The sequence below is a fragment of the Papaver somniferum genome, chromosome 2 (assembly GCF_003573695.1).
Source record: "Papaver somniferum cultivar HN1 chromosome 2, ASM357369v1, whole genome shotgun sequence".
In the NCBI taxonomy this organism is placed as follows: domain Eukaryota; kingdom Viridiplantae; phylum Streptophyta; class Magnoliopsida; order Ranunculales; family Papaveraceae; genus Papaver; species Papaver somniferum.
The window spans coordinates 51,905,367-52,049,545 of NC_039359.1; the positions used below are offsets into that span (position 1 = coordinate 51,905,367).

General features: G+C 37.0%; 8 protein-coding genes, 2 long non-coding RNA genes and 3 pseudogenes across 10 annotated transcripts; 11 read left to right on the forward strand and 2 right to left on the reverse strand.

The window, feature by feature from the left end:
* The first annotated feature begins 1,153 nt into the window (after positions 1-1,153).
* On the forward strand, positions 1,154-2,149 carry LOC113350999 (thebaine 6-O-demethylase-like). The gene is made up of 4 exons (XM_026595085.1): positions 1,154-1,249; positions 1,388-1,471; positions 1,569-1,816; positions 2,059-2,149. Exons 1-4 carry the CDS (start codon positions 1,154-1,156, stop codon positions 2,147-2,149), a joined length of 519 nt encoding a protein of 172 aa, XP_026450870.1.
* Positions 2,150-5,583: 3,434 nt separating this feature from the next.
* LOC113351000 (codeine O-demethylase-like) lies at positions 5,584-6,247 on the forward strand. The gene is made up of 2 exons (XM_026595086.1): positions 5,584-5,844; positions 6,008-6,247. The coding sequence occupies exons 1-2, from the start codon at positions 5,584-5,586 to the stop codon at positions 6,245-6,247; spliced, it is 501 nt and encodes a 166-aa protein (XP_026450871.1).
* Positions 6,248-13,020: 6,773 nt separating this feature from the next.
* LOC113347643 (codeine O-demethylase-like) lies at positions 13,021-14,813 on the forward strand. Its single transcript, XM_026591320.1, has 4 exons — positions 13,021-13,358; positions 13,541-13,788; positions 13,964-14,288; positions 14,374-14,813. Exons 1-4 carry the CDS (start codon positions 13,095-13,097, stop codon positions 14,644-14,646), a joined length of 1,110 nt encoding a protein of 369 aa, XP_026447105.1. The 5' UTR covers positions 13,021-13,094; the 3' UTR covers positions 14,647-14,813.
* A 14,716-nt stretch (positions 14,814-29,529) lies between these two features.
* Positions 29,530-30,632, forward strand: LOC113351001 (codeine O-demethylase-like). The gene is made up of 3 exons (XM_026595087.1): positions 29,530-29,574; positions 30,170-30,247; positions 30,360-30,632. The coding sequence occupies exons 1-3, from the start codon at positions 29,530-29,532 to the stop codon at positions 30,630-30,632; spliced, it is 396 nt and encodes a 131-aa protein (XP_026450872.1).
* Positions 30,633-35,805: 5,173 nt separating this feature from the next.
* On the forward strand, positions 35,806-37,510 carry LOC113353262. The gene is made up of 4 exons (XR_003361182.1): positions 35,806-36,150; positions 36,427-36,476; positions 36,805-36,933; positions 37,303-37,510. It is a non-coding gene; the product is annotated as an uncharacterized LOC113353262 (long non-coding RNA).
* A 164-nt stretch (positions 37,511-37,674) lies between these two features.
* LOC113351002 lies at positions 37,675-38,711 on the reverse strand (annotated as a pseudogene).
* A 1,423-nt stretch (positions 38,712-40,134) lies between these two features.
* On the reverse strand, positions 40,135-41,484 carry LOC113351003 (nucleolar protein 56-like). The gene has a single exon (XM_026595088.1). It carries the CDS (start codon positions 41,482-41,484, stop codon positions 40,135-40,137), a length of 1,350 nt encoding a protein of 449 aa, XP_026450873.1.
* Positions 41,485-41,763: 279 nt separating this feature from the next.
* LOC113353263 (codeine O-demethylase-like) lies at positions 41,764-43,367 on the forward strand. The gene is made up of 4 exons (XM_026596918.1): positions 41,764-42,045; positions 42,180-42,430; positions 42,548-42,872; positions 42,965-43,367. The coding sequence occupies exons 1-4, from the start codon at positions 41,779-41,781 to the stop codon at positions 43,205-43,207; spliced, it is 1,086 nt and encodes a 361-aa protein (XP_026452703.1). The 5' UTR covers positions 41,764-41,778; the 3' UTR covers positions 43,208-43,367.
* Positions 43,368-75,019: 31,652 nt separating this feature from the next.
* LOC113353264 lies at positions 75,020-75,836 on the forward strand (annotated as a pseudogene).
* Positions 75,837-76,637: 801 nt separating this feature from the next.
* LOC113353265 lies at positions 76,638-77,713 on the forward strand. Its single transcript, XR_003361183.1, has 2 exons — positions 76,638-76,945; positions 77,054-77,713. It is a non-coding gene; the product is annotated as an uncharacterized LOC113353265 (long non-coding RNA).
* A 371-nt stretch (positions 77,714-78,084) lies between these two features.
* LOC113347645 (stress-response A/B barrel domain-containing protein UP3-like) lies at positions 78,085-79,159 on the forward strand. The gene has a single exon (XM_026591321.1). The coding sequence runs from the start codon at positions 78,140-78,142 to the stop codon at positions 78,959-78,961; it is 822 nt and encodes a 273-aa protein (XP_026447106.1). The 5' UTR covers positions 78,085-78,139; the 3' UTR covers positions 78,962-79,159.
* Positions 79,160-83,275: 4,116 nt separating this feature from the next.
* Positions 83,276-84,543, forward strand: LOC113353266 (transcription factor MYB8-like). Its single transcript, XM_026596920.1, has 3 exons — positions 83,276-83,464; positions 83,546-83,675; positions 83,764-84,543. Exons 1-3 carry the CDS (start codon positions 83,332-83,334, stop codon positions 84,332-84,334), a joined length of 834 nt encoding a protein of 277 aa, XP_026452705.1. The 5' UTR covers positions 83,276-83,331; the 3' UTR covers positions 84,335-84,543.
* A 43,938-nt stretch (positions 84,544-128,481) lies between these two features.
* LOC113353267 lies at positions 128,482-129,989 on the forward strand (annotated as a pseudogene).
* Positions 129,990-144,179: the final 14,190 nt, after the last annotated feature.

Genomic DNA, 144,179 nt, shown 5'->3' on the forward strand with positions numbered 1-144,179 from the left:
AAACTTTAAATTCTGGCTAAAACTGCAGAAGGATGATCGTCACGAAACTATTAGCAAAATGATCATTACTTTCATAAGGAGGATCAGATAGACAACCATTGCTTCAATCTATAAAATTCATTTACTATGAGCAAAGATGGATAATCCAACCTTTGTTCTGATACCAACCGTCGGACTTTCATCATGCTCCTAAAATATTCTAAGCATGAACAGCGGGATCCGGGGTTATCAAGTTTTCTACTACAAGAATTTAATTACAAACAAGTGGTCGAACATACCTTAATTGAGACGAAATTTCCTTCGCCAAATTCAAGCATCTATTGATGATGAGGCAGCCACTAATATGGCAAGGAATAATTCTTCTTCATCTATTGTTGTTTATTACAGTAGAGCCATGCTTACCATCAAAGCAAAATCTTCAACTAATAAGTTAAATAACAACCTCGTTACAAGAACCGTCATTCCCGATTGTTAGATGAAATACGTCAATGAATTTCTTTCTGAAGCTCAATTGATGTTGCTTTGGATCAGTTGGCCACAAATGCTAATGCTAACAACTTGAGAGTAGAGGTTCTAATTCTCGCTTTAGAGTTTCTTAATTTCTTGTAAAGAAAAAATAAATCCAATTAATAGTCTAAGATTATATAGTCTTTTGCACCTTGCTTGTTTGTGAAATTATGTTTATGGGATGCAAAATGATACAAGACACGCAAAATTCATGGGAATTGCTGGAAGATGTCGACTTGAACCCATAATGATACTCTTATCATGCATGGCATTACTAGTGCACTGTCTTGTGGATCTCGTGTAACGGATGGTGGATACATCATTCGTCCGTACGAATGCAGGCGCATGCATGTGCCACATTAGTTGTCAAGAACTGTTGAATATGGTTTTTTCATTCGAGAAATAAATTACGTATGATTCTCACGTTATACTTCTTGGTTGATGAGCATGTAGTGTACGATATGAGCTGTGAACTAATTTTTTAATCCGGAAGTAGCTAGCTTGTCTATAGGGTGTCCTTTCAGTCTCGGAAGAAAGGATTGGTAATAAAGAAAGCAAATCAAAAAGTCGATGGGAATACGTAGTGAAATAAAAATATAGACAACCCACTGGACAGAGTGAATGAGTTGATCATATTCTGATATAGATGACAAGGAAGTTCCTGAATCTGACGAGCATGTTATTTGGAGAATTCATGGAAATGGAGATGCGTAAACCAGCAAAGCTAGGTGGTTCTTTTTTGGTACCCAGTGTTCAGGAGTTGGCCAAACAATCGCCTGCATAAGTCCCAGCTCGATACATACGCAATGATCTGGAGCCTTTGACTGACCTCTCTAGTGCATCTTTGACGGGTCAAACGATACCTGTTATCAATTTGCAGAGTTTATTATCACCAGAACCCTGCATTGGTGAGTTAGAATTGGGGAAGCTTCACTCTGCTTGCAAAGATTGGGGTTTCTTTCAGGTATATGACTATTTCAATTGTAGTTCGGTGTAATAATTCAGTTTGTAGTGTCTTGCTAATGATACCTGGAAAATCATGCCAACTTCTTGTGATGTAGGTGGTAAACCATGGTGTTGACATTTCATTGTTGGAGAAAGTGAAAACAGAAATTCAAGATTTCTTCAATCTCCCGATGGATGAAAAAAAGAAGTTTTGGCAGGAAGAAGGAGATGTGGAAGGATTTGGACAAATGTTCGTTCAATCAGAAGACCAGAAACTTGATTGGGCAGATATGTTTTACATGCTTATTCTTCCTCGACATAAGAGGAATCCGCAGCTATTTCCCAAACTCCCTCTACCTCTCAGGTTATTTGGTTTTCTCATGATTTTATTATGGTATTTGTGTAAATTTTTAGAGGTTAGTCTACCTATTTGGCTTTCGTTGGATTTTCTCGATAAGCTTTTTCCAAAATAAAAATAAGGGTTAAAGGACAAAATGCCCCAAAATCGACCCCCTAGATTTGAAAATGCCCCGGACGTTGGGCAAGAAATCAAAATGCCCCAAAATCGTATCAAAATGCCCCATTCTGTTATGTTTTCCGTTTCAGAGCGTTAAGTGGTCAAATGCGTAAGCATGTGGCCCGCACGTGGAAATCGATTGACATTTATACCCTTCTGTCCACCAAGATGAAAATCTAGGGTCGTATTTTCGTCATTTACTGAGATTGCGACACGTGTCGATTACAAAAATGGACGGCGAGAGATTTTGGGTTTTACATTTACCGATTTTTTTTTAAATGACCACGATGTCCTATTAGCTAGGATCTCGACACGCGGAACATCCTAGCTAATCAACGACTAGATTTTCCGACCGTTGTGAGATTCCGACCATTGTAATAACAGTCATTTTTTTTTGTCTCCCCTGACTTATAAATTGTGAAGATGATCCAACCAAAAATCAGTAAAAAAAATTTTTTTCTTCATAATGGCTGCTACATCAAGCCAGGAATGTGAGATGTGCAACGAAAGAAATCATCGATCAATTGATTGTCATTGGATATACACAAGGTGTAAATTAGTTCCTTGTAATGGTATTTATACATCATAAACCAATTTTCTTCAGTTTCACTCATACAAATCATCATACATAAAGGAAATACCCCATTCTGAGCATCTATACCTGTTGCTGAAAGCATCACACCACCAAACTTACCAGTTAGGTGAGCTCCATCTAACCCAATAACCATTCTACAACCATTCATAAAACTTTTTATCTGTGCATTATACGCCAAAATGAGACTCTCAAATCTGTTATCTTTATCATCTTTGGACCAGCTGAAATGACCTATGCTCCTTGGGTTCAATGAGGTAGCAGCAATGACCAGTTGTGGTGTTTTTTTGTAACAAGTCTCAAATGTTCCATCCCTTTATGACACATAAAAACCCAATCTTCATAATTCATCTGTTCTTGTGTTTCTTCTTCTTCACTATCATCTCCACTCTCATCCTCACTTTCATCTTCACCATCCTCTTCCTCATCATAGTCCTTAAAGAGAAAGTCAGGCATGTCATCAGGATGACACTCATCTTGATGTACATTAGGCAAATTCACCCGGTCATCTTCATACCCCTGTACATGGTTGGCTGCAACAGATTCCTGTGTAGGAATGATTGGAGTGAACCACAGTCTTACCAAATCATCTTTATTTGGTTTACCTTTATTCCAAAATGAAATAAACATTTCCTCTGATTCACACTTATCACATGCATTCCCTTCTTCATCATTAAATAAAAACAGTTCAAGTGCAGAATTCATACCATGTGCATTCACCATCTGTCTCTTTACTATAGCCGTAAAAGCATGTCCACTGGTACCAGCTTTACAACCAAGAAAATACAAGTCTTTAAACCTGCCACCTATATCTGTTAACCAGAAATTCCTATCCTCACTCCCCATTCTGAAACAGTTAACAATAATGAAACAAATCAATTAAAATGGCATATACATTATCTAATACAAATGGCAATGCTCTTGTATAAAATTTACAAGTCCATTACAAATGGCAATGCAGATGACAGTGTAACACATCAAATACAAGACTGGTTTTTTGTTTTTTGGTTAAGCCCATTTTTTTTGATTAAGCCCATTGCAAGTGAGAACTGCAATGCATACAGAATGCTGATAAGCCCATTGTATTTGAGCTTCAAATACTGATAAGCCCATTGTTGTTTGAGCTTCAAATATGGATAAGTAATACATAGGTAATGCTGATAAAACAAGATATTTCACCTAACTTCAGCTTCAAATATGGATAAGCAGCAGGAACAAGGATATATAGCTTCAAATATGGATAAGCATTTAATCAACATATAAACCATGCACTTCAAATATGGATTAGCATAACAATCAAGTTCATTTTTTAGTATAACAAATTGGCATGTCAATAAGATGAAACAAACAACATGTCACAACACTTCAGCTCCACCCTGACTACAACAACATCACCCAACTATGTTAATGTCCATTTCCATTCTAGTTAACACAGTTCACAATCACAGTGATATTGAAAAGAGTAATAATAGCTCAAGAAGCTCATGCTTATACATTAAACCAATTGCTCCACCTTGACTACAACACAATTCAACATCACCACACAATCAATCAATTTTACAGTTATAATAGCTCAAATAGCTCATGCTTCTACACCATCACAGTAATAATTTCCATTTTAGCTCAAATAGCTCATGCTTATACAGTAATAATAGCTCTGCAATTTTAATTTTGTTCCCTAATAAAATTACAAATGGGGCTTTTACAGTAATCCCCAAATTCAATTATCCCCTAAAAATTGAAAACCCCCAAATTATAATCCCCAAATTCGTCAAACCCTAATTTTCCTCTACTACAGAAACCCTAAATCATAAAACCCCAAAAAAATCGTAAATCGAGAAACCCATCCTACAGAACCCAAACCCTAAATCGTAAAACCAAAAAAATTTGAAGGAAGTTACCCAATTCGTCTTCCTGTCTCTCAATCTCTCACCGTCTTCCTGTCTCTCACCGTCTTCCTGTGTACATTGTCTTCCTGAAGCTCATCGCCATCCTGTCTATCAATCTCTCTCTGAAACGTTGAAGAACAATGGTGAAAACCCTTGCTCGTAATCAAAATACAAAACAAAAGTTAGGTTAACTTTTACCTGTTCTTCACCTGTCCACGAACACCTTGCCTTGCATCCAATCCGTCTAATCGAGCAAGATCTTCTCTTCTTCTTCCACCCTCTCAATCTCTTATGGGTTCTCTCCTCACTCGCCTGTCTCTCTCAGCCTCTCTCTCTATCTCTGGTCTGTGTGGTTTAGGTTCGACAGGAGGAAGATAAGATCTGGTGCACACGTACGAACCACACGGGTGGAACAGGTGCCGATTAAGGTGCACGTGTCGGGACCTTGGATGCCCACGTGTCATCGATTTTGGGGCACACGTGTCAAAGAGACTTACACGCTTCGTTGGGATAAAGGACAAAAAAGACATTTCACCTAACAGTTGACTAGTCAAAGGAAATCAAAATGCCCCATTTTGACCAAAATAGAGAAAACTAACGGAATGGGGCATTAACTCATCTTGTATAACTCGTAATTAAAGATATCCGGCTAGAAATATTTTTCCCCTTAGCGGATATCTGGTTGTCGCACTACCGAACTACATTATTGAATGACTTACCAAAGATTATTGCTGCTGCATTTAGAATTTTTGCGGTTTCCCCACATCTCATTAAGTAGTATGAATATTGCTTAATATTATTTGGTTTTGATGCACAACTAAGCTCTGTAATTATCATATGTTTTGACTAACGTTATGGGGCAAATAGCTTTCTGGCATGGCCCTAGTAACAATTAATTAGCAATGGGATTCGTAGGTGGATACAGATGTTTGTTTATTTTTTTAATAAAAAAAAATGCTAATTGTCTAAAGTAAAGCCTTTCATCGTAGGAAGAGACGACTAGTAATTAAAAAGGAAAAAAAAAGTATAAAGCAAAACGTCAGTGGGATTGTAGTGCGATCAAAAGACGAATACATTATTAGAGAGAGTGTTACAGAGTTCATATTCTGAATCTGATATTATTAGGAAAATATATGGAGACACTAAAACCAGTGAAGCTAGGGAGTTCTTTGATTGTACCTAATGGTCAGGAACTGGCCAAACAATCGCTTGAAGAAATATACGTACGCAATAATCAGGACACGTTGATCACTGACCTCTCTAGTCTGTCTTTGATAGATCAAACAGTACCTGTTATTGATTTGCAGAAATTACTTTCTCCAGAGCCAGTACGCACTGGAGACTTGGAATTGGACAAGCTTCACTCTGCTTGCAAAGAATGGGGTTTCTTTCAGGTTTATGTATCACACTCCCAACTATAATTCTGTATGGTAATTTCTTTATCTGTCGGTTGACGTCGGAATCAAGATGCTGATTAGTTATGGCCTTGTTTTAAATTATTAGTATCGTTATTGGACTTTATTCTTTTAATTATTATTAAGAAGTAATTTGATGTAGGTGGTAAACCATGGAGTTGACATTTTATTGGTAGAGAAAGTGAAATCAGAAATTCAAGGTTTCTTCAATCTCCCAATGGATGAGAAAAAGAAACTTTGGCAGGAAGAAGGAGATATGGAAGGATTTGGACAATTCGTTGTTCAGTCAGAAAACCAAAAGATTGATTACTGGGGAGATATGTTTTTCATGCTCAATCTTCCCCAGCATAGCGGGCCATTGGCCAATAATGTTGGCCATTGACCAACATTTTTTGGATATGTTTTTTTGGAAATTTCCTCCAGCAGCATATGAGGAAGCCGAGGCTATTTTCCAAACTCCCACTACCTCTCAGGTTACCTATTTGTGGTCTCTTTTGATCTCAGCATATTTTGAAAGGAAAATTTGCTATTTGGTCCTAAGTCCATATACTTAGTTATAGTAGGGTCCAATCGGAATTTTTTATTATCCGGAGGTCCAAATTTAATTAAAACATGGAAATGACTGGAATACCCATCGTTTCCAAACGTGTGTACTAACACGCCTCCTAATATCATTAGATATTCTTCTCTCTCTCTCATAGAAAACCCAATCTCTGTGTTATTCCTCTCTCTTCGTTTTTCATTTCTCTTCTCTGTTCTAAGAGAAATTCTTGTGTTTCAATCAGAGAATCACAAACCAAAAGCGTAGATTTCGATCTAAGAGAAACCAATACTCAAAAATCCAAAAAGATTTCGATTTTCCAACTTATATCAATATTTTTTTCTAGATCTATGAAGATAGCTACGCTCTCATATAAGAAGAAGATGATTACGAAGAATCACCAACACCAAAAACCAAATCAACGAGCAAAAAATAAAATATGAGTACTAAAATCAATAGCAGAAAAAGGTATGAATCATTAGTACATATATGTTGTACTGAAAAAATCTTTAACCAATATGATACATCACTGTGTATAAGTTGGTTTTTTAGCCTTTGACTGTTCAAATCACCAGTACATAACTTAAAAACTGATGAAAATCATCATAAGTGACGTACGGTTTGGGTTTGTGTTTCTGGCACATAGATTTGCGAGTACATAAGTCAAAAACTGTTGACTAACAATCAAAGACATGCGGTGTGTTTTTATTTGTATTGACAACATATATCCAACGATACATATATACAATATTGAGGTAAAAAAACACTATGTTGTTTATTTTTGGTTGATGAGATAATGATCCGCCAGTACATATCTCTAGTACTTATGAAATAGGTTTTTTTACGCTTTCATTGGATTTAGGAACTATGAACATCAAGTACATAACTCACATACTGAATAGTAACCATTATTATGCTTTCACATGTGATTTTGGGTGTTTTAGGCATATGAGTATGCAGTACATAAGGGCAATACTGATTATGTAACATTGGTTATGCTTCTATATAAGATTGTTTGTGTTTCTTGCACATAGATTTACCAGTACATAACTCAAAAACTATCGAATAACAATCAAAAGTGACATGAGGTATTTTCTTTCATTCTTCTTTTCGCTGCACACCAATACATATATGTTGTATTGAGGTATAACCGTGCCTTTGTACTCTAAAATCATTAAGTTGGTTTATGAGATAATAATCTTGGGTATGCAGTACATAAGGCCAATACTGATGAATGTTTTTATGCTTCCATATATGATTGTGTTTAAGGAACATTGTTTAATTTCAAAATGGTGGTGGACAACAAGTAGTGGTGATGGTGGTGGCGGCGGTGAAGGATTCAGGATGGAAGATTTGTAAATGTGTTAAATTTGTATAATTTTTCTTCATTTATGTCCTATATTCTTTCTTTGTTTGTTTTAATCATGATGTGGATTTTGGTTGCCACTATACTGGCAATTGTTGATTAAACAAAATAAAGCTAGTTTAATTTCTATGATTCTGCTAATTCCGGGAAAAAAAACAAGATCGATTATACATCATGATCAATAGTGATACTAAAAAAAAATCAGATTTTATTAAATTTGATAGACAACGAATAACCGACAGGAACATCAGTTACAATTAGATTCTCTTTTCTTAAAGTGGAGACAAAATTACATGAGATCACCGAACCCTGAACCAATGACCTATTAATTACAATAAACTAGACTAAGATAGTACAAATCACATGGTGTATAAATTGAATTAATGCAATTAATATGAGACCTCTCACAAATATATAAACTTTGAAGGATTCAGGTCTATTCTACATTAATGCATCATGAATCCAAGAGTATTCTCGCAGGGAAAGTAGAGCAACTCTATGTTCAGGACTTAAATGTTTGTTGAACATCACCCTCAGTTTGTGTTCAACAACAAAGATTGCAGAGTCGCATAATATTGATGAGCTGAATATTACCACTGCCTACTGCATCAAACACAACTCTGCAGGGAAAAACAACATGTTCTCTATCAAAATAATAGTGCAACAACAAGCCAAGCAGTTCCCTATATTTATGGGTTAAAATCGAAATATAAATAGAAGCACTTATGAACAATGTTTGGATACTGATTTTCTATGGAGTGCAAAGTTATACACCGAGAAATAACATAGTACAACGTTTATACACTGATAAAATAACATTGTACATCGTTTATACACTGATTTTATCTGGAGTCCAGAGTTTATACACTGTCCAGAAATTGATACGATCCTCAAATGTCAAAAGTCTGCATAGTACATATAAATTTCATTAGCAAAACTCGTACCTGTCAATCTATGCGGTCCTCAAATCATCACAATTTTGTGCCCATCCATCCACAATGACCGAATAAGCTTCCTTCCGCCGCAGAACAGATGCAAATAATACTGCCAAACAATGGTGTTACACTAATTTATTAGGGATGCATAGATTGCCAAACAATGGTGTTGACTAATTTGTACGAACTGTTGCACAAACAACGAAACTTTAGAAAATAAATCATACAAATACCATGTTGTGAACCCTGGATTTGTGTTTGCGCTATTTAACACCAACTTTCTCTGAGGTGCAGCATCTATGCACTATGATTTTTCATTAATTTAACAAACAAAATAAATAAACAACTGTAAACAAAATGATGTAACCATTATATTCCAGCAACATGTTACCACAAAGAACAAACAATTCATCTGAATATTAATGTTTTCATTTAATTGGACATAACACTGGGTCTGGAAGCATTACATTGCCATGGATCCATGTTGCCAAAATATGGTGCACCCAAAATGTATTCAATTCATTCTCAGTATATCAAATATGCACTCAATTAATTCATTCTTAATATGTTAAAAACCACACTCAATCTCAACAATCAATACCTATTTTCATGCACAGATCAAAACAAAGCAATCCAAAAATTAAATCAACTATACTTACATTCGTATTTCTTCTCAAGTTCACCAGTAAGATGTCTCTTCACAAAAGTAGTCTCCTCCTGTTAGGTATCAAACACAACCAAGAGCAATTTCTATCAGTATGCGATATATGTACTGAAGATTCATGAACTACATATCAATTGTATCACAATACAAGTGACGGGTCTGTGTAAAGTAAGAGAATCGAAACACATAGTACAATATTTCATATGTGTGTGGATGATTATGCACTGATTCGGTAGTGTGAAGACGGGTATGCAGTAAGAAGAAAAATTACTTCGAGATAAAATCCAGTATAGTTGTTATGCATTACTCAAAAATCCAGTACAGTTCTTATGTACCTTATATGTTTTCCATGTTTTATTCTAGTTTCGAACATACTACATTGGGTAGTAGAATCTAACAGAATCCATATATATACTTATGGATGAAACAACAACAAATGAAAAAGTCCAAAGCAGTTCGCATCAGTATGCCACATATGTACTGCTGATTCATGAACTAAAACAACTGCATGGAATGAATCTATAAAAAAAAATATAATCGAGAGAGTATTATTTCATTAACGCATATATGTACCTCTGGATCAAACAACAAGTGGTAAAACTAAGAAATAAAACAGAATCAAAAGCAGTTTGTATCAGTATGACACATATGTACTGCTAATTCATGAACTAAAAAACAACCATATGTAATGAATATATCAAAAAAAAAACGGAATCGAGAGAGTCTTATTTCAGTATCAAAGATATGTACTTATGGGTCGAACAACAACAAGTGATAAGATAAAACTAAGAATAAAACAGAATCAAAAGCAATTTGTATCAGTATGCAACATATGTACTGCTGGATAATACCCCTGAAACAACAAACAAGCACGCATTTGATAAAATAAAGAAGCGAAACAACAAGATAATCAAAGCGATAGTTCAAATATGTTTAAAACACCATAATCTAACCAAAAAATTGAGTAATTACGATCAAGATTCATAAAAAAACAAACCAAAACAACAATAAACCTAAAACTAAGATCTATGTGTACTACCATCAATAAATAAAAACTAAGATCTATAATACCATCAGTACGAGATATATGTACTACCAGATCGTGCAATCACGGATCTACAATCAAACATCAACAACTCAGATCTATACTACCAATCTTTAACTAAAATCACCGATAATGGAAATGAGATTACAGATCTAAAAACTAATTGTGAATCTAGCCAGGAGTTCAAAGTGAATTAGTGTTATTAGGGTTTTTGAAACCATAGATTTGTATGTAAATTCTAATCAAGGATTACGACCGAATTAAACAATCAAAAGAGATGAAACTTACCTTATTTGCTGGATTTTATTGATGATTCATTCAATAAAACTCGTCGGTGATGCTTTCAAGCGGAGTTTCTTCGATCTTCAACACAGAGCTCAAGTCGTGGAAAGAGAAAATGAAAATGAAAATATTTGTGACTGATTTAGTCTTATCGTTATTATGCATGAAGGGTAATCCAAACATTTACCGAAAAAATCTTCCTAGTTTCGCACGTGTACAGGACCAAGTGATAAAAAATTGGGTCCATTTTTATGTTTTCTTTATATTATGGACCTCTAGTTACTGGGCTTTAGTGGGTGGACCTGCCACTAACTAATATCACTAAATTTCCTCCAGCAGCATATGAGGAAGCCGAGGCTATTTTCCAAACTCCCACTACCTCTCAGGTTACCTATTTGTGGTCTCTTTTGATCTCAGCATATTTTGAAATGTTAAGCTTTAGTTAATTGCGTGCATATATTTTTCTTTTGATCGGTCAAATAGAAATTTCATTGAAAAAACATTTAAGGGGGTACTTTAACCCAATGATTACAACCGAACAAAAAAAGAGAACCGAAATGGGAATCGATTACCCAAATAAAAACCACACAAAACTTTTTTATGACGGAGGCCGGTATAATGAATCCCATAAAGAATCACCATATTTTCCGTAAGCCCCAACATTTTTGTATTTGATTCGACCCAAAAAAGCGCTTGCAATTTGATATCTCTAATGAGGCTTGCCAAAGTTTTCTTTTTGTTTTCGAAGGTTTTTGCATTTCTCTCCTCCATATACACCACCATATAGCAACCGGGATGTTATTCCATATTCGACTAAGTCTTTAAGATTTAAGAAAAATAATAATTAAGGAAAATTGTTCGCCTAAAATATCCTTTAGACTAAATTGTTTGATTTCCACAAACTAAATACTTCTGTTGTGCCGACGAACACAATCAGGGTAGTTAGTCTGTTCAAAAATTCAATTAAAATAAGAGGAATTGTTAACCCTATGGATCTATACTGTGTGACACCGACATATGTTTTCAGAGGTGCGTTGGTGAGATGATAAGATAGACCGACCATGATGGTGGTAATATTGATGATTTTGACTTAGTTTTTGATGATTGATTTTGGGGTGTAGGAGTTTCCATGCAGTTGTGGTGGAATTTTAAGGAGCGAAAGATTGCTAATCAGTAGAGAGAGTTATATATATAATTAAATGAAACCAATATCGTAATCATAGAAAAAGAATTTTAGAGAAAACCAAAAATTAATAGGTACGAATAGTAATTACCTTCTTCATTGTGGTGATTAAGAAAAAAATTGTTTGGGGTTTTTGATTTTTTTTCTTTGATTTGAACAAAATGTGCGTCGATGGTGGAGAAACAAAAGGTGGCGATGGTGGAGAACGGTGGAGCATATTTTCTGTTCGTAAAGAAAGGTAAGAGATGGTGGAGAAAAAGGAAGATCTTGTCGATGGTTTTGAGGTAGGAGAAGCAGTAGGTATTACTACAGATATATTAAAAAAGAGTTCAGGAACACTATCATCAGTTGCATATTAAAATAGTTTATGTTCATTTTACTCAACACAAATTCTACCCGTCCATAAGAACAAGGTTTTGTACCTTTTTGGTCAAATCGCCCAGATGTGCATTATAGGCCACAATGGAAGTTTGAGGATAACTATGTGGATTCTGGATAACCAGGCCAAAAATTTTGTCACTGTGAAAATTAAGTTGTGTTTGGATTACATGACAAATATCAAGTCATCGGGCATATTCTAAATTCAGGAGAAAAATTCAGCATGATCAGATTTTGGATGATGATGTAGGATTTTGCGCCAGAAGACAAATTATAATGGTATTAATTTGTTCGTGTAATTTAATTAATTTTTTCTTTTTCGTTTTTTATCTACCATTAACGGTAGCCTTTTGTAAATCCTCCTGTTTTAATATATCTTCTCTTTTCGGGACAAAAAAAAAAGACTTATAATAACATTACTAGTGCACCACCATTGGGCACGTGAATGGCATAAGCATGCGACACCGCAGCGAAGCACTGCTGGGAATCTGTACAGGAGTTTGAAATGTCAACATGTATGAACTAATATTCTAATATTCTTAATCTTTGTGGTTTCTTTAGCTGGTATAAACTGTAAAAACTCTTGTAATGCTTCTGATCTTGAATATACGAGGCTTTCCTCTTTTATGCAAAAAAAAATTCTAATCTTGAAGTTGTTTGTTAAAAGTCCAATCATTTTTTATTATTTTTAATACTATGGAAAAGCCATCAGTAATAAAAAAAACCAAATCATAACGTAGGTGGAATAAAAAGATAGGCAAACCATAAGAGAGGACGACTGAGTTCATATTCTGAAACATCAATCTGATTAGGAGGAAGCCACATTAAAAATTTCATGGAGGCACCAAAACTGGTAAACTTTGGTAGTTCTTTGTTTGTACCTAGCGTTCACGAATTGGTGAAACAATCGCCTGGGGAAGTCCCAGCACGATACATACGAGATGATCTGGAGCCGTTGACTGACCTCTCTGGTGTGTCTATGCTTGATCAAACCATACCTGTCATTGATTTGAAGAATTTACTTTCTCCAGAACCCATCATTGGGGACTCAGAATTGGAAAAGCTTCACTCTGCTTGCAAAGAATGGGGTTTCTTTCAGGTATGTGACAGTTCTTCAATTACGATATTGGAAACTTTGTTTTATCAGTCTGTAGGAATTAAGATGTCCACGAATATGAATTAGTTGTTGTCTTGCTGTAACAAAGTAGTATCGATCGGTATTGCCGGAAAGTTTTTTCTATGATATTAACAAGTACTTAGAGTTTATGGGCCTATGCGCAGGTGGTAAACCATGGAGTTGACTTTCTATTGGTGGAGAAAGTGAAATCGGAAATTGAAGGTTTCTTCAACCTCCCTATGGATGAGAAAAAGAAATTTTGGCAGGTAGAAGGAGATTTGGAAGGATTTGGGCAAGCTTTTGTTCATTCAGAAGGCCAAAAGCTTGATTGGGCAGATATGTTTTTCGTGTTCACTCTTCCCCATTATATGAGGAAGCCTCGGCTATTTCCTGAACTCCTCCTACCTCTCAGGTTAGTTCTCTGTAACACCCATTTGGAACTGATATTATAGTACTAATAGGCCATAGCAAGCCGAGGCATGAGGTGAGTGGTGATCGATGTTTTGTAAATTCATCTAGTACCATGCACCATTCATTCAAGTATATCTTAAATTGTTAAGCTTTTAAAGTTGGGTTCTTATGAGCAGGGAGACAATGGAGTCCTACTCATTGGAGATGAATGAACTAGGCAAGGGCCTCGTTAAGTCGATGGAGAAGGCTTTACAAATGGAAACAAACATCATGGCTGAATTGTTTGAAGGCGGGGGACAAGCAATGAGGCTGACTTACTATCCTCCTTGCTCTCAACCCGAGAACGTTATTGGCTTAACACCACATTCAGATGCTGCTGGTTTGACGATCCTCCTTCAACTCAACGAAGTGAACGGGTTACAGATTAAAAAAGAAAATTCATGGGTTCCCATTAAACCTCTACCCGATGCCTTTGTAGTGAACATTGGAGATACTTTGGAGGTAAAAAGAGTTAATGAAATATAATTATCCAAGACTTGGGCGTCTACCGAGTTTTTGCTAATTCTTTTTTGCTTCCTTTTGACAGATAATGAGTAATGGGATTTACCGTAGTGTGGAACACCGAGCAACAATAAACTTAACAAAGGAGAGGCTCTCTGTTGCAACATTTCAGAGCCCTAAACTAGACGCGGATATAGGTCCCATACTTAACAAGATAACACCAGAGAAACCTGCCTTGTTCCGAACAATTGGACATCTGGATTATTTGAAGAAATACGTTTCCGCTAAACTTGAGGGAAAATCATTACTCGAATCCATGAGGATAGGAGAATGTGATAAAGACAATAGGGATACATAATTGCTGTCATGCACAGATGTATATTGAATGAAATAAGATACTTGGCTGAAGTTAAAGGATCGTATCAAGCTTTCTATACTAAGAAAAAAATTTGAAAATGAACAGGTGCCTTTCCTGCGTGTATGAAAATAACTTTTATCTACAAAAATTTGGTATTTTATTGAACATAAGTTTGGTTGCAGTTCCATAAGATTTTCTTATGACTATTTATTAGCAATTTTCTTTGTTAATATAGATACCAAAATATGGATCGCCTCGTGGAATACGCGAGAATCCGGACTAAAGATTCTGTATCGTGTCACGAAAATCTTCGTCAGTGACTTGTCAAATCAAGTCAGAGTCACCATTATTGACAAGTCGACGAGGTAAAAGCTATGTGAGAGATAGTGTCCCATCACGAAGTAAGCTCCGAGAGGAACAAGGGTTATGAAGGATCCATGAAGTACCCTACAAGATATTTTCCGCGAAGTAAAAAGGACGAAGTAAGATTACTTGGCCGAAAAGACAATCCACGAGGTAGATAAATTATGGAGTAAGAAAAGAGACAAGTGTCCCGAGAAGCCCATGTGAAGTAAGCGAAAGAAGGGAAAAACTTTATGGAAAATGGTTTGGGCGAAGCGTAAGGCGTTACTGCGAAAACGCGACGAAATAAAATGAGTCGTGTTCCATTAGAGTTAGATGGCCTATAAATAGAGGTCCTTGGGCAATTTTATAGAGGGGGGGATTTTTGGAGAGTGGGAGAGTTTAACCTAGGGGAGGTATTAGGGTTTCCTTGTTTTCAAGAACTTGTATCTTTGTTACTTTGAATGATTCATCAATAAGAATTTTCGGTGTTTACTTTATTTAAGATGTCTTAGATCTTGGTTACTATTACTTTGGGTGTGCTACTGGGTTTCCATTAGTTACATTTTGGCGTCCAGAAACAGGGAACTTAGATTGGGGATTCATCCTCATCTAAGGAGTGGAGAGAAGCTAGAGTTTTAGGAGTAATATATCTTTGTATGACATCTTAGCTAAAGTTTTAGGAGTAAGAGATTTTAGCAAACATCCCTTTTTAAGATTAGGTTTTAGAGAAAAACCAATATTGAAATTAGGGAAAATCGATGACTAGAACACCAGATTGGGCGGCACACATGATAGCGAAGAGGACATGCAAACGATTAGAGGCCAAAAGGGGAAGAAGAATGGAAATAGGAGGAACATCGTCGGAAAGGAGGAGCAAGCGGTTGGAATCCCTGAAGAAAGCGGAGAAGGAAGAAACGCCCACAAAAGATGAAAGACGAGAATTCACAAGGAAAAGTAAAGGCAAGCAGAGTGTAGAGGATGAATCCATGGAGGAACCATCTCAAATCGTGAAAGCCGGGGATATTACGAAAGGGGAAACAGATTGAGAAGAACTGGAGGGGAACGAGGGTGATAAAGACGTGATATCGAAAGAACCGAGTAAAAAAACTCGTCGATATAAGGGGCGAGTAAGGTACCAGCCGGAATGGCAAGCAGGAACGGAAAAACGAGGCAGTCAGGCGAAACGAGAGGAATATGAACGTGGAAGTAAAATGAAGGTTGGAATCTCACAATAAGAAAACGATAGTTCAGAAATGATAACGGCTTCATCTCGGAAAAGGACCCTGTATGGGGAGGAGAGTCCCTACGAAGATTATGAAGAAAAGGACGAACGAAGAACACAAGGAAGAAGGTTGATAGAAGGATACGATCGAGAAAGAGATCCAAGGAGGATGTTAGTAGAGGCGAGAACGAAAAATCATAAGCTAAGATATAAAGAAGGAAAAAGAGTAAGGAGGAAAGCGAAAGAAAGAGGCGAGAAAGATATATTGATGAATCGGTAAGAGGGATTATGGACTACGAAATATTACCAGAGCTGCGAAGATTGAGGATTCAGATGGGAAATTCGCAAAGGCAAGGCCAGGTGCAATGGATGGATAAGAAGGTTATGTTGGATGCCATGGTGAAAACAACATCATAAGGAGAGCTGAAGCGGGTTGGCCAAAGGCGGGAAAAATCCTTGCAGAAGGATCGAAAGCCGCAAAGTGATAAAGCCAAAGGACACCAGCTGAGGAACATAAAGCCGACGAAGCAAGGAGTAAATGGTTGGACATAGTTAGAACTCCCGAAGCTTAACGCAACTTTGGAGAGGATATGGGAGGAAGTGATATTGACTGAGGAAATTCCAACACCACCAAATTTGTGAAGAGAACCAACTCTTGGGAAGAGTCATGAATTCTTCAGATATCATAGCTTTCATGGACATCATACGAACAATTGCAGGAGCGTTAGGAATATCATACTTCACCTCATGGAACAGGGAAAACTCGCACATCACATAGAAGGTCGGGAGCTGCCACCGGCACCACAACATTATTATAGGGACCTGACGGGACAACATCAAGTTAAAACAAACCAAGGAGGGTGGTCGTTCGGCTGCAATTTTGTGGTACATTCGAAGGAGGATTTCCTCAACTTCCAAGATAACGTTCTCTCAAGGATATACAAGGTGGACCATGAAGGAAACAAAATATTTCCAATAGAGAAGAAGGAGCCACTAGAGGAATGTCAAAAGATAGACATACAATTTTCGGCACGAGATGCACCAAAAGGAGGGGCTCAACACATGAATTCATTGGTCATCACCTTGACCATGTGTAAACATTTGTTGAAAGAAGATATCCAACAAACAATGTGGGATGTGGACAAAGTCTTGGTAGATATGGGAAGTTCGGTAGATGTCCTCTTCTACCATACGTTCAGAGCCTTGGCGTATGAGGATTCTGATATGATACCATCGGCATATACACTTTACGGATTCAACAAGGTGGCAACGAAACCAAAAGGCGAGATATGTATGAGGATCCTCGCAGGAGAATTAGAAATTCAATGGTTACCGTTTGCGTGGTGGATGTGGAGTCACCCTACAACGCCCTCATGGGCCGACCGTGGATCCATAGGATAAAGGGAGTCGCTTCAACCTATCACCAATTGTTACGATTCCCCATGCCCAGTGGGATTGGTGAGATACGTGGAAGCAGCGAGGACGCGGAAGAATGTGATGAGAAGGACATTGAGAATTACGAGGGAAGATTGAAAAGGAAGAAGGAACGAAAAAGAAAATGCTTGAGTTGAAAAAAGAGGACGAGTTAATGGTATACATGGAAAGAGATAAAGAAGGATGGAAAATACCCAGCGAGATACCAGAAGAATAAGGATAGATTGTGAAACAGGTAAGGGAGCCGACACCATTAGGAGAACCTGTCATGAAATTTGCTGCAGTAGAACCAACAAAGGATGTAAAATTGGGGACTAACGATGAACCCAAGATCCTAAAGATTGGGACGAAAATGGACAAAAAAGAAGAAGTGAGGCTAGTTGAATTGCTAAAAAAATATGGCAACATATTTGCATGGAGCATGGAGGAAATGCCAGGAATTGATCCACGAGTGGCATGTCATAGATTGGATCTAGATCTGACAACCAAGCCAATCAGGCAACTTATCGATGCTAGAAAATCGATAAGGAACTTAAAAAGATGATGAAAGCAGGAATCATAAGGCCAGCAAAGTATCTAGACTGGATTGCAAACATGGTAATCGTGCCAAAAAAGAACAATGAAATAAGAATATGTATTGATTTCAGTGACCTGAATACCGCGTGTCCCAAAGATAGTTTTCCCCTACCAAATATCTCCAAGATGGTGGAATCAGCATCAGGATATAAAAGGTTGTCATCCATGGATGGATATTGTGGATACAATCAAATACCCTTGGATAAGGAAGACTAGGAAAACACGGCCTTCTTCGCTCCCAGGGGGTTCTACTATTACACAATAATGCCATTTGGATTGAAAAATGCGGGGGAAACATATAAATGGATGGTGGAAAATTTTTTCGCAAAGTGGGTACATACGAAATTAGAAGTTTATGTGGATGATATGTTGGTCAACACAAAGGATTCAGGGGATCATGTGGAAGACCTGGGGGAGATCTTTGAACGGATGAGGAAATACAAAATGAAGATAAACCCAATAAAATGCATCTTCGGGGTTGAATCGGTGAAGTTTCTGGGACACATAGTTTCACGAAAAGGTATAGAAGTTTATCCAGAAAAAGTCCAGTCTATACTATAAATTCCCTCACCCGCGACCATAAAAGATGTACAAAAATTAAACGGGCAGTTAGCAACTCTAGGAAGATTTATCTCTCGGTCCTCAGACAAATGTAAGCACTTCTTTGACATTTTGAAAAAAAGAGCAAAGTTCGCATGGACACAAGATTGTGAAGAGGCATTGAAAGGTATAAAGGGGTACCTTATTAAATTCTCAATCTTGCAAAAACCAGAACCCGGAGAGGATATGTTGCTTTGTCTTGCAGCGACACCAAACGCTATTAGTGCCGTCTTACTTCGGAACGATGAAGGAGTAGAGAAACCAATTTTTTACGTCAGCAAAACCCTCAATTCCGCAGAGAAAAATTATCCAAAGATTGAAAAATTGATACTGGCATTGTTTTACACGTCACAAAAGTTACTGACTTATTTCCAAACCCACAAAATTAAGTTCCTTACAAGAATTCCTATAGAAACAATCTTGAAGAATTCAATAAGAGTTAGGAGAGTAGAAAGATGGAATACCCAGATTGATCAATTTAAGCTAAAGTATGAAGTACAGACTTCTTCGAAGTCGCAAATAATCGTAGATTTCCTCGCTGAATTTCCCTCGGGGGAAGACGAAAGCATAGGAGAAATGATGGATGTAGACGACAGTCGGCCATACCCTAAGGGCTTGTTACCGGAGAATCATCCTAGAAGGTGGGAAATATTCGTCGATAGATCATGAAACAGTTGTGGAGGATGAATAGGAATAGTATTCACTTCGCCCACATGGATCAGGATAGTTTTCTGCTTTTGGTTGGAATACGCAACAACAAATATCGAGCTGAATATGAAGCAGTGGTACAAGCTTTAAGGATTGCGATAGAAATGGGATTAACGAAGTACAAATTAACAATGATTCACAGCTAGTGGTTCGCCAAATTGAAGGAAGATATAACGCAGTTGATCGGTGATGCAGAGATATCAGCAACTCGTGAAAGATTACTCAATGAAGATATGAAGCCTTATTTGGAGAAACATAGGACGAGACAATAATAGACATGAAGATGCACTTTCCTTCATAGCCTCAATGATTGAGGATCTAAATATCGAGCATATCATGATTGAGCGGTTAATGCAACCCTCAGTAACCAGAGAGGAAAGGGAGTCCCAAGTAATGATGATAGAAGAAGGGGATGTGGAAATAAGCGATGATGATTGGCGAGCCCCCATTTATAACTATTTGATGAAAGGAGATCTCCCGCGAGATAGGCAAGAGAAAAATAAAATTAAAAGCAAGTCCACGAATTACGATGTCCGAGAAAGAATCCTGTACCGAAGATCGTATTTGGGCCTGATGCTGAGATGTTTGCCGCAAAAGGAGGGAATAGAAATCATAAAATCAATTCACTATCGGGACGTTGGTAATCATAGCGGAACCAGGTCACTAGCTCTCAAAACCAGGACGCAATGGTACTTTTGGCCATATATGCACAAAGACGCGAAGAATATCTCCACAAGGTGTGAAGCCTGTCAATGATTTGGAAAAAGGATACATGCACCATCCACGAGCTTAAAATCTGTATTGAGTGTATGGCCCTTCGCCATGTGAGGAAGTCTGGAGTGTTACCGGCCATGACCATATGGGAAGTCTTGGCTACGATGTACTCGATACCAAAGAAACCTCACTTAGGGTGTGGCTTCTTAACCCAAAGCCATATCGGCGAAGGTGATAAGAAGTCATGAAAACAACTGAATATCGTAATAATTGGATGGGAGGATACCAACATGCATGTTAGGGTTAACATCCTTGAAGGGGGAATATAAAGGGATGACACCCTCCATATTAGGGAGCTGTGTGACCAAAAAAATACGACAATGTCATGGGGATAATGTTCATGCGAATATCTAGGCATGTCGCATTGTCGCAGAGAAAATAAAAATAAATGTTAAGACGAGGTAGATGGATTATCATTCGCAAGGGTAATAAGCGCCTGATACTTCGTCGAGTTAAGATCCTTCAGAAAGGATGAGGCACAATAATACATTAACTAGGAGGCGCAATAAGACCTCATAGAATCACAAAGAAAACACAAATTCGCTCACACCCAGCAAGGAAGTTGAAACAATAAATAGAAGGACTAAGCATGAAATTGGGCTTGCGGAACATTGTCTTGATTAGCTAATGCTCAATAAGAACAAGGGGCAAGTATATACTTTTTTATGTTCTTATTAAGCATTATCTTCACAAGACTCAGTTTTCCAAAGTATATACTTGGTGGAAGAAAAGGCACGAGATAGAGGCAAACCCAAAGTACGGGATAGAGGCAAACGCAAAGGCATGAGATAAAGGGAACCACAAAAGTACAAGGAAGGGGCAAATACATTAAAAATATTGTCTTCCCCCCAAGATTGGGAGCGTTCAGCCAAAGTGAAAGCTAAGGTTACAACATTAGCAAATTTCAAAAAGGTCATGCATCCTCGCGGGAATCATCTTTATGATCCTCGTCGGTTTCGGCATCCTCGCGGGAATCATCTTCACGATCCTCGTCGGTTTCGGTATCCTTGCCAGTAGGAGAAAATTCATTAATGATAGGAATTGATTCTTTGGTAGCATGTTCAGGCTCATCATCAGAAAATGCTTCAAGATCCAGAGAAACGCGAGGAATGCCTTGGGAATCACAGAACTCATTAAAGAGCCTGACCTTCTCTTCTTGAGCATTTTTGCGAAGACTCTTTGCAATCAGGGTTGCATCCTTCACCATATGATCGAGATCCTCATGCAAATAATGAACGTCCTTTTGAAAAGTGGAGACTTTGTTCGAAAGACTGTCCTTTTCCCGGGATAAAATAAAGACCTGATCCTTAAGCTCTTGCTCACTTCCTGAGGAGTGAAGGAGTTAAACAGGCAAGTTATCACCAAGAGAAAGACAACGCCAAAATGACAAAGAAAGGGAAACTCACGGCGAAGATCGGACGAGATTTTACTCTCTTCTGGGAGCTGCTGCTCTAGGTGGAGAATACAAGCACTAGACTTTTTCATTGATTCACGAGACTCCCGAAGCTCCACGAGATGAGCCATGCTGCAATATTGCTCCTAAAGAAGAAAGATTTGCTTTTAAATTTCTGCGAAGTATTACAAGGGGAAAACAAATGTTAAACGCATGTTAAAGAAGCATTATGGCAGGATGTTGCTCCAAAGAGAGATTCAAAGAAGCATTCAAAATAAAGGATTGATGTTCAGCCAGAAAATCGTTAAAACTAAGAGAAACCAAAGATTCGGCCGCCTCGAATCTTAAGGAAGGATCTCCGCGAGTTGAAACAAATATTTCCCTTAAAAAATTTAAGTTAGTAAGAATATTAGGCTCCTCCACTTCGGTAATTTGCTGGCCACTTCTAGATGAAGTGGGCTGGGGAGAAGAGGCACTACACGAGGGGATAGTCTCGCAAGATGAGAGAAGATGCTGATGATGAGACGGATCAGGGCGAGGTAAGATTGAGGAATGAACTTGGGACAGGCTTTCCACATCCAAGCCGTGAAGGCCACGCTGTGAGGTGCAAAAGGTGGGAGGATCGTCCTGAAATCCATGAGGTTAAGGGATGATGCGAGAAGAATAAAGAAAATTAAGAAAGAAAGGGATACCTGGGAAGTATGAGGAGGAACCCTAGAACGTTAGCATTTCCTCAAATTCTTAGCAGAACCATCCGTTGATTGAGGCTCATTCTCCTGAAAATGGGAGGTTAGGAATCGACGAAAACAACGACCAAAAGGGAGGCCACGGGATACGAACATGTGCTTGAACTGACTTTTTAGAGCGTTCCTTCAGCATACCAGGCGGGGGAAGAGGATACTGAGGCAGGAACAAGGACGTTAGGATAAAATAAAATAAAAGACAAGGAAACCAAATGAGGATAAGACTAACCTCGTGGGACATCTTATTCCAGCAAAATCGACCCGCATCATATGCCGCGAGATGGGCATGTTGAGGGAGAGGACCAGTGTGAGCAGTCCCGTTCTCGTCGAGACCCCACACTAGAGGACCTTCGGCTATCAAAGGAAACATCATTCAATCCTCATCACTAGAAAGACGAAGATACTTTTTTCGTTTCGCATCAATAGGATCAACATCTAAAAGAAGGGCCTTAGACGGATCAACCAAAGTTTTGCGAGAAAGCTTGAAGCCCCATTCCTGATAGGCTCTCGTGGTCATATCCTGGACGGTATAGTTCGCAGAGAAAGATTCAATCTTGTAATCCGCGGGAACGATACTTTGCGCCAAGAGTGGAATCTGGGAAGTATAGCCAATAGACCTTCTGACGAATTCATTAGCAAGATGGATGGCATTTCCACTCAATTGATAAACAGCTCGCTGAAGCTCGACCAGGATTTCATAAAAAATAGGGTTCTTGGGATCATACAAAGGAAAAGAAAGACCCGCTCTCAGTTGGCCAGCGGTGATCAACATATTTGTAGAAGACCAAGTTTCCGTTTGAATCCATCGGTAGTTTAATTCCATGAATTTGGTTGCGATAATAGGAGGAGAAACGGAGGAATCAATCGCTGAAGATAGGGAAATACCCAACTTCTGAAGATCGATTTTAAAATCCTCATAAGTCGTGGAGGTGGTAGGACTGGGGACTTTCTTGGGAGACATTGAAAGAGCACGAAACGAAACCTAACACTACAAGAAAAGTCTCTTTTAGTGGCAAAACATTGTGTCACAAAAACTAATTTCTTCGTTGCAAAAAGAATTCAGCGGCACAAAAAATTTCGTCACCTATAGTGAGTCGTTGAAAGTGTTCAGTGATGTCCTTAAGAAATCGTCACCGGATTTTTTAATTAGCGATATAAGTCTTTTTTGTCACCAAAACTATCTTTTCGTGAGCAAATAATATTGACATTGTTCAATGACTTTGTGATGAAAATTTTTGTCACTCTAGGTATTTTTGGTGAGCAAATTATTTTATCACTTAAAATAGTTTTAACAACGAAATTTGTTTGTCTCGGAATACATCTATAGTAAGGAAACAAGTTCGTCACATAAAATAGTTTTAACCGTGAAATATTTTCGCCTCGGAATATATTTCTAGTGAAGAAACAAATTTGTGACATAAAGTAATTTTAGCCTCGAAATTTGTTCGTCTCAAAATATATTTATAGTGAAGAAACAATTTTTTCACATAAATAAGTTTAGCGGCGAAATTTATTAATTTTAGAAAATAATTTAGCAGCGAATAATTTTCGTCTCAAAATTAAAGTTTAAAATTATATTTCTAAAAGTACGTATAATGACTATCGTCGTCCCCAAAACGATTTTATCGGCGAATATAGTTGTCTCTAAAATAATTTTCATTCGTCTCAGAAAATCATTATCGGCACAACACTGCCCTAACCACAACTATTTCCTTGCAAAATTATTTATCCCTAACTATTTTTTTTTACATGACAAATTCGTCACCAGATTTTCATTGGTGACTAGCATATATCGTTCCAAAGAGAATAATTACAAAATAAATATCTCCCATCATGAAAACCTGTAGGAAGACCCACTGCTACAAATGATTTGAACCTTTTAAGAGCTTGTTGGCAGCTTCAGCAAATTTGCTTCAGAAGTTGTCCTTAGAAAAGGTTCCACAAGAAAAATAGTTGAGGAGAGCTGCCACTACTCCACTACCGATGAACTCAAATGTGGAGACACCACTCCTTTACTAAGCTCCGCTAGCAGCTCAGACATAACACCAACCAAATGCTCCACGATCTAATAAGCGAAGAGCATAAGACATTCAGTTGATTTCAAAGATTCATGAAGCGTAAAAGGTCATTAGTTACTCCAACTTCAGTGGCTGTGTCAGCAGAAAAATATTTAACCTTGAAGTCTTTCGCTCTTGCACAGACTTCGCACGAAGACTAGAATTAACCAATGTAATTTCTACAGTAGCTGAGGGGAGAGCCAATATTCATAGGAGCAGAATATTTTGATTCCTCAAAGGAATTTCCTCTTGCATTCGAGCCAGCAACGTGTCGTCTACAACGCAGAGAACGCGTTGCTGATCTAGCTAGCGGGAGATGCCTGGAGAGCAGAGCTTGATGAATCATACACTATAAGATTCTCCACATCTTGTACCATCCCTTCTCTAACGAACATCTTTGAGAAGGTCCCAGAAAGTTTGTCCATGAGAATTTCATCTATCTGAAGGGCGGGAACTAAAACTTGTGTATCCTTCCATGCGAGCACACCAGCTAAGAATCTGGAAAAAAACAAAATTCAAACATTGGTGAATCAACATTCTACAAAATCATGGATTGAAGATGAGATTTAAGATTGCAAGAACTGACTCTTTATTTAGGAAATTGTGTGACATAATATTTACAAAGACAACTGAAGTAATGATCTTAGAAGAAAAAGAAACTAGAGCAAAATCATAGGGGGGAAAGTAGGCAAAAGTCTGTGCCAGCTAAATTATCATTCCTTCCTGTTGCAAAAGTCTGTGCTAAAATTCAAGATAGCAAGCAAATACTCTATGCTACAAAACACTATAGTTAAAACGACATTCTAAAGAACATTTCTGCTTGCCATAAAGGAATTCAACAAGTAAAAATACAATAAGGTGGATTAAGAATTTAATCACAAAAATTAGAAGCAAAACACCATAAAGGAGTTAGAGCATGGTTTTCGAAAGAATGAGATTTTCCGGAGAATCGATGGAATTGTTCATTAAGGGTTAATCCAATGATAAAACATTAGCATGGAATTGTTCATTTTCTTTTGCTTTCGACAATTACGACAAAAACAAATAAAAATGAAGGGATTTTTCATGTTCTTTCTTTTTCGCTAAAAGAAACCTCAGCTATAAATTAGATGCAATCATAGGTACCCAATACTCGAAGTTATTGAAGAAAAATTCCATAAATTATTTCATTGACAGACTATTGGAGTAACTGAAAACCAAGGATAAAAATAGAAGAAAATCCCTACCTGTGCAACAATATAACTTGTAATCTTAGAAAACAATTAGGGCAGTTTTCACAAAGTAAACCTAGATTAATCAAACAACACAGTTAACTTTCTCCTTATGCTATACTTTGCTCCACATCTTTACAACCGACTTTGAAGATGGTGGTGGAGCTTTCAAATTTTTGATGTCTGAATTAAAGAAATACACGAAATGAGTATAACAAAACCAAGAAAGCAAACAAATTGAAAAGTTGAACAAATGCACAGCACCAACCATCAAATTGAAGTGATGAATTTTCTGTACTATGAAAAACCCTGAGGGAGAAATCCAAAACCTTCTTAGAAATCAACAACCTAATTAGAAATCGAAACCCTAATTAGAACCGAAACGAAGAAATCGACAGAAATTGAGACAAAAGAGAGAAATCAAAACCTAATTAGAGATAATACAGAGTAAAAACTAAAGATATGACAAATTTTGTAGAAAACTTACCACATCTGTATATGTAGGATTTGCTATTGGTATTTCTCTACTAAAAATTTTACCTCTACTTCCCATTTGAGTAGTTGAAAGGATTAGGGATTATACCAAATCGATGGCATTGAGAACGTGGTGATGCGATTAAAATGATGTGTTTTATGAGTTTCTTTCTCTCCTTGTTCTCTGGGAATCACCAGAGGATGAGTTGTGTTCGCGATTGGGCTTGAAGTTGGTCGATCGGTGAAGACGGACCTTCAATTTGATGGCTGGAGAGAAGAATCAGATGACATTTAAGAGACAGACAACGGTGATATTGAGGGAGTGACATAATATGGGTTTTGTTTTGTTTGTTTGATAACAGTGATGGAAGGAGAGCCGGAGAAGGAGAAAGAGATGGGAGCCAGAGGAGGATAAAAAGATGCGAGACGAGCCAGAGGAAAGGTAAAGTGAGAAAGAAAAAAAAAAGGTTTTGTTAAAAGTTATCGACGGCGGATCTGTGTGTAAGATGTATTCATGCGGATTATGAAATTTATCGAGCGGTGGATATTTGTCCTGCAGTACTCATACGGATCAAGTATGTGTACGTGTGAGAAGCATGAGGTTCTAAGAGATCAGGCGATATCATGAATCATATTTTCTCTTGAAATCAACTTATATAAATCACTAAGCGTATCCAATGAAATTTAAGTATCTGAAAATGGGATGAATTTTTCGTACACTCAATATATAAATCTTAATAACTTGTCCTATGGGAATGAACACAATGAACTTTTATCGACTTTCTCCACAGTGAACCCAATATATGTATGTGAATGCGAATGAAATTGTAAGACCGAGAATTACTTTTAAAATGGAAATTAATCCAAATAATAATAAAGAATCCGACAAATGAAAACAAGTCCAAACAATAAGAAGGAATCCAATAATTGTTATTGATCTTTTGGGGTCGAGATAACTCTAAAAGGTAAAAGAAAAATTTTAATAATAAGAAATTGAATTCGAAAATTATATATGGGAAAAGTAATAAATTCATCATCGATGGAAACGACTCAGATTGAGATTTAAACAAAGCCTTGACATGCATCCATCTATAAAGGGGACCTTCAGCAGCTCTACGGTTCATCTCTTACTCTCGAAGTAGTTTTGCATATAGGTTATCATATCTTTTAATTTACTGCATATGACTTGGAATAGTTAACCATAGAATGAGAGTAATGTAGTTGAGATTAAAGAAATACTTAATAAATGAGCTATACGCTAAACATCCAGCCTAATAGCATCAATTCATTGATCTTAATTAGTCAAATCCATAAAAATGGTAGAACCAAGTGTCCTTAGGGATTCACCATTAACTAGGGATACCTATATGGATAAGTTAGTAAATATTCTTCTAGGGAAAATTTTTATACATGGGATTTCAATTTACTGAATTTTCCGTCAACATCAGTAGACCACACTTACCTTAATTGATTATTGATAAACTCAACCCATTTAAAAAAAATTACTCAATTCCATTAAAATTGCTAGATAATGCTTAATATAACTGATTAGACAGCTAATTCCATCTAATTGATTTCAATCATATCAAATTTTTCGTCAACATTAGTAGATCACACTTGTTTTGATTAATTATCCATAAACTCAATTCAATTTACTTTGTTTTACTCCATTATATAAAAATAACTAAATCTTGCTCAATATGACTAATTATACTTAATGTGATTGATTTATCTATGCTCATATGAGAATTTGTTAGAGAAAATGGAAATTAGGTTTTGAAATTCTTAGAAAATTTTGGCAATAGGACAAAAAATCAAATGGTGTATACTGATTCGATTTAAGAAAATCAGGTTTGATTTTCTGAAAAGAAGAAATAAACAAACATTTCGTTTTTTCAATTAACTTTAAATATTTTGAGCGGGATGAAAATGAAATGGAAAAATCTTGTCATTGTATACATGACAATGCGATAATCTAATATATAAATAATAAATAATATTGCGTGCATATATACGCAAAATACTTCTTTTAGTAATCAAAAATTGGTGCAATTGCCTACATTCAAAAGAATTTGGCCATTCAACCGTTCGAGTCCCTTGTAACATGGAAATTAAAAAGTAAAAGATATCAAATTTCTTGAATTTGATTAAATTCTTCCAACCTCACTACAACATCATACTAGTTCCTCCAACCTCAGTGCATTCATGGACAAAAACAAATCCTAATGTTTTTACCACTTTAATATATATAAAACCAAAAACAAATTTATATTTGCTATAAAAAAAACGTGCTTTATTTGTATAAAACATGGCAAGTTTCTATTAGATAAAGAATTATGTTGTATCTTAATTTGGTAAGTCATGATGTTTGTGATAGAAACTTGGATAGGACAAAATTTTACCACGTTTGATTTCGATGCTATCTTAATTTTTATGATAAGTTTCCAACCGGACTTCACCTGGTTTAATTTCGATATTCTTTGTGTTAGAATTTTTTTTTTCCCTATCTATGCTGGTTTCTTTTCATTATTTTCCCTATATGATGTAAACAAATAATAACTTGTAATTTTTTCTTTTATGAAAATTTACTTCGTCAAATAAACTGATTTTTGCTAATTTTGTAAGTTATACTTAGATATTATGTTTTAGGTGATAAAATATATTGTTACTAAAAACTTATTTTTACTATTTTATCTTTTGTCACCAAATTTTTTTTTTTTGTGACAACATTTTAGTAACCACAGAAATCATGAACTGCGGTGAAATTATGGTGTCACTAAAAAGGACTATAGCGACAAAATTTACTTCGCTACAGATGTTTTTTCTTGTGACGATTAGGCGTTGTTACTATATAAATATTGGCAACAAAAAAAGTTGATGGTCACTAAAAATAATTATAGCGTCAAAATTTTAGGTTCGTTACTATAAAATTAGTTAGTGACGACTTAATTTGGTCAATATAAACTTTTTTTTTGCAACGAAAGTTATAAATTATCACTAAAAAGATTCATTGTCGATTTTTTAGCATCGTCACAGTAGACTTAAATAGTGACACAAATACATTATTACGAAAAACTTATCAGTGACTGAACATTATTTTGTCTCTAAACATGGTCACTAAAAACTTATGAGTGGCAAGATCTGAGTTCCGTCATGGAAAACCTGACAAAAGTGGAAACAATTTGTTTTGTCACGATAACTAAGCTTTAGCGGCGAAATTTTATTTGCCACAAAAACTATTGTCACTAAAGCCACCTTTTCTTGTAGTGTAAGTTTACAGAAGGCAAGGAAGGGAAGAGAAGAAGGTAAAGGTTATAAGGGACTGAGAAAAGGGGTATTTATAGAGATGACTAGTCAAACCAAGCTACCCACGATCGAAAAATACAAATCGGTAATTAGCGGTTACACGAGAGAAGGGACCACGTGGAGAGCATTGATGGGGAGGAGTGGCGGTTACTTAACTTCATACGATCGAGAAAAGTGGTTCTTATTTTCCTTTCCCTACAATCGAGAATAATAAGAAAGGGCGAAATGTAGATACCAAAATATGGATCGCCACGTGGAAGACGCGAGAATCCAGACTAAAGATCTTGTATCGTTTCACAAAAATCTTCGTCAGTGACTTGTCAAATCAATTTAGAGTCACCATTATTGACAAGTCGACGAGGTAAAAGCTATGTGAGAGATAGTTTCTCATCACGAAGTAAGCTCCGAGAGGAACAAGGGTTATGAAGGATCCATGAAGTATCCTACAAGATATCTGCCGCGAAGTAAAAAGGACGAAGTAAGATTACTTGGCCGAAAAGGCAATCCATGAGGTAGATAAATTATGGAGCAAGAAAAGAGACATGTGTCCCGACAAGCCCATGTGAAGTAAGCGAAAGAAGGGGAAAAGTGGGACACATGAACGAAGTAAGATTACTTCCCCTTCTGATGGTGGCGGTTTGACAATCCTTCTTCAACTCAACGAAGTTGATGGATTACAGATTAGAAAAGACAAGAAATGGATTCCCATTAAACCTCTACCCAATGCCTTTGTAGTGAACATTGGAAACATTTTGGAGGTAAAAAGAGTTTATGAAATCAAATTATCCAAGTCTAAATAGATAATCCATAGAATTTCTATGATCGAAAGAGTTAATTTCACTATTTATCTTTTCTTGCTTGTTTTTACAGATAATGACTAATGGCATTTACCGTAGTGTTGAGCACCGAGCAATAATACACTCCACAAAGGAGAGGCTCTTAGTTGCAGCATTTCATAACCCTAAAGTAGGTGTGGAAATAGGTCCAATACCTAGAATGATTACGCCAGAGTCACCCGCCTTGTTCAAAACAATTGGGTATGAGGATTATTGTAAGAAATATTTTTCTCGTAAACCCGATGGAAAATCATCCCTTGACTTTATGAAGATAGGAGAAGGTAATGAAGACAACAAGGCTACATGATTGCAAAATGTTGCCGGCAGAACAATATAAGTTACTTTGCCGAAGTAAAAGGGTCATTATCAAGCTTTCTATGAATAATTGGTGTCATGTAGAGTAAGTATTTTTGCAGGTGTGTGTTGAATTTTCTGTATTGAATGAATTATGAATATTTGAATCACTTGTTGGAGTGGATATTAAGGAGATGTTGGCTTTGGCTAATAGTCTTTTGGTCCATGTGATTGTTGGTTTAAAAACGCAAATCTCTGATAAATAATTTGGTATGCATATGCTATGTGCTTACTATACTCGAGCTATATCTCACTCTCAGTATTACTGCAGTTTGAGGATGTAGTCCGCATTTACTTAGAAACTACTGGTACAGGACGAAAGAAATTTGGGATCCCACACTACTAGGCATCAAACCAAGAACTTACAAGAGCTACAGCTACAAAAGTAAAAGCACAAACAAATAAAACAAACAGAAAAATAAGATGCACAAGCTAGTGCAGTAGCTTAGGTGAATTCTATCATCTTTCTTGTTCTTGTTCTTTTCCTTTTTCTTTTTGTTCTTCTTATTCTTCTTCTTCTTCTCAGTCCCCATATCCTCCTCTGAAGCATGTCCATTAGTTGCTATGGCTGCGATTTATCCTCCTCAATAAGCTCTTCTATCGCTGAGAAACCAATGAATCGTTATTAGATATGTAAAGTGGTATTACAGAATTATATTTCAGTGTCTTTCACAATACAAGACAAGGGTAATTATACCCTATCCTGGTACACACATACTTGGTGAAGTCAACTGGACATGACCTTGACATGTATTCCTAATACACCCCCATCAAAGGTTACAGGCAGACGCTGAAACAGTTTGAAGAGATCAAAGAAAGAAAAAAAGGAAAAACAAATCACTCCCTCAAACTGACAACACACCTCACAATGTCAGTTTGGTGCAAGAAAAACAAAAGAAAAATCACTCCCTTAACAATCAGAAACACAATAAGAGAGAAAATATAAGAAAAACGAATGCACACTGCGGCAGCAAGCACATCAGCAGTAGCAGAAACATCTCCAGAAGCATAATGAGTCTTGTCAGGAGCAGAAGCAAAAGTGATACAAAACTCTAAAGTCTTCAAGTGATCTTAGCAAAAGTGAAGTGTAACATAATAAATGCACCACACTCACCAATCACCATGGACAGCAGAATAGAACAGACAACTGAAGAAGTAGATATCCATAGTCAACAGGACATGGAACCCCAAACTGAAACAAGTAGAAGTAGCACCAGTTGGCTAGATATATTAAACATGAGTTGCAGGAACGATAAACGAGCACTAGCTGCAGAAGTAGTAATTTTGATAGCATAATTCAAACAAAAAAGTAGTAGGAGAAGAAATTGCCCCAGAAAATATTGAAGTAGCAGGACAATGAGTAATAACAGCAACATAAGTTGAATAATAACAGAAATAGTAGCTTCCAGTACTGATATGACTTGTTTTGAAGTAACAAGTCATATAACTGGTCATTGAAAAATGTTTTTAGGACCAGTTAGGCATGGAAAATTATTACTTCAAATGCTAAACTCATATAAAAAAGAAGTAACAATGAACAAATGGGAAAAATTGTTATTAAAAAGTTATTACCCATATGCATGTTGATATTACCCGGAATTTGTTATTTCTGTTGAATTAATGATGATGTTGCTGCTATTGTGGAATCAGTTGACAATGCTATTGTTGCAGTAAATTTTGGTCTTCAATTGCTTCGGTAACTACCCCTGTGAAGTAAGTACTCATGCAACTAGTTGTTGTAATTCATGGATACCTACTGAGAATGCATCTTGCACTTGAAGAAATGAACTTGATATACCTCCTCTTCTGATGAATCTTTAGAAGAAATCTCTTCCTGGTTTGCATTCTTTTCTTCAGCAATGAACCATATAATTAAGAGCTATCTTTCTCATTAGTGCTTGATTCTTCTTGACAATATTTTTTAACTGAGCAATGGGTTCTAAACGAAGACTATAAGTACTGCCAATTTACATAAAACCATAAACAAGAAGTAATTCACCCTTATCAGTACACCATCCTTGAAGCTGAACCAGATTCTTATGTCTCAGACAAGCCATAACAGAAAGTTCTGCTAGGAATTTTCACTGCAGAAGTCATTCCTAATTCAGGAAAAGCTGCTTAGTAAATAGTTCTAAATGCTCCACGACCAACGATTTGACTCGAATGAAACCCTTTAATAGCATGCTGAAGTTTGCTGTAACGAAATTATCTATAACTATTGAAAAGTTCCATCTTTAAACTCTTAACTGGTCTCTATTCTTTAAATTTCTTAACAAAGATAAAACCAAATACAACTAGTACTATGTAAAACAAGCCTGGACCAGCAATTGCAAGACCTAATCCGAGTTTCTTTCAATTGTTTTTACAACTAGAATTCAAAAACAGTAGGAGTTATGGATATTACCGAAATAGTGTGATCATACACATTATGAGGAATGGATGATTTTGGCCTCCTCACAGGATAGAATCCAGAAGTCTCAAAATTTCAATCTTTAATCATATGAATTTCTGTACTACCTTCTGTAGACTCTAAAAACCCTACAAACATAAACTCCTTGAAATAGTCAGAAAGATTGATTTCCACCACCAGTATTGGGTTTTCACGTCTTGAAACTTTTGTAACTCATCCAAAATTCATGGGCGAGTTTGACAACCAGGAAACTAGGATAACATATCCTAGTATAGGTTAACTCAATTTAATTTATGATAACCTTAACACTGGTCAGTTTAAGTGATGTCTGTCTGAAATTATATCCTATCCTGGGTTAACTCAAATTGTGTTTGTTCGACACGCTATCCAGTAATAGGTTAACATAAATGATGTTTGTTTCAAACTCCAGAGTTTAATATGCAATATATAAACGAGCATCGACATTTTAAAACAAAAATAGTAAAACGATAAGACAAATCTAAAAATAAAAATTTCAAAATTAGAATTCGATAAAATAAATAAAAAAATAATCTTAAAATAGAATTATGAAAACTCAAGAATTCGATAAAAACTAATCATTAAAAACTAGATGGTACGGCGGCGACGTTGATAATTATTCCACATTGCGTCTGCAATTGAAGTACGAAGTTCTGAAGCTAAATCTCGCTCTCTATTTCTCCCGAGTCTAACACCTTTATTATTGTCTTCCGGTACCTCAGAATCGGTTTCTTGTACTGGTACAACACCTCCATCATCAAGAAACAAATTATTTATACATTCCCTACGATCGTGGTTATGGATAATGCAACAGGCTAGCACAATTTTCACTTGTGATTCATACGGATATTGAGGTTGTACTAGCAAAATTGTGAATCGCCTTTTCATTATTCCAAGAACACGTTCAACTACGTTCTGTTATGATGAATGTCAAAGATTAAATAATTCTTTGGCATCTCTTGGGCGATTTTCCTTATACTCCTTCAAGTGATAACGAACGCCGCGATATGGAGTAATAAAATTTGGCGTAAGGGTGAATCCTGCATCTCCAAGATAATATTTTCCTACACAAATAAAAATTTAAGATTATACTATCTCTATTATATGCTGTAAACTATTGTATTTAAGATTTTCATTCTCTATATATGCAAATGGTAATCTAAAAGACACTAATAATTTTTCACTACAGTATACCCTAATAAACTCATCTTCCCCATTAAATCCTTCGTTTATGTTAGGTATCTTTCATAACTCGTAGTAATATATTGATTTTTCAGAACTCAAAAAAAAAAAAAAAAATATTAGAAATTTCGCATTGGGGAATTTTATCAAACAACTAGGGTTCTGACCATACTTTCAAATTCTCAATCAATAAACAAACGAGCGTACCATTCTTATTGGGTAATTCATGTATAACAACAAACACATTGTAATTTTCATGAAAAATCAACACAAAATTTTGAATAGATAATAACAGAAGGAGAGTGATAGAGTACCTGATGGGTTATAGGAAGAAGAAGATCTGTAAACAAAAACAAAAAAAATTAATCAAATCTATAATCAAAACTATATCGCTAGTAATCATTAAAAAAAATTTGTTCGTACCTAAGATTTCTTTGGAGAAAGGAATGTAAAGCTTGAAAGCAGTAAGTGGAAGAGAGGGTACCTATAAACCCTTCGTGGGTTTAGAGTGGAGTCTGTTAGCAGTATTCTTGGTTGGAAAACATGGAGAACGAGTTTACTGGAGAATACCATAAATATGATTCTTTTGGTGTTCGAAAATCATGGGAGGTTTTGATATCCCAGTCCACGGTTGGAGTATGCATGAAACAAACACAAAATAAACGTTTTTTTAAGGATAACCCAACCTAGATTGGGATATCCGGATTGCCAAACTCGCCCCATAACTCTGTAGCTTCAATTTTTCCATATAATCTCGAATTAAAGACCTTTATATACTAAATTCTAAATTGCAGTACCCAATATTGAAGAGTTAAGAACTTGAAGGATTTAAATTCAAAACCCTAAAATCTTTGTAAAGAAGAATATTGATGTATACTTGAAAACCCAATAATTCAAAACCTTAAAAATCCCATATTTCTTTCAATTACCGGTAGCTATCAGAAGAAATTATACTAGAAGAATTACCAAAATAAATCAGAAGGATTACCAGAAGTAGCTCTGTCAGCAGCGGAAGACAAAATCGATGTTGATATTGTTCTTCACCGGTAACGATTTAATTGAGTAAATTTCCAGAAGGAAAGAACTGAGATTATTCACGAACAGATAGGTTTTTGGAGTTTAATTGGAGTTTAATATTGATATGAAGACTAATGTTGTTTAGGATTTGAATGTGATGAAATAAATTAGGTTAGGATCGAACAAAAATGTTTTTAGGATCTTCTTACCCGAATGATAGCATGAGAAACCAATATATTGTAATTAGATATGTAAAGTGGTATTACAGAATTATATTTCAGTGTCTTTCACAATACAAGATAAGGTATTTATACCCTATCCTCGTAAACACAGACTTGGTCAAGTCAACAGGACATGACCTTGACATATATTCCTAATAATCGCCCCTTTCGTCAAATCTTACTATAATAAAGAAAAGGCCTATTTTCAACGTACCGACAAGAAATGACTAAGTAGTCTTTCCGTATTTTTTTTTTCTCTGTTTCAGTTTTCCATAGCGCTGTCTTTTTTCGTCCTATCTGTTTTCTCCTCTCTTCCTCCGCACTCAAATGACATACAGAAATAATCGAATACCCATCTGATCTTCTCATCACACTTACTTCTATCACAAAATTTCCTCAATCTACTTTCACAAGGAGAACGAAGATATAACCACAGGTTGATATCACAATAAAACGAATTTCCCTAACCTATTTTGTTTTAATTTTAAAAGGGGAAAGTATAACTCAGCATCAAATCACATCAAATCGAATTTCTTTTCTCTTAATATCAGAGGGGGAAATTAACCTATTTTACGCTGTGTTGATGTTTAGTTTAAGCGGAATCAGCATCAAATAGAATTGAGGTATTTTGATGTTTGATTTTAAAGTGACAAATTTTATTTATTCTTTGTACTTATTGATTCCTATAATCATTATTTCTTTAAATCTAGATTTTGTTTATCAGTCGAAGAGATGATTTTGGGTTTGAGTCCACTAATTTTTAGATATGGGTTAAATGTTTATTTTTCTTCCATAAATGTTCGTCGAAATGCCCCATAGAAATGATGCTCAGTTTTTGCTTTGGTTCTTAAAGAAGTCATGTGTTTGTATAACAATTGACATTGGGTTGTTCTTTATAGTATGGAAGCAAGAGATGTTAATGGAATTAATACAGGGTTGAGAAATTCAGGTGAGGGTTACATGTCATTCTTATTTGACTACTTCATAGTATTGTTGAAATGCTGACTCTTTCTGCGTGTTGTGCACTCTAGCCACAGAAGTGCAAAATTTCGGCTTCCCCATTTACTTGAATTTGATGTGTTTACTCTGCATCCAACCACTTTATACCATGTTAATAAGATGATAGGTGATATCTAGCTTAGTTGATGCTTTTCATAGTTGGCACCAAGAAGGGATGGTTAATAAATCAGTTGGCATTCAGTAATGTGAAAGAATGCAAACTAAACATACGCATGCAGTACGATACATGTGCAATACTCATAGAGATTTGGTTTCAGGCAAGTTTGTTGACGACAGTAGTCTGAGCATATTAAAGACACACTGAATGGGTCATAGATTATCTTCAATTATGTCCGCATAAACAGAAGACAAACTATTGGATCAGAATTGTATTCGGTTGATAAAAGGTGAGTGTATTGGTTCCCAACTTCCTAGACTTACAACTTGGGTTCAATGAATTTATTTTGTGCATGCATGTTTTTTATCTAAATTTTAGTTTCTGATGTTAATATTTGGTCAAAGAAAGTCGAGAGCTTAAATGAATTAGAGATTGAATAAACATTGCAAAATATATAGAAAAAGACGTATTACAGTCGATGAGTCAAATTAATTGGACAAATCTGATGCTACGATTCTTATCATTTGCACAGTATCATTTTATTATTCTAGCATTTGTCAGTTCATCTTTTTGTCACCATACATTTCATTGTCATGAGAATTTAACAATTGAGAATCTTCGTCGGAGTCCTAAAATCAAGCAACCTCAACTTTGGCAGTTAATTGATACCAGAACGGATGGCACTCAACAATCCGATCTCTGCGGAAGCCTTTGGGTTGAATGAGTAGTGCGATTGCTTTTTCAGTTTGAAATAAGTGAAGACAGTTAAATTGCCTCTCTTATTTTTTGAGTTGTTTCTGCATCGCACCTGTCTGCGGCTGTATCATGTAAATAAAATGCATAAGAAAAGCAATATATATGTGTAAATGGATATTTGTTAAATAATTGAATGAAAATTTTGATTTCTATGTTTATCAGTCTGGAATAAGTGAATAAAGCGAAATTATGTGAAGAACATGTGAAGAAAGTGAAATATCATTTTGTTCTAAATAGTACCGTTTTCGCCATGCGCATCGCGTGTGCGTTTTTGCTAGTCAACATTATAGAAACCCAGTCTCTCTTCAACCTGTTCACGGATCTTCTCCCCAAATACAGTTAAATCTGGCTCTGAAAAGCAGTCGTTGCGGGAAACAATAGAACACCCAGCATGACGAGCCCCAACAATTTCACCAATTACAAAAGCCATGTCTGGTGAAATGTCATTCATCCTATACACTAGATAGTCATGTACAAGCTTCTTGTATTTTACGAGGCCCATCACTCTCCGTGAAAATTGCTTGACATGAATTTAGGGGACAAATCCTGCCCCATGGATGCTTTTGCTGCTTCAACAATCTCCTTTGCTTTGTCCTCATCATTCCCAAGTATCTCAACTAATCCTGGGATCTTGTCCTCAGAAAGCTCAGATTTATTCTCAACATATTTTACCACTTCCGCATAAAGATAGTTGTCGTTTGCAATATCAAAAAGTTCAGGGAAGTGCCTAGAGTACCACAATTTGAGTCTCATGGAGGAGTTGACATCTTTATCAATAGTATCAAGTGTGAAGATAGCTTGAAAAACCATGTTATCAACCTCCTCGAAATTGTACTCCTCCGTATATCTGCTGATACTATGACTCAAAAACCCACCAAACTGAGACTCATCAAAATCGCTAATGAATGTATCGAAGTGAAACCGTACACCACTGAGAATTTCAAGAACGAATTCATTGCTTTGGCAGGGAATCTTAGTTTCCTCAAAGATATGTGATCCAATCTTTGGGTCTGCAACTCCAAGGCTATACTTGAGTTTCTTTCCTTTTTTACGTTTGGGTAAATTTATCTCCAAAAAGTTTTTTAACTCTTCAGTCAGAAGCCCTTGAGAGACGGCATTATACTGGTTAAGAGCATCTGAAGCAGAATCAAATGGTGAAAAATCAACAATCTTCACAACTTCAGAAAACCTATCAAAATCAGTTACTAAGTTTCTAACAGCTTCAGTACTGTTTTGTTGTGTCTCATCTATACCATGAGCTTGAAACAATGAGTAACCAGATGCAGCTTCAAAGAGTAGATACAACGCCATTAAAGAAAATTTTCTAGGGTGTATGTGAATAAATTCACAAAAGCGAAGGCAAAACTGTCACAATAACTAGGAAAACTAATGTTGAATGATTTTTTCTGGGATACTAGGCTTTCTTATATAGGCTTTCATAATCCCGTATAGGGCTAGAAGAAAAGGGAATTCAAATTAAAAAAAAAAATCTTAATTCGAATACAAAGCTTGGTCAACTTAATATCCTACATCATCATTCTTTCATATATCATATATGCGGTCGGAAAGCTTGAATTATAAGCTGCCATTTTGAAGATTCATGGAGACAGGAAAACTAAAAAAGCTAGGTGGTTCTTTGTTTGTACCTAGCACTGTTCAAGAATTGGCCATACAATCACTTGTAGAATCCCAACATGTTACATACACAATGACCAGGACACGTCGAGTAATATCTCCGGTACGTCTATGACAGATCAATTGGTACCTGTTATTGATTTGCAGAATTTTCTATCTCCAGAACCCATCATTTGTGAGTTAGAATTGGACAAGCTTCACCCAGCTTGCAAAGAATGGGGTTCCTTTAAGGTATGTATACATGGCACTCCAACTACAAATTTGTATGGTAATGTTCTTTTATCAAATCCAGTAGGAATGAGAATGCCCATGAATATCGGTTAGTTATGGCATGTGTTTGCTTAACAAAGAAAATTAGAGTACCATGGTGACTTTTTTTTTATTGGTGGAGAAATTAAAATCAGAAATTGAAGGTTTATTCAATCTTCCAATGGACGAGAAAAGGAAATTTTGGCAGGAAGAAGGAGATTCCCAGGACAAAACTTTATTTTTCAATCGAAAGTCCAAAACCCTAACAATTTTGTATTATGGTTCTATATATATGGGTCACTTAACAAACTTTGGGCCATTAAGGCATCATAACTCCTTAAAGAAATAAAAAAAAAGAATAGAGTGGATAGATTAATCAGATGTGGATTTTAGGCCACAATGGCAGTTTCAGGTCACCCAGCCAAATTCTTTGTCACTGTGAAAATTAAGTTATGTTCGGATTACATGACAAATTTTAAGTCATTGGGCATGTTCTAAGGTCGCGAGATCAATTTAGAGTCACGTCCGGATTTTGGATTACCTTGTAAAATTTTGAATCACTAGACAAATTTTGTGTTTTGGTGATATGAATCTCGAGAAGACTAGAAGAGTGTATTAAGAGCAGGTAGTGCTTATCTATAATAACTCTCAAGTGTATGAGAAAGAGCTAGGTTATGCCATGCTCATAGTCGATTAATTGAAGAAAATCATAAGCAAAACACAAAGAGGCAGCACTTGCCTAAACACATTTCTTCATAAAACTAAATTAAGATCCGTTCTGCTCTTTTATTTCTTTTTATTCTTCGCTGTTCCGTTCTGCTCTTTTCCTATTTTCTAGTTTTTGAAGCCTTTATCGAAAGTGCAAGGAAAGCACAAAAAGAGACAGCAAAACAGTTACAAAAAATGTACAAGCTAGTTTAGTTAAGGTGTAAGGAACACACGAGCTAGTGCACTTCTCCTTCTTTTTCTTGTTCTTTTTCTTTTTCTTGTTCTTCTTCTTCTTCTCAATCCCCATATCCTCCTCTGCAGCATCTCCATTAATTGCATTAGCTGCTGGTTTATCCTCTTCAATAAGCCCTACCTCACCTTTGATCTCAGTTTCGTTGCTGCTCTTCTTTGCTGAACCTCCATCTTCTGTATCTATCGCTGCTTTCATCATGTCAACATCATAACAACCCAGTCTCTCTTCAACCTGCCTACGTAGCTTCTCCCCATATACAGTAATTTCTGTCCCTGAAAAGCAGTCAGTGCGGGAATTAATAGAACACTCAGCATGACGAGCCCCAACAATTTCACCAATAACAAAAGCCAAGTCCGGCGCAATGTCATTCATCTGATATACTAGATACTCATGTACATGCTTTTTGTGTTGTGCGAGGTCGATCACTTTCTGGGAAACTTGCTTGACATGAATCAAGTCAATCGGGGACAAATCTTCCCCCATGGATGCTTTCTCTGCTTCAACAATGTCCTTTGCTTTGTCTTCATCACCCCCAAGTATCTCACTTAATCTTGGGATCTTGTGCTCAGAAAGATCAGATTTGTTTTCAACATAATTTACCACTTCCGCGTAAAGATAGTTGTCGTTTACAATATCAAAAAGTTCAGGGAAGTGCCTAGAGTACCACAATCTGAGTCCCATCAAGGACGAGTTGAAATCTTTATCAAGCGTGTCAAGTGTGGAGATAGCTTCAAAAATCATGTCATCAACCTGGTCGACATTGAACTTTTCCTTCTCCGTAGCTCTGCTGCCCTTCAAAAACCCAGCAAGCGGAGACTTGTAAAAATCGCTAATCAACGTTTCGTAATGAAAGCGAACACCACGGAGAAGTTCAAGAATGAATTCATCGTTTTGGCAGGGAATCTTAGTTTCCTCAAAGATTTGTGATCCAATCTTTGGCTCGGCAACTCCAAGACTAATATCAGGTTTCTCTCCTTTTCTAACTTGGGGTAACTTTAACTCCAAAAAGTTTCTCAACTCTTCGGTCATAATCCCTTCAGAGACAGCGTTATACTGGTTAAGCGCATCTAAAGCAGAATCAAATGGTGAAAAAGCAACAATCTGTACAACTTCACTAAACCTATTAATATCAGTTACTGAATTCCTAACAGCTTCGGTGTTTCTTCCTATGTCATCTATGCCATATGCTCGAATCAAAGCATAACCAGATGTAGCTTCATAGAGTAGATACAACGCCATAATTAGGGTTTATGCGAAGTCAATAAATTCACAAAAGCAATATCAAACCTAGAGAACAATAACTTTGGGTGATTATCTCTACGATACCAGGCCTTCTTATATAGGCTTTAACATTGCCCGATACTACTAGTAAAAGGAAACCAAATTAAAAAAAGAAAAGAAACCTGTTTGACTAAGTCAAACTGAGGTAACTTGGTCAACTAGATCTCATACATCATCATGCTTTCACATATGTGATCGAAAAACTTGAACTATAACTCAAACTTGGGTTCATCAAATTTGGATTTGGAATTCATGGAGACACGAAAACTAAAAAAGTTAGGTGGTTCTTTGTTTGTACCTAGTACTGTTCAAGAATTGGCCAAAGAATCACTTGCAGAAGTCCCGGCACGTTACATTCGCAATGACCAGGACACGTTGAATAATATCTCCGGTATGTCTATGGTAGATCCATCAGTACCTGTTATCGATTTGCAGAAATTACTGTCACCAGAACCCATCATTTATGAATTAGAATTGGACAAGCTTCACTCTGCTTGCAAAGTATGGGGTTTCTTTCAGGTATGTACATATATATGGCACTCCAAATATAATCTTGTACGGTACTTTAATTTTCTATTATCAGTCCGGTAGGAATTAGTATACCGATGAATATTGATTTTCTTTTAAGAAGTAAGTAGAGTTTTATGGTGTAGGTGGTAAACCATGGGGTTGACTTTTTATTGATGGAGAAAGTGAAATCAGAAATCGAAGGTTTATTCAATCTTCCAATGGATGAGAAAATGAAATATTGGCAGGAACAAGGAGATTCGCAAGGATTTGGACAAAACTTTATTTTTCAATCAAAAGTCCAGAACCTTGATTGGGGAGATAAGTTTTCAATCATCACTCTTCCCAAACATACGAGGAATTCTAGGCTGTTACCCAAACTGCCTCTACCTCTCAGGTTACTTCTTTGTGATCTCTTTTGTTCTCAGGATGTATGATTTCATTCCGATATTTGTTATTGCGCGTTGCGTCTTGCATGTGTATAATTAATTGGCTGGTTCATCTATTTATGCAGGGAGACAATTGAATCCTACTCATTTGAGTTGAGCAAATTAAGCATGAGTATCCTTGAGTTCATGGAAAAGGCTTTACAAATGGAGACTAGGGTCATGGCAGAGTTGTTTGAAGACGGAAGACAAGCAATGAGGATGAATTATTATCCTCCTTGCCCTCGACCGGAGCAAGTCATTGGATTTACACCACATTCAGATGCTTGCGGTTTGACGATCCTCCTTCAACTCAACCAAGTGGGTGGATTACAGATTAGAAAAGAAAAGATGTGGATTCCCGTTCAACCTCTACCTAATGCCTTTGTAGTGAACATTGGAGATATTTTGGAGGTAAAAAGAGTTGATGAAATAGAATTATCCAAGTCTAGGTCATGTTACCAAGTTTTTGGTTACTAATTCTTTTTTCCATCCTTGTGTGACAGATAATGAGCAATGGCGTATACCGTAGCGTGGAGCACCGAGCAACAGTAAACTCAAGAAAGGAGAGGCTATCAGTTGCAACATTTCATAGCCCTAAAGTAGATACAGAAATAGGTCCAATACTCAGCATGATCACACCTGAGACACCTGCTTTGTTCAGAACAATCGGGTATGAGGATTATATGAAGAAATTCTTTACTCGTAAAGTCTTTGGAAAATCATTGGTTGACGCTATGAGGATATAGGAGAAGGTTATGTAGACAATAACCCGCTTGCATAACTCATATGTGATGTTTTTGTAAAATAATATTGTTGCAGTACTGGACTTTGGTATTCAATGAAGTGTAATAGTATGGAATGACTGACACCAGAGATGTTCCTATATCCATTACTTTTGTTTTGCTACATCATTCATGTCACCATATGGAGAACTACTGAGTGTTCGTTAACTATTAGCTAGTCTGGTTTAATGTTTTCCACCATACTGATTTAAACATAATTTGATTTTTGGGTGTTCAGTTGAGATTCATTGTTCATCCGCCAAGCTGATGAAATTGTTATGAATCAACAAGAAGGGTATGAACTACACATAACAGTAACCTACTCTTCCAAAGGAATGAGCCTCTATTTTATTAATTTTCTTCTTACCGGAAAATACAGGAATGATGAGCAATAAATACAACTAGTTCTCTCAGGACTGAACTCTCACTTCTAGCCGTTGATACCGATCCACCTAACAATCTATTGGGTAAGACAGACACTCAGATGGACCAAGGCAGGGTTGACTCGTAATAAAAAGAAGGACCACTAACAGAGCTCGAGTTGAACTCACTGAGTCGACAGGCCGACTCAGATACAGACTCTTCACTTAAGCTACAAAAGTAAAACTAGTCATGTGGCTAGCTCAGACTCTAGGCATATGACAATACCCTCCTCTTCTAAACATCCTTGTCCTCAAGGATGAAATCTGGAAATTGGGCTAGAATGTGGTGTAGATCTTCCCAAGTAGCATCTTCAGCCTGAGAATATTTCCATTGAATAAGTAATTGTGAAACCGGCATACCTCCACGCAGTGTTTCTCTGGTGTCTAGAACAACTACTGGAGTGACAATGAAGACACCTGAAGTATCCACTAATGGTAGAGATGGAGCAAAGACTGCAGTAGAACCAATCTTTTTCTTCAGTTAAGATACATGAAATACAGGGTGAAATCTTGAGCCCAATGAAAGTTTTAGTTTATAATCCACAGGACCAAATTTTTGTAGTATCTCAAAAGGGCCATAATATTTGGCAGAAATCTTGAAATTCTTTCTAAGAGCAACTCAGGACTGCCTGTAAGGTTGTAGTTTCAAATATACCCAATCTCCTTCCACAAAAGATCTGTCACTTTTTGATTTGTCAGGATAGAATTTCATTCTATCTTGTGCTCTGAGTAAATCTTTCTTAAGTAGTTGCAACATATGATCTCTTTCCTGTAAGTATTCTTGAACAGAAGAAATAGAGGTAGTAGTGCTGACTGGAAAGGCCAAATGGGGAGGGGCATATCCATAGAGAGCTTGGAATGGTGACATCTTCAGGCTTGTGTGGTAATTTGTGTTGAACCACCATTCAACTAGAGACAACCAAGTAGTCCAAACTTTAGAGGTAGTGCCAGTCATACATCTTAGATATTGTTCCAAACAAGCATTAGTTCTCTTAGTTTGGCCATCATACTGAGGGTGATAGGAAGTACTTAAGTTCAAGGTGGTGCCAAGGGATTTGAATAGTGCTTGCCAGAATTGGATAATAAATATCTTGTCCCTGTCAAAAACTATAGATGAAGGAAGACCATGAAGTTTAAATATGTGGTGCATGAACTCTTTAGGTATAAAAATAGATGTAAAAGGATGGCTGAGGGATAAGAAATGACTGTACTTGGTTAATCTATCAACAATAACTAAGATAACATATTTCTTGTTTGAAAGTGGTAAACCCTCTATGAAGTCCATATATAAATGTTTCCAATGAGTGTCTGGTACTGGTAAAGGTTGTAAGAGACTTGCAGGGGCAGTATGTTCATGCTTATGCATTGGAAAACATCACAGTTGGAAAAAAAAGGTGAATATGTCTTGCTTCATTTTTGGCCAAAAGAAATAGGACTTAGCTCTAGTATAGGTGCCTAGCATTCCTGAATGGCCTCCCACAGTTGATGAATGCACTGATTGCAGAATAGAATTTCTAATATGATTACCACTACCAACATATAGTCTAGTTTTGTACCTGAGAATCCCACCTTGCAATGAGAATAACTGATGAGAAGGAGTAAGTAAAAGTTGAGCCAGTAGTTGCTGAACCACAGTGTTATTTTCATAAATGATAATGATGTCTTGTATCCATTGTGGTTGAGTAACAGATAGAGCAAAACATTCAGAAGAATGATGCATTCTGGACGAGGCATCAACATCAACATTGTCTTGTCCTTTCTTATATCTAAGGACATAATCTAGTCCCAAAAGTTTCATAAGCCACTTCTGCTGAAGAACAGAAGTCATTCTTTGTTCCATAAAGAATTTCAGACTTTTACGGTCTGTATTAATAATGAACTGAGAATGAGAGAGATAGTGTCTCCATTTTTGGACTGTCATTACTATTACCAAGAGTTCTTTTTCATAAATGGAGAGGTCTAGTGCTTTGGGTCCAAGAGGTTTACTGAAAAAGGCAAAAAGTTTGCCAAACTGCATCAACACAGCACCAACACCTCTGGAGCATGCATCAGTTTCTAATACAAAAGGAGAAGAAAAATCAGGCAGAGCAAACACTGAAGCATTTGTCATGGCATGCTTAAGATCTGTGAATGCTTGAATTGTTGTAGAAGACCAAACAAAAGAGTCCTTCTTGATCATGTCAGTAAGTGGCTTACTAATAGTACCATACCCCTTGATGAATCTTCTGTAATAACCAGTAAGGCCAAGAAACCATCTCAGTTGTTTGAGATTTGTAGGTTGGGGCCAGGTTTACATGGCAGCTATTTTGTCAGGATCAGCAGCAACTCCTGTGGAAGAAATCAGATGACTGATGTGATTTGTAGATAGTGGTAAAATTGGTTTGATTCTCAGACTTGTGAAGGATATTAATTAGACTTAAATCCTAATATTAAAATAGAAAACTCACTAAAAATTATAGAAAACTCAATCAAAGATGATATCAATACTAAAAGAAACACTGAGGCTAAGATTCCACTATTTTCCAAGTTCAAAGTGATTAAACCAATACTTATATTTATGCAATTTTCTTGTTTAATTTGATTCTAAAATATTGCAACAAGTAGATTTTCAAAAGTAATAATTGTAAATACCAAGTATGAAGCATCAAAAGTCTTAAAACTGAGCATACTCCATCAAAATAGATCACAATCACTAAAATAAAAATCATATTCAATAATATTTCAAGGAAAATAATCATATAATTATTGCAAATAAAAAGATAAAATAGAATATACCACTTTTTGTTGGAAAAATAGCTTCCTCTATCGCCTCAGCAATGGGGTTTAGCTCCTCATATTAATCATGATCTCAAAATATGTGTTTGTTGCTCAAAAGATGTTTAAAAGAGTGAAAAGTAATAACACAGATTGTTTGCAATAGTGTATTGGTGTTGCAAAACAGATGTTACAATGGAACTGTTACAGAAAAACTATTGCTTTGTAGCTGATTTAAGACTGCCCTGAAATAAGACTGCCCTGAACATCTTAATGTCTTCAGCTGTTAAAAAGCGACACTTTTCTGCGACTGTCTAGCGAGGGTCAATGTTCTTCAGTTGTTCTTCTTCTTCAACAGCAGCAGCAGCAGACACAGAGTTTGGTAAATCTCGGATTTCTTCTTCTTTGGCTCTCCTTAGGTTCCCAAACTCTCGACACCCCTTCTATATGACCCAAGACATCTATTTATATCAAAAATACCGATTAAATCTCTCCCAAATCTTCCAAAATATCTTTCCTTCTCTTCACGGCCAAGTTGCGACAATTTCTTGTTTTAGGATTTCTACGCGTTTCTGAGCTTTCCGTTTTATTCTAAAGTCTTCCTTAGATAGATACAAATCTTTGGGAAGGTTTACAGCGTTTTAATCACTCTAAAATTCCCTAAAACAGGTCACACACGTGACTTTCCATATTTTCTTGTTGTGAGAAAAATCCTTCGTTTGATCCCATTATAATCGATTTACACAGCCATATCAGATTCCTAGACCCATAAGGAGTCTATCCTATGAAAATCAGAGGTTTAATCGACCTCAAACTCCTCCAAATCACGATCACCAAAACTGTTCTTTAACTGAACTAATTTCCCGCCAATTTTCTGGTTTTTGAATGTTGAAGATGGTTGCCCCTTATCCAGAGTAGGAGTGCGATTAGCTGATGCCTGGAAATGATATGCCCCTTAGTAATTAGGTTACCCCTTATCCAAAGTGAGAGTCCGAATAGCAAATGTCCTACGGGTGCTTTTCGAGCCAATTTTTTCCAAAAATGTTTATTAGCCAAAAATACCTACAAATAAATAAAACACCATAATAAGTACAAAAATGAGCCCTAACAATATATAGAATCGAGCCAAATCGGACACAAAAATGTGTCTATCAAATACCCCCAAACCTATTATTTTCTAGTCCTCGAGCAAAAATAAAATAGAAATAAAATCCTAACTCACTGTCGCAGGCATCATCGATTGCATTTAGCGTATGCAATAAGCCTTTAAACCCCTAGGTGTCCCTAGTGGCGGAGTGTTGTCTCCGGAGGGCTTACCATAGGTATACCCACAAAACCTTTTTACTCCAGACCCTAGCTATCTACACAGAACCTTGGAAGGCACTAAAGAATCTCCTTGGTCGGCATACTTATTGACTACAGGAGGAAGTACCCTGATGCGAAATTCCAATTGTTGTACACGAGTTTGCACTCAAGCATACTAAAATTCATATGAAGTGACAGAGCTCTACTCAGATAGTTGCACTATGGACATCAATATCCGGAGTCAAAACTAATCACATGGATAGATCAAGAAGATGGATATAGAAAAACATAGATGGTTTTGATGTTTACTAGGTGAACGGTGTTTCTCATATCTGTCTGAAGGCCTCCGCCAAAATGAACCTATCCTAATGGACTGAGATACTAGTCTGACTAATATCAACAACTGGCATATACAAGGGAACCAGTGATTGATAATCCTAACTCTAGGTCAACACAACTGGCATATACAAGGGTTCCAGTGGTCGACTTTATTGAATTTATTCCAGTTGGTCATGGTCTGGTGTTTTTTTTTTTTTTTTTCTTTTTTTTTTTTTCTTTTTTTTTTGTATCTCAATCACTCTAATTCACCCTAGCATTGGTAACAACTTGAATCGTGAGCCCCACCTAATCACTTAGAGAAACATAGTTTAAAAACAAACAAAACAAAAAAAAACAGAAGTGAAAAGGACTCAACGAGATATGGTGAAACTATCATGTTATTTCTAACACCTGAGCTCTGTGCTTTTATGAATAGACTCTTTAGATGTTGCCATCTAGTCAGATTGGTTCCTCAACTCCTACAACCAAAATGCTTCCATCCACTTAGATTGGTTAGTGCCATCCTTAATAGGGATAAATTTCTAGGCTCTGGAGTTTATTATTGCAACGAAAAGGTAACAAAAAGTTCTACCCCCCCCCAAACTTAAATCTAACATTGTCCTCAATGTTTCTAATCAAAGAACAGTACCAAAAATATAAGTAACATGAGGAAATAGTAAAGAAGAAGTCGGAAAGATAGTACCTGGGTGAAGTGTAACCAAAAACCTACAAAAATATTATACAACATACAAAATCGCCTCGATGGTCAATCAAGGTAAACAGGGTCCTCCAGAGGGACCTCCTCAACATCACCTGTAGGAAAACTCTAAAAAGGGCTTCAATCGCTGACCGTTAACCTTCGAAGAACTACTACCATCTGGTGTCTCAATCTCAACAGCGCCATGAGGAAAAACAGTACGGACCACAAAAGGACCGGTCCACCGAGAGCGCAACTTCCCGGGGAATAGATGCAAACGAGTGTCATACAGAAGAACTTTTTGACCTGGAGAAAATGACTTTCGTAAAATATTCCTATCATGCACAAGTTTCATTTTGTTCTTATACTCCTTAGCACTATCGTATGCATCTCTACGAATCTCGTCCAACTCATTGAGCTGGAGCTTTCTTTGAGCTCCTGCCTTGTCAAGTGAAAAGTTTAAGTTCTTAATAGCCCAATAGGCTCGATGCTCTAACTAACAGAAGGTGACAATGCCCTTGCCAAACACTAAACGATAAGGTGACATTCCATGGGTGTCTTAAATGCGGACGGTAGCCCATAGGCATCAGTAAGCCTCGACGACCAGTCTTTCCTATTTGGATTAATGTTTTCTCTAGAATACGTTTAATTTCCCTATTGGAAAACCTCTACCTGACCACTAGTCTGAGGGTGATATGGGGTTGCTACTTTATGGGTAATACCGTATTGTTTCATTAAAGAGAAAACGGTCTATTAAAAGTGTGAACCTCCATCACTAATTATAGCTCGCGGCGTACCAAAACGTGTAAGTATATTCTCTTTCAAAAACTGGACTACGACCCTGTGGTCATTCGTTCTACACGGAACCGCCTCAACCCACTTAGACACATAGTCTACAGCGACAAGTATGTAAAGATAACCAAACGAAATAGGAAATGGACCCATAAAATCAATGCCCCACACATCAAAGACCTCAATCACTAAAATAGGGTTCAAAGGCATCATATTTCTACGGGAAATGGTTCCTAACTTCTGGCAACGCTCACAAGAAACACAATGACTATGGGAATCTTTAAACAACGAAGGCCAGTAAAATCCACACTGCAAAATCTTAGCAGCAGTCTTCTTAGCACTAAAATGACCCCCACATGCATGTTCATGACAAAAGGAGATAATACTAGACTGGTCACTCTCAGATACACATCTCCTAATAATCTGGTCCGGACAATACTTAAACAGATAAGGATCGTCCCAAAAGAAATGCTTAACCTCGGCTAAAAACCTAGAACGATCTTGCTTACCCCAATGTTGAGGGGTTCGACCAGTAACAAGATAATTCACTATATTTGCATACCAAGGTGATTGGGAAACAGAGAACAATTGTTCATCAGGAAAGCTATCCCTTATAGGAAGGGAATCACTAGGGGAACTAACAACTAGCCTAGACAAGTGATCTGCTACTACATTTTCTGCACCCTTTTTGTCTCTAATGTCTGGGGAAAATTCTTGTAACAATAGGATCCATCTAATCAATCTAGGTTTGGTATCCTTCTTAGATAAAAGGTATTTCAAAGCAGCATGATCTGTATAGATTATGATCTTAGAACCTAATAGGTAAAACCTAAACTTATCCAAGGCAAACACGATGGCTAAAAGTTCCTTCTCGGTAGTTGTGTAGTTCATTTGGGCATCATTCAGAGTTTTGCTAGCATAATAAATCACATGAAGTAATTTGTTTTCTCGTTGTCCTAAAACGACGCCTATAGCATAATCTGAAGAATCACACATAATCTCAAAGGGTAGGTTCCAGTTAGGTGCCTGGACTATCGGGGCAGTAGTGAGTAAAGTTTTAAGCTTCTCAAAAGCCTCTAAACAAGCATCATCAAAGACAAACTTAACATCTTTTGCAAGCAAATTGCAAAGAGGTCTAGAAATCAAGCTAAAATCCTTAATGAATCGACGGTAAAAACCTGCATGCCCTAGGAATGACCTAATATCTTTTACGGTTTTTGGGACCTGTAAAGTCTTAATAAGGTCAACTTTGGCTTTGTCTACCTCTATACCCTTTGAAGAGACGATGTGCCCTAATACAATTCCTGATTTAACCATGAAATGGCATTTTTCCCAATTAAGCACTAAATTTTTTTCCTTACACCTAGTCAACACTAATGTCAAATGATGCAAGCACTCATCGAAAGATGAACCAAACACTGAAAAATCATCCATAAAGACCTCTAAGAACCGTTCTACCATATCAGAAAATATGCTCATCATACAACGCTGAAAAGTTGCAGGGGCATTACATAGCCCGAAAGGCATGCGTCTATACGCAAAGGTACCAAAGGGACAGGTAAAGTGGTTTTCTCTTGGTCTTCTGGGGCAATAACGATCTGATTATAACCGGAGTAGCCATCTAAGAAGCAATAGTGACTATGTCCAGCTAATCGCTCTAGCATTTGGTCGATAAAAGGAAGGGGAAAGTGATCCTTCCTTGTGACCTTGTTCAATTTCCTATAGTCAATACACACACGCCATCCCGTGGTCACTCGGGTTGGGATTAATTCATTATTATCATTCTGGACTACAGTGATACCTGATTTCTTGGGGACAACCTGAACAGGGCTGACCCACTTACTGTCTGAAATTGGGTAAATAATACCCGCATCTAACAACTTAAGCACCTCTTTTCGAACTACCTCTTTCATGTTAGGGTTCAGTCGACGTTGCATCTCCCTAGAAGGTTTGGAGTCTTCCTCTAAATGAATCTGATGCATACACACAGTAGGACTTATACCCTTAATGTCTGCTATAGTCCACCCTAAAGCTTCCTTATTGTCTTGAAGTACATTTACTAGCCTACTTTCCTGATCACTATCCAAATTGGAAGCTACAATCACAGGTAAAGTCTCAGATGGGCCTAAAAACACATACTTTAGAGTATCGGGTAGTGGTTTAAGGTCCAACTTTGGGGGCTCTTCTAAAGAAGGAATTAGGGTAGTCTCAGAAACTGGTAACGGTTCGAACCTAGCTTTCCATCTATCAGTGTCTAACACAGGGGTAGAATCTAATAGAGCATTCACCTGTTCAATAGTGCTATCGTCGTCAAAATCTAAACCAAAATGGGATAGACAACTTTCTAATGGGTCTTCAGACAAGATGTTTGGTAATGACTCCTGAACTAAGGCTTCTATCATGTTCACCTCCTCAACACATGTGTCATCTAGCTCATGAGGTTGCTTACTGACATTAAAAATGTTCATCTCCATAGTCATATTACCAAAAGATAAACTCATCACACCATTTCGACAGTTAATGATCGCATTAGACGTAGCTAAAAATGGGCGACCTAAAATCACAGGTATCTGGTTCTCTGGGTCAGGGACAGGTTGGGTATCTAGGACCACGAAATCCACTGGATAAATAAACTTGTCGACCTCAATAAGAACATCCTCGATAACACCTCGAGGGATTTAACAAGACCTATCAGCTAACTGCAGTGTCATCTGAGTAGGTTTCATTTCACCAAGTCCTAGATGTAAGTATACATGGAATGTGGCCTTTCTTCCCTCTTCCTTTTTCCCTCCTAAGTCACACTGGCTCCAGTCAAGTAAACTTTTTCTACCGGAAGTTACCTATTGTGCAAGCAATGGTAGGAGAACCTGGGTCTTTGTACTTTGGAGTTGTGTGTTCTGAATGATTGAACTTACGTGACTAGCTAAAAAAGGCTTTCTATGGACGCTAAGTTTCGCTTTCGCGTACACATATCCTTAAGGAACTTGGCATAAGCAGGATTTTGCTAATTGCATCTAATAAGGAAGGTTTATGGTAACTTGCTTAAAAACCTCACTATGTCATTAAAGTTCGATTCCTTCTTGTTGGTACTAATAGCTGAGGAAATGGGCTCTAGGCCTAAAATCGACCTTTCAGGAACCGAATTCACATCATAGAAACTTTATCAGTCTCTTCAGCTATGGTCCTGAGAGGTGAGATCCTGAGGGTGAACTACATATGTTACTATCGGGCATGGTTACCTTATTGTCTACAACTTACCACTTCTAAGGGTTCTAACAGCATTCAATGATTCGATGGTTTTGCACCTAATCATGAACTCTCTAGGGTTGGGTTGTGTTGACTAGGAAACTTACCTTTTTCTCTCAAAGAATCACTTATCAGACCAACCTGGGTTTTTAACTCGGAAATAGCCTGACTATTTTTCTTGTCCTATCCTGTTACTAGCTGTAGACTCTGTTCTACGGATAACTGAATTTTGCAGTTTGCTGAGTTAACAAGGCGAGAGATTCCTCTAAACTTAGATTTTCTTATCTGACTGATTCTGAAACTGAGCTAGTCCTGAAGGATTCTTAGTATAGCCAAAAACCTGGGGGAGCATTAGAATTACTAAACTGACCTTGACTTTGGCCCTTAGACATGAAAGGTTCGGATGGTTTCTCCAACCAGGATTATAGGTTTCTGAATATGGGTCAAATCTTTGACGGTATCAAATCTAGTGTTATTATAAAGAGCATTGGCTTGCTCTTATATTTGGCCTTCCCAAAAAGGCTCCACTCTACACTAGTCTGGCCCACTTCTAAGGCTTCTAACATTTTTGCTATAGCAGCAATTTTGGCATCTGATTCATAGCCTCCTTCTACCCTATTAACGTTTCTCTACTTAAAAGAATTGTTTTCTGGGGTTGCCCTACTATTTCCCATTGCTGGGTTTTTTCGGCGATTTCATAAAAATTCCATCGCCGCATCAAACAGTTTGGTTTTCAAATCCACCAGTGCATAGAGACTCAACCATGGTCGTTGTGGCATAATCTAAACCTCATAAAGGATCTGAACTAGCCTAACCTTTCTAAACAATGATGAGGACACTGGGATAATAAATCATTGAACCTTTCCCAAATACCTATATAAAGATTCCCTCTTGTTGTGAAAATGTGCATATTTGCGTCCTAATAGACGATGTTTTGTGCCTAGGGAAAAACTTATTGAAAAAGGCAGATGTAAGTTGTTCATATGTCTCAATTGACTCGGAGTCCAAACTATACAGCCACGACTTGGCCTTATCTTTCAGGGAAAATGGGAATAACCTAAGTTTCAAAGCATCATCATCTAAGCCTCTAATTCTTAGAGTACTACAAATTTCCTCAAAATCCCTAACATGGTAATAAGGGTTTTCATTTTCTTTCCCTAAAAAGATTGGGAGCATCTGTAAGGTCCCAGGTTTCAGTTCATAGGGTGCCTCCGTTTCAGCTAACTTAATACACGAAGGACGGGTAGTCCTAGTTGGATTCAACAAAGCTTTCAAAGTTGCCATTTCTGGCGCTATCGGAGCAACAGGGATTCTCTCCTCAGTCAAAGAACGTTCAAAAACAGACTCTTCAAAAGCCGGACTTTCTAGATTAAGGTAATCGAGACGCTTCGAACTACTAGGTTTCTCTTTAACAAATCTACCTAGTGCGTCTCTTTTACGTTCAGGCATACAATAGAATTTTCTAAATTGGAAGGGTAAGCAAACACAGATCAAGGCCGACTCAACCAAATCAAACCTATTGATTTCTAGCAAACAAAAAGCATGATGGCTCCACTTAGATTGTTTCTAGACCAGCTTCTAATCCTTCGAACGGGAATTCGTTACAATTTAAGCAAACCCCTCTGGAATCAATCCGAGTTAACGTAAGTTGAATAGAGGCGAGGGAAGCTCGGTGGAGCTTTGATACCCAAGGCCTCACCGGTATTACAAGGCGGCGCAGTCACGCATTCAACTTACAGAAACCGTCAAGAACTTCGAAGTATGCTTAAAAGAGTAACCAATATTTTTCGAATGACTTTCCTGTTAAGCTCGTTACCCTATCGGTCTCGTTCTAGTCAAAATTTTAGGCTTAGGTTCGCGTAGGTTACGTGTTCCTAAAGCGGGCAAGAAGAGAACGGTGATGAAATCCGAACCCTTATCTTGTATGGCCAGGCCTTGCCCTTTACTAGAAAAATAAATGTCCGTATTCAGTCCTCAACATATATGCATACGAAGGAGTCCAGTAACTCGCTGACAGGGGATTCGCGAGTGTTTAGAATCTTACCTCCCGTTCCAGACGGGGGATGAATCGGTTGTAGTCGACTCGGGCCACTGACTCCGATGTCTAGTGTACGAACCCAAGGTGCAGAGACAATATCGTAATTGTCCTCCTTCTCTGCAAACAGTTTATATTTAAAGTACCCTTCCGTAGGGTAATAAAAAAAAAATGTCCCAAAGTCCAAAAGTCCAAAAAAATAAAGAAAAATTACAAAAATAATAAACCCTAATACAGTTTTTTTTTTAAAATAAAAAAACAAACCCTAAACTAAAATTGTCTAAAAAAATTGTCTTCTTTTCTGTTCTTTTTGCTTTAATCTTTAGCTCCAAGTCTTTATGAAATCACCAAACTCCTTGGCTCAATTTTCTTTATGATCCAGAACCTGTAGACACAAGATAAATACCCAAAAACATAAAAAAGACAAAAAATAAAAAAAAAAATAAAAAAATAAAAAATCTAAAACCCTAAAACAAGTCCGCGTCGGCGGCGCCAAAAATTGATGTGATTTGTAGATAGTGGTAAAAGTGGTTCGATTCTCAGACTTGTGAAGGATATTAATTAGACTTAAATCTATATTAAAATAGAAAACTCACTAAAAATTATAGCAAACTCAATCAAAGATGATATCAATACTAAAAGAAACACTGAGGCTAAGATTCCACTATTTTCCAAGTTCAAAGTGATTAAACCAATACTTATATTTATGCAATTTTCTTGTTTAATTTGATTCTAAAATATTGCACACAAGTAGATTTTCAAAAGTAATAATTGTAATACCAAGTATGAAGCATCAAAAGTCTTAAACTAGCATACTCCATCAAAATAGATCACAATCACTCAAATAAAAATCATATTCAATAATATTTCAAGGAAAATAATCATATAATTATTTCAAATAAAAAGATAAAATAGAATATACCACTTTTTGTTGGAAAAATAGCTTCCTTTATCGCCTCAGCAATGGGGTTTAGCTCCTCATATTAATCATGATCTAAAAATATGTGTTTGTTGCACAAAAGATGATTAAAAGAGTAAAAAGTAATAACACAGACTATTTGCAACAGTGTATTGGTGTTGCAAAACACCTGAAATAAGACTGCCCTGGACACCTTAATGTCTTCAGCTGTAAAACAACGACACTTTTCTGCGACTGTCTACCGAGGGTCAATGTTCTTCAGCTGTTCTTCTTCTCTGGCTCTCCTTAGGTTCCCAAACTCTCGACACCACTTCTATATGACCCAATACATCTATTTATATCAAAAATACCGATTGAATCTCTCCCAAATCTTCCAAAATCTCTTTCCTTCTCTTCACGGCCAAGTTGCGACAATTTCTTGTTTTAGGATTTCTACGCGTTTCTGAGCTTTCCGTTTTATTCTAAAGTCTTCCTTAGATAGATACAAATCTTTGGGAAGGTTTACAGCGTTTTAATCACTCTAAAATTCCCTAAAACAGGTCACACACGTGACTTTCCATATTTTCTTGTTGTGAGAAAAATCCGTCGTTTGAGCCCATTCTAATCGATTTAAACACCCATATCAGATTCCTAGACCCATAAGGAGTGTATCCTATGAAAATCAGAGGTTTAATCGACCTCAAACTCCTCCAAATCACGATCACCAAAACTGTTCTTTAACTGCACTATTTTCCCGCCAATTTTCTGGTTTTTGAATGTTGAAGATGGTTGCCCCTTATCCAGAGTAGGGGTGCGATTAGCAGATGTCTGGAAATGGGATGCCCCTTAGTAATTAGGTTACCCCTTATCCAAAGTGAGAGTCCGAATAGCAAATGTCCTCCGGGTGCTTTCCGACAACTTGTCGAGCCAATTTTTTCCATAAATGTTTATTAGCCAAAAATACCTACAAATAAATAAAACACCATAATAAGTACAAAAATGAGCCCTAACAATATATAGAATCGAGACAAATCAGACACAAAAATGTGTTTATCAATGACCCAAATATGCTAATTGGGGTTGAGCAAAACAACACTTCCTTAAGTTGGCTGACAGGCTGTGTTTCCTCAAAAGTGACAGAACTTGAGAAAGATGCACCAAATGTTCCTCCACTTATTTGCTGTAGATGAGATTGTCATCAAAAAAGACAAGAACAAATTTTCTAAGAAGACGTTGAAAGATTTTGTTCATGAGAGCTTGGAATGTGGCAGGTGCATTTGTCAATCCAAATGGTATCACCTTAAACTCATAATGTCCATGACGAGTTCTGAAAGCATTTTTATAAATATCTTCAATGTGCATTCTAATTTGATGGTAGCCTGATATGAGATCCAACTTAGTAAAGATGACAGCTCCATTCAATTCATCTAGTAGCTCCTCAATCAAGGATATAGGAATTTTATCCTTGATGGTCATATCATTAAGTTTCCTGTAATCAACACAAAACCTCCAGGAGCCATCTTTCTTCTTGACCAATAGTATAGGAGCAGCAAATGGACTGTGACTCTCTTGTATTAGGCCCACATCCAACATTTGTTGAACCAACTTTTCAACCACTGCTTTTTGAATGTATGGACATTTATAAGGTCTCTGAGAAATGGGAAGTGAAGATGGTTTGAATGGAATTTTATGGTCTAAAGCTCTTAGGGGACGGAGAGTTGATGGCTCAGAAAACACATCAACAAATTCTTGGAGAAGAGAAGTGACTTCTGGTGGGACAGGGTTGATTCGAGTAGCTGTAATGGAGAATAATCGACCAATGAGATCTGGAGTGTTGTTCTTGATGAATTTGAAAAAGGATTCACCACTGAGCAAGCTGCAAGAGGGATTAGGAGAGTGACGCTGCAGTATAATGAGTTTTCCATGATGGTGAAAGGATACCTTGAGCTCAACTACATTGAACATTACATCTCCCAACTGTTTTAACCAGTCAACACCCAATACCATATGGCATCCTCCTAATGGAAGGATTCTCATATCACCGGAAAATTGATAACCCTGCATAGACCAGAGTTATTCTTAAAAAACACATTCACTAGTAGTTGTGTCACTATTTTCCACTGTGACTAACATTTTACCAGTAGGCACTATGTGAAGATGTAATTTGGCAGCTAGAGAAGCATCAACAAAACTATGAGTACTCCCTGTGTCAATTAAGATAAAGATATCCTGATTATTTAGCTTACCAGGGACTCTAATAGTGCTTTGGTTTAACAATCCAGTTAAGTCATTAAGAGAAATTTCCATAGTAGTGTCTCCTGAAGTTGTAGGAAAAGATGCTTATTCTTATGAATCCTCAATAAGCGGAGATGAGTTGTCTTCATCAGATGCAACCTTCATGAAAAGTTGTTGAGTTTTACAGTGGTGACCTGGCTTGTAGAAAACATCACAGTTATAACAGAGGCCCTTATCACGTCTAGCCTGCATTTATATCGGTGTAAGTCTTTTTATAGGAGGCAAAGTTGGTTTAGGCTTTGTTGGTGTAAGAGGGTGAGTAGTGATAGGCTTATCAGATAAAAAATATGGCCTAGGAATGTTGGTATGTGGTGATAAAGATGGTTTATAACCAGATGATGGTGAGAAAGTAGTAGAAGATGGTGTAAAAAGACGCTGGAATGGCCTTAATTTGAGAATCCACTGAAGCTTGTTATAGACGAGCAAAATAGAAAGCCTCAGAATCAGAATTGGGTTTGAACATCTGAACAGGATTACGAATCTCTTTTTTTAATCCACTAATGAAACTCATGGTGAAATAATCTTCAGATAAACTTGGGTTTTTAGATTTCATTATAGCCTTTAAGGATTCATATCTCTCAAAATATTCTTCAACTGTTGAAGTCTGAGACGTACAATTTATTAAAGCTACGAACATAGTTGTCATGAACAACATCTTCGAAACGAAAACATACATCAGAAGAAAATACATTCCAATCGATAAATAGTTTACCATCTTGATAATCCAAAAACTAAGCATCAGCTTTATCATCCATATGAATAGAAGCTAGGTTCACCCTCTTAGAAGGGTCAACAGGATTCAAATAAAAATATATTTCACATTTACGGAGCCATGCTCTAGGATGAGACCATCAAATCTGGGAAAATCAATTCGAGTTTGACGAAGAAAATTACCTGAATGAAGTAGCAACCTAGAAGAATTTTCTGATTTAGAATGGGTATGAGTATGGTGAGCAGCATTATAAGCACCAGGATCTGATGAAATTGGGATATCAAGGTGTCTACCGATTTCGGAGAACTGAGAACTCAAGGTTTCTTTGATTAAAGTAATCTCAAGATTTATGTCTGATACATCTTTTTCTAAGTCTGATAAACCTTCACCATCAAGTTTTTGTTGATGAGCAACGTCCTTTACTGTAGGTGCTTTCTCACCTCCTGTCATGATTCAAACACAGGATTGACGAATCGGATACCAATTGTTATGAATCAACAAGAAGGGTATGAACTACACATAACAGTAACCTACTCTTCCAAAGGAATGAGCCTGTATTTTATTAGTTTTCTTCTTACCGCAAAATAAGGGAATAATGAGCAATAAATACAACTAATTCTCTCAGGACTGAACTCTCACTTCTAGCCATTGATACCGATCCACTTAACAATCTTTTGGCCAAAACAGACACTCAGATGGACCAAGGATGGGTTGACACGTAATAAAAAAGGACCACTAACAGAGCTCGAGTTACACTTACTGAGTCGACAGGCCGACTCAGATACAGACTCTTCACTTAAGCTATAAAAGTAAAACTAGTCATGTGGCTAGCTCAGACTCTAGCCATACGACAGAAATACATTAAAAAAATGGAAAATAAAATAAAAAGAACCTCCACATTACACCAAATAAAAGAAAATGAAAGCCGATCAAACTTATTGGATGATTATCACAGTGACTTGAGTTGGAAACTTGTCGGCATCAATTCTTTAAGGATCAAAAAAAAAGAACACAAATGAACAAGTAAGATGATTATCATTGTGGCTCCCTTACGCAGCAGACACATGCCATTACTTTTTCGCCGGCAAAATCAACAGATACGCACTGACCACTTTTCCCTTCATCTATTTCCCCAACTAAACCTGCTTTCTCGGAGCAAAATTTAGCACAGGCTTCTGAAGATTCGCAGACAGTTGATGCGATCACAAGCTCAATGTAAAAAGATTTTCCATCCTAAACATATTTGCAATTAACGTCTAAGTCTGCATCTATCCACATTAAACACGAAAAGAAAACATTTAATCTCAGAGCTAATCCTTTGTTTCGAGCTAATCTCAGGATTGAAGATAAATTTCTCTAGGAGTTGCTTATTTGGGGTCGGGTTCGAAGAGGGAATTGAAAATTATGCTAACATGTTGGGATGCAAGTATGCTAGTTTTCCTAGTATTTATTTTGGTCTTCCTTTAGGAGGAACACAAAAATGGGAAAAAATGCTTGAAACTTGTGCTAAAAGAGTTGCTTCTTGGAATGGGAAAATAATAACAAGATGAGGCTAACTGTCATCAAAAGTGTCTTGGCTAGTCTTCCATTTTATTATCTCTCCATTTTTATTGCTCCTTGCTCCATTACTAAGAAAATTGATAAAGTGGTGAGAGATTTCTTATGGGATGGTGCTCCTAATAAGAAAAGGGTTCACAATATTCGTTGGAAAATTGCTACAAAACCAAAGGAAAAAGGTGGTCTTGGTATTCGGAGAACTAAACAAGTAAACTTGGCGTTGCTAAAGAAACGGTGGTGGCGTTTCGGTCTAGAGAAAGATGCATTATGGAGGAAGATTATGGTAGAGAAATTTGGCAAAACCTTTACCGGTTGGGAAACTCTTAAACCCAAAGGACCAAAAGGTTGTATCTTATGGTTTAATATTTATAAATAGCTTGAAGATTTTAACAAAAGTATTAGATTCAAGATTGGCGCGGGCAAGGAAACTAGATTTTGGGAAGATGCTTGGTTTGGTGAAGGAAGATTATGTGATATGTTTCCTTTGGCTTATGAAGCTTTAAGGACAAGAAGTTTGTGGTGGCTAGTATGTATGTCGTTAGGGAAGGTGGTATAAGGTGGGCGTTTATGTCAAGGCAAAGATGTTCTCAAACCATTACAAGTGAAGTGTTATCTATATTAAATATTCTTTCTTCCATCTCTATTCAAGAAGGGTTATGGATACCTGAGTATGGGTTGGTAGTGATCACGATCAATATACGGTTAAGGACGAAATTAAAGACAACGACGATCAAGGTGTGCCGGATTATCCAACCAATGTTGTTTGGAATAATGAGTACCCTCACAAAATCAATTTCTTTATTTGGATTATTTCTCACGATCGAGTATTGACGGAGGATAAACTTTTAAGAAGAGGTATGGATGTCTCTAGTGTATGTTGGTTCTGTGAGGAAGATGATGAATCGAGTTCGCACTTGTTTTATGGTTGTTGGAGAATCCGGAGAACATGGGATTACTTTGTTGAAGGATACCAATTTGGATGGTCATACGACCCCAACGTCATCACATCTTTAAAGGATTTGAAGTTTAATTGGGGAGATGAAAGACTTAGTCGAATATGGAATAACATCCCGGTTGCTATATGGTGGTGTATATTGAAAGAGCAAAATGCAAGAACCTTCGATAACAAAAGAAAAGGTTAACAAGCCTCATTAGAGATATCAAATTACAAGTGTTTTTTGGGCCAAATCAAGAAGTTAGGGATTACGGCAAATATGGTGATTTCTCTATGGGATACATCATACCGGCCTCCGTAAATTTTTGTATTTTCTACTTGGGTAGCCGAATTCCCTTTCGGTTCCCCTTTTTGGTTCGGTTGTAATCATTGGATTAACGTACCCCACTTAAATATCTTTCTCGAATGAAATTTCTATTTGACTGATCAAAAAAAACATTTAATCTTAAGATTCATTTACAGATTATAACTCTTATTTTTTAATGAAGATAGACGCAAGTACTTACTTAATAGTGAAGCAGTGCACACGGGAGTAGTGGAAGCAACCAGAGTGCAAATAAACACACATGCAATTATCAATCTTCGAGTTTCAACCATGATAAACCCTTGATTTTTGTTAGAGAGTTGAGATTGAATGGTGAAGACATATGAAGTACTCAAAGCTACTTATAGAGTGGAATAATGGATGTTTGAATTTCAATTGAATTTATTTACGTTACGTAAAGATACAAAATTATTGTAGATGTTTAATTTGAAGACACGATTAAACCATGACAGATATAAAATTTTCTAGATAAATTCTTAATAAAAATCTATAGAACGCCGGAAAGTATAAATTGATTGATAAACTCTTTATTACGACAGATAGTGTTTTAGACATTCAACTTGACAATGTCAAGCTATCCTAATAAGTTTTGGCTTACCTAAATTAATTTTAATATATTAAATAATCATTTTTAGCTCTAATAAAATTTAAAAATTACTAAAAATAAAATTTACATTTAATTCATAAAACATCATAAATAATACTATTGGAGATAAACATTTTTCCTCCCTAAACTTAAGGAAAAATTGTAATGAGAATGTCTTGCTTGTGCTGCCACCTAGGAAACACACACAACCACCATTGAAGAAACTCTAACATGTGTAATCAGAAATTACTATTGTAAAACCCATGATGTAATCAGACTCCATAAAATCATCAAACTATATAAGTCCTGGCTAAATTGGGCGTATAGTGATTAATTTGGGCCTATCACTACGTGACAAAATAAGACATTTTGAAGTAAAATGAAAAATCTCCTATCCAACTATTTTACTTAATGGCTAATTTATTCCTGTTTAATTAGTGTTAATTGGGGTGATTCACAAATATTTAATCTAGTTAACCGGAAAATCAATAAACCGTAATTTATCACCAAAACATAATTTTTAAAAAAATTTAGAAAAATATCAACCCATAATCGGGGATTTTCAAACAATCGTATACCGATTCTGGGATGATGTTCTTCATTCAATAAAACCACCTAAAATCGGTGTATATGATTTGCCCACATAGACCGATCTAAAGAATCAGTGAATATTACTTAAAATGCATCGAACCAGTCGGTGCATAAATGATTATATAAACACCGATTCCAATATAAGAAAAAACAGCAAATATGTTTCATTTGATATATCTTTCAATCGGTTTACATCGGTGTGCATATAAGCCGATTTTTTTTCCTTTGTCGGAATCGACAGCTATTGTGAAAGATATAAGCCGATTACTACTGTACGTTGAATTAGTGAGTTAGCAATCCGTGTATAAGGATGACCAAATAAACCGATTGTTGGTAAAAAAAGACACAGAAGATTGTTCATTTTGGCAAAACCAACAATCGAATTATACTGAAGTCTCACATACACCGATTATCACTAAAAAGTCCAAAAAATTTAGCTTCAAGTGATTCATTCACATCGCTACAAAACCAAGAAAATTCATAAGCTTATAGTTAAACTCTTAAGAAAACTCTTGTGGTGAAAAACACACAAAGGGAGTACAATGTTCTACATATCCATGAGCTTAAACTAATCAACTGTACAAAAATCTTAAAATCAAGAACGAAAGCCAACAGAAACCAAGTAAATGAATTACGTTAGTTATGCGAAGCATATTAGTTGCTGCAGTTACTTTTTTGCCAAAAATCTCTTCAAGCAATTGTAATTAATGGTTTATGAAAAGTACCATCCAAACTATAAAATTTCAAGCCTAAATCCATATGCTTTGTAGTTCACTTCCATGGATGATCAGGCACTTTCGGATTCCTTGTCTTCCCACACCAAATGAAAATATCACCAAGAAACAAAATAAGATTAAGCACTACAAGAGGAATTATGTGATTATGTTTTTCTTAGTATCTTGACACAACCACTATGGAAACGAACATTTACAACTGCAGTTTTGACTCTTATTATGTCAACTGCAATTTGGAATTACGATAGTCATGTTATACAGAGGGGACTTCATGGGATTATCATTGACGGAGATGCTGAGTAGCTGATGATGCTGGTATGGAAACCTGAAGCTATAATAAATCCTATACTGCCAATGACGAGCACAGAAAACCAAATAAGGTCATGCAAACTTACAAGAAATACTCCAACCAAGAAGAACACCACCAACAGAACAACTACAAGGGGGACAAAACAAAAAAAAAAACAGGTCGGAGTTTTTGTCGAATTATTAAATCAATTTTGGGTACTTTCTGATATTACAATGAACAGATAATGAGATTTTGTAGCAATATGATAGGGAACAAATTGGATTGGAAAGGTTTTGGCCATGATTATTGATTAGCCAATTGCGTTCCGAGGTGATTAAAACAATTTGACATTCAGGTAAGAATCGAGGTAACAGATGGGAGATTTAAAATTTACGTCAATTAAAAGGCTATTGAAGCAATGTGCATAAAAATTCAGGTCCGCTTCAAAATGAAGCAATGACGCCAGGATATCAGCGTCGGCAGCAATTTAGGTTGCAACTTCAATAAATCAAGGAAAAACAATCAATCTCGGAACCTCTAAAACTCACCCAATCCAGCAAGAAATTTTGGGATAAAAAATCTCACCCATAAGAATCTGTATAACATAGACCTAAACATGTGTAACCCTAGGTGCGACTCTAGGGCTGGAGAACTGATATTGCCGGCAAGAATTTAAGAACCTGTTAGAGCATTACTCGGTCGAACTCGCATGCGTTGCTATCTCAAGCATGTTTTTCAATGTTAGTGATCAAAACTATAAGTCTTGATTTCTGGTCTACTATAGCTAAGTCTCGGACTAGGATAGTAAGTGTAGTTGAGCTCAAGAACTCCATGGCGATTCATCATACAAGACGAAGAACTGCTCAAGGAACCGGTGGAACTTCATCAACAAAAAGGTATGTGGAGACTTGAACTTATCTATCACTTAAAAGTCTATCTACTTTATCTCCTACTTTGAGACAAAAGTCGTTTTGCTATATAGACTTTGATTATACACACTTGGTATTTCGAGTCGAGTATATCTCGCCTATCTATATCTCAAAATATGTGTTGGTAAGATTTCGCTTCAACCAATTTTATCTTTACCTAGTGACGAAAGTCATGTTATGTTTCAATCACTTTGAAAATTTATTTGACAAGAAATGGTGTAGCAACTATATAACGTCCTCTAAGAATGTTTCAATGATTGAAATGAGGGTTTAATATATATAACCAATGGTGGACATAAGCATTGTTGTGGAAACACATATATGTACAAGTCCTTATTCATTGAACCGAAGTTTGCGAACTTTGTTGATCAAGAGAACCGGAACTAGAGTTGTGAACTCAGTCCGCGAACTGGCGGAAGTTCTCATTCCGAGAATATCTGCTGGAGTTCGTAAACTCCTTCCGGGAATTTAAGTCATTTGAACTAGTTATGGTGAAGAAGAATATGGTTGATATGGAAGTGATCATATGGACAACCATTCGGTTAACTATTGTTGAACCAACAAATGCATATGTTTGCGTACGGTTAAACAAACCTAGAAACGTGCATTTCATGTGTGTATAACAAGCTAAGTTTTCGATCTAACGGTTGAAATATATTAACTTGAATCTAATTAGGTTTTCATCGAATGGTGAATATTGAATGCTTTGTTACTAAGCTAACATTGATTCCAAACCCTGATTTGAAAGACTATATAAGGGGAACTCTAGCATTTGTGCAAAACTAATCCCCACACCTTACGTGTGATACTAGTTTGTTTGCTAGAGTCGATTCTCCTTTAACCTTTGGTTTCTTCTTAAAAACCAGGTTAACGACTTAAAGACTTCATTGGGATTGTGAAGCCAGACCGATACTACTTTTATCGTAGTTGTGTGATCTGATCTTGCATCTTCTATCGTACGAGTACAACCAGATTGATTGGCTTGAGATTGATATCTGCGATAGGCAAGATATAAAAAGTAATCACAAACATCTTCGTCTCATTGTTTGTGATTCTGCAACATCTTGTTTCGCTACCATACGATTAAGATTGTTGTGAGGTGATTGATAACTCTATGCTGTTCTTCGGGAATATAAGACCAGATTATCAATTGGTTCCTGTTCACCTTGATTTATCAAAAGACGGAACAAAAACCTTTAGGGTTTATCTGTGGAAGACAAATTGATCCTTTCAATAGACTTGTCTGTGTGAGACAGATTGGTTTATTTCAAGTCTTAGACTTTGGGACGTAGCAACCCTTAGTTGTGGGTGAGATCAGCTAAGGGAATCAAGTGCGTAGTATCCTGCTGGGACCAGAGACGTAGGGAGCGCAACTGTACCTTGGATCAGTGTGAGATTGGTTGGGGTTCAACTACAGTCCAGTCTGAAGTTATCTTGGATTAGGCTAGTGTCTGTAGCGGCTTAATACACTGTGTGTTCAATCTGGACTAGGTCCCTAGGTTTTTCTGCATTTGCGGTTTCCTCATTAACAAAATTCTGGTGTCTGTGATATTTCTATTTCCGCATTATATTGTTTATCTTTATAATTGAAATAATATAGGTTGTGCGTTGAAGTTCAATCAATTAGAATATCCGACCTTTTGGTTGTTGATTTAAATTGATTGACACTTGGATATTGGTCTTTGGTACCGTCCAAGTTATTCCTTGTATTTGATTAAAGACTCGCTGATTTCTATTAGCTCGAGTAAATCAAAACATGATAGAGATATTAACTCCTTGAGATACTTTTACCTAGATTGAGTCTGACTGTCTAGTTGATTCTGTAGAAAGTATATCGGAGTTAGTCCATACAGATTGCTAAGCGAAATATTGGGTGGTGTTGTTAGACCCCCGCTTTTTCAATTGGTATAAGAGCAGGAAAACACGTTTAAGACCTTACAAGTCTGTGTTTGTAGCAATCTTAGTCTGGGGACATAATCTCTCACGCATAACAAAATTCCTCCTAATGTCTTCAATTATGCCAATTTTCTTAGGAATACCTCAAAGGATTACTCCTTAGCTGATTATTCCGAATCCCGAGGTAGGAAGGTTGTTTCATCATGTGTTGACCACTCTTCCGTCAATGAGACTTTGGACACGATGGGAAAAGCTGAAATGGAGCTCACCAGAATTTCAAAAAATTCTACTGAGATTATTGATTTTCAGAACCATGATCCGCTTATTAATGAATTTGAAAAGTCTATTGATCGAGAGCGTGAACTCTACAACATCATTGAGTCCTTCTCTAAGAACATCGAAAAACTTCTTCAAGAAACTACTTTACAGCGTGGACCTTCTGTACAAACTAACTTACAGTACATGAAGAAACTTCCTCCAAGAGAAGACTGGACCAAGAAAGGTTTGCATTACCTACAATATTCTCACATGGATATGAAGATAAAACAGGTGCCAGTTATTGCTTCTCCTCCACGAACATGTACATTCTGTGGAAAAGAGAATCACCATGCGATCCATATTTTTGCCGGCAACTACACTGGCTATTCTCGTCTTCTTGTCCCCTTGGCACCATAAACATTAAAAAAACAAGCCAAATGGGGTTCATCGACAAGAACATTTTGAAAGATGCCAGGACTAGGCTTCTCAAGATGGTCTATCTTTTCATCAACATAATTGTTACCATTCATATAGTGGAAATATTCCCAACTCGGAGACATAGTAATGTTGAAATAAGATCATAATTAGATGCATTTGGAAATAACAGAGTGTTTCGACAAAAATAAACAGATTTCTCTAAAATTAGAGAGAGGTAATACTGAGCAACGTTTTAAAATAGGCCCTGCAAGGTCCTTGCACGTAACCCCTTTTACTTAGAGTAACCTAACCTTCCAAGAGAGAACTGCATTATGTTAAAATTAGCCTTTGATGTCATTCAAATCAACTGGAAAACATTTAAGAAACTTCACTAATTATCCCAATCTTATAATCCCTAAATGACATCGACAATATCCCTTGCACACAACATTATCTAAAATAAGGTGTTAGAAGGACCAAAAATTGCAATACCACCTCTACATACAAAACCAAAAGGCTAGATATTGAAATACATATAGTGATAGCAGGGGCATGTTCCATATCATTATTATACAATGGGAAAGCCCCTATAGTTTCATAAAGGCAACTCTAGTTCTATCATTTTGAAAGAAGTTCCTACTTAAAAGAGTAACACTACCTAACAGCAAAATAGTCATACGAACATTTATATTTCGTAAATACATAGCTCCTTATCCTGCGTAAACATGAAGTCGGTCTAAATTTATCTTCTTCTAACCTCAGTGACTGTAAACTAGTAATTTCTCTATTTAGCCACAGAGTTGGATGACATCATACAAGTGAATAATCCCCAGACTGCAAAACCTAATCAAACTCAACAACTGCAATTGTCACCACACCTTAAAATCTATATAAAAAATATCTGCACATCATCAATTCATTATTTCGAACCTGGGTTATCTAGAGAAAAATTCTAAAGGTTGAAGCTTAGTCCAACTTTCTCAACAATGAAATGAAATACAAACATTGTTCATTAGTGGATTTCCTTAGACATAAATCCAAAAAAAAGAAGTTGAACTACCATTCAGATCAAAATGAGGGATCTTCTAAAACCTTTTTATAATCCCCATATCATAATTCAAAGTAACAATCAGAATCCATGATGAAAATTGGATTTTTTTAGCTAACATTAAAAAGAACAACACAAATTTTGTACAAAATTAACCTAATTGATAGTTAGGTAAACCCCGCTTAATCTTCATGACTTTTCCTCTAAATTTTGTTCATCTTTCAACCATAATCATCCAAACAGAAAAAACTAAAAAAATCATAATCACAACCAGAAACTCCCAATTGAACCTGCTAGGATCTAGGTTCGTAACAGAACCCAATTTTAAAAATTCCTCATTGTTTAAACCCTAGGTTCATAATTGATAAACTGTAATAATAGTAATTCATGAAGAAGAAGAAGAGAAATCATACCAGCAACAATGAATCACCTCCGTCGTTGTTATTTCTCTTCAAGTTCCTCTGAAATTAATGAATGTAATGAATGGAAGAAACAAAGAGAAATCAATCATAAGCATGATTTGGATTTGGCATTTAATCAATCAGAACGATAATGATTTGGATACTTTGCGGTCAGTCTAGCAATTGAAATGAGAAAATTTTGGTTTTCGGGTTATTGTTATCTGCAATTGAAGAGGGAGAAAGAACTTTGGTAATAACGATTTCTTTCGTCTTCTGTCGGCTGGGTCTTTGGAAAATTAGATAAGTTAGGATTTGGTTCCCATATTATTTTGGTTCCAGGATATAAGTTATTTTAAGGTTCTAGAACTTGAATTGGTTCCAAACAAAAGATTTATAAAATCCTATAATTTTATTTTAAATTTTCTAAATTTTAAAATAAATCAATGTGTTAGCTACGTAAAATTGTGTTACTACTAAAAATGACAAAGAGTTAGAAAGATGGGGTGGATTTTGGATAGAAATATTAGTAATAGTAATTTAGTGTAAAATGTGTTAGGGATGTATAACTAATGATCTCACACTTTCAATAGTTATTTAATTTTTATGATATAATTCCTATTTATGGTAACTATTTCTAAATTTGCTAACCTTTTATATTAGTTACTAGATTTATAATGGATCATTCGAGTTACCAAAAAAAATTTAGTTAGGAAACTTATTGTTAGGAAAACCTAGATTTGGTGTAGTGGCCAGGAGAATTTTTTTTGCTAAACTTCATATTTTGCTTCTCTCAACTATCAATGGAGTAAATAGTCAGTCAACTACTGCCGTGAATCTCATGCCCACAGGATACCAGAAAACTTATAAAAATGATCTCTTCCCCAGAAATCATTACAGGACACGTGTGCATTCCAGCGGTATAATTTCTTGTGCTGCTGATGAAAGAATCTCCTGTGCTTATAAGAACAACTCTGGTAAATCTAAGTCTAGAGTTTGGAGACCCATTTGGGAAAATCCTCTAGAACCGATCTCTAGAGGTCCTAGACTCGGTAATCAGAAGCTTCTTTTCTCGAGCTTTCAGGAAGGGCTGTGAAGAATCTCTCCAAAACTAGAAACACCCAAGGGAAGATAAGAAATACTTATATCAAATATCCAGGTGAAAATCACAATTATTCTCTTAATACTTATGAGGAGATTACATCTCCCTCTACTACCTAGTAGTTGAAAGATCCATTCTCGTATCTAACTTGAGAGATACAAGGATGATGATTGAGAGATGCTCAAGTATTTAGTTGATTTTCATCTTTTTGTATGATTGATGTCGTACTATGTGAGTTATTGTACTTCTTCCTTGTGACCTTTCTATCCTGTTCGTTGAGTATTGAAAGTGACACAGTATGCTGTTTTTGTTGGGTCCATCCTTTTCTTTTTTTAATTTTTAGTCGGGTCTGGTCCAGGAACGTTCATATCTCCTCAAGGAACTCTAGGGTTTCTATCCAGGGTGTACTATATATATATATATATATATATATATACATCCCATATATGTGTTTTTAATCTTCAGAAAGGATGTCCATGAAAACTGATCCTAAAGAAGAGGTAAACCCTATAATGGAGGAAGACCTCAAAAGATGTGATCCAGCTCAAGATTTCGTTCTGAAAAAGATGCTCGAAAGAAAAGAGTATAACTCTTGGTTGGAGAATCTGTCAAGGATTTAATTCTCATTCAGATAAAGGTTAAGAACGAACTTGCTAACCTTCAATTGCAGATAAACCAGCTTGTTGATGGACATGCAAAAATCCTTGGTAATCAGAATATCTTAATTAGGAAGCAGAAGAAAGTTATCCTTGATTGTGCTAAGGCTAGACACCTTGCTCGAATTGTTGACCGAAAAACTAATGTTTTAACTCTTGAACATGGTGTTTCAACTGTTAAGAAGATCAAGGATATCAGTGGTACCTGCTTTGATGGCCCGTTTCAAAGGTATGAAGTGGTCAAAGAAACCTGATTCTATTGTTGCCTAGTAAATCTTCTTTTTGTGTTCTTGTTGAAAGAATGACTGTAGTTTGGAATAGCCGTTATTGTGACTACACATACCTATGTCCATTATTTTCATCTTCATGTTTTTAGATTTATTTGTTTAAATTCTAAAACTTTTTTTGGGAGATGATTTTTGCAGTATTAATCTTTATGATTTTATATATTGCAATATGTTATGGGATATGTGTGTTTGCGTCCGTAAACTTTGTTTGTCCCATACTTTGTCAAAAATAAAGTCGTTCATTGTTGATATTCTTGTATTGATAAAAGAGTGAATAGAATTTTGACAAATACAAAAGTTAAGCTTATTATGTCAATCTTTGATGGAAGATAGGTTAAAATATTTTGTGAACAAGGATTATGTCTATTGATAGTCGTTATGAAAATAGTGATGTAAGATAGAATGAATCCTTGTATATTCCGTAGTATTGATCTTCCCTGATCCATATTTTATGTGTATACTGCATTACTCCATGAGTTTTTCTTGTGTTCAGTATATGAACGGTTAAGCTAATCATTTCCTTATGGTTAACTTAGTCGTAGCTCCGTAAGTTCTCTTATGTTGAGCATTTTCAATTAAATTGATCACTCTTGTGTTTAATTTGATTAAGTATTCCGATTAAATTAATCATGGGTTTACTTGTGATTAATTTGATTGAGTTTTTGGATATAGAAAATCATTCTTATGGTTTTTGGTGTCCAATAAAATCCTTCTTTTCTTTCGAAATTAAGGTCGCTCTTGTAGTTATTTCGGGAATGACATCAAATGGGAGAGAGTTCTTTTGAACTTGTGCTTAATGCCAATTCTTGAGGGGAGTGCGGCTATGGAATATCAGAGGGGTTATCTCATATCTTTAAACTCCTTGATCAATGCATTTAGCTTCGGCTTTATGATTACATCTTAATTAGTTGGTATGTATTTTTTCTTTTAGTCATGAAATGTATCTTTCGGAAATTTTATTAGGATCCCGTTCTTGTACCTTTGCCAATTTTATTGACAAAAAAGGGGAGAATTAATATGTAATTCACACTACATATACATATGGTTTTTGGATCATTATGTAATGGGGAGTGGTTTCCATGTGAGATGGAGTATTGACTAAGGGAGAGTAATACATATCACCATAGTTTTGTTGTCAAAGTTGTGATACAATTGAACTTTGATACTATGACAATGTATAACAATGATTGAGAACTATGTTTTCTCATTGTTATAGCTACATATCTTCAACAACGGTGATGATGAACTTACAACCTTTGGGATCATTGGAGTACTTGGAAGTGACGAAGATTTCGAGTAATGTTGAAGATTAGGCATGTGGAATAGGAGCTACTAAAGTTTCTTTATCTTTTTTGTGTTCCATATGTATTGATAGTTTTGTCACTAAAATTGACAAAGGGGGAGATTGTTAGAGCATTGCTCGGTCGAACTCGCATGCGCTGCTATCTCAAGCATGTTTGTCAATGTTAGTGATCAAAACTATAAGTCTTAATTTTTGTCGTACTATAGCTAAGTCTTGGACTAGGATAGTAAGTGTAGTTGAGCTCAAGAACTCCATGGCGATTCATCACACAAGATGAAGAACTACTCAAGGAACCGGTGGAACTTCATCAACAAAAAGGTATGTAAAGACTTGAACTTATCTATCACTCAAAAGTCTATCTACTCTATCTCCTACTTTGGGACAAAAGTGCTATATAGACTTTGATTATACACATTTGGTATTTCTAGCCGAATATCTCTCCTATCTATATCTCGAAATATGTGTTGGTATGCTTTCGCTTTAACCAAGTTTATCTTTACCTAGTGACGAAAGTCATGTTATGTTTCAATCACTTTGAAAATTGCTTTGACGAGAAATGGTGTAACAATTGTATAACGTCCTCTAAGAATGTTTCAATGATTGAAATGATAGTTTAGATTATACAACCAATGGTGGACTTAAACATTGTTGTGGAAGCACATATATGTACAAGTCTTTATTCCTTGAACCGAAGTTTGCGAACTTTGTTGATCAAGAAAACCGGAACTAGAGTTGTGAACTCAGTCCGCGAACTGGCGGAAGTTCTCATTCCGAGAATATCTGCTGGAGTTTGTGAACTCCTTCCGGGAATTTAAGTCATTTGAACTAGTTATGGTGAAGAAGAATATGGTTGATATGGAAGTGATCATATGGCTAACCATTTGGTTAACTATTGTTGAACCAAAAAATGCATATGTTTGCGTACGGTTAAACAAACCTAGAAACGTGCATTTCATGTGTGTATAACAAGCTAAGTTTTCGATCTAACGGTTAAAAGATATTAGCTTGAATATAATTAGGTTTTCATCGAATGGTGAATATTGAATGCTTTGTTACTAAGCTAACATTGATTCCAAACCCTGATTTGAAAGACTATATAAGGGAAACTCTAGCATCTGTGCAAAACTAATCCCCACACCTTACGTGTGATACTAGTTTTTTTGCTAGAGTCGATTCTCCTTTAACCTTTGGTTTCTTCTTAGAAACCAGGGTAACGACTTAAAGACTCCATTGGGATTGTGAATCCAGACCGATACTACTTATCGTAGTTGTGTGATCTGATCTTGCATCTTCTATCGTACGAGTACAATCAGATTGATTGGCTTGAGATTGATATCTCCGATAGGAAAGATATAAAATGTAATCACAAACATCTTAGTCTCACTGTTTGTGATTCTGCAACATCTTGTTTCGCTACCATACGATTAAGATTGTTGTGAGGTGATTGATAACTCTATGCTGTTCTTCGGGAATATAAGACCGGATTATCAATTGGTTCCTGTTCACCTTGATTTATCAAAAGACGGAACAAAAACCTTTAGGGTTTATCTGTGGAAGACAGGTTGATCCTTTCAATAGACTTGTCTGTGTGAGACAAATTGGTTTATTTCAAGTCTTCGATTTTGGGTCGTAGCAACCCTTAGTTGTGGGTGAGATCATCTAAGGGAATCAAGTGCGTAGTATCCTGCTGGGACCAGAGACGTAGGGAGCGCAACTGTACCTTGGATCAGTGTGAGATTGGTTGGGGTTCAACTACAGTCCAGTCTGAAGTTATCTTGGATTAGGCTAGTGTCTGTAGCGGCTTAATACACTGTGTGTTCAATCTGGACTAGGTCCCTAGGTTTTTCTGCATTTGCGGTTTCCTCATTAACAAAATTCTGGTGTCTGTGATATTTCTATTTCCGCATTATATTGTTTATCTTTATAATTGAAATAATATAGGTTGTGCGTTGAAGTTCAATCAATTAGAATATCCGACCTTTTGGTTGTTGATTTAAATTGATTGACACTTGGATATTGGTCTTTGGTACCGTCCAAGTTATTCCTTGTATTTGATTAAAGACTCGCTGATTTCTATTAGCTCGAGTAAATCAAAACATGATAGAGATATTAACTTCTTGAGATACTTTTACCTAGATTGAGTATGACTGTTTAGTTGATTCTCTAGGAAGTATATCAGAGTTAGTCCATACAGATTGCTAAGCGAAATATTGGGTGGTGTTGTTAAACCCCCGCTTTTTCAGAACCCATGAATAATTTTAGGGTTTTTCAATAGAACAATCGGTTAATATACGTGCATAGTATCTACTAATTTCTGTTTGATGTTCTTCGTGGATGAAGAACATCAAGAAGAACCGTTTGTTGTTTATTGCCATATTAACCGTTTCTGGGTGAAAATGAATCTAAATTAAAGATGATGATGAAGATGAAGTGGGAGATGGTAGTGGTGATGTTTTTGTTAAAGGTTTTGGAGGTAGTTTAGAAACCGTAGAGTTGTAATTTCAATTCGCTTCTGATATTTTTTCGACCGGCGATTCCTCTCAAATTCCATTTTTTTTTTCTTTGGATATGAAATTTTGTTTCTGTTGATTATTGTGTTGATTCAAAACAATCTCTAAAATTTTAATTATTAAGAGAAAGGGATCTATTAGTGAAGCCATCAGCAAATTTAATACTGTTGAAGGATAATTTAAACTTTTCAACCAGTTTTGGACACCCTTATCTTCCTTCTAGTTGGGAGCAAAATTTTGATAGGCCCAAATTAATCATTATAGACCCCAGTTTAGCCGGGATATAAGTCACTAGGTGTTGGTCCAAATAACTCGAGTTCAAAATTGGTTATCACTTAACACCACCAACTTCTTCAAGGATGAAGAAACAAAAAAAAAAAAAAAAATGTTTAGCGGCCCAATAAACAAATATTTAAAGGACACAAAATGATAACCAAGGTGTAATCAGCGGTAAGAAAATAATTAACACACGCATAAATCCCTAGAAGAAAAAATCACCATCACCACCACACTCTCCCTGATCGATAGAGAGGCAGACAAAGATGATGTCTTTGAGAGTCAGTTCACCAATCTCTGAACCCTTTTATGAGACAAGAAAATTCTCCATCAAAATGTCTTCTTCTTCAACTCAAACAATAGAACACATATTCCTTTTCAAAGTCAACGAACACACAGAACCCACAAAGATCAACACAATGCTTAATCGTCTAAACAATCTCATTTCATTAGATCAAGTCCTATACTTATCAGCAGGACCCATTTTCAGAAACAAACCAGCTTCATCTCTATACAATTTCACTCATTTGTTACACAGTAGGTACAAATCCAAAGAAGATTTGATTGCTTATGGTATTCACCGAGATCATCAATCTGTTAAAGAATCTGTTTTACCGATCTGTGATGAACTGTTGATTGGGCCTCTTATCTTGAAAGTGGGTCTTCTTTAGTGGTTAAACCTGGGTCTGCTATGAAAATCACACTCTTCAAATTGAAAGAAGGGTCAGGTGAGACTGAAAAGGGGATTATTAAGGATACTATTGGTGGGACTAAAAATGGGGTTCGAAGGGATTTTATTGAACAGATTAGTTTTGGAGAGAATTTTTGTGGAAGAGCTAAAGGGTTTACTGTTGGGTCTATTGCTGTGTGCCGTGGAGTGGAGGAGTTGGATATGATTGGGGCGGTGGTGGAGAAAGAGAAAGAAAAGTTTAAAGATTTGTTGGATGGTGTTATTGTTTTGGATTATGTTGTTCTTAATTCACTGCGCTGAGGTTTTAGTAAGAAAGGTATAATCTTTGGACTTCAAATGTTATGTTTTGCAATGAATTTTCTCTATGAAATCAGGGGTTTACTAATTGTTTCCTAGATTTGTTGCTGCAATTGAGTTTTTGCCGTATACTGTTTTGATTTGTTTGAACACCTTAGATTGATGGATTTGAGAATTTCTGATGCCAGGAGTTGCTGATTCATTATCTTCTTAGTAATTTGTTTGTTTGTGGATGAGAAATGGAGACACTTGATGTTGTAGCGTATGAAGATTTGATTAGTGCATTTGGGGATTTGCCATTTCCGCAGTCAATGACTCGATAATAAGTAGATGACAATGAATTTGAGTATTTAGTTTGCTAGACTGCTAGATTGAGTGATTGTTGATAAGAATTGATGAACATTAGATGCTCTAATTTATTAGTGTTCAAATGGTGATTAATGAATAATTGCTATTATTCCGCTTGATGCTTAAGTTATGTCGTCTCATTTAAGTTTTGGGGCAAATGCATTTTTTCTCCTAGGCACAGTTAGCAATCTGGGGTCAGTGTTATGTTCTTGTGTCTTGCTGGATTGCGGATTTAGTACCATGCAATGTCTATTTTGTGGGATTTTATACACTCTGAAGCCTAGTAAACAAGTGAAATTGAAAGGATCGGAAACTTGTCACTTTTTTAATCTGTTTTCTTACTCTAGTGACGCTGCTCTCTACGGACGTTGTGTCGATCTAGTACCGCCATTCAAACATAGCTGATAATCTTCAAACATTGAAGTGCACATGATTTCATAACCAAGTTCATCTGTTCATGCAGGGAGACAAATAAAAAGGTTTTACAAAGGTTTGACTCTCCTTGAGTTGATGCCAAAGGCTAGCTCTACTAAGCGACACCAAGATTATGGCAGAGTTGCATGAAGATGGGAGACAAATAAAGAGGTTGAGTCATTATCCTTCTTGCCCTTATCCAAAGCTTGTCTCACTCGTCAGTACCACACTTCGATGCTACCGGTTTATCAATCCTCCTTCAACTCAACCAAGTCGAAGGTTTACAGATTAGAAAAGAGAACATATGGGATACCGTTAAACCTCTACATAACGCCTTGGTAGTATTGGAGACCTTTCGGAGGTAGATTGATTTAAAGAAGTCAAATTTTAAATACTTGGCATGTACAAAGAATACTGCACTTCGTTCTCAAGTATGGCATGACTAATTTTTATTGCTTCCTTTTGACAGATAATGAGTAATGGGATTTATTGTAGCGTGGAGCACCGAGTAACAGTTTACTCAGCAAATGAGAGGCTCTCAGTTGCTACTTTATGAACCCTGAAATGAAGTCAGAAATTGGTCCCTTACTTAGCGTGATCACACCAGAGACACCTGCATTCATTATCCAGCAGAACGGTTGAGTGTGTTATTATGTAAACTCGATATCAATCATACCTTGACTCTATGTTGTAAATGGTGCTGGGCGAGGCGCCAAGCCCAGCGCCTCGCCAAGGGCTTAAGCGAGCCAATAAAAATTGTTTATGGTTTGGCGCTTGGGCGCCTTTTTTTGCCAGGCGCTGGTCCTGCGCTTAGTGGGCCTTTGGTGCTTAAGCCCCAACCGCGCTCGCCTTCTGCAACATAGCCTTGACTACATGAGCCATAATGATATTCGTAAATATGAGTTATACAGGCGGGTTATTGTTGGCATCACCTTCTCATGCAGTCCGCTCTAAAGTTCGGTATTGAATAACTTGTATGTAAATGGATTGATGGTACAGAAACTTATCACCTTCAATTTGCCATGAACGAGTTGATGCTTTAGTTCTTTGTTTTGGGCTCACTCACAGTACTTGGCAGTCAATTTTTAGTGGCATTTGATGTTGAGATATATACATAATCTTGATAACATGTTAAACTGTTGAAAATCGATTTTTTTGGTAATGCATTTTGTTATCTAGAAAGGGAGAGTGTGTTTATGTTATTTTTTGCTGATCGGCATAGAATTTGTTACCGACGAGTTTCGAACTCAGATCACCAATATTACAATATCGCTAAATAACTTCAGCTCTCTGCTACAGAGACATCGGAACATTTCAAAATAGAGGTGAAGAACAAAAATTTCTCAAAATCTTTAGCTGCCTGAAATCAGAATTTCGAACTCTCATTTGAAGCCTTTCTTCCGGTGAACATAAGTGGGCCCATAACTTCAACTTAGGTGTTTCCGGAGTGTAAGAAAACAATAAACACACACATCAAATCCCTAAAAAATCACACTCATCCGGATATTCTCACAGTCGAGTGTTTTAGGTAGAGAGAAAGAGGCAGCGCACAAAGATGATGTCTTTGAGAGTCAATTCACCAATCTCATCTTCAACTTTCTCACATCTTCTCCTCCATAAACCCAAACCCATCTTCCCACTCTCTCTAATCTCAAAACCCTTTTCTCAAACAAGAAAATTCTCCATCAAAATGTCTTCTTCAACTCAAACAATAGAACACATAGTCCTTTTCAAAGTCAATGAAAAGACAGAACCCACAAAGATCAACACAATGCTTAATCGCCTAAACAATCTGATTTCATTAGATCAAGTCCTATACTTATCAGCAGGACCCATTTTCAGAAACAAATCAGCTTCATCTTCATACAATTTCACTCATCTGTTACACAGTAGGTACAAATCCAAAGAAGATTTGAATGGTTATGGTGTTCACCCAGATCATCAATCTGTTGTTAAAGAGAATGTTTTGCCAATCTGTGATGAAATCATGGCTGTTGATTGGGTTTCTAATCTTGAAAATGGGTCTTCTTCTTTGGTGGTTAAACCTGGATCTGCAATGAAAATTACATTCTTGAAATTGAAAGAGGGTTTAGGTGAGACTGAAAAAGGGGTTGTTTTGAATACTATTAGTGGGATTAAAAATGGGGTTGGAAAGGATTTTATTGAACAGATTAGTTTTGGTGAGAATTTTTCTCCCAGAGCTAAAGGGTTTACTATTGGGTCTATTGCTGTGTGTGGTGGAGTGGAGGAGTTGGATAAGTTGGATTTGAATCAAGAGGGTGTGGAGAAAGAGAAGGAAAAGGTTAGAGATTTGTTGGATGGTGTTATTGTTTTGGATTATGTTGTTCCTAATTCACTGTCTACTGCTAATCTTTGAATGGTAATGGTGAGGTGTTAGTAATAAAGTTACAATCTTTGGACTTGAAATGTTGCATGGATTGAACAATTTGAGAAATGGGTTTATGAGAATTATCAATTTGAGTACTTGCTTTTTATGTTACGAAATCAGGGTATTAGTAATTGTTGCTTAGTTTTTTCTTGTGACATTTGAACTTTTTAATGCATGTTGTTCTGATTTCTGTTACAACTTAGATTGATGGGTTTCTGAATTTCTAATTTACATGATTGCGAGAAGTAGGTGATTATCTTATTTGTTTGTTAGATTATCATTTTGCGACTTCCACTATACCAGTAGATAGGTTACTATGGAATGAGTAGTCAATCTTTTTGTTTACTAAGTTTTGCCGTTTTATTTACTAAGTTAATACGGGGAAATTAGGTGTTCCTCCTAGTTACAATTAGCAATCTGGGATTACGAATTGGTTCTTTTATCCTGGCGTTTGTGGATTTAGTTCTCCATAACATTGCTGATTTGCTGTTAGACTTTGATGATCATGATATTATATAAGTAGCCAAGAAGGTACCTGCAATTACATCTTAGAGCAGGCAGGACACACTATCAGTTCTGGAACGCTTCGTAGCAGAGATGGGTTGTGGAGAATGTATTCGATCCATTTGAGAAGACTGAATATGTGATTTGGTGTTTTTTTTTTTGGATAAGACTATACAATCACTTGGAATTTACATAGCTTACATTAGATCCTCGTGATTCATCTACTCGGTGGTAGACTGGAAATAAAAGATATTCTTATGTTCCTAGACTAGTTGATTATTGTGGTTACAAATCACACTTTCTGTTTGGGTATATTATCAGATTTCAAATAGTGGAATATTTTGTACACTTGCTTTTCTGTAAGTCATATTGCTATAAGTTTTATTGTTCTATCTTTCTTTCTGTGGTTACCCTCAACCAAGTTTTTGGTTATGAGTCTGAATTTGCTTAGTATTTATGTCAAAGTCTGAAGTCACTTAGTTTGTTATTAGTACTATGTCTAGATTATACTGTACAAATCATATTAACTAGGCGAATAGTGTATTTACAAATCATACTTTACTGTTTGGATATGAATCTGAAATTGGTTAAATTAGTATTAGTCAAGGCATCAGAAGGAAGAGACAGCAGTTCTAGTTTGTTCCGTTTGAAAGAGTACTCTTGGATTGTTTTTGTATTTGCATTAATAATTACTTTGAGTTCATATCTGGTGATCAGTATGTATATCCCAAGGAGGTTTACCATCTTCCTGTAAAGAACAGATTGACTCATATTTCCACTGTTCCACATAAAGAAGTTAAAACAAGACAATATTTGGTGGCATTTACTTTCCTTATCTTTATGGTTTATATCAATTTGAAATGTTTTTTCTCTGTCTTTATATATGTTATGTGGATTCTCTGCTTAATGAGTCCAGGGTTGCTTGTGTTGCTAAATATTTGCCAGATGAGGAAGACTTCTGCAGTAGTCTTCTTCGGATGACTTGTTGGACTTGATTTATTACCTTGAATTGGATGGCAATCATCAGGTAGGTACAATGTGGAATTTGCTTTTATACACATGTTGAAATCATGTGATTACTGTGTTTTGAAGCTACTTGTTCCTTTTCATCTTGCAACGAAGTCTTTTGATATTGTCAGTGCAAGCAATTATCTGTTTTTTTTTGGTGTTGTCTAAGTGCCTTTAATTCATATGATGCTTAAGTTCTGCCGTCTCATTTTAGAAAGTTAATATGGGGGGTATTCCTCCTGGTTACCAGCAGCAATACGGGGTTACAGTTGTTTGGTTCTCTTATCTAAACTTGTTAGCGCTACACCCTTCAGATTATAGGCACTTAGCAGGTAGGTACAGTGTCATATGCTTTAGTACACACATGTTGAAATCATTTGATTACCGGTTTTTGAAGCTACACTTTTTCGTGTTGTCTAAGTGTTTTTGCTTGATATGATGCTTAAGTTCTGCCATCTCATTTTAGAAAATTAGTATGGGGGGTGTTCCTCCTAGTTACAATCAGCAATACGCGGTTACAGTGTTAGGTCCTCTTATCTTGGTGCTTGTGGATTTAGTACTATGTGATGTCTGTTTTCTGGAGTTGTATTATTTTTATGCCTAGTAATGAAGTAAAACTGGAAGGATCTAAACTTGTTAGCGCCACACCCTTCAGATTATAGACACTTTTTTCCATATATTGCTGTTGAACTTTGATGATGATGATATAAGTAGGTAACTGCCATTACATATTAGAGCAGGCAAGAGATCCTATCGGATCTGAAACACATCAAAGCAGAGATGAGTTGTGCAGAGTGGTTTCAATTCATTTGAGAAAACTGAATATATGAATTGGTGCTTTTATTTAAATAAGGCAACAATCACTTGGAAATTACACAGGTAACAATGATTCCTCATGATTCATCTACTCGGTGGTAGACTGAAAATAAAAGATATTCTTGTGTTCCCTGACTAGTTGACGATGTGCTTAAGAATCATACTTTTCGTTTGGGTAGATTACCATGTTTCAAATAATGGAATATTTTGTACGCATGCTTTAACTCAAGATCTGTTTATGGAGATCCAATTCTGCTTTCTCCTAGCTACTGGAAGCTGCATTTCTTTATATGCAGAATATATTTCCATAATTCATATTCCTGTATACTTTATTGTTCCATCTTTCTTGCTGTGGTTGCCCTCAAACATATTTTTTGTTACGAGTCTGAAGTTTATGTTGAAGTATGAAGTTACTTGGTTTAATAATAGTACTATGTCTAGATTAGACTACAATCACATGGGAACAATTTACGTAGATATAAATGATTTATCTACTAAGTACTCTGTACAGATCGATAGAACAAAATAACTGATATGATTTATGTTCCTTGACTAGTTGAATATTGTACTTACGAATCGTAGTTTACTGTTTCGGTAGATTATCAGAAAGTTGAGTATTTGTTATTCTTGCTATAAGTTTGAAGCTGCATACAGAATTCAACTTGTTTTGCTCTGCTTTGTCATGGCTACTGAAAGCTGCCAAGTTTTATATGCAGAATATTGTAATCCTCAAACGATTTTATGGTCAGGAGTCTAAAGTTGCTAAAATTAGTATTTATGTCATGGTGTCAAAAAGAAAGAGACGGTCAGTTCTAGTTTGTTCTGTTTGAAAGAGTTCTCTTGGATTGTATTCGTATTTGCACGGACTTCTACTTTTAGTGCATGTCTGGCTATCAGTTTGTATAGCTCAAGTAGATTTTCCATCTTCCTTTAAAGAACAGGTTGAGTCATACTTCCACTGTTCCACATAAAGACGATAATACAAGACAATATTTTGTGTAATTTACTTTTCATCCTTCTTTTCATGTTTTTCTATCCACTTAAGATGTTTTTTCTCTGCCTCTATTATGTGGATTCTTTGCTTAATGAGTCCAGGTTGCTTGTGTTGCTAAATATTTTCCAAATGAGGAAGACTTTTATGATAGTCTTCTTCAGATGGCTTGTTAGACTTGATTTATAACCTGGAATTGGATGGTAATCAGCAGGTAGGTACAGTGCGGAAATTCGCTGTAATACACACTTGTTGAAATCATTCAAATACTTGTTACTTTCCATCTTGCAACAAAGTCTGTTGATATTGTCAGTGGATATATATTCTCTGTTAAAAAAGCCTAAAAAATTATGAATCATAACCCTTAATCCTTGGGATGGTGGTGCACCCTTTGGAGGTGAATTCCATGATCTAAGAGAAGAGTTGATATGACACCATGTAACCCACACTGAGCAACTAGCGGGCAAGTGCCGAATGCGCTATATAATTCTGAGCCTTTCAGTATCCAAAAACGATTTGCAAAAGTGCTTCAATCAAGATCAGCTCACAAGGCCCAGTATTCCTCCTGTTTAGGACAATGTCCTTGGGTGATGCAGTCACTTAGAGTTTCACATGGACCATCAAAACCTTCATATTAGGTATTGTCGTAGGAAAATTGAGTATCCAAAGAAAACAAAATAAAAGGCAATGTGAAACAAAAAATATCCAAGTCGTGCATTAATTTATGGACCATTAAAAAATCTTTAGAAATTCATCCAAATAAATCAGGTTGAAGTTGTTGAATTGCCTCAAGTGGACACTAGGAAAAACCCCTAGAATTAAACCATATCTTAAAATGTAAATGTTCATATGTAAGAAGGTTTTAATGACTTGATCCAAATTAAACCATATGACTAATGTGCATGCATGTGAGCCTCTTTAAGGCCTCTGGTCCTAACCATCAACCAACCATGCAGCATCATAACCCTCTATTTAAATTTCTGTAAACAAAGAGAAGTTTAGTGTTGCTTCTCACTCACTCAAACTTTGGAGAGTGAAAATGGGTAGAAGTCCTTGCTGTTCTAAGGAAGGTTTGAACAGAGGAGCTTGGACTGCTACTGAAGACAAGATACTCTCTGATTACATTAAAAAAAATGGTGAAGGAGGTTGGAGAAATCTTCCCACCAAAGCTGGTAAAGCATTAAACTTTTTTCTTGTGGTTTATTTTTTCAATTCATGTAATGACTACTAAATCATGATTTTTTGCGTCGAAGGTCTAAAGAGATGTGGGAAGAGTTGCCGCCTACGTTGGTTGAATTACTTGAGACCTGATATTAAGAGAGGAAATATTTCTAGTGATGAAGAAGAACTCATCATTAGACTTCATAAGCTCTTAGGAAACAGGTAACGTTCATCTTGTTGTTTTTCTTTTACTAAAATTGATCGTTACGCACTTTTGTGGTGTTTTGAATTGTTGGTTTGTTGTGTATAGATGGTCTCTAATAGCAGGAAGGCTACCGGGAAGAACAGATAATGAAATCAAGAACTATTGGAATACTAATTTAGCTAAGAAGATTCAAAACCATTCAGCTTCAAGTTCAACTCGAAAGAGCCCCATTAAGTCTAAAGAGAAGAAAAGAACATCTGTTGAAACACGAACATCGAAGCCGAAGATTAAATCATCAACTGTTGTGAAGACGAAAGCACTTAGGTGTACCAAGCTATTCTTCAGTCCTACTCCACAAGCACAAATTGTAGAAAACCGTGACAAAATTAGAGGATCCACTGACCACTGTACGGAGATGAAATTGGAGTCTGCAAACGGGTTTCCGGCGTGTTCACTTAGAGGAAAGAACTTGTTTCAAAACTATGAAATGGGTTTCAATAATGATACTGAAAGCTGTTACTTGTCTGAATTCTCTCAACTAAGCAGTTTTGGTGGTGGAAAAATGGAGGATTTCTCTTCACCAAGTTCGGATGAATCGTTGGTTTTACTTGATGAAATGCTGCAAAGTTGGACAGGAAATGAATATTGCATTCAAGAAGGTTGGCTCAAAGAATGATGCATCAAACTAATTGCATTATGTAATATTCTTAATTAGCTACTAATTAATTTTAAGAGAGTAATATTTAGTACTTGATTAGTATCTAGATGATCTTAACAGTAATAATAATTAACTCCATTTCCAAATTTGTCATGGTGTTCGATTATATGAACACTATTTTGTACGCCGAAATCAAAATAAAACTGTGACGGTTTATCTTCTTTTCCAACTTTTGACAACGGTGTTTTAGTGTCCCTTTTTTTCTTCCACTTTTAGTGTACAACTTAGGTATCCATCATCAGGAAGAAATCATAACACCTTTTTCTAAGATGATCAAATTGATCACAAGATACGATATATTGATAGGCAAGGTTTTCAAATAGTGAAAAATGAACATAAACCACAACTTGTAAACATGTGACGTATATTCTTGTTTACACCACGGTTATTCGAAATCTGTGCTAAATAAGTTGACCACCAAAACCCCTCGTCTTGCATTTGTTTCCATTTTTAGTTCAAAATGTGGTCATCCGACTCATCCCTTAGATTTTGATATTTATTTGAAATCACTTGATCTTAGAGTGCGTTTGACTTCTCGAAAACACTTCTACAAGTCAAAAAGTAAGTAGGTAGGATGATAATATGTCAATTCATACAGGAACACCACAGAATAGTATCCTAGCTAGCAGCTAAAACCTAGATGGTTAAATTTCTTTGAGCAACTACATAATCCTTTTGACTAATAATGTTGTATCTTTACCACAATGGAGAAAGCATCTAAGGAATTCATATATGACAAGAGACAAAAGAAAAACACAACAACTTCAACTTATAAGTATGAATTTCAAAAGGAAGTAAAGATTATAGGAACAAGAAAATCTAGCCCTAGTTAGGGGCTTTTAATGTTAAGCAATGCAGAAGAAGAAATGAGACCATGACAGTGAGTTAGCTAGGTTAGTTAGATTTTTCTTTTTAAGGTTGTTCTTCATCCATGTAATTGGAACTATGTACAATGTGAATGATTCTCTTGGCCACTACGACCCTACGAAATTATCATACCATATAGCAATTAATATTCTTACGGTTAGTTAACAATAATTGCTCTTAAGATTCTTTGTTGTCTGCAGTGAGATGCTGATGGTTAGTAGGTATGTCCTAAATGAAGATGGCCCAGGTGGTTATGGTGTTATGTATATATACTGCTGTTGCACTTCCACTTGTTATGGGTATTTAGAGCAAGTCTCATGGTTCATCAGCACCAGAGCGTAATACTTATTATTACCGGAAGTCCCACGTAACTCAAGTGCACGCGAGAGGGTCACCCATCTGAGTCAAAAGAGTAAAGAGATTCAAGAATCAAACGTCAACAATTATTCAAGTAAAAAGACAACAAATCCGATAGAATGGGTCTTCTTTGGGGTTGATCGGCTTTACTGATATCATCACCCAATAACCAGTTTACTGGAAGTGACACGTGCTGGTAAGATGAACCTCGTTTTATATTGGGATAGATTCTTGTAACAAAAATGTCAGTGCGTCTAGGCATATTATTATCATTACTCTATAAGAGTCAGAATGTGTATTATTTTCATATCAAGTTTCTAAGAGAGAGTTGTACTGGTGAGCAAACTGCAATGTTTTCCCTTCAATCCCTTGTTGTATAAGTTGCCATGACACTGACAGGCCCAATTCCAGCCAGCTTACCAACAAATGAAGTGGCACGGTGTGAGCAACTGATGGGAACCAATAGGTTTGGCCACATCTAAAGACTTAAATGCCTAGATAAATAAAGCTCCCACGTTAAACGACCAGCAAATTCTTGCTTTTTATCGGTCGAAATAAGCATTTTTTAAGTTTTGTGAAACTGGCTTTTTCGTGAGGCATTTGGCAACGTATGTGTAAGGACCCTCAAGCTCGTCAACGCTATCAGACTAGTCAAGAGACGTATTAGTGGATAATAATTCGATTAGTTTAACACGAACATTAATTATTAGGAACTAATCTAACAACGATTTAGATACGAAACTATCACCATTGAATAGATCTCGAAAAGTTACACGAAATGGACTATAAGAACGCATCATCCGGACATCGGATGAGAAAAATATTACTACCCGAAAGTTTGGATGTTGAAGTTTGATTAAGTCAACCGGCATTGACTCATGGGTTGACCAACGAACCTTGACTTGACCGTTAAATCCCAGCGACCGGATCTCTGTGTTTGATAGGCCCTCACATTAGTAACGGGCTACCCTTAGTAGTCTATTGGAGATTAAATAGTAAATGCCTATTTTGACGTAAAGGGAGTGTAAAGGAAATACTTGTACAGGAATTAGTTGGATAAGGTTTTCATATTTATCTTCTCTGAAAGTGTAAGCAGGAGCTGTGCTGTTGGGAGAGAATAAGAAGGGAAATATCGACACCCTAGTAGGAGACGTTTGAGATGAATAAAAAGAAGAAAAGTTATAAAAAGGAAAAGAAGAAGAGTGTTCTTGTTGGAAAGAATAAGATAAATGGTTGAGTTGGAGAAGTAGGGTTCTTATAAGTGAAACTGTAGATACTAAATACCGCATGTCATAATATGTGTGCGAATTAATAAATTCGACAAATGAGCGAAGGGTATCGCGTATAGTATATTTGAGATAACGTATCAGGTGATGTAAGAAGAATCATGAATAAAGTGTGATAGACGTGCGAATTTATAGAGCATGTGCGAAAAGAGCCAAGATAAGCACGCGATAATGACGCACGTCAGATCCGAAAATAAAGGTTTTAATTAGCTGTCATCCACTATGTAAACCTCTATATAAGGGGACCGAGCGACCTTGAGAGATCTTTTTGGGAGCTTAGACTTGGAATTTAGGAGAGAGAAAGATTATTTGTTCTCCAAGTTAGAACTCATCTCAAATCTTGTAACCATATTGAAGATTTTATGAATGAATGTACGAAATTAATATGATTACTTGAATTGTTGTTAATATTTCATATAGGATGTGGTTGTAGGATTTCCTGCAACTACATTTTGGCGCTAGAAATCAACTCGGAGTGATATACCGTGGTGGTGAACGTTTAAAGATTTAAATCTAACAATTCAGAAGGATAACCTCATAAATTTCATCTTCATTGCTCAAATTTTTAATTAATTACAGAGAAATTCTTCATTACATTGAAACAAGAAAACAAAAATGGTGAGGCGAAGCAAGAGAATCGCTGAAAGGAGAAGGAGTGAAATTGCAGAGTCATCTAGGATGGGAGAAAGAGATAATCCTCAATAACAAGTTCATAATCCAGCTCAACGAGAACATGTACAAGATAACGCTATTGACTATGACAGAGTAAGTGTTCTTACTTCACAAACAGATTCAACAAAAGAGAATGCACAAAGGACCGGAGAAGGAGGATTCGTAGAAGGAGATGATGGAGATATGACAATCGCAGAACTTCGACAGAGGTTGGCTGATGAAAGAAGGCGAGAGGAGGAAGAAAGTTCGAATTTGATGCGTCCGAATAGTGAGTTAAGAGAAGAGAATATAAGATTACAGGAGCAGAGATTGAGAAGTATGACTCGCTCAAGGTCGAGATCAAATACATCAAGACAAAGTCAATCTAGTCGAAGAGACATCAAACAACAATCACGTTAGGATTATATTGTAGAAAATAGTCAGGAAAATGATGATCTACAGGATCGACGCAATGACCAACCGTCAAGGGATGACCGGTACATACAACAGGGTGAAGATCATCGGATGCAAGAAGATAATAGAGATAACAGATATGAACAGCGAGTCAAGCGATATCAAGATGAACAACGTGATCCAGAGCAAGGAAGGATGATATTACAGGGTAGACAAGCATTAAGAGATCATCCTGAACGTCAAGCCGAGGTTGAAAGATACATGGAAGAACAGAATCACGTACATGCTGAGCGAGAAAGACGCAGGAGAAGAAGACAAGAAATTGAAGAACGAAAATACCAAGACGCTTTGCGTGAAAATAATCATGACAACCGGGTAAGAAGACACGAAGTCAATCGCATGCTTCCAAACCATACTATGGAGGATGAGGAAGAACAGAGAAGAACTAGGTGGCAAGAAAGAGAGATGATAAGAGATGAACACGATCAAGTCTAACAAGATGACAGAGAAAGACGGAGACGCCAGAGAGATGCTGAAGAAGAAATGGAAATGCAGGAGGTTATTCGTCAAAATAGACACGACAATAGAGTAATCCAAACAAGATTAAAAAGACCAATGCAACAACATCAGGTAATGAATGAACAAATTTTAAGAGAGTTAGCGGAAATGAGAGAAATGATGACAACATGAAGAGAGAGAGGTAGGAGACAGTTGGATGAGGCAATTGAAGAAGCATGAAAAACACCATTTGCAACACAAATACAGATGGCAGGAATACCGCCTAAATGCAGTTTGCTAATATTCACCAGTATCTTTTATGGAACAACCTGTGCGATACAACACATAAAAGCTTATGTGCGAACTTTATTGCAATGGCAAGATCATGATGCGGTTCTTTGCAAGTATTTTACGGCAAGCTTGTCAAGAGAAGCTTTGAGTGGTTTGAAGGTTTACCTACTGGAACAATCAGATCATTCAATCATTTGCAGTCAAACTTCCTAGGAGCATACATCAGCAACAATGTATTAAGACCAGGAATAGAACAAGTATTTGGTTTGCGAAGAAGAAAAAATGAAGACCTACGAAGTCTAACCACAAGATGGAGAACAATGTGCAGTGAAATGGATAGACGAGTGGATGAAAGAAATCTCATATTAGCATTCATCAATCCACTCTTTACAACAGATTTTCTATACACACAAATTTCAGAATTAAAGACACCGTATCAATGACAGAGTTACGCGAGTATCAAGAAGAATACATCGATCTTGAGCAAAAGAAGAAAGAAATGGAATCCTATCCTGTGGAAAATACAAGCACAAAAGCTGGGAACGCAAGTGTACTTCCTAAACTCTCGAGGAGGATATGAAAAAGTGATAAGCGAAGATCAACAAAAAATGGTAGCAATGGGAAGTCGAGATCAAGAAGAGTTGGAAAGAGAAAAACAATTCAATAATCATGGAGGAAATAATAAAATTAAAAGACTTGATAACCATCCAGAAGGATATGGAGGCCGAAAGCAATATTTTAATCAAGGTCAAAGAGGCAATAAAGTAGTTTGGGAGCCTACAAAGATGCCTTATCTAAATGCTATAATAGAAAAAATTTAGGAAGCTATAATTTTGATGGAAGAAATACCGGCACCACCAAATGCAGGAAATGAGCCACCACCAGGGAGAAAAAGTAGAGAATTATGTGCTTATCATCGCTTCCATGGTCACACAACAAATAATTGTAGTGACATAAAGAAATCATTATGCGAATGATAGACCAAAGGAAGTTAGATCACTTTTTGGTACAATATCCGCAGAATTTACCTCCACCACCTCTAGAAGGTCGTACACAAGATATGGAGGTGGGAAGAAATACCTATTTAATTGAGGTAGGTGCGAAAGCCAAGAATCTATACTGCAATTCGGTAATACATTCGTTCAAGAACATAGAAGAATTCCATGATAATATCTTGAGTAGAGTTTAAGCGAGGGATAGTAATGGAAGAGAGATATTGAATATTGCCAAGATATCTCCCTTAAAAGATTGGCAAAAGCAACCTATTTCCTTCAATGCAGAAGAAGTACCTGGAGGAGGAGAACTGCACGAAAATCCCTTAGTGGTAAAATTGGAAATCGATCCAAAAGAAAAAGTTGATACAGATGAAGAGGAAGAAACAAATAGATGGGCTATCAACAGAATATTAATAGATCCTGGGAGTTCAGTGGATATCTTATTTTATCATGCATAAAAAACTGTGGGTGGTCGAGATGAAGATCTTATTCCCTCTACTTATAAGATATATGGTTTCAATGGCACAACTAATGAACCAAAGGGATAAATAACAATGAGGATTCCTTTAAAAAGCATATCGTCGGAAATAGTATTCTGTGTTGTTGATGTAGAATCACCTTACAACGCTTTGATTGGAAGACCGTAGTTACATGGTATTTTAGGGGTGGCTTTTACTTTTCACCAATGTATCAAGTTTCCTCTTCCTCAAGGCGTAGCAGTAATAAGAGGAGATACCAATGAAGGAAAAGCATGCCATGAGATTGAAATTGACATTGAAAAATGTGAAGAGCGCTCAAGCAAGCGTAGAAACTGGAAACAACAGATAAGAGAAATTCAGCGTGATGAAAGGTTGATGGTAGATGTTGTAAATAAGGAGAAGAAACAATACATGATTCTACACAAGCGATAACAATTGCACAAGAGCATAGACGCGAATTCCAAGAAGGAGATATGGTGATGAGGCAGAAACCTAGATATCAAAAAACTGGTAAAGGAAATGTGGAAAACATGTGGGAAGACCCATATAAGATTAAACGAGTTGTTAACGATGGGATGTGTAAGTTGATAGATGAAAAGGGAATCTCATGTGATGAATTATGGCATCAAGTGTACTTGAAGAAATATGATCCATGCGGTAATTCCCGCACGTCAGAAGAAATAGAACAAATATGCATCGATATATTCGATAGTGTGAAAGAACTCAAAGAAGTACAGAGAGCGAAAGCAACAAGTAACTCATCGCGGATGTAACAGTCCTCAAAGAATCAGTTGTTTTCCTAGTGAAAAGAAAGATTATATCAGAATGGTATTAATCGAAGATAAGAATGCAATTGAAGAAACCTTTTTCCTTATAATGATATACGAAAAAGGCAAAATAAGATTTCATAATAAGAACTTAATAAAAAGGCATCCGAAATAAAGACTCCAATTAAGGAGCCTAGCTATGCGATTATGGCGTGCACCCTAGTTCGCGTAAAGCAAGAGGCAATAATAAGACCTAACACACGTCATAATTCGTAAGCTAGTTAGCATGGCTCAAGTGAAAGCTTCATCGACCCTGGAGCTTGAGTCATGGAGATTTGGGGTAAAACAAAAACCCATCCGGTAGAGCGCCTTATTTGAAATACTAAGGTAAAAAGCTCTCTACTAAGGAGTGTAGAAACTTTATCAAGGCGCCGAGATACACGGTTGATTCAAGAGTTCCTCGGGCGTCTGGAGCATACCTGGCCATTCTTGACAAGTCTTGACTATGCACTCGGTCAGAAGAAACTCCGTTTAGGGTGCGGTCTTGTAACCATAAACCATATCGGTGGAGGGATAAGAGACCGCGAAAACAACTGGTTGTTGCATTACTGGATGGGAGGAGCCCACCCTAACCCAGTAGGGGTACGCCTCCTTGAAGGGGCAATCAGGGGGAATATAAGGACGGCACCCTCAACTAGGGAGCTTAATTGTGTCAAAAGACGCAAATATCATGAGACTTTTTAATCACGGGAGTATTAAGGCTTGTCATATTTGCGCGATAATAAAACCTAGATAATACAAGAAAATGATAAGGCAAGATCAATGGGTCATTACGAGAAAACGTAAGGACGTCCTGCGATCTTGTCGCATAGCAAGAATATCATAAACAAGGCAAAATAAGGACTTTAATTAGGAAGGCTAAATAAGACCTCATGAGAGAAATAGTATAGAAGTTAATAATCATTATTATTTTGCAGGGTAAATATACCTTACGAAGTTTGTTGCACATTAATGAGACAAAGAGAATTCCTCAACAGAGAATTTCACATGATAATACACAGAACATAGCTGAGAAAAGGTAAAACAATGAGCATAAGGCATATAAGCACAAAGAATAAATGCATTTCATATATTAGTTTCAGCTAATCATCTATTGTCGAATAACAAAGGAAAGTATGGGAATGATAGCATTTATAAAAGTGTTATTCGACCCCACATGATAGATTTACGTTTATTTGTCATAATAAACGGATATCATCATGCACATTTAGAAGGGTGATATCAGAAATTAACTTTATTTGTTAGAAAGTGAAGCTTTTACACAGGTACATAGCAAGGAGGATACACATTAAAGAATGAGAATATACATTAAAGAAATATCAAACAATCAAAAAGATTACATCAAAGAAGCAATTTCAGGAGTTAATATGTAAAGACCAAAGAACTGATGAAACCTTCACAAATGTGGCAAAATAAAAAAGCTATTCAAGAACAAAGAAGATACTTTTCTCCTAAGTTGCTTTCATTCACCCTATCAACTTCATAATTATTAACTTCATCGTCAATTTCTTCATATTCAGAATCTTCTTCACTCTCGGAAATATCAGAAATTTCTTCATTTGGAGCAACATCAGCAAGCTTATACTTTGAGAGAGGAATGTCATTCTCAGCACAGATCTTCCTTATGGCATCATCACGGATGCGAATAACATCCTTGCTATTATTGGAAATGGTAGGAGCAAAATGTCTCTTCAACCTGCAATATTTAGAATCACGAGCGATAAACTTCGCCTCAATGCCTTCATTAGAGGCAATATTTACTTCCAGCTCCATAATTTGACTGCGAAGTTCTTTTTCAACCGCTGCGAAGGTATGAGAAAGTTAATGTCATTTACAAAAAATGGATCAAGAGGTAATAAGTGGAAGGGAATAATAAACAACCTTCTTTATTGGAAATAATATCTTTAATCAAAGTGGAATGATCTGATTCGAGGCTAACAGTCACAGCTAAGTCATTCCTAGCATTATCTAAGACGTTAGCAGCCCAGTCAAATTCAGCATCACTTTCTATAAGAAGTCGAGAACGGATCACTTTTCCTTGATCATCAACTGCGTCCCTCTCACTTAAATCTTGATCTCGTTCCATTTGAACTTGAAGAATAGTCTCTTGGAATTTCTTTAAATCTTTGGCACCATTAAGAGCAATTTGATCCTTCTCGGCGATAAGAGTACTAATATTGTTTTGCAAAGCTTTGTTCCTCTCTTTAATTTCTAAAAAGCAACGTCTAAAATCATTACTAGTAGATAAGGCCTTCCTATGGTGAACACTAATATTTTGGTACTTCATCTTAAGCTCCTCCAAAGAAAAGGTATTCAACTTCTTATCAACGAAGCTATTTAGAGAAGCATTAAGATATTCTAGAAGAATATCATCATCAACAGGAGGAGGGAGAGAATGAAATAACGAAATCGCTTTATCAGTAAGGCTGTAAATCTTTGCATGGATAGATAATTACAATGGGGGAAAAAGACATAAATAAACAGATTGACAAAAGAAACAAAGGATTACACACCAATTAATTGATCGTTCTTTTTTTGAAGATCAGATATCTTGTTTGTACATGAAGAAACATCAGATTCGAGTTGATTGTTCCTCTTGCGAAGGTCAGCAACATCATTCTCATGAATGGAAGCTTGGGATTAAGTTCGTTATTTTTAGGTGCAATCACGTGAAACCTTCTTTCATATTCTGAAGAAACAACATATGATGAGCGATCCACCTGCGAGATTATAAATAAAGGTGAGAAACTTCCGCATGATGTAACTTTAAGGAAAGTGCGAAGTTATAAGAAACTACCACAGAAGCAAGCGAATATTGAAAACTGGGACTCAAAGATGAGGCAGCTCCGCGAAGAGAATCATCATCCAAAGTAGGAGCATATATTATCTTCGCAAGAGTCTTACATGTGTGAGCTAAAGAATCATCTCTAACTGCTGTCATGGAGTCAGAAAAAATACTCGATATCTGATCCATTGCAGATTTAATAGAGGAATCTTCACTAAGAATACTGTCATCATCATTTTCGGATAGAGAGCTTGAAGAGGAAGGTGTTTTCCGCTTCTTGGAGGGATTCTTGGAAGAATATTGGTAGAATATAAAAGGAAAAAGAGGGAACTAAAGATAATTAAAGATAGCATACCACTTTATCTTCTTCGGGCCATCTGAATACCCAAGGATCATAAGCAGAAAGTCACTCAGTAAGGGAAAACTTAAGCCATTTTCATCCCTACCAGTTATGTATGGGCCCACCAAGATGATTGGGTATTCCAACCATCGCGTGTCGTTCGACCAACGAGCGGTACTATTTGAAGAATCATGCGAATCAACATCTCGCATGATCCTTTTCTCTTCAGCAATACCATCTTTTCTTGACAAACGAATACCCCATTTAGAGGCGCTACTTTTCATAATGGTAACTTCGTAATTCTTGAAAAAGAATTCAAGGGTATAATCAGCATGATTAATTTCCTCATATGATCAGGATTTTTCTTATCCATTGGATACTGAGATTCTAAACCTGCTGCGCGACTAGAGTATTCAAGAGCTATTCTAATACTATCCCCGCTAAGTTGAAATATGCCACGCGAAAAACCCGCATGCGAAAGGATCTCATAAAAAAAGGGAATTTTGGGATCATAAAGGGGAATAGGAAGACCTGCAAGAAGTTTTCCCACTGAAATGATAATCTTTTTATCACTCCATTCCTCAAGAGAAAACCAGTCAGGTCCGAGTTAGGATGAAGGTTTTGATCTAGCAGGAATAGATAACGAAAAACCCCGTGCACCAAACTCTCGCTTCAATATATTAATTTCATGTTTGTTCTTCCAACCATCTTCATGCATTTTTAAGTATGGGAATGAATAATAATAAAAATATCAAAACGGGAGAGAAATAACAGAAGAAGTGCGAGAAGAAATCAGGGGAATAGTAGCAGAAGAAAATAGTTGCAGAGATTAAAGAAAAGAACAAGAGTAAAAAGAAGTATGAAGAGGAAAGAGAGTAAATAAGATATTTACTCTCGATTCCCGAGATATTCACTCATTAATGCAACGACTGAGAATGAACGAATAAGAAACAACGGTTATAAAAGAGGTGTCAGATCAAGAGTAGCTGAAAAAACACGTGTAAGTTCTCACGCTTAAATTAGGGGAATATGTCAGCTGAAAAGAATATGAAAAGATGAATGAATGCGGCATTTTAAATTGGAATTTCTTATATCACTCCCTTACCAAAGAAATGACATGAGAAGAAGCAAAATGTAGATACTAAATACCGCACGTCATAATATGTGTGCGAAGTAATAAATTCGACAAACGAGCGAAGGGTATCGCGTATAGTATATTTGAGACGACGCATCAGATGCCGTAAGAAGAATCATGAATAAAGTGTGATAGCCGTGCGAAGTTATAGAGCATGTGCGAGAAGACTCAAGATAAGCATGCGATAATGACGCATGCCTGTTCCGAAAATAAAGGTTTTAATTAGCTGTCATCCACTATGTAAACCCCTATATAAGTGGACCGAGCGACCTTGTTAGGAGAGAGATCTTTTTGAGAGCTTAGACTTGGAATTTAGGAGAGAGAAAGATTATTTGTGCTCCAAGTTAGAACTGATCTTAAATCTTATAACCATATTGAAGATTTTATGAATGAATGTATGAAATTAAGATGATTACTTGAATTGTTGTTAAAATTTCATATAGGGTGTGGTTGCACGATTTCCTGCAACTACAGAAACCAAACAAGTTAGATTGATTATTGATGAATGAAAGATCAAGAGCAATTGTGAGTAATTATATATGTCAGTAAAGAAGAGGAAAAGAGGGTTAGTAGATATCTTGCGTGAAGGGGAGCATGGCTTGGTTACAAAGGAGAAATTTCAATTAATTAAGATGATTCATGATGATGATGAAGAGTTGGATTTAATCAACTATGAGACCAAGGTAACTCTCTTAAATTATTCTAGTATGTGTTGAACGATTTGGGTTGTTGCTTGTTAAAGAAAATAGCTTAGAATCAATCCAATAGATATGCATGATAGTTATGATTTCATGTGGTATTTTGGTTACTGTTCAACATGTAGAGACTTTTCTTTGAACCTTAAGCTCATATATTGACTTAAATTGTAGTACGCCGGATGAGCTTTAATTACATATAAAGTTTGTTTCAATCAGTTGAGAATCGAGTGAGGTATAGGTACCTATAAAATGAACGTTGAGACTGTGTTTCAGTGTAATCAGACCCGAGTAGTAATATGTATGAGACTTTCTACGTAGGTTATAGTAAGAGTTGATAAATTATCGGTAGGTAATATTTGTAGAGGGTCATCCCAAGAGTGTAACGAAACAATAAGTGCTTTATTTGGGTTAGAAATGAGTAAACTAGAGACCATCAAAGTTGGACCGGTATGCTGTTTCAGGAGTTGGAATAATTTCTGAATATGAACTTCCTTTGCGAAAATGATTAGAACTGACCATCAACTGTTTGTGAAAATGAGCGAGTCGACTCGGTGAGTCAGAGAGTATGGTAAGTCAGATATATGACTCAGTCAAGACAGACCAAGTGGGTTAGTGGGCCGGATTTTTAATCCGTGTCAGTTCAGGCCCATGGGCTTGGGTTCAGGGTTATAAACCTTACTTTGATTTTTTGGACCATTTCTGGTCCGAATTAGGTTTCGGTTTCTTCTGCAAAGTTGTAGGTTTTTCGAGGGCTTTACGATGACACCCTATTTGATACCCATTTGGATAAGTATATAATTATTTATGACCAAATTTCTTAATAACAAATGATAGAACCATTGATAGAGTTAGAACCATTAGTTAATTGACTTAGTCCATAATTGGAGACTTGTATAATATTATGCTATGATTCTTGTGTGAGCCATTGTGGCTAGATTTCTAGAGTTCTTGTGTGATTAATAGTTAGTTATTAACAACGATCGATTCAAAGGATGAACTAGTGGATCGTGGATCTCGAGGTAGGCGTGGCTTGTCATCAAAAGAGGTGGGAATACTTTTAATTCTTTTGAAACCATTGTTGTTTCTTTTACAAAAGTTTATGTATAACAAACTCATGCATTGTCAGTTTGTCCATTTCATACATTGTTTAGTTTGTATTATGATTGTTCTGTTGATTCTTTGAATCTTTCCATGAATTGGAAAGGACCTGTAATGTTTTGCTGTCACTATGAATTGTTATGGGAAATGAGAATTTCCACGTGTGGTATATAGGATACGCTCCTTCATTTATATCTACTTGAATTCAGCTTTTATGCTTATTAGGTGTGGAACAACCCGACATCAATATAACTATGCAGGTGTGGAAAAACCCGGCATCACTAATATATATTGTTTGAAGAAGGAGTTTGTCCATTGTTTGTGCATTTCCAGTGACTTAGTCACTTTGATGTTCGGGAAAACATGAATTCTTTTCCAAATCTTACTCGTGATTTCTTTAAAGTTCAATGTTATTCCTGCTGGGAACCTCTTCTAGGGATGATGTGCTCACACTTTCCCACTTTCCGTTTCAGAGACAGATCAGACTTCCGCAGCGAAAGCTTGAAGGAGTTGACTCCGTTATTTAGTTAACTTCTGCTATGTTTATTATGTTGTTTATTCTATTTGCAAACGAAATGACTATTGCATATGTACCATTTGATAGAAGTTCATGTATATATATTTCTGAGCGGGGTTAGTTTTGGGTTAAGTTTTATAGCAGATTTCTTAATTGAATGTTTAAGTAAATGATTTAAATTCTTAGTGCCTCTTTATTTAGTTAATCTCTTGGTATAGTTAGTTGCTAGCTTAGGGGGCGCTACAGTATGATTGGTTTATAAGAATAGGAAAAAGTTTAAAAAAAGGAAACCAAATTCAATATTTAGGTGAGGACACTTGGCAACGTATGATTCGTTTAAAAGTTGCAAACTTAAAAGAAAACCCTAATTTACCGTGTTTGGAATTTTATGGAAGTGCAAGTTCAATTTGGAAATCGAGTAACTACTATATTATGACTCTTTGTTCCAAATTAATATATAAAGAGGGAAAAAATCCATATATTTTCTGTGAAAATAAAAAGAAAAAATAAATAAAATGTACACATATTCTCCACTTATTTAATGAATTTGCCCCGCCACACCAAATCAAAAACACATCGCCACTGGGCGTGGCGAAGCCCAAAACAAAAATGCATTGTCATGGGGTGGGGCGAAGCCTCGTGCACTCAAAGTCAAAAGAAAGAAATAAATAAAAACTGCACATATTCTCCACCTACTTAATGTTTTCTCTCCACCACACCAACTCAAAAATACATCGTCACGTGGCGAGGCGAAGCCCTGCACACACGAACTCCGCACACACAAAATCAAAAATACATCACCACGGCCCACTCAAATTAAAATAAAAAATATGCCCAGTGCCTAGCACGGGCACAGATCTAGCACAATCTAATACACGAAGGATTTTAAGTTTGGCATCTGCGTCCAATCCAACATTCGCTACTTTTGAATCCAATAAATCAGCGCATAGGCAAGACAGGCGCGAATGGATTCAATCGATTTTTTTTTTTCATTATCGTTTAGGAAATTTGGAGGTAGAATTAAGAAGTATCTTTTTAAAATAGCTATAACTTCTGATTAGCAACCTACCGTCACATGTTTCACTGAAAAAATACGTACCCAACCATTTCCATATACATGTACATAACAACCTATACCGAGGCAGAATTACTTATTAGCCATTGTAGTTCAGCTCATATCTCCCCAAATCCTTAAAATCCCCTGAACCATTGGCGGAGCCAGCTCATTATAAGGATTTGCACTTACACCCGCCGTTTGACTTTAAAGCCCAATTTAAGGCCCAATTCAAAAAAATGGCTATTTATGGGCCTAATTTTGCTTCTTCGCGCCCAATCTTTTTTTTTTCTTTGCAACCCTAAAGTAATTTTTGCACCCCATTTTAGAAATCTTGGCTCTATCCCTGCCCTAAACCTTAGGGATACATGTGCTTAATTTATGATTTTTCAAGAGGATGAAGATCGGCCTCTTAGTCTGCATTGTAACACCCTTCTTCACATCAAAAAGTTTGGGTGATTAGATGAGTGTTCCAATTCCATAATACAGCACCTCACTTGGTCTTTTTCTGGCACAACACAACACGCCATTTAGCACGGCACGGCATAGCACATCACGTCTAAATCTCTGGCACATCCCAACAAAGCACGTAACACGCTAAGCACATGATTTCGTGGGCTAGACTGTACCGGCCCAACATGTGTTACACCTCTAAGTGTGTGTGGATCATTGATAAGTACGTATGTATTACATTTTGTACCCATATTTATATTAGTTAGTACTCAATATTTTGGTTAACGACAATATTTTCGTGCTTTTGTAGAAAGTATAATTGAATTCCAATAAATTAGAGATAAATGGATAATTGGGCGCCACAGTGACAGTGACGAAGAAAATAACGAATGCTGCTCACAGTGCCGTAAGGAGAGAGCTAGATCTGTCATGGCATGTAAATTAATTGCCCACTTGCTCAATGTCACAGCCAGCACATCAAGAAGGGAAACAGCCCATTGTGTTTGTTCTCTCCAGGGCAAAAGGCTGGCTCGAAGAAAATGAATGACAGTGATGTATCTGTCTGCCGGTAGCAAGACTATATACTAGTTTGCCGTGAAGATGCAGACGATGAAGGTTTTCCGGAGCTGGTACTAAGGGCGGAAGTCAGTGAAGGAAGAAGTCGATATGTTTGGCTAAATGGGTTGTTTGGTGGATGCTTGAGTAGACCAACAGACGTAATGAGAACTGGAGATGAAGTTATATTCGAATCAGCCAAGTAGTTTGGGGGTTTCACATGGATCGATTGTAGGTGCTGCTGCTGTTTTCTTCCATTTCATATGGAGTTAGGTTTGAATTTGCAGTGGTGATGTGGATGACAAGTTAGTCACGGAACTGAGCAGATTTGAAGACGAGAATGAAGGCGCTGCTGCATGCTAGAACTAATCATCATCAGCTCTTGTGTAAATCTTAGATGAAATGGAATTTGGGCGTATCTTAATGTGTTATGAAATTGCGATTAATTGCGCAAACACGGTTAACATCATAGACTCACCGTTCTGGATTTGTTGGGAGGAATCGATGTAGTTTTTGTGAAGTACGAGCTGTTGGTACCGGTTTGCTGTGGTTGAATGAGAAGCATGGTTTGATCGACAGATTGGAGCTTGGAAATTGGAAGTAACAGAGTCCGTGTTTCAGCTGGTTTGAATTCAAAGTGCTGGTGGTTAAGCTGTAGGAAATTGGTCCTGTGGTAGTCTGGCAATGAGAGAATCAAGGCAACGGACGGACTGAAATTGGTAGTAGTCGGATTTAGAGAGTGGGAGTTGGGATCAGTTTTCTGGATCGGTGTATGTATGGACTGGGCCTTGGCAGATTTGCTAGGTCTTGTTTTTAGACTTCTCTCTACTGCATATATTCGAGGAAAAATAAAGAAAGAGAGGAGGCCGGCTAGAGTTTTTTTTGGCTGTGGCTGGAGGCGACGGCCAGGGAAAAAGGAGAAGAAAGCAGCGCTGCATAAGTGTTTTGGAGCATAAGAAAAAGAGACGACGAGGAGGACTTTGCTTTGATAGTTTCTCTTTTGATTATTATTTTTATGGGTTTTAAGAAATTCATTTCGATGTATTATTAGATTTGTAATTAGGGTTTATGATTGAAACCACTCGGAGTTTAAGGCTATTTTCAATTGAATAAAATTGAACAAAAAGACTATTATGATTTGAATATGATTAATTCTTAATATTGTTTATCGATTTATCAAAATATAAGTTGTCAGTTCACCGGTTTTATAGAAACTTTGTGCATAATTGTTAGGATAAAAAATATATTTGTCTTATTATCTGACATTTCATGCTTGGGCTAACTTTTTTGATGGGGTACGCTTAGAATAGCCAAATATTATTTGTGAACCTATATTTAGTCTCGTATAACTTTCTCGCTAATGCAATTTGATGGTGAATGCTTTGGTTTAGTATTTTGATGTGCCATGCTTAGGACGTCCCAGTGATATTTGCGAGTCTAATACATATAATAGGTGATGTTGATAGAACGAACGATAAATAAATATTCATGAGTTATGTTTCATTTCAGTATTCGAATAGAAATAGTGGTGGATACATAAAACCCTGGTTACCGGCTTTTCCATTGGATTCATTTTATTAGTTTAGTTTATTTTCTTTGTTTTTATAATTCTAAAAATCCAAAAATATTCTTTCTTGCTATTTTATTTTAGAGATATTGATTATTGTGTTTCCATCGCTCCCTGTGGGTTCGACCCGTCCTTGCCTCTTTCTACTAATTAGACACCGTGCGATTGCGATATTATATAATATAGGCAATCCCGAAAGCCTATCAATCATTCATTTTATGTGTTCAAAAATATGGTAATTTGATTATTATTATTATTTTTTTGGCTCAAAATCATCTACATAAGCTAGTTATTATTTTGTCTAGATTTACATAAGTTTTAATTAAATTTAGAGACAAATACAATGGACTTCAAATTAAGGTCATGATAAATATTTAAATATAACTTTTTTCTTTGACTGGCGAGTTTTTTTTTCCTGTTTTTTTTCTTTTTTTTTGTAAAATTGGGTTAGATCCCAAAGGTTATGTTAAAGTTTAATCCTCTTTAACAAGAAGAAGTTTACTACCTTCAAGCCTAGGTAGCTACGAAGAGAATTATGAAAAAACCTCATATCCCCGATGCTAACAAGTTTCCAGGTCGTTGGTATCATCATTCAATGATTCACCGACTTGTAAGATAGCATTACCAAAAATAAATTTGGTAGAATTGAATGCCAATTTTTTAAAGCTTTTGACTTGGCACCATGGTAAGGACGTTTTGCTTAGTTATAGCTTAATTATAACCAAAAAATAGCCAAGCAAAAAATGTTCTGCTACGAGTCTTTTCTCTCTCAGCTTACATGGACGAAAACTGAATTTCAGTCCACAAGATTTTTAAAATCTGTAGATACCAAAAAGACGATCGCCACGTGGTCGCAGGAGAAGACACGAAGTATGCCTGGGAAATCCTGCAGAAAGATCTTGTATCATTTCCCAAGTATCCCCGTCAGCGACTTGTGAACTCAAAAGTCAGAGTCGTCATTATTACTGATTGACGAAACGAAGTAAGAAAATACATTCGCGAAGTAGTACTTTATGGCGAGGAAACCCACTAAAAGAATTTAAAACACAAAAGATCACTTGGAGTACCCAACAAGATAGCATTCACGAAATCAGATAGGCGAAGTCAGGTTACTTGGCTGAAAAGATAACCTGCAAAGTCAGTAAATTATTGAGCAAGAAAAGAGACAGTTGTCCCGACAAGTTCCCAGAGGCGGCAACGAAAGAAAGGGAGAAAATTTATGGAAAATGATCCGGGCGAAATAAAAGGCTAACCCACGAGAACATGGTGACATTGTACGAAGTAAATTGAGTTGTTTTCCATTAGGGTTGGATGGTCTATAAATAGAGGCCCTTGGGCAATGTAAATGGGGTCGGATTTTGGGTAGGAATAGTTTTGCTTAGAGTGTGAGATTAGGGTTTCCTTGTATCCAAAACTTGTACTTTCATTACCTTGAGTGGTTGATCAATAAAGATTTTCTTATCCAAATTATCTGTTATGTCTTAGATCTCGTTAGTATCTTATTTGGGTGTACTACTTGATTTCCAGTAGTTACATTTTGGCGTCCAGAAACAGGGAACTTAGATTTGGGAATCACCCTCATCTAAGAGTTTGAGAAAACTCGTTTCAAAATAATAGAAGTCAAAGGCCTTAGCGAGTTGTTTTGGGCACGGTAGGGTTTCATAGATCTTATAGTTTGCTCACATCTGAGATATGGAGGAGAGTACTGTAAAGGTGGACAGAAGAAGCTAATTTGAAGGTACCGAGTAGAGGTTGAATAATGGCAAGAACGGCAGATCGAGTAAAACCCTTGGCAGTAGTGACAAAAAAGCAAGCGATTGGAGGCACGAAGAGAAAAGGAGACAGGAAGATACTGTTGAAGAAGCTGAATTCACGGAGGAACCTGTCCGAATTATGAAAGACGGAGCTGCCTCGAAAGAAGGACCGGTCCAAGAAGAGATGAAAGAAGATACCATAAAAGAAAACAAGACGTTGGAACAGCCGAGAAGGGTACCACACCGAGCGAAATATCGAGCGAAACGACATGTTGGGAAGGCAAAGCAAAATGGTCTGTTGGTGCGGCAGAATTGTGAACTGAGCGGTAGAGGGACGACCGAGGAGATGAGAGATGGAGATACGAATTCGGAAGCGATAACGGTCTCGCCCCGGAAAAGAACCGCGTATCCAATGAGAGATTCTTACGAAAGCTATGAAAGAATAAGCGAGGAAGGAAGAATGCGAAGAAGTATACAGAGACAGAATAGCGAAGAAATGAGTCTGAGGAGATTATTGGTCGAAGCGAGATGAGAAAATCAAAGGCTAAGGTACGAGGAAGAAAGAAGACGCGAGGATGAAAGAAGAAGAGACAAAGAGAAAAGAAGCATTCATGAAGAAAGGGGAAGGAATTTAGATCGGGAAATCTTACATGATCTAAGAGGCATGAGGGTGAGATGGGAAACTCGCAAAGAGAAATGGAAGTGCAATGCATGTAGGAGGACATGTTGAGCTCCCTTACTTCTTTGGCTCGTGCGAAGTTAGTGACAGCACCGGACGAAGAACTGAGAGGGGATGATCAGAATTCAAGAAGAGTAGGGTCATGGAGAAGAAATCAAAATCTGCGAGATGGTGAGACGACATATCGTCAAAAAAAGGACTTGCAACCAAAAGGGCAAGGGTGAAATATACTGGCATTTACAGAGGTAAAACTCCCAAGGCTCAACGCGACTGTAGAAAGGATATGGGAGGAAGTAGTATTGACTGAAGAAATTCCAGCACCACCAAACTTGGGGAATGGACCGCAATCGGGGAACAAAAGCCACGAGTTTTGCCGATATCATCTCTTTCACGGGCATCGTACAAGCAACTGTAGAAATGTCTAGAGAACCATACTCCATCTCATTGAACAAGGGAAACTTGCACAACTTGGTTATCATGGGATCCAAGTAGGAAGGCATCGTATTGAAATAAACCGAGGAACGCGGAGGAACGGTTGTAACTTCATAGTACACTCGAAGGAAGACTTCTAGAATTTTCATGATAACGTGCTCTCAAGGGTGTATAAAATGGATTATGAAGGGAATGAGATATTTCCTGTGATGAAGAAGGAACCCCTTGAGCAAAAGAGAGATATATTATTCTATCCACTAGATGCACCAGGAGGAGGAATCTCGCACACAGACTCATTGGTCATCACTTTGGTCATTGGTAAAAACTCACGAGGAAAATATGATCGATGCGATGAAGGGAAGGACTAGGCTATGGACAAGGTCTTAGTGGACATGGGAAGTTCAGTGGACGTGCTCTTGTATCATGAATTCAAATCTTTGGGGTATGAGGATTCTGATATGGTTCCTTCGGCATATAACATATACGGGTTCAATGGGGGTAGTAACAAATTCAAAGGCGAAATACGCGTGAAGATCTTCGCGGGAGAACTAGAGATGGAGGTTACTCTTAGTGTGGTGGATGTGGAGTCGTAATATAATGATATCATGGGTAGACCCTAGATCCATGGAATAAAAGGCGTTGCATCGACTTATCACCATGCAATACGGTTCCTAATGCCAAGCGGAATTGGCGAGATAAAAGGAAACGCGGAAGATGCGAAAGATTGCGGCGAGAAGGATATTAAGAAATACGAGGAAATATCGAAGAGAAGGAAGGAACGAAGGAAGAACATGCTGGAGTTAAAGAAGGAAAGGGAGCTAAGGGTGTACATGGAAAAGGCGAAAGAAGGATGGGCAATACCCAGCGAGATTCCGGAGAAAGAAGGTGAACTGGTAAAACCAGTTAAAGAACCAACTGCATTGGGGGAACCAATCATGAATTTCGCGGCTATAGAACCCACGAAAGATATAAATCTGGGAACTGACGATGATCCCAAAATTGTAAAGACTGAGACGAGAATGGAAGCAGAAGAGGAGGCAAGGCTAGTCGAGTTGTTGAAAGAGTACCTTGATGTGTCTGCAAGAAGCATGGATGAAGTACCGGGAATTGATCCACAAGTAGGCATGCCACAATTTGTACCTGGACCCGACAATTAAACCAGTAAGGTAACGAATAAGAAAGATCGCAATGACTTATCACGAGCAGATCGATAAAGAACTTCAGAAAATGATGGATTCAGGAATCATAAGACCGACAAAGTACCCGGATTGGATCGCGAGCATGGTAGTAATGCTCAATAAAAACAATGGTATAAGGATATGTATCGATTTCAGCGACTTAAACACTTCTTTTCCCACGGAAAGCTTTCCCCTACCAAATATCCCACAAATGATAGAATCGGCATCGGGATACAAAAGACTGTCATCAATGGACGGGTATTCTGGAAACAATCAAATACCTCTGGCTGAGGAAGATCAAGAACATACCGCCTTCTTTGCTCCCAGAGGGTTATATTGTTACACGAGGATGCCATTTGGACTAAAAAACGCAGGGGAGACTTATCAACGGATGGTGGAAAAGATCTTCGCAAAATGGGTGCACACGAAGCTGGAGGTTTACGTAGATAGTATGCTTGTAAAAACAAAGGATTCTGGAGATCATGTGGAAGATTTGAGGGAAATCTTCGAGCAAATGAGGAAATATAAAATGAAAATAAACCCGATAAAATGCATTTTTGGAGTTGAGTCAGCGAAGTTCTTGGGTCATATTATTTTTCGAAAAGGCATAGAGGTAGATCCAGTTAAGGTGCAGGACATATTATACATGCCATCCCCAGCCACCATAAAGGACGTACAGAAATTGAACGGACAGTTGGCCGCATTAAGGAGGTTTATCTCGAAATCGTCGGAGAAATGTAAACGCTTCTTTGATATCCTAAAGAAGGGAGAAAAATTCGCATGGATGCAAGAATGTGAGGAAGCATTGAAAATCGTTAAAGAACACCTTATAAACCTGTCAATATTGCAGAAACCAGAACCATGGGAGGAACTATTATTCTGTCTCGCGGCAACGCCAAATGCTCTTAGTGCTGTCTTACTTCGCACATACGAGGGGGTGGAAAATCCGATTTTTTACATTAGCAAAACATTTAACTCTGCTGAGAGAACTTACCCGAAGATTGAAAATATAATATTGGCATTGGTCTACGCCAAACAAAAATTGTGAACTTATTTCCAGACACACAAAATCAAGGTTCTGAAGAGAGTCCCCATAGAATCTGTTTTGAAAAGCTCAAAGAGAGTAGGAAGGGTCGAAAGGTGGAATACACAGATTGATCAGTTTGTGTTAAAATATGAAGTGGAATATTCCACGAAGTCGCACATAATCACAGAATTTCTCGCGGAATTTCCCTCATAAGAAGACGAAAGAGTAGAAGAGATGATGGATACAGACGAAGCACGGCCAGACCAAAAAGATTTGCTACATGAGAGTCATCCCAGGAGATGGGAGATATTCGTTGATGGATCTTGAAATAGCTTCGGAGGAGGAATTGGGATAGTATTCACTTCGCCCGGAGGGGCCAGGATTGTATTCTGCTTCCGGTTAGAGTACCGACTAATAACGAGGTTGAATACGAAGCGGTCATACAGGATTTAAGGAAGGTATAATGCAGTCGAACCGGTAATACAAAAGTACTTGCAACTCGTGAGGGAATACTCTGCCAAGATACGAAGCATCATTTGGAGGAACATAAGCCGAGACAATAACAGACATGCGTATGCCCTTTCCTTTATAGATTTAATGATTGAGGATCCAAAAATCGGGTATATCCGGATTGAACGATCAATGAAACCACCAGTAAGAAGGGAAGAAAAAGAGCCTAGGGTTATGATTATCGAAGAGGGAGATAATAACGATTGGAGATCCCCCATTTATAACTATCTAACAAAAGGAGATCTCCCGCGAGATAGACAAGAGGCAAACAAGATTAAAACAAAGCTACGAATTATGAGGTACGAAGAGTGATCTTGTATAGAAGATCATATTTTGGCCCTTTAATGAGATGCATGTCGAAGAAGGAGGGAATAGAAATTATGAAATCAATTCATTATGGAGACGCCGACAACCATAGCGGGACCAGGTCCCTAGCCTACAAGACTAGGACACAAGGATTTTTTTGGCCGCATATGCATAAGGATGCAAGAGAAATATCCACGAGATGCGAGGAGTGACAGAGGTTCGGGAAAAGGATACATGCACCATCCACAAGCTTAAACTCTGTATTAAATATTTGGCCTTTCTCCATGTGGGGCATAGATATTGTGGGACCATTCGTAACTGGGACTAAACAGATGAGATATCTGATAGTGGCAACAGACTATTTCACGAAATGGGTTGAAGCTTAACCTGCAACACAGGCGAGATGGAGATGTATACGATTTCATCCTTGAGCATATTATATGTAGATTTGGGATACCGGTCCTTATCTTTTCAGACAATGGAAAGCAATTCGAAGGGGAAAATGTGAAAATTTTGTTCAACGCAGTTAACATTCAATCCGGGAAGTTGACTCTGTTATACCCGCAGAGCAACGTGCAAGCAGAGGCCACAAATAAGACGTTAGCGTCCACATTGAAGAAGAATTTGGAAGGCCACCATAAAGGATGGTGTGAACAGATCCAAAATGTGTTATGGTCGTATAGAACCACTAGACGAGAAGCTACAGGGATGTCCCCATTTTTTTTGACATACGGAGTAGAGGCAGTTTTACCAACCGAAGTCATTCTCCCGAAAACCAAGAGAGATGCATGGGAAAAGGGGTTGAACTCGGACTTGATTCTCGCGAAGTTAGATGATCTTGAAGAGAACAGAGAAATTGCAGTACAACTTATGACGAATTACCATCAAAGACTGTCGAGAGAGTATAACAAGAGAGTAAAAGAATGAAGTTTCATACCGGGAGAACTTGTATTACGGGAAATTCCTCCATACCAAAAGGGATTAGGAGGGAAGCTAGAACCCACGTGGGAAGGCCCATACATTACAAAAAGAGTGGTTGGAAACGGTGCATACGAATTGGCGGACTGCGAAGGGAAATGCACGGATGCGGAAAGGAAGATCATATATGGCGAGATTGAGAGGCAAGATCGGAAACTGGATCATCCTTGGAACCCTACGTATATCAATAAGTATTATTCATAGTTGTAAAATTGTAATGATGAACCGGAATTTGTAGTTGAATAAACATTATTAATGGAATATTTTTTGTGTTTAAATCACATGTGGACGAGATACTGATGTGATTTTTAATCGTTGTTGTAAATAAGACATTCGAACTCTAAGATTTGTGAAGACTAAATTTAAAGGTTTAACGAAAATAATAAAAGAGAGCTACTGGGATTAGGATTCCACCGAATTCATATCATAAGGCTCAATTATTCATTCTCAACAATTATCGCTCAATAAAAATAACATCGACTCTTATTTTGCCAAAGTAGATTCTCAAAATATTAGTTATAAATCATAAGAATGGGACATCAAACATGTAAGCAAGCATGACCCATCAAATAAAATAATAACTAATTAATTCAAATCATAATTCTATTTTAATTAGTGCAAAAGTCATATAGATAATAAAATAAATTTACCCATGTATGAAATTCGGATTCCTCCGTCGACCCAGTGTAGGGGTCTAGCTCATCATGTTGTAGACACTCTTAAAAGATTATTTTATTGCTCGAAAAGTGTTTACAATGGTGAAAAGGAGAAAAATAACATAAACTGCTAAACAGGCGTTACAAACTCTCCCAACTCTCGATCCTTTCTCTGCTACCTCAAGACCCTTTTTATACTCCTCAGCGACAGAAATCTTCGCTCATTACTCCGGAAAATCTTTTCATAGCTCGGAAGTAAATAAAAAATAATCTCGGACAATTTTCTTTCCTTTCTCGCCTCTTCATGCGTCTGCAGCTGTATGATTCGTGAAAAATATCCTTGCTTAGATGGTGCACGCTTCTTCAGCATGCCAAATCAATCAGGGCACAGAATAATCCTGTGAACATCTCTTTCCATGCACACGCTTCTCTGTTTCCTTCTCGCCGAAAATCCAGCCATTTTAATCGATCAAATCACTCATTATTGTTTTGTTGGGACATATCACAACTACCCAACAAATTTCATCCCTTTAATCTACCCAGAACTCCTTCAAACTTCGATCGAAAATCTCTCAGTTCTGTTCTTCATTTTCCCGCCAAAACCAGAATTTGAAATGAAGAAGAGGGTCGCCCCTTATCCAGTGATGGAGTGCGATTAGCAGTTGCCTCCCAGGGGTGCCCCTTATCCAAATCTAGGGTCCGTATATCAAATGTCCTCCGGGTGCTTTCCGACAACTTTTCGAGCCAATTTTTTCCAAAAATGTTTATTGGCCAAAAATACCTACAAATAAATAAAACACCATAATAAGTACAAAAATGAGCCCTAACAACATATAGAATCGAGACAAATCGGGCACAAAAATGTGTCTATCAAATACCCCCAAACCTATTATTTTCTAGTCCTCTAGCAAAAATAAAATAGAAATAAAATCCTAACTCACTGTCGCAGGCATCGTCGATTGCATTTAGCATATGCAATAAGCCTTTAAACCCCTAGGTGTCCCTAGTGGCGGAATGAAGTCTCCGGAGGGCTTAACAGAGGTATACCCACAAAACCTTTATACTCCAGATCCTAGCTATCTACACAGAACCTTGGAAGGCACTAAAGAATCTCCTTGGTTGGCATACTTATTGACTACAGGAGGAAGTACCCTGATGCGAAATTCCAATTGTTGTACACGAGTTTTCACTCAAGCATACTAAAATTCATATGAAGTGACAGAGCTCTACTCAGCTAGTTGCACTATGTACATCAATATCCGGAGTCAAAACTAATCACATGGATAGATCAAGAAGATGGATATAGAAAAACATAAATGGTTTTGATGTTTACTAGGTGAACGGTGTTTCTCATATCTGTCTGAAGGCCTCCGCCAAAATGAACCTATCCTAATGGACTGAGATACCGGTCTGACTAATATCAGCACACTGGCATATACAAGGGTACCAGTGGTCGATAATCCTAACTCTGGGTCAACACAACTGGCATATACAAGGGTTCCAGTGGTCGACTTTATTGAATTTATTCCAGTTGGTGTAATGGTCTGGTCTCTTTTTTTTTTTTTTTTGTATCTCAATCACTCTAATTCACCCTAGCATTGGTAACAACTTGAATCGTGAGCCCCACCTAATCACTTAGAGAAACATAGTTTAAACACAAAACAAAATAAAAACAGAAGTGAAAAGGACTCAACGAGATATGGTGAAACTATCATGTTATTTCTAACACCTGAGCTCTGTGCTTTTATGAATAGACTCTTTAGATGTTCCCATCTAGTCAGATTGGTTCCTCAACTCCTATAACCAAAATGCTTCCATCCACTTAGATTGGTTAGTTCCAACCTTAATAGGCATAAATTTCTAGGCTCTGGAGTTTATTTATTGCAACTAAAAGCTAACAAAAAGTTTCTTCCCTACCCCAAACTTAAATCTAACATTGTCCTCAATGTTTCTAATGAAAGAGCAATACCAAACAGTAAAGTAACATGAGGAATTAGTAAAGAGAGAAGTCGGAAAGATAGTACCTGGGTGAAGAGAGAAATCAAAAACTAATATACAACAACATACAATCGCCTCGATGGTCAATTAAGGGTAAACAGGGTCCTCCAGAGGGACCTCCTCAGTATAATCTGTAAGAAAGGGATCTAAAAAGGGTTTCAATCTCTTACCGTTAACCTTTGAAGAACTACTACCATCCGGTGTCTCGATCTCAACAGCTCCATGAGGAAAGACAGTGCGAACAATAAAAGGACCCGTCCACCGAGAACGTAACTTCCCAGGGACCTGAAGAAAATTACTTTCTTAAGATATTTCTATCATGCACAAGTTTCATTTTGTTCTTATACTCCTTAGCACTATCGTATGCATCTCTACGAATCTCTTCCAACTCATTGAGCTGGAGTTTCCTATGGGCTCCTGCCTTGTCAAGTGAAAAATTTAGCTGCTTAACAGCCCAATAAGCTCTATGTTTTAACTCAACAGGTAAGTGACATGCCTTGCCATACACAAGTCGATAAGGTGACATTCCAATGGGGGTCTTAAAGGCAGTTCGGTAAGCCCATAAGGCATCAGTAAGCCTAGACGACCAGTCTTTCCGATTAGGATTAACTGTTTTCTCTAATATACGTTTTATCTCCCTATTGGAAACTTCTACCTGACCACTAGTCTGTGGATGATACGGGGTCGCTACCTTATGTGTAATACCACATTTCTTCATCAAAAGCCTAAAAGGTCCATTACAAAAGTGCGACCCTCCATCACTAATTATAGCTCGCGGTGTACCAAAACGTGTAAGTATATTTTTTTTCAAGAACTCAATCACAACCCTATGGTCATTGGTTTTACACGCAGTCGCCTCAATCCACTTAGAGACATAGTCTACAGCGACAAGGATGTATAAGTTACCAAAAGAATTAGGAAACGGACCCATAAAGTCAATACCCCACACATCAAAGACCTCCACAACTAAAATAGGGTTCAAGGGCATCATGTTCCTACGGTAAATGGTTCCTAATTTCTGGCAACGTTCACAAGTCACACAGTAACTGTGGGAGTCTTTAAACAACGAAGGCCAATAGAATCCACACTGCAATATCTTAGCAGCAGTTTTCCTAGCACTAAAGTGACCCCCACAAGCATGATCATGACAAAAGGAAATAATACTGGACTGGTCACTCTCAGGTATACATCTCCTAATAATCTGGTCTGGACAATACTTAAACAAATAAGGATCATCCCAGAAGAAGTGCTTAACCTCAGCTAAAAACCTAGAACGATCTTGTTTACCCCAATGTTGGGGCATTCGACCAGTAACAAGATAGTTCACTATATTCGCATACCAAGGTAATTGGGTAACAAAGAACAATTGTTCATCAGGAAAGCTATCCCTTATAGGAAGGGAATCATCAGGGGAACTAACAACTAGCCTAGACAAGTGGTCTGCTACAACATTTTCGGCACCCTTTTTGTCTCTAATGTCTGGAGAAAACTCTTGCAACAAAAGGATCCACCTAATCAATCTAGGTTTTGTATCCTTCTTAGACAAAAGATATTTCAAAGCAGCATGATCAGTATATATGATGATCTTAGAACCTAAGAGATAGGGTCTAAACTTGTCTAAGGCAAACACAATGGCTAACAGTTCCTTCTCAGTAGTGGTATAGTTCAACTGGGCATCATTCAGAGTTTTGCTAGCATAGTAAATCACATGAAGTAATTTGTTTTCTCGCTGACCTAGCACTACACCAATAGCATAATCTGAAGCATCACACATGATCTCAAAGGGTAGGTTCCAGTTGGGTGCCTGGACTATGGGGGGGTAGTGAGTAAATTCTTAAGCTTCTCAAAAGCCTCTAAACAAGCATCATCAAAGACAAACTTAACATCTTTTGCAAGCAAATTGCAAAGAGGTCTAGAAATTAAGCTAAAATCCTTAATGAATCGACGATAAAAACCTGCATGCCCTAAGAATGACCTAATATCTCTTACGGTTTTTGGGACCTGTAAAGTTTTAATCAGGTCAACTTTGGCTTTATCTACCTCTATACCCTTAGAAGATACGATATGCCCTAAAACAATTCCTGAACGAACCATGAAGTGACATTTCTCCCAATTAAGCACTAAATTCTTTTCCTTACACCTAGCCAACACTAGTGACAAATGATGCAAGCACTCATCGAAAGACGAACCAAACACTGAAAAATCATCCATAAAGACCTCTAAGAACCGTTCTACCATGTCAGAAAATATGCTCCATGCAACGCTGAAAAGTCGCAGGGGCATTACAAAGCCCAAAAGGCATGCGTCTATACGCAAAGGTACCAAAGGGACAGGTAAAAGTGGTTTTCTTGGTCTTCTGGGGCAATAACGATCTGATTATATCCAGAATAGCCATCTAAAAAGCAGTAGTGACTATGTCCAGCTAATCTCTCTAGCATCTGGTCGATGAAGGGAAGGGGAAAGTGGTCCTTCCTAGTGACCTTGTTCAATTTCCTATAGTCAATACAAACACGCCAACCCGTGGTCACTCGGGTCGGGATTAACTCATTGTTATCATTCTGGACTACAGTAATACCGGATTTCTTGGGAACAACCTGAACGGGGCTGACCCACTTACTGTCTGAAATGGGGTAGATAATGCCTGCATCTAACAACTTAAGGACCTCGTTTCGAACTACCTCTTTCATATTAGGGTTTAGTCGACGTTGCATCTCCCTAGAAGGTTTGGTATCACTCTCTAAATAGATCTGATGCATACAAACAGTGGGACTTATACCCTTAATGTCATATGGTCCACCCTAAAGCTTCCTTTTTGTTTGAAGGACGGTTACTAGCCTACTTTCCTGGTCACTATCCAAGACGGAAGAAATAATCACAGGTAAAGTCTCAGACGGGCCTAAAAACCTATATTTCAGGGAATCTGGCAATGGTTTTAGGTCCAACTTAGGAGGCTCTTCTAACGAAGGAACTAGGGTAGACTCAGAAACTGGTAGTGGTTCGACTTTAGGTTTCCATCCATTACTAGTATCTAACAAAGGGGTTGAATCTAACAAAGCATTCACCTCATTAATCACATTATCATCATCAAAATCAATCCCAAAGTGAGCTAGGCATTTCTCTAATGGATCTTCTAACAAAGTGTTTGGTAATGACTCCTCGACTAATGTTCCTATCATGTTCACCTCTTCTATGTTCGAGTCATCTAGTTGAGGGTAGCTTACTAATATTAAAAATGTTCAGCTCAATAGTCATATTACCAAAAGACAATTTCATAATACCATTTCGACAGTTAATGATCGCATTGGATGTAGCTAAAAACGGGCGACCTAAAATTACCGGTATCTGGTTCTCTGGGTCAGGGACAGGTTGGGTATCTAGGATAACAAAATCCACTGGATAAATAAACTTGTCAACCTCTATGAGAACATCCTCGATCACACCACGAGGAATTTTAACGGACCTATCAGCTAACTGAAGTGTCATCTGGGTAGGTTTCATCTCACCAAGTCCTAGCTTAAGGTACACATGATATGGTAGTAAGTTCACACTAGCTCCTAAGTCAAGCAACGCTTTCTCAACACGGTATTTACCTATTGTGCAAGAAATGGTAGGGGACCCTGGGTCTTTATACTTAGGAGTAGTGGTATTCTGAATAATAGAACTCACGTGACTAGCTAGAAAGGCTTTCTTCTGGACATTAAGCTTTCGCTTTCGCGTACACATATCCTTGAGAAACTTGGCATAAGAGGGAATCTGCTTAATTGCATCTAGTAGTGGAAGGTTGATAGTTACCTGCTTAAAAACCTCCAATATATCATTAAAATTGGACTCCCTCTTAGTTGGAACTAGCAGCTGTGGGAATGGGGCTCTAGGGACAAAGCCGGGCTCAATATGACCCTCATTGGTCTCTTTAGAGACTCTATCAGTCTCCTCAGTTTCTGGTTCAGAAGGGTGAACTACAACATGTTCACTATCAGGCATGGAAACCTTGTTGTCTATCACTCTACCACTCCTAAGGGTTTTAATAGCATTCACATGATCAGATGGTCTTTCACCTATTTCATTAATTCCTCTAGGGTTGGGTTGAGTCTGACTAGGAAACTTACCTCTTTCTCTTAAAGACTCATTTATCTGACTAACCTGGGTTTTCAACTCGGAAATAGCCTGAGAGTTAGCCTGACCTATTCTCTTATTTTCTTCTAAACCTTGAGCAACAGATTGCTGAAACTGCACAGTGTTACGAGTTAACAAAGCAAGAGACTCTTCTAAACTCATAATCTTCTTATCCGAAGGGTTCTGAAACTGTGCCGGAGCTGAAGGATTCTTAGTATAGCCAAAACCTGGGGGAACCTGAGCATTACTAGACTGACCTTGATTCTGGCCCTTGGACCAAGAAAGGTTTGGATGGTTTCTCCAGCCAGGGTTATAGGTTTCTGAATATGGGTCAAACTTCTGTCGGTTATCAAACCTAGTGTTGTTATAAAGAGCATTGGCTTGCTCTTCAACAGCATGGCCTTCCCAAAAAGGCTCATTTCTTCCACTACTACCACTAGAATGACCTAATTCTAAGGCTTCTAACCTTTTGGCTATAGCTGCTATTTTGGCATCTGACTCATGAGATCCTTCTACCCTATTAACATTTCCTCTACTTAGAAGAATTTTTTTCTGGGGTTCCCTACTATTTTCCCATTGTTGGGTCTTATCGGCGATTTCATTCAAAAATGTCATCGCTTCATCAACAGTTTTATTCTCAAACCCACCTGTACATAAGGACTCAACCATGGTTGTTGTTGAATAATCTAAACCCTCGTAGAGGATCTGAACTAACCTAACCTTCTCCAAACCATGATGAGGACATTGAGATATCAAGTCATTGAACCTTTCTAAGTACCTATATAAAGATTCTCCCTCTTGTTGGGAAAAAGTACATATTTGTGTCCTAATAGACGATGTTTTATGCCTTGGGAAAAACTTATGTATAAAGGCAGAAGTAAGTTGGTCATAGGTTTCAATTGACTCAGAGTCCAAACTATACAACCAAGATTTGGCTTTATCTTTTAAGGAAAAGGGGAATAACCTAAGTTTCAACGCATCATCACTTAGGTTTTTAATTTTCAGAGTACTACAAACTTCCTCAAATTCCCTAACATGAAAATAGGGGTTCTCATTCTCCTTCCCTAAAAACATTGGGAGCATCTGTAAAGTCCCAGGTTTCAGTTCATAATTTGCCTCGGTTTCAGCTAACTTGATACAAGACGGACGAGAGGTCCTAGTTGGGTTTAGCAAATCTTTCAAAGTTGTCATTTCTGGCACTATCAAAGGACTAGGAGTACTAGGGATACTTTCCTCACGAAGAGACAGATTCTCAAAACTGAAGTTTCCAAAAATGGGGCTCTCAAAAGAAGAGTCTTCGAGCTCCCCGCCTTCACAAGAAGAACTACTAGGTTTGTCACTAATCAAACGACCTAGAGTGTTTCTTTTCCAAGCCCGTTTAAAAACTTCGGGCATACACTAGAAAAACAAAATCAAAAAGAAAAGTCCTAAAATGGAAGGGATGTTCTATGCAAACACAATCAAGGCTGACTCCACCACAGCAAACCTACTCATTTCTAGCAAACAAAAAGCATGATGGCTCTAAAAAATTTGATGTGATTTTTAGTCGTTGTTGTAAATAAGGGATTCGAACTCTAAGATTTGTGAAGACTAAATTTAAAGGTTTAACGAAAATAATAAAAGAGAGCTACTGGGACTAGGATTCCACCGAATTCATATCATAAGGCTCAATTATTTATTCTCAACAATTATCGCTCAATAAAAATAACATCGACTCTTATTTTGCCAAAGTAGATTCTCAAAATATTAGTTATAAATCATAAGCATGGGACATCAAACATGTAAGCAAGCATGACCCATCAAATAAAATAATAACTAATTAGTTCAAATCATAATTTTATTTTAATTAATGCAAAAGTCATATAGAAAATAAAATAAATTTACCCATGTATGAAATTAGGATTCCTCCGTCGACCCAGTGTAGGGGTCTAGCTCATCATGTTGTAGACACTCTTAAAAGATTATTTTATTGCTCGAAAAGTGTTTACAATGGTGAAAAGGAGTAAAATAACATAAACCGCTAAACAGGCGTTACAAACTCTCCCAACTCTCGATCCTTTCTCTGCTACCTCAAGACCCTTTTTATACTCCTCAGCGACAGAAATCTTCGCTCATTACTCCGGAAAATCTTTTCATAGCTCGGAAGTAAATAAAAAATAATCTCGGACAATTTTCTTTCCTTTCTCGCCTCTTCATGCGTCTGCAGCTGTATGATTCGTGAAAAATATCCTTGCTTAGATGGTGCACGCTTCTTCAGCATGCCAAATCAATCCAGGCACGGAGTAATCCTGTGAACATATCTTTCCATGCACACGCTTCTCTGTTTCCTTCTCGCCGAAAATCCAACCAATTTTAATCGATCAAATCACTCATGATAGTTTTGTTGGGACATATCACAACTACCCAACAAATTTCAGCCCTTTAATCTACCCAGGACTCCTTCAAACTTCGATCGAAAATCACTCAGTTTTGTTCTTCATTTTCCCGCCAAAACCAGAATTCGAAATGAAGAAGAGGGTCGCCCCTTATCCAGTGATGGAGTGTGATTAGCAGTTGCCTCCCAGGGGTGCCCCTTATCCAAATCTAGGGTTCGTATAAAAAATGTCCTCCGGGTGCTTTCCGACAACTTTTCGAGCCAATTTTTCCAAAAATGTTTACTGGCCAAAAATACCTACAAATAAATAAAACACCATAATAAATACAAAAAGGAGCCCTAACAATATATAAAATCGAGACAAATCGGACACAAAAATGTGTCTATCAGATACGACAATCAGAACAGGCGAGTAAGACCTCGCATTAGGAGGAAAATAAGACCCAAGAAGTAAGCCTTTTCTAGGGAAACTTAAAACCTTCGCCTAGGAAGGCTGATAAGACCTATCCGCTGAGGGTCCTTTTTATGATGGACTTCGGTAAGGGGTGCAGAAATATGACCAAGGCGCCGACGTATTCGGTTGAGTTGCGGGTTCCTGGGACGTCTGGAGCGTTATCGGCCATGTCCGTATGGCAAGTCTTGGCTACGATGCACTCGATCCCAAAGAAACCCCACTTAGGGTATGACTTCGTAACCACAAGACATATCGACGAATGGGATAAGAAGTCACGAAAACAACTGAATGTCTTAATAACTGGATGGGAGGAGACCAACATGCATGTTAGGGTTAACCTCCTTGAAATGGAAATCAGGGAGGAATATAAAGGGATGGAACCCTCCAGATTAGGGAGCTGTGTGACCAAAAAAGACGGCAATGTCATGGGGATAATATTCATGGGAATATATAGTCCTGTCACATTGTCACGAGATGGGGATCAAAATGAATGATAAGGCGAGGTTGAAGAGTTATTATTCGCAAGAGTAATGAGTGTCTGAAACCTCGTCGAATTAAAACCCTTATAAATGGGTGAGGCGCAATAAGACCTTAACTAGGAGGCGCAATAAGACCTCGTATAGCAACAAGAAAATCAAAGAAACACAAGAAGTAAATCATTAAGCGGAAAACAAATACTAATTTGATTTATAATTCCGTCTTGATCAGCTAATGCTCAACAAGAACAAGAGGCAAGTATATACTTTTGTGTTTTGTGTTCTTATTAAGCATTATCTTCGCAAAACTCAAACATAGTGTATACTTGACACATAAGATAAATATAGTAAAGACAGTAACAGTATCCACAACAATACGACAGAGGCATGAAGCAAAGGCATTATCTACGACATATATCCAAAATACTCTGCCCCCCAAGCTTGTGAGCGCCAGTTGAAATAAAAATCAGAAAAGTTACAACTTAGTAAGGAGAAGTTTAAGACTAAAAGAAACATGAAGCAAAGGAATCCGACGAAGAGATGTTGCTGTATAAGATTCACAAATACGGAACACATGAAGCAAAGGCATCTGACGAAGAGACGCTGCTGTATAGGATTCACAAATACGGCTCCTTCCTAGACATCATCGTCATCCGAATTCGGGGGACCTTAGCGAAGTTTATCAGCCCCAACATCCACTAGTGGAAAAGAGGGTTTTTCTGACCCACATCGTCGACCCTCAATGGCGGTCAGCAGACCGTGGACTGGTCAAAACGGTCCTACATTTAGTAAAAATGCGGACCACATCTAGGAGCATTAATGTTGGTCGTTGAATAAAAAAATTTATTATTATTTTATTCCTTGTTAAACAACCCACGCTGCAACCGGTGAACCTAGTGTTTCCAGTGGTTCAATTTTTAGATGAACGGCTGGATACAAAGATACATATCTCTAATAAAAAAATATATCTCTCTATCCATCTTTAATTCGTCTTCTTTACAACTCAAACAGAAGAAAGATAAATATCTCTTCTTCTCCATCTTCTTCATCTCACTCCATGCTTCAGAAAAACAAAAAAAATCTCACTCCCTCAACATCTCTCCCCCACTCTTCTTTTCTTTCTAACTCCAACAGAATAATAGAGAAGATGTTGTTCATCTTCTTCATCTCCTCCGAAGAGAAGAGATCTCGTCTCCATCTTATCCTCTTCTTCTATCATAAAAAAGCTATTTTTCTCACAAATATAAGAGCAGTGTAAGTCTTAAGGTATCCTTAGATAGTAAAATCGTTATTTTGTAATATATCTATCTTTTCAATATGATGTTGAACTGTATTTTCTTGTAATAATCGTTATTTTTTAATGAGTTAGGGTTTATACTTTAATAGAAGATTTGGGATATTATTGTGATTGGGTTTTGGTTATTTGTTTAATTTCAGGGATTCACCAACAGAAGAAGAAGTATCAACTGATTTACCAGCAATCAGGTAATTTAATAGTAAAAAAATGACTACTTCTATTTCCTTACTTATGATTTAAATCGTTCGATTTTGTTTTCATTTTTGGGGTTTTCATGCACATGAAACTCTAGGTTTTTAATTTGATTTTTTACTCAATTTTTCTTTCATACACAACAGCTGACCTAGAATGAATTGTTTTGAGTTTGTTTCGATTTGGGTTTATTTTGATTTTTTTGGGTAAAATTTTAGGAATTTATCTAATGATTTTTGTTGGTGATGATTTGGATATTGTAGGGTTAGCCAATGAAAAGACTTATGCAATTCAAGATGGAAAAGATTCAGGTGTTTTTCTTGCTGCTACTAAGAGTAACAAACATAAGAACCCTCCAACTTGGTGCACAAAACTGTCATGAAAAAGGAATTCAGTAGAATGGCTAAGGGTGTTTCCAACCAGGTAATTTAACAAACCCTTTCTCTTATTTCAGATTTTGTAATATATTTTTGATGCATACATAGATAACTTGATCTTTTTAGCCACTTTGACAGCACTGGTTGTGTGTTCCACAAGTGCGTGCATGCAATGCGATGGTTGATGGGTACATCATATTACATAACCTCGGTTTAAGTCCAAAGTGTAAGAGTACAATGCCTTTTTGGTTCCTTCAATTTAGTTAATGAATCTCTTTTAAGCTAGTTATTTCTTTTTTAATTTCGTTTACATGGGGAATCTCTTTGTAGGAGAGAAATTACAATCTTTGCACCATTTGCTTCTCGGAATTAGGGAATGACGCTCAATGAACCAGAATAGAAAAACCACATCTTTTACCGATGCCCTCGCCGGTAAGGAGCTAAATTATTGTATTGTCAATATATAATTATTTTAGTATTTAATTATGACTTGTAGTGATAGTTTTCTTGTGCTTATATTATTGGCAGCATCTTTTTTCTCAAGGTCCAGCTCCACCCATCTTGTATCTCTCATATCTTGAATGCATCTAAATTTTTAGATTCCTGGTGATGTATACCCTGTGGGAACAACGCTAGACATTGTAGTTGATCTAACAACACCAGTTGCCCATGGACGCTATATTTCTTACTAGAGGATGATGTCACCTTCTGGTGAAATGTTTGAGGTTCGGATTTGGGTACTAATCAAGGTATGCTTACACCACTGTCTTCCTTGGGAATGATTCCAATCAATGCTTTTATTAATATTTTCCATATGGTGACAGGTTAATACTTTATCAGTTGACTCTTTGTCGGACTTGAATATATTGTCTGGTATAGGTATATGTTCATATTGTGATGACTATGGCTGGAATTTGGAAATTAAGTATCAGATGGAGCCATGTATCAACCATGTATATTTTCTTGGAAGGCTTTTGCTTTGTAAAAATTTGTGGTCGTTCCCTTGCTTATTTGCATTATGAGTTTGATTTTCATTATGTAAAACCACAAATATTGAACTAGGAACCGGCGTTAGTTAGTCGATTCTGGGATAGGTACAAACTTCACAGCTAACTAGATAAAGCTTCCTTTTCTTTGTTTGATCCAGGTTACTAGTATTGACAGGAAATGTTTCCACACTACTTATCAAGGTAGTACAACTTTTGCATATGCTCAATGTGAACTGTTTCCTGTTGCATTCTAGTTTCCGTAACCTCTTGATCTCGTTTTATTTTGTTCTTAATTTTTTTAAATGTGTATTTGTAGGCACATGTTTACGTTGCGATAAATTTTCCTCGTACTACAAGAAGCTCAAGATGGTTTTGAAGGTAGCTAGGAAGAATATGAGGAGTCTTATGAGGTATAGTTGTTTTATAAAGTTTATGTATCCAACTATGAGGTATGAATGTTAGAGATGGACATGGAAAGTTCACAATAGGAAATGGGGAATTTCCATTGGTGTATATGTATTGTTGCCTATAATTTGATTTATCCCGTTGTCATTTTCTGTGAATTCTGAAATATAGTTCTTCTGATTTTAGAAATTGGTTAAGCCACTGGTAAAGACATCACAAGGCCATTCGAATTGAAACTTCATACTGATGTTTGAGCAGTTGAGCATGATGATTTCGGTAGTCTGGTAAACTACCAACTTCTTAAGTTTTATGATTTTTGGTTAACTTGTCTTTGCTTAACGTTAGTTTTTTTGCTTGAGTTTCTGTTTTGCATATACTTGTAACAAGGTATTGTGGTTATAAGAACTGATTTTCACTGGACATTTTTAGTTTGCTGAGAAGTTCAGCTTACTTGAACAATATATAATGGAAAAAGATAATCAGAAGAAGGTAATAGTTAGAATCGCTGCACCCACGTTGTGATTGTGTATCTATAAGATTTTTTATTGAAAGGATTCATTTGACATGAAACAATAACCTATTGTGTAGTTTGATTTGGTACATTTTCTTGAACTGTATGAGTAGTAAGTAATACCTTGATGTAGCAATTCAATTTTAAACTTCAAACATTTATGGTGTTAATAATTTCTCGGATCTGTACCCTGGTTTTGTTAACAACTTCAAACACTTTATTTTTGTTAATCACTTCAAACACTTTGGTGTTCATCTAGTTTGGTGATCATATCCCTTAGATTACTGATGCTACTTTATCTGCATGAATTTTTGTTCGTCCAATTTGATTAAGCACATTCTTTTGGTTTCACCCTTTTCTGGTGGTGCTGTGTTTGATGTGGGTTTGAATTTTTTTCATTGTTCTTGATCGTTGAATATGGGTGATATATTCAAATTGCTAAGAACTCTACCTTGCTTCCATTTTTACAGGAGGGATTTGTTGTTTCTAGTTGGCATTTTGTTGTAATGGAAAGGGTATACATTTTAGTTGTGCAAGTCTGATCACAATTGTCCATTTGTCAGTTGCTTTCAGTTTTTAGGGATAATTGCTATTCGAGATTCTATTTCATAGCCTTCTATTGATTTATATTTCTAGTTATGGTTTAACTTGTTTTTTATTATGTTGATACATTTGATTTGTTTAGTTGTTGTCTAATTTTCCCGACCAATGCCTTATGTGCATCTGATATAGCTGATGCATATCCTTCTTTTTTTTTATATGTGATGCATTACAGGTTGATAAACTAATAAAGGAGGAGGCCCACAAAATGGATGTAAAAGAAGTACAATGGAGCTCCCAGGTCTGTTTTATTTTTCTGAATTAAACACACTTCATAATGTTAAATAGATCTGTCCCTGGACTTATAACTATTACTTACACAAACTTATGATGCAGTCTAAATTTCTTAAATGTATTTAAGTCCCGAATATTTAGGTTCAGATACATGTGGTTCTAGATAGTTCCAAATGGGTTCATTTCACCGTCTCTAGTCGCATCCTCCTATGAATTTTGTCATTAAACCAATCAAATATTGACTGCTCATGCTTGCAAGTTCTATCCAAATTATATTCATTGTATTTTTCATTGCGACTGAATATCAAATAGTTTTTCCATAAGAATGCAAAGCTGTAGAAGTGTATCTCTTCGTATTGTTACATGGTGGTTTGTGAGCATGCTGGTGCTTATTATTTAAACACCTGTTGTGATGTTTCTGGTAGTAATGGGTTCATCAGTAGGTATTTGTTTCCTCATGCTTTTCTCAATCACCGCGCTAATAACTACTGGTTTATCAGTAGGAAGAACAAAACTGTTGAGTACTTTTGGTTATTCATCTTGGGACCTCTCTGCAATCTTACCTGCAATACCTGTTACCGTTTTTACATTAGGATTCCATTTATAACCCATTATGTATCTTGTGCTCGAGATATGTCAAGGTCGTGAATTAATGAACTAGTTACGTTTGTGTCGTTGTGTCGATGTTGGACAGAGGCAGGTAAAGATATTGACATCATATTGGTTAGGATACCCACATTTATAGGTCACTAACCTCTCATGTGAATGGCATGGTTATTTTTTATAAGCGTTTTCTTGAGTATTGTGACCTCCCCACATTAATCAGCTGATGGCTTTTGCTGTGCAGGTACACCATTATGAAGTAGGAGTAAGTTTATAATCATTGGAGTTTATAGTTTTGTTGTTTAATCAATAGTTTTTTAGTTCATCATTTTGTAATCGAATCCTAGAACTACAGATTACACTGGTCAGAACTATATATTTTAATCCTTTGTGTAATTTGAAATCAATGAATCAACGAATGTTAAATTGAATGATTATTTGTGTGCAAGTTTAATTTAATTCTCATTTTTATTTGATTTGAATTTGGTTTTCATTTGATTCTCATTTGAATTGTAATTTGAGTTTCATTTGATTCTCATTGAATTCTAATTTGAGTTTCATTTGATTCTCATTTGAATTTGGTTTTCATTCGATTCTCATTTGAGTTTTATTACAGATTCAGTCAGGCCAGACATTCTATCTGAATCAATTTTTTTTCATATTAAGATTTATATTTATGACTGACTAAAGTCAGTGATAAAGTATCGACAGTTAAAATCGGTCGTTGAGATACGATTTTCAACGATCCCTAGAGACACGTCATAGTTGAAAGAGACGCTCAAACAGCGACCCTTTATTCGACCGACAAAGCAAGTCATAGATACGAGTTAAATGACTTGCTTTGTCGTTCGCGAAACTGTTGATTTCCACTAGTGATCTCCAGTTTCATGAGTTAAAGGGATCTCTCCTTCGAAGTCATTAACTCGGAGATCTTCGTCAGTCTCCGTATCCTCATCGGTAGAATTCAGCTCATCCACAGCAGTTCATCATCAGAAAACACTTAGAGTACTAGAGGTACACGAGGAATGCCGCGGGAATCACAGAACTCGTTAAAAAGTTTGACCTTATCATCCTGAGCGTTTTTGAGAGTTAGCTTCGAGATCTTCTTTTCCATGATATCGAGATCTTCATTCAAATATCTAACATCATCCTGAAGAGTAGAAACCTTCTTGGAGAGATCATTCTTCTCACGAGATAGAAGAGATACTTGATCCCTAAACCCTTGCTCAGACCCTAAGAAAACGAAAGAGAATGCGAATCAAATGAGAGAATAGGCATGTTACTTTTGAGAGATTACGGAAACTAAGGAAGTGTAACTTACTATGAAGCTCGCTAATATGATTCTCCAAATTGGACCAGTTCCTTCTCTCATCTGCGAGTTGTCCTTCCAGCTGGAAGATTCGAGCACGATATTTCTCCAGTTTCTCACGGTACATATGAAGTTCCACGAGATGAGCCATACCGCGATTATGTTCGTATAAATTAAAGATATATTAGAAATCTCTGTGAAATATGGCAAAAGGGAAGCTCGGACTTAACGAGTTCAAGCTCACCAAAGCCATTATGGCGGCATGTTGCTGCAAGGAGAGGTTCAAAGAGGCATTTGTTATGAAGGACTGATCCTCATTCAAAAAGATGTCAGATCTGAAAGAAGCCAAAGACTCAGCGGAAGCATACCTTAAGGGAGGATTCTGGCGAGTAGAAATAAAGATCTCCCTTAAGAAATCCAGGTTAGGGATATAACATGGGTCCTCAACCTCGTAAACTTTGTGTTTTCCTTTATTCTTGGGCAGATCGACTGAGGAAATATTTGGAACGGTTTGAGAAGGAGTAGCCTCATGAGAAGGATGAGGTTGCTGATATTGAGGAGGAGCAATCTCATTGGAACGGTTGACTTGAGTCAAGCTGTCCAGATCAAGAACCCTGCGCTGACGCTTCGTGGGACTTTGGGGAGGAAGGGATGTGGAAGGACCTCCCTGAAACCCAATGGGTTAGGAAAAATGCGAGGGGAGAGGGAGGCAATCCAAGAAAGAAAGAAATACCTGGTTGGCGGCAGAAGAGGTCGTTGGACTATTGCGTCTTCTCAGATTTCTGGAAGGACCCGTTGCGACTTGAGGCTCCTGCGAAATGTAAAATGAGAGGAGAAACGAGATAACAATGAATGAATAAGTCACGAAGTACAAACTTGTGCTTGATCAGAAGCCGGAGCTTCGGCAGCAACAGGCTTCTTTGAATGATCCTTCAGTAAACCAGGAGGGGGAAATGGATACTGCAATGCGGATGAGCAAGTCAGGAAATAACATGAGTAAATAATAAAGAATTGGAGAGGAAAAAGAACTAACCTCTTCAGGTCTTTCAAGCCAGCGAAGTCTACCAGGTTCATATGCTGCGAGATGGGCATGCTCAGGGAGAGGTCCAGACCAAGCATTATCGTTCTCGTCAAAACCCCACACCAGGGGGCCCTCAACTACTAAGGGAAACATCATCCAATCTTCGTCACTAGAAAAACGAAGGCGGCTATTTCGTGTCATACCAGTAGGATCAACATCCAAAAGAAAAACCTTAGTGGGGTCATCCAGAGACTTGCGAGAAAGCTTAACACCCCACTACTGATAGGTCCTCGTGGTCATAGCTTTACCAGTATAATTCGCAGAGAAGGAATCAACATTATAATCCGCGGGATCGAACTCTTGCGCCATAAGAGGAATTTGGGAAGGTCCACCATTTCGTTTGACTAATTCATTAGAAATACGAATCGCATTCCCACACAACTGGTAAATACCTCGTTGAAGTTTTTCCAATATCTCGTAAAAGAGAGGATTTTTGGGATCATACAAAGGAAAGGAGAGTCCAGCCCGCAATTGACCAGTGGTAATCAGCATCCTTGAAGGACTCCAGGTTTCAGCCTAAATCCATCGATAATTCAATTCCATGAATTTGGTCGCCGTAACCATAGGGGAAACCGAGGAATCAACTGCCGGATTCAGAGAGAAACCCATTCTTCCAAAGTCTGCTTTGAATTCCTCGTAAGTTCTAGATGTGGTAGGGGAAGGAATCTTCTTAGGATCCATTGATGAAGAACGGGGAGAGCTTGAAATTTGCAGAGACAGTAAAAGGGAGAAAAGAGAGGAAGGAAAAGATGAAAGAGAAGACCTAGTGGAATAGAGTATTTATGAAGGGGTAACTGATCAAGCCTGGTGGTACACACGATTGAAGAATATGGACCGGTGATCAAAGGTTATACGAGGAAAGAGACCACGTGGAAGCATGAAGGAGGAGACATGGCGGTTAGATAACCACGGACGATTCTTTTTCCACTCTCACATCGTTCGAGTAGAATAAGAAAAGGCAAAATGTAGATATCAAAAAGACGATCGCCACGTGGTCGCAAAAGAAGACACGAAGTATGCCTGGGAAATCCTGCGGAAAGATCTTGTATCATTTCCCAAGTATCCCCTTCTGTGACTTGTCAAATCAAAAGTCAGAGTCGTCATTATTACCGACTGACGAAACGAAGTAATAAAATCCATTTGCTAATTAGTACTTTATGGCGAGGAAACCCGCTAAAAGAATTTAAAACAAAAAAGATCACTTGGAGTACCCAACAAGATACCATTCACGAAATCAAATAGGCGAAGTAAGGTTACTTGGCTGAAAAGATAACCTGCGAAGTCAGTAAATTATTGAGCAAGAAAAGAGACAGCGGTCCCGACAAGTTCCCAGAGGCGTCGGCGAAAGAAGGGGAGAAACTTTATGGAAAATGGTATGGGCGAAATAAAAGGCTAACCCACGAGAACATGTTAGACACTGGACGAAGTAAAATGAGTTGTTTTCCAGTAGGGTTGGATGGTCTAGAAATAGAGGCTGTTGGGCAATGTAAAGGGAGTCGGATTTTGGATAGGAATAGTCTTGCTCAGAGTGTGAGATTAGGATTGATCAATAAAGAATTTCTTATCCAAATTATCTATTATATCTTAGATCTCATTAGTATGTTATTTGGGTATACTACTGGATTTCCAGTAGTTACGAAATCATCGCTTAATTAATTTAAAGATAGCTCATCCACTCTTTAGCTAAGGTAATTTACTACAATAAAGCCAAATAAAGCCTCATAATACTTGGCTTTCGCCATAAACAAGTTATACTAAGCGATTTAAGCTACCGTAATGCTTGGCCTTAGCATTGGAAATACTTTTAAGTTAATGGTGCATTGGAGTAAAATAATTTCTACAAAGTGACAGGAAAAAATAATTATGGCCTGCCATCAAGCTTCACTTGTACACGTTTTAAATTGAGCCCTTGAAAAGAAAGTACACGTTTTAAATTTTCTTTGATGCAGGGTGAAAATGACTGCATAGGACCATAAATTCCAAAGCATACTTGGAGACAATAAATGATAAAGTAGATCTTATCTCTTCACTCATTTTTAATGAGTATCGAATTTTATCACTGTATGTAGTCTCCCATTTATATTGATCTTCCTTAGATGCATAGTACAAAGTAAGAGCGTTTGGTAATATAAAATTTCACTGCATGTAGTCTCCCATTTTAATGGAAAATTTTCAAATACAATGAATAGGAGTAGGTTTGATTAAGTTGAAATTTAATCACACAAAAAAATTAAAACTTAAGATGAGTAGTATTAAGGATATGTTCTAACAATTAATGAAAATTATATTTTAAAAATAACGTGTTAACTTTTAATAGGTTCAAATCTGAGATTTAGACGAGGTTTGATTTTGTGCACGTTCTCCAGTGACAGAAGGCTCTGGATTCTCTCTGGACTCGGGAGTACTTTGAACCACATTGAAAGCCAATTAATTTTAAAATAGATATTTTTTAAGGCATTCATGAATAAGAATCTTTATTCTAATTAATACAGTACTATGACCAAAGGCATAATTGAGGTACCAAAAATAGCATATCATTAATTAGTGGGAATCAAAATACTACGACTAGATTCATAAAAACAAAATCTAGCATTCCAAATATGATTCTGCACCACTCTTACTCAACCCTCTATAAATTGGAGGCACAACAACACCACACCCCACATCCAAAATCAAACCGAGTTGAATAGAGAGAGTGAGCATCCAAAAAGTTAACTACACAAACACCTCAGAAATGGCCTCCTCTTCCTTTCCAATCATCAACATGGAGAAGCTTAATGGTGATGAGAGATCATCCACCATGGCTCTCCTTCATGATGCTTGTGCTAACTGGGGTTTCTTAGAGGTACACCCTTCTTTGCATTTTTACAGTTTCTTTTATTTATCTTTACTTTATTTTGATCGATAAAGAAATTGTTGTGAGGAGTTTCAAATTCAGACCACGTAATGATATCATTTTTATTTTTTTTGATATTTGAAAATTATGAATCGTGCACATATGATTCTAATATGTTTTTTTTTGTTTTGTTTTGGAATGATAAACAGGTTATCAACCATGGAATCTCTATTGAACTGCTTGACAAGATTGAAAAAGTAACAAAAGATCACTACAAGAATGTCATGGAAAAAAGGTTCCATGAAGCAGCAAGCAAAACTCTTGAAGGAGTTGTGAGTGACAAAAATGATATTGACTGGGAGAGCACTTTCTTCATTAAACATCTCCCAGAGTCTAACTTGTCGGAGCTCCCTGAACTCAATGAAGAATACAAGTAAATCTAATTTTTCGTTCTCATTCTCATTCATTTCTTTATTCATTACACCAAATCTAGGATATTAATGGGCGCTAAATAATAGGAAAAATAACATTTACCTTATCCTGTATTGAGATTTTAACTTATAGGGTTTTTGATTGATGCTGCAGGACTTTAATGAAGGAATATATTGTGGAATTGGAGAAACTTGCTGAGCAACTCTTAGACTTGTTGTGTGAGAACCTAGGACTTGAGAAGGGTTACCTTAAGAAAGCCTTGTCTGGATCAAAGGGACCTCAATTTGGAACCAAAGTTGGAAACTACCCACCATGCCCACGTCCAGACTTGTCTAGCAACTCAGAGCTCATTCGGATGCAGGTGGTATGATCTTTCTTTTCCAGGATGATCAAGTCAGTGGACTCCAATTCCTTAAAGATGGTGAATGGGTTGATGTTCCTCCGATGAAACACTCTATTGTCGTCAACTTTGGTGAACAAATTGAGGTAATTAATTTCATTACTTGTATGCTCTTTTTCTTGCATTAATTGTTATGCACTGATGTTAGTACATTTACTAAGAAACGTGCGTATACGCGTATCGTGCAGACTATCACCAATGGGAAATACAAGAGCATCATGCACCGCGTGCTAACTCAGCCCGAAGGTACCCGTATGTCAGTTGCTTCGTTCTACAACCCCGGGAGTGACGCTGTGATCTACCCAGCACCAGCCCTGTTGGAGAAAGAAAAAGTTGATGAAAGCCAAGTTTACCCGAAGTTTGTGTTTGGAGAGTACTTTAAGTACTATGAGACAACTAAGTTCCAGGAGAAGGAACCAAGGATTGAAGTGTTCAAGGCACTGCAGAAAAACGCTGTTGCTGCTGCTTAAAATTAAGAAAACAGATATTTATGTTTACTTATCGAAATTGTATTGAGGATATTACCATTAATCCATTTTGAACAATTTTAATAATAATAAAAAAAAGTATTAATGTTGGAGTAGTTTTTTCTCTAATTTCTTTTTATCATCATAAAATTAATCTTTGATAGTACACTTGAATCTTCAGTTTCAAATTATTCTAGTTCCTTTTTTTTTTTCTTTTTTTTTTTTGATGCTAGGCATACCGTCCTGCCCCTGGCAACGTAGTCATCGGCGTATTCCTCACTGAGCAAGCTCGGTCCTCTTAAACCCATGTTAAAATTAGTATAATTACGTTTGACCGGAGACTCGAACTGGTGAGCTCCTATTTGAGAGTCAGACTCCTAGCATACTGAAATAACCTCACTTGGATAAAGTATTCTAGTTCTTTAGCATCCCTAATTAACGCCTTTATGATTTTGGTCTCATACAACTCTAATCTTCATTTCCTCGGAACTATATATATATGTATGTTGTGCATTGTATGCAAAAAGATTTTTACAACACAGTAATTTTCTTACACCATTCCACATAATTCTTACACAAAATTGGTTAAAAAAGATCAAAATCAACAATTCCTGAATGAAAAGGACATGTAAAGTTTGATATTATTTAAATGGACGAGAATATAAAAATAGACAGGATGTAAACAATTTCATCCGATCTATTTTCAAATACTTTTTGTTATTTTTAATTTACACCAGGATGCATCCAGTTTCATCCTCGCTCTTTTTTAAGTTTAAGTCAAGATAAACCCAGTTTCATTCTTGCTATTTTTTGTGTCTATTTCACCCATACTAATTTTTACTCGTCCATTAGAACGATGTTTTAAAAATATTTGGACAAATGACCCATTTTCCGTAATTCTTATGCACGTTGGAATATATGCAGTTGTTATATTTTGAATGTTGCGGTGTGCACAGAGAATTAAGATAAAGAGAAGTATCTTGAGAGCGTCCACAATGGACGACTAAACCCAAACATTTGGTCCAGTGGATAGGCGTAGTGGGACGGACCATCGATCAAAATTTGATCAAAGACTAAAACCCAGACCAAATTTGGTCGGCGACCAAGACCAAACCCAAATATAGTCGGGCGTTTATATAGTCCACGCCCACGCCCCACACCAAGCGTTTATATAGTCCACGCCCACGCCCCACACCAGGCGGACGTATAGTCCACGTCCACGCCCCACACCAGGCGAACGTATAGTGCACGCCTGTTTTTTTTTTTTCTTTTGTGTGGGGCATGGTTTATACCTCCGCCCCACTCTTTAAAACTTTCAAATGCATGGGGCGGGCTTAGTACCTCCGCCCCATTTTTTTTTTTTTGAATCTTTCTGCACCGGGCGAACGTATAGTCCCCGTCCCACACCAGGCGTTGATATAGTCCACGCCCCACACCAGGCGAACGTATAATGTACGTCTGACCAAATTTAATTTTTCCACCGTAGCGTCACACACCAGACTAAACCCAAAATTTGGTCTTTTTTTCCCTCTTTGGTCTTTGGTTATACTCGCACCACTGCAGTTGCTCTGACGGATCATATACTGCGTGGTACAAGACGTAAGGTGTAAACATAATCATAAAAAGTCAAAATACCAAAATTACTACTAGCAAGAATTTAGACCGCAACATCAGGCTAATTGGCCGGAGACGAAGGTTAAAAGTTCCAAAAATATAAAATAAATACAAAAACAATTAAAACACGGACAAGAGATGGGTAATACAAATTTGGGGAAGAAAAATGCCACCCTTTTAAAGGAGTGGTTTGAGACAGCATAAGCCGCAAGGCATGAGCCAGAGGATTTCGTTTTCTTTTTACAAAGTTAAACATGGAGTGACTAAAATTCAAAATAACAGATTTCATTCCCTTTCGACGCAAAGTTGAACATGGAACGACTAAAGTTCAAGGGTTATTTCGTGCGGTAACTGTGAGAAATGTAGCGATCAAGTTTTCAGTTTTATACAAAAGTAAAGTCAAAATGAAGGGAGGACACAATTTACTCATTTCTTATCATCTGATAAATGTGAGAAAAGATTACACTATACTTCTAGGGAGAACTAAAAGCGATGCATTCTTTGCTGTTGCTTTTTCAAGTGTGATTTTCTTGTATATTTATTATAAGGGCTAAATTATTGCGTTTGTAAGCTGCTAATTTCTCTTTTGATTCTGTTGTTTGATATGGCGTGGAAGTGTTTTTAAGTAGACTTCATACTTCGGTTGATAAAATTTAAATTTATCACTTTTCGTACTTGGATATCATAGTATTTTGTATTAGTTTACATCTGGAGAATGAAAATAAAAGAAGATCACAGTTTATGCATTACTTGAGTTCTGTCTGATAAATGTGTTATTTAGATCATATAATATTTCTACGGGAAACTAAAACTCAAGTCTGATAAATGTGTTATTAAAGATCATATAATATTTCTACGGGAAACTAAAAGCGTTAAGTCATTAGTAGCTATATAGTGGTGTTGTTATATCTAAAGACTTAAAGGCCTAGACAAATAAAACTCTCACATTGATCGGTGAGGAAAATCTCGCTTCCTATTAGTCGAAATAGGCCTTTTTTGAGTTTTGTGATGTAGTTGGAGGAAATCCTACAACCACACCCTTAATGAAATCTTAATAACAATTGAAGTAATCATCTTAAAATTCATACAATCATTCATAGAATCTTCAATATGGTTACAAGATTTGAGAAGAGTTATAACTTGGAGAACAAACAATCTTTCTCTCTCTTAAATTCAAAGTCTAAACTCTCAAAAAGATCTCCCTTTACATGGTCGCTCGGTCCCTTATATAGGAATTTTACATAGTGGATGACAGCTAATAAAGCCCTTATTTTCGGATCTAACGTGCGTCATTATCGCACGCTTACCTTGACTCTTCTCACACGTGCACTATAACTTCGCACGACCAATCACACTTTACTCGTGATTCTTCTGACGTCATCTAATGCGTCATCTTAAATATACTGTACGCGATACCTCTCGCTTGCTTTCCGAACTATTACTTCGCGCACATAATAGACGTGCGGTATTTAGTATCTACATTTTCCCTCTTCTCATGTCGTTTCTTTGGAAAGGGAGCGATATGAGAAATTCCAATTTAAAATGCCACACTCATTCATCTTTTCGTATTCTTTTCAGCTGACATATTCCCCTAATTTAAGCGTGTCTTTTCAGTTATTCTTGATCTGACACGTCTTTTATAACCGCTTTTTCTAATCCGTTCATTCTCAATCATCGCATTAATGAGCGAATATCTCGGGAATCGAGAGTAAATATCTTATTTACTCTTTTTCTTCTTCATACTTCTTTTTACTCTTGGTCTTTTCTTTACTCTCTGAAACTATTTTCTTCTGCTACTACTCCTCTGATTTCTTCTCGCACTTCCTCTGTTATTTCTCTCCCATTTTGATCCTAATCTTCTTGATCATCTATAATCATCTTTTCATTATTCTTCATTCCCATACTCAAAAATGCCTGAAGCTGGTTGGAAGAACAAACAGGCATTTGATAGATTGAAGAGAGAGTTTGGTGCACGAGGTTTTTCGTTATCTTCCCCTGTTGGATCAAAACCTTCATCCAAACTTGGACCTGAATGGTTTTCTCTTGAGGAATGGAGTGATCAAAAGATCATCATTTCGGTGGGACAACTTCTTGCTGGTCTTCCTATTCCCCTTTATGATCCCAGAATTCCCTTGTTTTATGAGATTCTTTCACATGCGAGTTTTTCGCGTGGCATATTTCAACTTAGTGGTGATTGTATTAGAATAGCTCTTGAATACGCTAGTCGCGCAACATGTTTAGAATCTCAGTACCCAGTGGAGAAGCGAAATCCTGATCATCGAGATGAGGAAATTAATACTGCTGATTATACCCTTGATTTTTTTTCAAGAATTACGAAGTTACCATCATGAAAAGTAGCGCCTCTAAATGGGGTGTTTGTTTGTCAAGAAAAGATGGTATTGCTGAAGAGAAAAGAATCATGCAAGATGTCGATTGGCATGATTCTTCAAATAATACCGCTCGTTGGTCGAACGACACGCGATGGTTAGATTACCCAATCATCTTGGTGGGCCCGTACATAACTCGTAGGGATGAACATGGCTTAACTCTCCCCCTTCTTGAGGGACTTCCTACTTATGATCCGTGGGTATTCAAATGGCGTGAAGAAAAGAAAGTGGTATGCTATCTTTAATTATCTTTACTTCTCTCTTTTCCCTTTTATCTTCTACCACTCTTACCTATTTTCCTCACTTCAGATGGCTGATCCAGCAAAAAGGGCCAGAAAATTGTCTCAAACGACACCTTCGCACAATAATGAAGTACCTTTTGTTTAAGAAATACCTTTTGATTGCATTTTTGTTTTATATGGAACTCAAGAATCGATTTTTTGAAATATGAAACAATTTTTTTTTTTGATAGGTGAATTGTGTAACAATTAAGTGAATTTTTTTTATTTATTTCCCACGTCATTATCTTTTTTGTAAACCGGAGTAATAGGTTTCCACTAAGACAGTAAAATATGGAGATCGAGATAAAGGTAGAAAACAGGTACATGCAAGAAAAAAAAAGGATTAGCACATTAGCTTTATCTCCCGTATAATTCATGAAGTTTAAATCCTTTGTCGCTTATGTAAGTGCTGCTTCAACTTCTCCGTGTAATCATTATAGCGTCACGTGAATAAAGATTGATATACTCTTCAAAGTTTATGGATTTATGTTAACATAACAATTCACTATATGTGAAAGCAATGATCAATTGAACTATATATATTTCGATATTTATCAGGAAAGAAAAAAAACGTAGACTGTCAGATCAAGTGCTACATTCTCTATAGCTCTAGAATTGATTTTGACAACTAATTCTGGAGCTCCATTGTTTACATGCCTATATAACTACATAAACCTGGTATTTTCTGCATATTGAGCGAGTTTACTTTCTGCACACTGATTGATTGGAGACTATTAGTTACCTTCCTCTTTCTCACCCCCATCTCCCCTTAGTCTTTTAATATCTCGTACGTAATGTCCTGACTTCTATCTATAAGTAATCTTTTTGTAAACCAAGACGGTGTAATCACATCCATGGAATATAGTCTTTCAGGTCCGTGGAAGATCGATTTGGTGTTACAATCCATAAATACTCGTGAAACTCATAACTGAGTTGGGTTAGTATGTACTTGTCTAATAAAAAAGCCTCTAGGGGAGAAAAAATTAAACAAAAATATACTAACTAAATGTTATTATGTGGTGTCGAAGAGAGCCATCGTATCCAGCAAGGCCAAAATGAGGCTGCAATGATGCCTGGTCAAGTGAACATAGTTGAACATCCCGTAGCTTATATTGCAAATTATATAGAGATATTTTGTAAAAGCATCGTGAGTTTAGTGCCTAATTCGGGTCTGGGTTGCAGAAGATGCAGTTGATGCATTAGGATCGTTTGACTGTTTGACATTTTTACCAAAATATCCCTGTGAAGTAAATAAATGACATTAAATCTTAACCCCATCTAAAACTTAACTTTGTTGGTCCAGGAAATACTTCAAACACTTTTCGTGCATATTTACAGTTGAAAAATTGATATACATGTTAACTGGTTAATGAAATCAAAACGAACATTCTTAAAACACTACGTATACATGAATTTCCCGTGGATATTAGTGAAAACACCAATACATATTTCTGTGGGATCCATAAATGAATCAATACAAATTGATCATCAGCCCTCAATCAAATTCACGTATACCCATTGATAGCCAAGATGAGCTATATCAAAAAAGGTCTACTGACTCTACCATGAAGAAGACAATAATCGATATAATTCTTAATCTATTTAAATAGTTAATGACCACCAATTGCAGTATCATAAGGTTTAGGTGGGGAACCAGCAAACTTGCTCCTTCTACTTTAGTTTTCACCAAATTAGGTTCTCCTTATTCGTTCGTTCGAACTTCCAAATGCATATGCTTTACAATCTCATTTCTGATTTCATTTCACGGGTTATGAATAATTTTAATAATGGTTAACGATTCGTTCTTCGGTTCGCATCCGTTTGTTTGAGTGATCTTCTTTTCATGTCCAGTCCTGCTTCAGTATTCCATTAACATTCATGATCAGAAGAAGCAAGAAGATATAAAGGACCAAAAAGATATATGGTCCACACTATTTTAACAGTCTACGATAGTCAAATGACGGTCAGGGTATTTGGTAAAACAAAAAGGTCAATTAACCATTTTCTAACGGTCCAAGATCAGTCTATGACCCTAATGAATCAACTGCATCTTTTATGACCCAGTCCCTAATTACCCACTAAAAATATGACCCTTTTACAAAATATCTCAATTATATACTTGGAACTCCAATCTGCCCTAAAACATTTTTTCACTTAGTTTGCGAAGAGGCAAACAAAGAAAAATATTCTCGTAAAGAAAAGCAAAAACAAAAGTATACGAAGTTAAGATGAAACTCATCGGACGTATTACGTATATGTGATTTACACATCCTTCCTTCACCTGTTAAGGAATCTCAATCCACCAAAACGATCAACCAAATTCAGTTAAGCAAAGTTTTTTTTTAAAGAACTTCAAGACAAACTATTAGCCACGGTATTTAAAAAAAAAATATTTGAATCAACAAACAACACAGCAACAAAATCCTGAACCCAAGATCACTACGATACACCAAAGAATATGGACTAACAATAACTTGGCTCGACCTTTGCCGCACATATGAATCGTATGCCTCGGTTGATGCGTACTAATCGATTTTCTCAGCAGGGTCCTGGGCAAGACCAGATTAACCCTCAAGATATTGATCCATGGTTACGAAATGTTTAGGCACATGAATTATTGAGAACCCAAAGCAAGCTTCCCGAGTGACGTATGTGGAGATTGGAAAAGGGGAAATCTAGTACTAAGAGCTTTTACAATGCAGTTTGTTTGAACTGACGAAACGGTCAATTTAATATTCAACAAATGTAGTTGTAAGGAAATCAAACGTACAAAGACAGACTTACCAATTAGCACTCCCTTTTTTTGACCTGGTACATATAATTTAGGCAGGAAGATATGATTGGGTATTCAGCAAATGTGCCCATCTCCAATAAAGCGTTAAGCGATTCGTCCTGGTATCTTCAGTACAAACCTTCAAAACAAAGAACATCACAAACCCATTAGCTTAAAGAAACATATAAGAATCCAATTACTCTCTGCTGCTAACAAAACCAAGAAAATAAAAAAAAATAATCTCGGTCTGAATTGAGTTCAAACCCTTGTTACTTTCGAGAACATGCACCTCCTAACCTTGGTGCGGATTCTTTAAAACATTTTCCTGTCTTCCTGAACTCAACTGCAACCTAAAACATGTCATAACCCCTCAAATTAGCACCTACCAGAATTATCAATCCAACCGGCAATAAATTCCTTGTTCTTCGTTTTCTCCAGCGGTAATCTTCTTCATCAATACCTCCATCTGCTGCACAACCATTCCATTCCTCCTTCCTTGATTTCTCTTGACTCAAATAGTTGTTCACAAATCAACCTTACTCGCTCTCTTGACTCAAATAGTTGTTCACAAATCAACCTTACTCGCACCTAGCGGACAAACCCATTCTTCTTTGTTCATCCAATTTCATTCGTTTTCTTTTTCTCGTAATTTTTTTCCTAATATATAATCGTCGAGACATCTTATGGAACATATGCAAATCAGGAAACCCAAGGGAAGGGATCCGACGGACGTCTAAAGTCTTAAAGGCCAAGGATTAATACCAACTCTATATGGTTGTTACCAAAAAAAATTCCATAAATTTGGTAGGTTAACGATTTCCATAGAAAAAGAGTATTCTACCATGAAAAAAGAGTCTGTGGGTTAACGATTTCCTAATGTTATTCGGGCTTCCATAAATTCCAAGGGAATAGTACGTTTCCAAGTGTCTTCACCAAAACGCTCGTTTCACATGTAGATACTAAATACCGCACGTCTATTATGTGCGCGAAGTAATAGTTCGGAAAGCAAGCGAGGGGTATCGCGTACAGTATATTTAAGATTACGCATTAGATCACGTCAGAAGAATCACGAGTAAATTGTGATGGTCGTGCAAAGTTATAGAGTACGTGCGAGAAGAGTCAAGGTAAGCGTGCGATAATGATGCACGTCAGATCCGAAAATAATTGCTTTATTAGATTTCATCCGCTATGTAAAATCCCTATATAAGGGACCGAGCGACCATGTAAAGGGGGGATGTTTTTGAGAGTTTAGACTTTGAATTTAGGAGAGAGAAAAATTGTTTGTTCTCCAAGTTATAATTTCTTCTCAAATCTTGTAACCATATTGAAGATTCTATGAATGAATGTATGAATTTTAAGATGATTACTTGAATTGTTATTAAGATTTCATTAAGGGTGTGGTTGTAGGATTTCCTGCAACTATATTTTGGCGCTAGAAATCAGGTTGGAGTGATATACCGTGGTGGTGGAAGTTAGAAGTTTAAACCTAAAAGTTCAGGAGGATAGCCTCAAAATTTTCATCTTCATTGCTTAAATTTTTAGTTCTTTACAAAGAAGTTCTTCTTTTAATTGAAACAAGAAAACAAATATGGTAAGACAAAATTCTGCAGCAGGACAGCCGGTACCAATTAGAAGGAGCAGGAGAATCGCTGGAAGAAGAAGGAGTGAAATTGCAGAGTTATCTAGGATGGGAGAAAGAAATAATCAAGAACAACAAATATGTCATCCAACTCAACAACAACCTGTCCAAAATAACACTATTGACGATAGAGTGAGTGTTCATACTTCACAAACAGATTCAACGGAAGAGGGTGAACAAATGACTGGAGAAGGAGAATTCATAGCAGGAGATGATGAAGATATGACAATCGAAGAACTTTGATAGAGATTGGCTGCGGAAAGAAGACGAGAAGATGAAGAGCGTGCGAATTTGATGCGTCAGAATAATGAGTTAAGAGGAGAAAATATAAGATTACAGGAGCAGAGATCGAGAAGTACGAAACGTTCAAGGTCAAGATCAAGTACATCAAGACGTAGTCAATCTAGTCGAAGAGAGGTTAGACAACAACCACATTTAGACAACATTCAAGAAAATGATGATCCACGTGATCGACGGGATGAATATCGCGTAGATCAACCGCCAATAGATGATCGGTATGTATAATAAGGTGAGGGTCAACACGTGCAAGAAGATAATAGAGATAACAGATATGAACCGCGAGGTGAACGATTTCAAGGTGAACGACATGATCCAGAAGAAGGAAGGATAATACTGCAGGGTAGACAAATATTAAGGGACAACGCGAACGTGAAGCCGAGGTTGAAAGGTATATGGCAATATAGAATCACGTACATGATGAGCGAGAAAGGCGCAGGAGAAGAAGACAAGTAATTGAAGAACGAGAATTGCAAGACGCTGTGCACGAAAACAACCATGATAACCGGTTAAGAAGACGCGAGGTCAATCGCACACTTCTAAACCAGACTGTGGAGGATGAGGACGAACAAAGAAGAACTAGGTTCCAAGAAAGAGAGGTGTTAAGGGATCAACGCGATCAAATAGAAGAAGATGAAAGATAAAAGCGGATACGCCGAAGTGATGCTGAAGAAGAACGGGAGATGCAGGAGGCTATGCGTCAAAATAGGCATGACAACAGAATAATGCAAGCAAGACTGAAAAGGCCAATGCAACAAGACCTGGTGGTGAATGAACAAATTTTGAGAGAGTTGGAGGAAATGAGAGAAATGATGACAACAAGAAGAGAAGGAGGTAGGCGATAATTAGATGAGGCAATTGAAAAAGCAGGAAAAACACCGTTTGCAAGGCATATACAGATGGCGGGAATACCGCCAAAATGAAATTTACCAGTATTCACTAACATCTTTGGTGGATCAACCTGTGCGATACAGCACATAAAATCTTATGTGAGATCTTTATTACAATGGGAAGATCAGGATGCGGTTCTTTGCAAGTATTTTCCAGCAAGCTTGTCAAGAGAAACTTTGAAGTGGTTTGAGGGTCTACCTACTGGAACAATTAGATCATTCAATCAATTACAGTAAATCTTATTAGGAGCATGCATAAATAATAATGTGCTAAGACCAGGCATAGAACAAGTGTTTGGTTTGCGAAAAAGAACAAATGAAGACTTGAGAAGTCTAACCACAAGATGAAGAACTATGTGCAGTAACATGGTTGGGCGCGTGGATGAAAGGAATCTCATATTAGAATTCATCAATGCACTCTTCGCAGCAGACCTGTTATACACACAAATTTTCCGAATTAAAGAAACCATATCAATGAAAGAGTTGTGCGAGTATCAAGAAGAATACATCTCCCTTGAACAAAAGCAGAAAGAAATGGAATCTTATCCTATGGAAAATACAAGCACCAAAGCCGGTAATGCGTGTTTACTTCCTAAGATAACAAACACAATCGCAGGCACATCTCAAGGAAGACATGCAAAGGTGGTAGGAGAAGATCGACAAAAAATAGTAGCAATGGGCAGTCGAGATGAAGAAGAGTGGGAAAGAGAAAAACAATTCAATAATCGTGGAGGAAAAAATAAGATTCAAAGACTTGATAACCAACCAGAAGGATATGGAAGCCAAAAGCAATATTTTAATCAAGGTCGAAGAAGTAATTAAGTAATTTGGGAGCCAATAAAGATGCCGTATCTAAATGCTACAGTAGAAAAAATCTGGGAAGCTATAATTTTGATGGAAGAAATACCGGCACCACCAAATGCAGGAAATGAGCCACCACCAGGGAGGAGAAGTGGAGAATTCTGTGCTTATCATCGCTTCCATGGACACACAGCAAATAATTGTAGGGACATAAAGAAAATCATACTGCGAATGAGAAATCAAGGGAAGTTAGATCACTTTTGGTACAACAACCTCAGAGCTTACCTCCACCACCTACAGAAGGTCGCACACAAGGTACAAAGACAGGAAGAAATACATTTTTGATTGAAGTAGGTGCGAAGGCAAAGAATTTATATTATAATTCGATAACACACTCGTTCAAAAACATAGAGGACTTCCATGATAATATTCCGAGCAGAGTATACGCAAGGAATAAAGAAGGAAGAGATATATTAAATCTTGCGAAGATATCGCCCTTAAAGGATTGGCAGAAACAATTAATCTCCTTCAATGCAGAAGAGGTGCCTGGAGGTGGGGAATCTCACGAAAATCCACTAGTGGTAAAATTGAAAATCAATCCAAAAGCAAAAATTGATGAAGAGGAAAACATAGATACATGGGATATCAACAGAATACTAATAGATCCTGGTAGTTCTGTGGATATCTTATTCTACCATACCTACAAAACTATGGGTGGTCGAGATGAAGAGCTTCTTCGCTCTACTTACAAGATATACGGTTTTAATGGTACAATTAATAAACCAAAGGGAGAAATAACTATGTGAATCCCTCTAAAAACCATATCATCTGAAATACCATTTTGTGTTGTTGATTTAGAATCACCTTACAACGCTCTGATTGGTAGACCCAGGTTACATGGTATCTTAGGGGTGGCTTCAACTTTCCATCAATGCATCAAGTTTACTCTTCCTCAAGGTGTGGGAATAATAAGAGGAGATCCAAATGAAGGAAAAGCATGCCATGATATTGACATTGACAAATGTGAAGAGCGTTCGAGCAAGCGAAGAAATTGGAAACAACAGGTAAAAGAAAGTCAACGAGGTGAAAGGTTGATGGTAGATGCTATCAACACAGAGACCGAGATAGCAAATGCTTTTGCAAGAGCGATAACAATCGAGCGAGAACTAAGGTGTGAATTCCAAGAAGGAGACCTAGTGTTGAGGAAGAAACCTAAATACCAAAGAAGTGGTAAAGGAAACATGGACAACATGTGGGAAGGCCTGTATAAGATCAAATGAGTCAGTAACAATGGAATGTATGAGTTGATAGATGATAAGGAAAAGTTATGTGACGAATTATGGTATCAAGTTTATTTGAAGAAATATGGTACATGCGCTAGTTCTCGCTCGACATAAGAAATGGAACGGATACGAAATGATATACTAGATAGCATAAGAGAACTCAAAGAAGTGCAGAAATCGAAAGAAACAAGCAACTAATCTCAGATGTAGCAGTCTTCAATGAATCAGATATTATTCAATAAAAAAGAATGATTATATCAGAGTTGTATTAATCAAAAATAAGAATGCAATTGAAGAAACCTTTTTCGTTATAATGTTGTAAGAAAAAGACAAAAGTAAGATTTCATAATAAGACCTTAATAAAAGGCATCAGATATAAAGACTCCAACTAAGGAGCCTAGCCATGCAATTGTGGTGTGCACCCTAGTTCGCATAAAGCAAGAGGAAAAAATAAGACCTTACACACATCATAATTCGTAAGCTAGTTAGAATGGCTCAAGCGAAAGCTACACCGACCCTGGAGCTTGAGTCATGGAGATTTGGGGTGAAACAAAAATCCATCCGGTAGAGCGCCTTAGTTGAAAGACTAAGGTAAGAAGCTCTCTACTAAGGAGTGCAGAAACTCGATCAAGGCGCCGAGGTACACGGTTGAGTCAAGAGTGCCTGGGCGTCTGGAGCGTACCTGGCCATTCTTTGACAAGTCTTGACTATGATGCAATCGGTCCGAAGAAACCCCACTTAGGGTGCGGTCTTGTAACCATAAACCATATCGGTGGAGGGATAAGATACCGCGAAAACAACTGGTTGTTGCATTACTGGATGGGAGCATCCCACCCTAACCCGGTAGGGGTACGCCTCCTTGAAGAGGCAATCAGGGGGGATATAAGGACGACACCCTCCATTAGGGAGCTGAATTGTGTCAAAAGACGCAAATATCATGAGACTTTTTACTCACGGGAGTATTAAAGCTTGTTGTATTTGCGCAATAATAGAATCTGCAGAGGTAATAATACAAACAAATGATAAGGCGAGATCAATGGGTCATTACGCGAAAACGTAAAGACGTCCTGCGATCTCGTCGCACATCAAGAATATCATATACAAGGCAAAATAAGACCTTTAATTAGGAAGGCTAAATAAGACCTCATGAGAGAAATAGTATAGAAGCTAATAATCATTATTTTGCGGGATAAATATACCTTGCGAAGATTGTCGCACGTTGATAAGACAAAGAGAATTTCTAAAAACAGAATTTCGCATGATAATACACAGAAGACAAAACGCAAAGGTAAAATTAAAAGAAGATAGAAGGTAAAATGATGGGAAAACGATATTACTGTGCATAAGACATATCAACACAAAGAGTATATGCATTTCATATATTAGTTTCATCCAATCATCTGCCGTCGATTAACAAAGGAAAGTATGGGAATGCAAGCATTTAGAAAGGTGTTATTTGCCCCCATATGATAGATTTACTCATAAGTTATTTGTCATGATAAATGGATATCATCATGTACATTTAGAAGGGTGATATCCCAAATTAACTTTATTTGTTAGAAAGTGAAGCTTTTACACAGGTATATAACAAGGAGAATATGCATTAAAGGATGAGAATATATATTAAAGGACTACCAAGTATTCAAAAATATTACATTAAAGAAGTAATTTCAGGATTTAATATTTGAAGACCATAGAACTGATGAAAACTTTACCAATGTGGCAAAATAGAAAAGCTATTCAAGAACAAAGAAGCTACTTTTTGCCTAAGTTGTCTTCATTCACCCTATCAGCTTCGAAATTATTAACTTCATCGTTAATTTCTTCATATTCAGAATCTTCGCACTCTCAGAAATATCAGAAATTTCTTCATTAGGAGCAACATCAGCGAGATTATACTTGGAGATAGGAATGTAATTCTCAGCACAGATCTTCCTTATTGCATCATCACGGACGCGAATAACATCCTTGCTATTATTGGAAATGGTAACAACAAACTGTCTCTTCAACCTGCAATATTTAGAATCGAGAGCGATAAGCTTCTCCTCAATGCCCTCATGAGAGGCAACCTTTGCTTCCATCTCCTTAATTTGACTTCGAAGTTCTTTTTCAACCACTGCGAAGAAAAATAAGAAGGTTAGTGTCATTTACAAAAAATAGATCAAGGGGTAACAAATGGAAAGTCATAATAAACGATCTTCTTTATTGGAAATAATATCTTTAATCAAAGTAGAGCGATCCGATCCAAGGCTAACAGTCACAGGTAAGTCATTTCTAGCATTATCCAACACTCTAGCATCCCA

Coding starts and splice junctions, on each gene's coding strand:
- LOC113350999 (XM_026595085.1), top strand. CDS start 1,154: ATGACAAGGAAGTTCCTGAATCTGACGAGCATGTTATTTGGAGAATTC. Junction 1,250..1,387: donor AGCTAGGTGGTTCTTTTTTG/GTACCCAGTGTT, acceptor ATCAATTTGCAG/AGTTTATTATCACCAGAACC. Junction 1,472..1,568: donor AAGATTGGGGTTTCTTTCAG/GTATATGACTAT, acceptor CTTGTGATGTAG/GTGGTAAACCATGGTGTTGA.
- LOC113351000 (XM_026595086.1), top strand. CDS start 5,584: ATGGAGACACTAAAACCAGTGAAGCTAGGGAGTTCTTTGATTGTACCT. Junction 5,845..6,007: donor AAGAATGGGGTTTCTTTCAG/GTTTATGTATCA, acceptor AATTTGATGTAG/GTGGTAAACCATGGAGTTGA.
- LOC113347643 (XM_026591320.1), top strand. CDS start 13,095: ATGGAGGCACCAAAACTGGTAAACTTTGGTAGTTCTTTGTTTGTACCT. Junction 13,789..13,963: donor GAACTCCTCCTACCTCTCAG/GTTAGTTCTCTG, acceptor TCTTATGAGCAG/GGAGACAATGGAGTCCTACT. Junction 14,289..14,373: donor ACATTGGAGATACTTTGGAG/GTAAAAAGAGTT, acceptor TCCTTTTGACAG/ATAATGAGTAATGGGATTTA.
- LOC113351001 (XM_026595087.1), top strand. CDS start 29,530: ATGACTAGTCAAACCAAGCTACCCACGATCGAAAAATACAAATCG. Junction 29,575..30,169: donor CGATCGAAAAATACAAATCG/GTAATTAGCGGT, acceptor GATGGATTACAG/ATTAGAAAAGACAAGAAATG. Junction 30,248..30,359: donor ACATTGGAAACATTTTGGAG/GTAAAAAGAGTT, acceptor TTGTTTTTACAG/ATAATGACTAATGGCATTTA.
- LOC113351003 (XM_026595088.1), bottom strand. CDS start 41,484: ATGGCGTTGTATCTACTCTATGAAGCTACATCTGGTTATGCTTTGATT.
- LOC113353263 (XM_026596918.1), top strand. CDS start 41,779: ATGGAGACACGAAAACTAAAAAAGTTAGGTGGTTCTTTGTTTGTACCT. Junction 42,046..42,179: donor AAGTATGGGGTTTCTTTCAG/GTATGTACATAT, acceptor TTTATGGTGTAG/GTGGTAAACCATGGGGTTGA. Junction 42,873..42,964: donor ACATTGGAGATATTTTGGAG/GTAAAAAGAGTT, acceptor CTTGTGTGACAG/ATAATGAGCAATGGCGTATA.
- LOC113347645 (XM_026591321.1), top strand. CDS start 78,140: ATGATGTCTTTGAGAGTCAATTCACCAATCTCATCTTCAACTTTCTCA.
- LOC113353266 (XM_026596920.1), top strand. CDS start 83,332: ATGGGTAGAAGTCCTTGCTGTTCTAAGGAAGGTTTGAACAGAGGAGCT. Junction 83,465..83,545: donor AAATCTTCCCACCAAAGCTG/GTAAAGCATTAA, acceptor TTTGCGTCGAAG/GTCTAAAGAGATGTGGGAAG. Junction 83,676..83,763: donor CATAAGCTCTTAGGAAACAG/GTAACGTTCATC, acceptor TGTTGTGTATAG/ATGGTCTCTAATAGCAGGAA.